Source organism: Asterias rubens, chromosome 11 (assembly GCF_902459465.1).
Source record: "Asterias rubens chromosome 11, eAstRub1.3, whole genome shotgun sequence".
Classification (NCBI taxonomy): Eukaryota; Metazoa; Echinodermata; class Asteroidea; order Forcipulatida; family Asteriidae; genus Asterias; species Asterias rubens.
The window spans coordinates 1706960-1851138 of record NC_047072.1 but is presented as its reverse complement, the minus strand read 5'-3'; the positions used below and the strand labels follow the sequence as shown (position 1 = coordinate 1851138).

Below are 144179 nucleotides of genomic sequence, written 5' to 3'. Positions count from 1 at the left end.
CTTGCTGTGTGAACCAGAAACACCGGGGTTCCCCAACTCTTAACTAATAAATGTCAGGGTTGTCCACAAGTAGCATGAGGGAAATAATTAGTAGCCGGTTTCGTCAAAGGACTGTAGGAGTGCGCAGCGCTAACTTGAATCGCAGTGCCTGTCTGTCTGGCAGTGATAAATGGTTAATTTTTTTTTAACGCAACCACCTTTAGAAAATATATTTTCACAGGTTAGTTTTATTGTATACATCTACATTGATATTTATAAACAAAACAATTGGGAAGTTCCAAAAACCAAAGGTAATTTTTTTTGTCCTTTAACATAAGCGTATTTCACAGGCTGGCTAAGCAATTTTGTTGTAGGTGCACTAAATTTTGTTTCCGCACTAGCATTTTTCACAGCAATTGGGCACCTAAACATGCTAAAGGCAATGGACACCTTTGGTAATTGTCAAAGACCAGTATTCTCACTTGGTGTACGTATGGTGTATCCCAACAGGCACAACGAATCTGAAAAATGTTTGCCTCAATTGGTCATCAAAGTTGCATGAGAACAATGAAACACAATACACCCTTGTTGCACATTTAATGTGGTTTGAGTCAGATGCCTACAAATATTTGAGTGAGAAATTACCAGTCTTTCTTAAAAAAAAAAAAAAAAAACGTTACTTTCAGAGGGAGCCGTTTCTCATGCCGTTAATGTTTTAAATTATCAACACAGCACTATAGATGCTCACAATTATTTTGAGTAATTACCAATTAGTGTTCAGTGCCTTTAACCATGTAAACAGATAATGGCAACTGTATGTGTAGAGCCATGACATACCTGACGTTAGGGCCCAGGACTTTCAAAATATCACGACAGTGTCAGGTTGCACTGACACCCATCAGTGATCATGGTCCTTTACAAGTACATAACGCTCAGTGTTTTTTTTCTGCAGCTGAACACATTCTAGCGCGCCAATTTAGACCCAAATCAAACATCAATAGTTTGGCTAGCTCTAGTTACCATGGTAAAGCACGCACTGATACAATTAATCCTAAGAACATACAGGAGTGACTGTAGTTGCTGAATATTATAGGCAATTTCTTGTTTGGTTTCGTCCCAAAAGTTAACATTTTAATTTGAAAGCTCAAGGTAAGGGATTAGAATTACATTGTAAAATACCTATGTTGCCCTCGGACAAGGCAATTACATGGTACATGTATGGTAAAGTATCTTGCCAAGGACACTGTATGCAACAATTGGGACTCGAACCACAATACTTCCCTTGCAAGGGGTACATAGCAAGAGCACAATGTTACCCCGGCAATTGCTATGGGTGCCATGGGTAACTTTGAGATGTGATATTACAGGCCTGTATGCTTCATATTTTGAAAGGGCAAGAGCACCAAGGCATTTTCGCCTTGGTAAAAGCATGAAGGTATACCTCCACGGTAAAGGTGATCTCTAGTAGGAAATTGTTCATTTCAACTGGAGCATTTCAAGGGCGCCAAGGCAATGACCAGGGGGCATGGAGGCAATCGCCTTCGTTTCTCGTTGAAGTATCAGGCCTGAAAACACAGCATTTGTAAGGCGCACTTTCTCTGTATCAACATTCAAAGGCGCCAGTCCAGGTCAATAAAAGAAATCTCAGATGCGTTCAAAAGCCAGTCTGAAAAGATGTGTTTTAAGGGAGTTTTTTTCTGTGGTACAAACGGGCACCCTATGTGGAAATTGTAAATTTCTACAGAAGCATTTCAAGGGCACCAAGGCAATGACCAGGGAGCATGGAGGCAATCGCCTTCAACCTCCATGAATTATCGGGCCCGTGGCTAGATACAGGGCAACCTTGTAACAAAACAAGTGTTGCACTTTATAACTTCATTATATGAACCTTGTATAAGAAATATAGCGACTGCAATTCTCTTTGGCATCCATAATCGTTTGGAGCCAGTCTGTATAAGAACAAAAAGGCATGGATTGTAAAGAAACTACATTAAGAGAAGTCTGGCTCGGGATACAAGTAAATTGTGTAGCTAAATGCCACATCCCTTGGGCATTGTAAAAACTTCACTCAGCATTATGCTCAGCTCCCACAACAAGACTCTTGTCAACCTTTACAATCTTTTTTAGCAGGAATCTTAAAATAAAACAAGTCTTCCCCCCCCCCCCCCCCCCCCCCCCCCGATCAATTGTTGCCTCGCACAACCTCCTTGATGTTCTTGACAACCTTTGTACACAAGATTGATTTACGTAAGGGATTTAACTTCACAGACCCCCCCCCCCCCTTCCCACACCACCCCCTCTCCATCAAATCAGGAACAAATGTTCTTTCAGCAGGACCACTCTCCAGCTGTTAAATTCGCTTGATTCAAGAAAATATGGAAAAAAAAGAAAGAAGAGATGGGCAACAAGTCAGTTCCGTAACCGAATCATCACCAGGCAGATCACGGTCGGCGCTACATTATTTAATGCACACTTGATTTGATAAACAGTCTGGTTTCTGTTGTCCTCTGGCACGGAAGAAGGGCAGAGAGCTGCCCTTTGCATACTGACTTGTGTTCGCTTGACGGCGATCATCTCGTACGATTGATGAGGCAGAATAAGACAATGAGTCTTTTACACGGCTGAAATAGACACATTCTTGTCTGTCCGACGACGAAAATAACCTTAAGATCTCTCTTTGAAAGCATCAGTCGCTCGCTAACTTTGACCTATGGATATTGACATGGGTGTGCTCGCATCAAATCTGATACTTATTCCAGTTTTTGTGACGTTACTCAAAAGGGTAATGACTTGGGACCGTAATGTTGCAAAAACCATATAACAAGGTGCCAGTTTAAAGAATTAAAATAAAAACTCTGTACTTTTTGAAACTAGAATGCCAAGAAAGACCAAAATAAAAAAGTGAGGCTAGCAAATTTTTACATGCAATTTATGTTAAGTAGCAAAGAAGAACAAAAACAACAGAAACAAAATATGAGACTTGACTTGACTTATGATCAATCCTAGCCTCTTCTGTACTTTCTGACATGAGATTGAAATGATTGTTCTTTGAATACCCAAAGATGTACCAATCTCTATATGATAGTTTCTAGAAAACTAGAGGATTGGAATAACTGTACTCTTCCAATAACCAATGATGTACCAATCTCTATATGATAGTTTCTAGAAAACTAGAGGATTGGAATAGCTGTACTCTTCCAATAACCAAAGATGTACCAATCTCTATATGATAGTTTCTAGAAAACTAGAGGATTGGAATAACTGTAGTCTTCCAATAACCAACGATGTACCAATCTCTATATGATAGTTTCTAGAAAACTAGAGGATTGGAATAACTGTACTCTTCCAATAACCGATGATGTACCAATCTCTATATGATAGTTTCTAGAAAACTAGAGGATTGGAATAACTGTAGTCTTCCAATAACCAACGATGTACCAATCTCTATATGATAGTTTCTAGAAAACTAGAGGATTGGAATAACTGTAGTCTTCCAATAACCAACGATGTACTAATCTCTATATGATTGTTTCTAGAATACTAGAGGATTGGAATAACTGTACTCTTCCAATAACCGATGATGTACCAATCTCTATATGATAGTTTCTAGAAAACTAGAGGATTGGAATAACTGTAGTCTTCCAATAACCAACGATGTACCAATCTCTATATGATAGTTTCTAGAAAACTAGAGGATTGGAATAACTGTACTCTTCCAATAACCAAAGATGTACCAATCTCTATATGATAGTTTCTAGAAAACTAGAGATTGGAATAACTGTACTCTTCCAATAACCAATGATGTACCAATCTCTTTATGATAGTTTCTAGAAAACTAGAGATTGGAATAACTGTACTCTTCCAATAACCAATGATGTACCAATCTGTTTACGATATGTTTCTTGACAACTAGAGGATTGGAATAAATGTACTCTTCCAATAACCAAAGATGTACCAATCTTTTTATGATAGTTTCTAGAAAACTAGAGGATTCAAATAAATGTACTCTTCCAATAACCAATGGTGTACCAATCTTTTTATGATAGTTTCTAGCAAGCTAGAGGAATGGAATAAATGTACTCTTCCAATAACCAAAGATGTACCAATCTCTTTATGATAGTTTCTAGAAAATTAGAGGATTTCCAATAACCATTGATGTACCGTCATACCTTCACAGTATTTTCCTTGTAAACTTAACAATTTTACTGAATGTCTCTTCCAATTACCAAGGCTGTAAACCCCTTTATGATTAATGTCTTGAAAACTAGAAGATTGTAATAAATGTTTTCTTCCAAAAACCAATGATGAATCATCAATACCAAATGGTTCTTCCAAACTACATAAATTATTTAAACACATGTGCCACAACTTTAACATGCTTTAACCAATTTTGGTGTACCATTTCTTTTTCATTCATTTCACATAAACCAGACTATCGGAATTAGCAAGCCCTTGAAACTTAACTACCTCCAGATAAATTATACCTGGAGGTGACAATAAATAACACCTGAGCAAGATAATGGAATAATCCGTCACTCACTCCATAAGACGACATAAAACAAGAAAAACCTGGAGTCAATTGTACATTAAGAATTAGGACTCGTTAAGAGTTGGACTTGTTCACAGTTACTTGGCGTTCACAGTTCGTTAATCACAGATGGAATGTTGGTGGATGTGTGTAAGTCATTAAGTAATCTTATCAATGATTCAGAACTTAGGTTTGTGTCCTTCAGACTGGTCACTCACCCAAGGTACACTTGATTTATTTTCTTAAAAAAGGAGAAGAAGAACAAAAGTGGGTCTCACAATGGACAATCAAGAGCAAGTTTGAGCGCGCACACCAGCACGGTACATGCGCAGGAATGCACTCACTCAAACATCCCGTTAGGAAGGGCACGGGAACATAACCGAAATTTCCCGATAACCTGTAAAATACCCTTGATGTAAGCGCAGAACCCACTGCTTCCGCAGAGCCATGAAATTGGGCCCTAATTGTGTGTGGTTTTCCTCAGTTACTGTTTTACGTTCACACTCAAAAGTGAACACTATTAACATCTCATTTATACTTGTATCTCCTTGAAGGGTGGGGGGGGGGTTGCAAGGTTTCATAAAATTTTCATTTATTTTTATTTTTTTTTTTTCATTTATTTTTTTCATTTCCTTTATTTTATTTCAATTCATTTAATTAATTATTGTCATGCTTGTTGTACAGCCAAGGGCAAGGACTCTCACAAAAGCGAATCCAAAGGAGAGAAGGCAAGGAACGAAGTTTAAGTTTTAGATGTGGGAAGAAAACCCCATAGATTTATTCCATGGAGAACCCACGCAGTCAGGTAGGTAGATACTGGAAACCCAATACACATACGTAGTGCCCTGGTGGGGTTTAAACCAGGGTCCCAGAGATAGAAGGTGATGAAGAACCTGACCATACCAAATAATGACAATAATTACAATACAACTAGTTCCACGAGTCTACAGTTTCAAAAATACTTACTGGAAAATTAATGTTTTAGCTGTGCTGAGGTACCAGAACCTAGTACTTGTCATGCTTGTAGGCCTATATAGAATGATAAAGTTGTACATATTATACAAACTTAGAACTAATAGCTGTGCTGTGGGGTACTTGTACTAATACTTGTATTGATAATAAAAAGATTTTTGGGGTTGAACAAAGAATTGACTAGAGTGGGATTTGAACCAACGACCTCCGGATTAACGTGCCGGCGCTCTACCAACTGAGCTATCTAGCCCTATATTGGCGGTGTCCCTATTTTGTCAATATCTTTGTTCGGGGGTGCCAGTCAGAAGCCATACAACCGTTAACTGACGTGTAGCCAGGGATCACACCCAAATTACGATACAACCTGGGAAGCGGCAGCTAGGGGATCACCTTAAGGGGATGCGACCTTTTGTTTCAGATATCAATATAAACCACAAGGGAAACTGACTGGGTAAATTTGTAAATGATTTTTGGGGTTGAACAAAGAATTGACTAGAGTGGGATTCGATAATAAAAAGACTTAGAAGTAATAGCTGATGTAATGTACCAGACCTAAGCACTAATATTGAATGATAAAGTCCTACAATCTGTATAATCATATACATTTTGAGCTAATAGCTGTGCTGTGAGGTACCAGACCCTAGTACTTGTATACAGAAAGATAAAGTTCTACTTATACACATTTAGAACCAATAGCTGTGCTAAAGTACCAGACCCTCATCAGGTACTCATATGGAAATGAGGATGGGCTTTTCTGGGCCCACTGTCATAAAGCTGTTAAGCAGACAAATCTGCTCAGCAAATTTTCATGGCTCAACAAGAAAGGTACCAGCCTCAGCAATAACAACCTAAGCAAATGTTTTTTGCCAAGGAAAACTTTTTGTGCTAAGCTCGATTTTGTGCTAATCGGGCCCCCGTGTCTGGATGGGCAGTGAATTGTGTCACAACACTATCACATGTGGTGTATAGATCCTTCAAAGTTTGAGTCTCAACTATCACTTTATTAATCTTTGGATTTGAGACATGCTGTCATTACATTGATGTCACTATCAGTATTAATCCCTTGATGTAATAATGCATACATCTGTAAATCAGCTTAGCACAGATTGAAACACACCATGCACATGAAACTAAAAAGTCAGATGGTTAAGTCTTTTTTCTTCTTCTGTTCAATAGACCATGGACAGGGATTTTAATTCTAATGACTAAACGACCTGGAGTGCGTGTCACGGTGTCAGTCCAGGACTTTTATGGCAACAAAGATGTCTATTATGCCCAATTTCATGGCCCTGCTTAGCGGGCAAAATCTACGCTTGCTATCGCATTCAAGCACAACATTTCTGCACTACATGTAGCTGTGAATGCAAATGCTTAGTTTATAAACCTGTTCAGCAGAAAATACTGCTTGGCAAATGTCTTTGCCAAGAAAATAAATTAGTGGGGCAAGAGTTGCAACAATATTAACTTGATTGAAATTTGGCTGGAAACCAGTTCCTGTTTAGCAATATTGTTCTGTGCTTAGCAGGTTTTTATGCTAACAGGCTTTATAAAATTGGGCCCAGTTTAGCTTGCTGTTTGACTCTACTACAGTGCAGATTTATCTGGGATGTGACAGGCTGTGCGAGCATGAAGCCCAATTATTGACATTTGACTTCAGTTTTAAAGGATGTGGGTACTTTTTGTAACACAAAACACAATGTCCACAAATTTACATTAAACTTACACCGTTTGAAGATAATGATAGTAGAAAGCGTACATGTTACCTTAAAATATTAGTTGCTGAGGTGCTGTAATTTTTGAGAAATGAGTAAAACAATGTCATGAAAATACGTTTTTACATGCTAAAATAATTTTTGTCTCATGATCACTGAGCCGGAAATTATTTTCACGACATTGTTTTACTCATTTCTCAAAAAACTACAGCACCTCAGCAACTAATATTTTCAGGGAAGCTTTCTACTATCGTTATCTTCAAACTGTGTAAGTTTGGTGTAAATCTGTAGACATTGTGTTTTTTATTCCTACAAAAAGTACATAGACCCTTTCCAAGTCCTACTCTGCAATCTGGGACGTTATTTTATGGGTATATCTCCATTTCTTTTAGGGAAAAAACCCGGGAAAAAAAGAATGTTTTTTTTTTTAAAGGGCAAAACAAAAAATGGAGATCCGTTTTAAAGCCATTGGACCCTTTCAGTACCAGATTTACAAATACCTTACAGGGTTTACAGAAGGTAGTGGTGAAAGACTTCTCTTGAAATGTTATTCCATGAAATGCTTTACTTTTTGAGAAAACAGTAAAACAATATAAATTCTCGATATCGAGAATTACAGATTTATTTTAAACACATGTCATGACACGGCGAAACGTGCGGATACAAGGGTCGGTTTTCCCGTTATTTTCTCCCGACTCCGATGACTGATTAAGCCTAAGTTTTACAGGTTTGTTATTTTATATATAAGTTGTGATACACGAAGTGTGGGCCTTGGACAATACTGTTTATCGAAAGGGTCCACTGGCTTTAAAATGGAGGAATCAAATCCTTGATAGACTTCTGATTGGTCCTTAGGTGCTTTAACTGGCATTGGCCAGTGAACCACTGCTCTATACACTAGACTGTGCTTTGTCATCTATCTTTTGGGCAAAGATTGTTTATGAAGACTGATGTTGTTATTTTTCAATAATTGTCCTGATCAGCAAAGAACATTGGCTCTGATGAAGTGTTTTAACTCAAAACAGTGTTTGCACAGGTCAAAGTTTTTGTTTTTTTTCCTTGCAAGAAAGTATGGCACCATCCTAATGAAGACGACACTCGTAAGTTTTCAAGAAAGGGAAACAAAACCAAGGTATACCCATGTACTCAAGGGGAAAGAAAGTCAACATTTGAAAGAGCATTCTATGGAATAGACCAATCAAGTCGACCACAAGAAAGTACAATAAAATTCCCTCAAGGCATACCCCCAGAACATATTGCGATGTGATGCAATGTATTTGTCGTCATTTATCTATACATCTATTTTTTTTTCAGTAAAAATTGTAAGATATTATTACTTTTTACAAAAATAAAAAATGTTTTCCTGTTCACAAAGAACTGCAAAGTCCTCTATGAGTTGCCATTACATATTATTTGAATCTGAGAATCATTACTGACAATAACATTTCTCAGAATGTGTATTCCAATAGCATATCCTGCGTTGACATCACTGCTACTACCTTTTGAAATTTTCACATCCTAGTTTCATGGTATACCAGTTATACCTTAGACTTGTGGACAAGTCGTTTTAATGGTCCCGATGCGGTGAGGTAGTCCAGTTGTCACTGCTCTCGCGCAAACTGCTGGTTGCCGACTTTTATGGGGAGAGCACCGCTGCAACTCGACTATCTCACCGTGCGGGACCATAAACGACTTGTCCACAAGTCTAGTTATACCTATAACTTTCTAGGACCCCCTTCAAACCCATTTAAACTGCGGTAAGACAAAGCAGAGGGGAGAAACAACACTATGCAACAGGATAAAACCCAACACAGGGTCCCCAAAGGTGCCAAGACGTTCAAGGGGGCGCCAGCCTGTCACAATCTATTCCCAGGGGTGATAGTCATTACAAACAAAAAAGTCTGATACAAATTCAAAGGTATGTTGAAATGATGCCATTTCTACCGTTCGGTAACCCCTGTGGTTATAGATTCCAAGGAGCTTTTGGAAACAGTATCCAAATGAGCAGGATTTCTTTATTTATTTTTGGATACAAAATATTATCTGATTTTCTTCACCAGGCCGACATAAAAAGTCTGAATTCAGCCAAATATCTGAACAATCTCATCCCTGTCTCAAATCCAATCAGCATAGAGAACTCTAGAATGGCAAAGGGCGTGGGTTTCGAACCCCTCCAGAGTGATATGCCTGGGGATTTTGGTTAACAGGACTCAGGAAAACGAGTGTACACCGCCCCACCCTCATCAGTGTAGGTGTAAAAGATTCTTTAAGTTTTAACAACTTTTACAGGAAAGGCTTAGTTCAAAAGTTCTTTGGACCGTGGTAAGACAAATCCTAGAGTAATAACAATAGTACGCATAGGTCTAAACCCAAAACACGTTCCCCAAAGGGCGCCAGCCTACCAAAATCTATTCCCGTACCCAAATCAGGAGAGATAAGAAAAATCTAGAACGGTAAAGGTCGTAGGTTCAAACCCCACCTAAGTGATTTGCCTAAGTGGATTTTGGTTCACAGGAATCATCAGGAAAATGAATATACACTGCCTCACACACATCAGTGTAGGGGAAAAACATTTTTCATTTCACAATAAATGGTGAATATTTTAAAGCCATTATACACTTTCGGTACAGAAAATAAAATTAAAAGTTCTCAGGTTTACAAATAATTTACAGGGTTTACAGAAGGTAATGGTGAAAGACTTATCTTGAAATATTGTTCCATGAAATGCTTTACTTTTTGAGAAAAACATAAACAATATCAATTCTCGATAGCGAGAATTATGGATTTATTTTAAACACATGTCATGAAACGGCGAAACGTGCGGAAACAAGGGTGGGTTGTCCCGTTATTTTCTCCCAACTCTGATGACCGATTGAGCCTAAATTTTCACAGGTTTGTTATTTTATATATAAGTTGTGGTACACGAAGTGTGGGCCTTGGACAATACTGTTTACGGAAAGTGTCCAATGGCTTTAAAGAAAAGGCTTAGTTCAAAAGGTCTGTAGACTGCAGTAAGTCAAAGCAGAGACGAAAAAACAAAGTTGTGCAAAGGTTTAAACCCAAAACAGGGTCCCCAGCCTGCCATAATCTATTCCTGTACCCCCATTAGAATAGATAAGAAAACTCTAGAATGGCAAGGGTCGTGGGTTCGAACCCAATCTGATTTGCCAATGGATTTTGGTTTACAGGACTCAGAAAATTGAGTGCACACCGCCTCACACACATCAATGTAAGGTTAACACCAAAATAATAACATTCTTTATCTCTGATAAACGTTAAACAATTTTAAGAAAAAGTTCAAAAGTTCTTTTGACTGTGGTTAGTCAAAGCCGAGAGTAGAAACAATAGTACGCAAAGGTTAAAACCCAATACAGGTCCCCCAAAGGTGCCAATACATTCAAGGGGGCGCCAGCCTGCCACAATCGACAATGTACTCTCGTATCCAAATCAGCATAGATAAGAAAACTCAAAACTAGAGCACTTGGTCAAAACAAGTATAGGCTCCATCGAGATTAGATTGAGTTGTACAAAATAACACAACCAGGAAGACGCTTGGGTTGTGAATCTATCAACTAAAAAAAAAATACTCATCACGATTTGTTTCCGAAGCTCCATCTTTTTCCAGTTTTACAAATCACTCGGGAGTCCAACGTGGTAATGAGTTCATGAAAACTAGTATTGTGTCTAAAGTCAATGGCCCTCTCGGAATATGGCAAGCTCTGGGAAAGTTGTTGATTTGAAAGAAAATGGCTTTCCGCAGGGGAATGGCAAACAGAAAGCAGCTTTCCGGCCAAAAAAAAAAAAGAAAGAAAAAAAGACAACAGAAAGAAGGGTTCCTCGTTGAGACATGATAGAAAAGTATTCTTTACTTCTGAAAGATTTCTGGAAATTTGATACCTCAGGCAAACAACTCGTCATTTCAAACTGTGAACGGTTTGTTGGATCCTGGATTTGGAGTTGTACAGGAAAATATTTGCACGAAATCATAAAAAAAAAAATATGTTCTGGGAGCAGTTTCAGACAATGGGCAGTCTTTGCAGTAAGAATTTCTTTTTACAATGAACCAATGGTGCTTATTATAAAAATTATTGTCAATATCTTTGTTCAGGGGTGCCAGAGAATACAAATAAAACTACCTTGTGTTCAGACAGCTCAAAGTTAAACTCGGTACGGTATATCTACAGTTTTAAGAGGTTCCACTGCCCCATGACCCAACAGAACAACATCCGCGTCAAGTGTATACAGAAGTTGCTCTATGTCAAAATTAAAGGCATGTTACGCAACACATCTTTGGTTACCATTCCTATGAGGACTTATAGAACCGAATATGTTTTTTTAAATTTATTATGTCTACACACCAGTCTCTATTTAGGCCTGACTAGTTTTAGCATTAAAGACAGTGGACACTATTGGTAATTGTCAAAGACTACTCTTCACAGTTGGTGTGTCTCAACATATATTGCATACAATAACAAAGCTGTGAAAATTTGAGCTCAATCGGTCGTCGAAGGTGCGAGATAATAATGAAGGAAAAAACACCCTTGTCACACAAAGTTGTGTGCTTTCAGATGCTTGATTTTGAGACCTCAAATTCTAAACCTGAGGTCTTGAAATCAAATTTGTGGAAAATTACTTCTTTCCCGAAAACTACAATACTTCAGAGGGAGCCGTTTCTCACAATGTTTTACACTATCAACCTCTCCCCATAAATCACCACCAAGTAAGGTTTTATGATAATAATTATTTTGAGTAATTACCAATAGCGTCCACTGCTACAACCCTCGCCGACCGATTTAACTTCTTTGGTTTTAACATGATTCGATAACATTTTAAGAGCGTTCAGACACACGTTAATGAGTTAAAACTGCTGAAAACCGACCTAGCGACTGTGTCCGACTCCCTCAAAAGCACATAAATACTGCAGATCTGATATATATGCCTCATCATCTAATCAGTAGCTTTCAGTTACTATCCCAATTCCAGATAAAAAGTGATTTGGGTGGGACATGGTTTTCAAAAGAGTCAGTTATGATAACACATAAGTGACCCTCACATATTCAGGGTTGTCATTCTTTGCGCGAATTTGCACACATTTTTTGGACTGGGTATTCAATTTAAATTCCGTACCAGCACATGGAAGTATACTAATGCAACAAACCGTACCACAGCCGAACACACATTCTAGCTTTTACACAGATTTGAACACAGTCATCGAGGACAATTGGCTAAACAAAAATTGAGCCAGGATACATATAAGTCTAGTCGTTTGGTCAGGCATGACATTCGGACCTTGACAACAAATATAGAAACATTTTATGGAATACACATGGCGTACGCTTCAATAGACTATTGAGGCCTTGTTATACTGAACAAATTCTGATATTTCAGAGGGCAAATAAATATTAAAAAGAGAAAAAGTAGGAAGTATATCACATTCTTGTGTAGAGATGGCCATTGGTTATTAATAATGCCAAATTGATTGGAATGACAACATCACATTGTGCAATTTTCAGGTTTAATATCTGACCCACATGACAAATTGGAAACAAAGTACTTGGCATTCTTTTTTGAGCATATTAAATTGGGGAGGTAGTGCTTTCTGCTCTACCAGCCAGGCTTCGGATTGATGATACCCAAGCCTACATCCGTATGGACTGTAAAAGGGGTAACCCTGCTTCAGCCCTAGGAGTAGGTGGCAACGGGCTCTGGAATAAAATAATTGTAGCCTGCATCTTGAAGTGGCCTTCAGGCCTTGTGTGTCATTAAAAAAAAAAAAAAAAAAAAAAAAAAAAAACACAAGTCAAACTATGGTATAGGTTTTGATACTCTTTTTGCATATTATCAAGAATTTGATACTTTTTTAAGAGGGAAACAGATATGTAGAACAACTGTCATGCCTTGTTTTTAGGATCCATCACCCATCAACTAAGGATGAACCCTAATGCTAAACAAATGTTATTGTCATCCCACTTACCCCCCAAAAAAACCACCAACATAATATTACATTTGTAATGAGTAGGGTAGATGGCCTTAGCTTTCGATCCAAACTGGACCTTCTTCAGAGGAATACAAACATATATTTATACAACACTATTTGCTTCTATTTTAGCTATAAATAGATGATTTTTGTTGTGCTTGTTTATGCCTCTGATAAAATTATTGTTTGAATAGAAAGCTAAGGCCATCCCCTACCAGTTCTTTATCTACATGTAGCAGGGGAGATGGTCTTACCGCTTGATCCAAACAGGACCCCCCGTCATAGGCATAAACAAGAACAAACATACATATCCATTAATAGAAAAAAAGAAGAAGCAAAGAACGATGGGGAGGCGTCCAGAAAAAAAATATCGGGAAAGTTATAGACAAACCAAAGTTACAAAACACATCAAAATGAAGCTTAATAAAAGACACACAAAGACAAACATAATACAACACCGAGATGCACTCCCATTGTTCAAGAAGCTTAGAGTTGGTCATTTGTTGTGCTGCTTCCTTTGTGTGGAGCAAGTTATTTATGCGTTAAGTGTGTCAAGCTGAATAGAAATGTAAAGAATGGATTGGAACTTAATTGGTCAAGGTTGAATTGAAGAAAGAAAAAAACAATGAACGAAATCAAATTCAAACGAAATGACTGCCATCAAGCGTGCTCCAATAAACATGATGATTTGCGATTGAAATAACCGTGACATTTAGCAGCGTACAGTATTTAAAATGCACTGGACACTATTGGTTATTACTCAAAATGATTATAAGCATAAAACCTTACTTGGTTTTAACGAGTAATGGAGAGCTGTTGATGGTATAAAACATTGCGAGAAACAGCCCCCTCTGAAGTAACATAGTTTTTGAGAAAGAAGTAATTCCTCACTAAAATATTTGAATTTGATTTCGAGACCTCAAAAACTGTATAGGATTATAACTGCCTCAATCAATTGGGGAGCATCACACCAACCAGGATTATTAAATTCAATTAAACTTGGTTTACACCACAATTAAAAACAACAACTGGACTACACTCTGAAGACTTAACAAGTCAAGGTTTAAGTCAAAGTCAACGATAAAACCAATTTAATATAGTAATATGACAGACAAAGAAGGATTAGTCCATACTGTCCCAACATCTTACGCATTTCCTCGTCGACTCAGCGATGTCAAAAACTGTGTCAGTGTGTCTGAACTACAAGCCATATTCGGTCAGAGTTCTAACAACACTTTCATGTCGGACACAATCACGAGTGTTTATTAGATCATCACTTCAGACCTCCTCTATTCACTGATTTTCTGAAACAAGTGCTGGAACAGCTGCCCACGGAGCAGGAGAAGAGAAAGAAAAGACTTGGGTCGTGTCTTTGGTAGATCATCAGGGACTTAGCCAAATTGAAACTTTAATTTACGTCAATTTGTCTTTAGCATGTTTAGTTTTCTTCCGGATGTGTAAAATCTGATTCGCTTTGACGAGGGTATGATGTACATAGACGGTGAATAAACATCTCTGGTCTGTAACGGTGAGGCGACATGACAGGTGGTGGTGAATAAACATCTCTGGTCTGTAATGGTGAGGCGACGTGACAGGTGGTGTGCACATATCACTCAGTATTATTTCTCCTGAGACTTTGTTTTAGAAATTGTAGCGCCGCAAAAAAAAGGCAAATATGGACAGTAAAGAGGACAACATATTCCATTGAAATGAAACGGTCTTTTATAAATGAGAATATGAAGACATCCTTGACATGCCTCGTATTTAACTGAAGGTGTTTGTACAAACACAGTCAAATAAGATTAAACAAGAAAGAAAGTTGTCTAAAAAATGGATGGATATTGCATAGGGAAAAGGAAGAGAGGTAGACATAGAACAAGATGGAGAGATGAAATCAGGGTATTATTCAGGAACAACATGGACCAGAACTGAACTGCTAGAACAGAAGTGAATGGCATTTACATCAGGAGGGCTATACATCGTACACTGGATGAACACAGCCTAAACGAATCTATCACAACTGCGCAAAACCAATGATAGGTTGCGTAAAATTTAAAGAATCTTGATTCTTCCTGTCCGGCAAAGAATCAAGTGCGATTATCAAGGTTTCTTTCACATCTTCATAAGTATACACCACACTGCACCTCAATATCATCTAATAGTAAAAACTCAATTAATCAGCAAATATTTATAAGCAGACTTTCTTTATTTCAACCTCAAGTTTACTTTATATACTAGCTATGCCAATATTTAAGTAGTAATTTAGTTGTAATAGTGTTTTCATATTGTTGTATTGTTCTTTGTTTTGTTATTGTACATGAGTGGGGTCTCTACTCGACAAGCTGATGCTTCTTGGAGACCTCCATCCTCACACAAATTCCTATTGTACTACTTATGTCTTCCTTAATCATTATAGTATAATGTAATGTAAATTATATCACTTTTCCTTGTGTGTGGTAAAAATAAAAGAAATGAATGAATGAATGAATGAATAGTAGCTGGATGATCTGGTCTGCTTTCCTGTTTTGACGACACGTACATGGCTGTCTGTACAGTGATCAAGCCTTCTCTCATTTCTGCCCAAAACCTTTGGAACAAAATTCCTCTGCAGCTCAGAACACTTGACACAGTTTTGTCATTCGACAAACTAAGGCCGTATCCGAATCGGCGTCTACGGCTGGATCGCTGCGTCGTCATGCACTGAAGTATAGGACGCCCTTAGCAACACACCTAGCAACGGTCGTAGCCGCAGCCGTAGCCACCAATTCGGACACGGCCTAAGACTCACTTGTTTCCAGTAGTTCAATAAATGTCATTATCTTCTTTGTTTTGTTGCTACACATCTCCATGATCTAGATGGCGCTTTATAAATCCTGTTATTATTATTATTATTATTTTTCATTAAAGATTACATGAACTTCAAGATTATGAAACCTTTTCCCATCAACCATGCATAATTGTCTTCAGTCAAGAAGCCTTTTGTTTCCCAAGAGTCATTATTAATTTGTTCTGTCAATGAATCTCCATTTGTACATCCATAAACATGTAATAACACAAGCACTTATTTTTATTTAATCAGAAACTCATCACAATTTTTTATTTTTGTGTTTTTATTTGGATAAAAGCCCAGGGGCATGTTGTAAAAGGAATGACTTTGTGAAAAAAAAAAACAGAAAAAAAAAACCAATTGCTTGAGCGAAAACACAATGCCAATTTATCAAATATTTTGTTCAACAGTTTTTTCTAATGTCTCCTTAAGAAACCTCCAATAAATTCAATCAAGCACATCATTTACTCTCTGTCTCAATTACTTGTTTTAAGAAACACAAGCATACATTCATGAATACCTCAGACAGTTTCGCCATTCCTATTGGTGGAGAGCGTTTCACGTGGGTGTGTATAAACCTTTCTTTATGACCAGTAAAAAGTGTTGAAACATGGGCGTGACACGCGAGTTTGCACCTGTGCTTATAAGACAGTTTCTTCATTCCTATTGGTCGAGAGCAACGGCCTAGACAGTTGTGCCACATCACGCAATACGCGCGACGCGCACAGCATTCCCTTATATAAAGGACTTTTTACCCGAGGGCGGCGGAGGGCTTTACCATTTCATAGCTGGAGGGGTGTCGTGTTGAAAGAAATCATTGAACAATTATAATTTTTGCATTTATTTTACTTTTTGACTAAAAAGTGTTGATGTTTTCGTCTCGGTAAAATTATCAAGAACCAGGCCTCGTTGGGATTAAACGACTAGTTGAAAACCTCTTCATCACGCATTGATTCCCTTATTTAGTGTTAGGTTTCATTTTGGCATTGCGCTGCCAAAAATGGATGCAAAAGCTAATTTCTTGAACAGTGGGGATGGCAGTCCGTGCTGACAAATTGTGTCAGTTTATTTGTAATCATAATTTGTGGAGATCCATCACACTTGCCATCAGGCAACTAGATGTGCAAAAATGAAAACAAGCTTGTGCTGATGTTGCCAAATTTGAGCACCTGTTGAGATGAAATCGACACCTGTTCCTATGGTTACATTATCAGTGTATCTAAGGCTGACCTCAGAACGACCTTGCATCGAAAATATTCGGCGACCGACTTATCAGGATGATTCTATGAATTGCATGAAACTTAACTGAAATTTCATTAGAACTGGTGTAATATGGTGAGAATGAGGCAAGCAAGAACAGAGGTGAGCAGCAGTGTTACAAATTGAATTTTTTTTTAGCGCCATCTTTATCGCCGAGTCCTGTTTGCTTTTTTGTTTGAAAGGGCAAGGACACCAAGGTGTTTTCTTCTTAGTAAAACATTAGGCGATTGTACATTGCTTCTGGGGCATTACAAGAGCACCAAGGCAATGACCATGGGAGCAGGGAGGCAACCACCTCTGTGAAGTATCAGGCCTGCTGGAAGAATCGCTGGAAAAATGAAAGATGCACATTCCCTCTGACAAAATGAGCCATCGGGAGTCACCTTGGGTCATGTTGTTGTTTAATACTCAAGAGACCAGCTTAAGATTCTCGAAACAGGGACTTCCTCAGGCACTGGAGTGAAACAAGCTAAACAACAACAACAACAGAATAATGGAACCACCCTTGTGGTCAACACAAATTACCCGGAGATGTCACGCATGAGATGTGACCGGAAGAGACAAACAAATTTTTAGTTTTGCCTCGACAAATAAGGCCCCCAAAAAAAAGACCGTTTAGCTTCAGCGCCTGCTTCCTCTCTAGAGAGGCCCCCTCCTTGTTTTTTTTCTTTTCCTTTTTTTTCTGAACGAAAAATAAATGTTAACAATCTCTGACAAAACAAATAACTTTTGAAAAATAGCCCAGCCAATGTCTTAAAATAATATGTGTCAGGCGGCCTTAAAAAAAAAAAAGAGAAAACAAAAGAGAAAAAAAAAATTGAATAAAAAAGCCTCCTTCTTTTTCGGCACGGAAACAGGTTTTTATTTTGCCTGTGAAGTCTAACAATATCTGGCACTTACGGATGCTCAGAATTTATCATGGGGGTGGCCATAAAAAGGATTGTGTGACCCTCTGCCAGAATCACTCAGTACAAATTTAGGGCTCAAGTTATAAAAGAAAAACGGACAATACCCTAGGGCTTGTTGCTCAACATTTCTTTCGGACAACCCTTTTTTTTTTATAAGGCGCAAATCGAAAGGACAAATACTGAGCCCTGGCAACATCCAACACATAACCAGTAAATAGACTTTAATTTTGTATACATATTTTTAAATTTAGGTCATGATGCCTTGCTGTCAAATTTATGTAGCAACATTAATCTTAGAGTTATACTTATCCCTTCCATATGCTGAGTTTAATTCTCACAAACTAACTCTGGGGGTGCTGCGTGCACCTAGACTAAAAGCTAGGTGTGTCTCAACATACATGTTTACATGCACGCAATAACAAACCTGTGAAAAGTTGAACTCAATTGGTCGTTGATGTTTTGAGGTATATAGTGGAAGAAAAAACACCCTTGTCACACAAAGTTTTGTGCTTTCAGATGCTTGATTTCGGGACCTCAAAATCTAACCCCGAGGTCTTGAAATCAAATTCGTGGAAAATTACTTCTTTCTCGAAAACTATGTTCCATTGTACTTCAAAGGGAGCCGTTTCTCACAATGTTTCATACTATCATCAGCTCCCCATTACTCGTTACCAAGTAAATTTTATGCTAACAATTTCTGTTGAGTAGTGCCTAATAGTGTCCAATGCCTTAAAATGCAATAAGACATGTGTTGTTGTAGGACTGTAAGAGAAGTTAATATTTGCTGTCATCGTGAGGGTAACTCAATAGAATTGAAAGGTATTTTTCTGACTCCAAGTCAAAATTTGAACATGATCATTTGTTTCTGTGCAAATATAAAACAGTGAGGTACTGTCTTGTTATTCAATTGAAAAACACAAGACCACCGGACTTGTTCAGTCATGAGTTAACAGGGCTGACACTATAACTACTGACCTCAGGCCTGCTGTCCAGAGAAGAAAACATGAGCCCTGCACGTAATTTCTTACGACCTTCTCCAGGCTGCTCTTTCTTTGCTCATCCATTGTACGGCTTCAATTAGTCGCATTGAGGGCCTTAACGTATTGTGCGTCTTCATCCCCCTTTTGTGTTTGGCCAATTTGCTAAGAGTAGGTGGTCAAATCGGATAGTACAAGGGCGTTAGGAATGACCATTGATATAATTTGGATACTTGGTAGGGAGGATTCATCTTTTGATCAGCAAAGAGTACATGAGAAGACCTCGGGTCTTTTTGCAGCCCTTTGTCAGTTTATAGATAAGATGGACAGTTGTATTGAAACTGGTCTACGTAGTTTTCAACTCACATCTTAAAGGATGCGGTTTTTCAAAGAGTATTCACTGCAATTATATAATTTTCAAGAATCGATCATAAAAGGATGGTACATGTACATCATTGGTTATGGGAATTGGGGTCCGTTCCAATCATTGAGTTGTATATTTGGTTTGCGGTAACACCATGTGTGTATTTACTTTCCAGGTAGAGTTTGTTCTTAGGGAACTGTCTTGCTTTATTCTACTACCGCGGAGAAGATGTGCGGGGGTTCGGGAGACTTCTCAGTTCTGAGCTGTCCTGCTTTTTAACTATTACCCGGGCGGATTGTATATAAAATAGGCTTACGCGGAGTCATTTGAAACATCCTAGGTTTCATTGAAGAGTTTCCAATCCTTTTGTTCTCAAATTACATGTCATATATGGATGGTATATTGCTGGTTTTCGGAAGAGTACATTCATTCCAATTCCCTAGTTTTCAAGAAACATCATAAAGTGATGGTAAATCATTAGTTATTGGAAGAGTACATTCATTCCAATCCTTTTGGTCTCAAATTACATGTCATATATGGATGGTATATTGCTGGTTTTTGGAAGAGTACATTCATTCAAATTCCCTAGTTTTCAAGAAACACCATAAAATGATGGTAAACCATTAGTTATTGAAAGAGTACACTGTACATTCATTCCAATATTCCAGTGAAAAAAAACATACCATAGAAGTATGGTACATGTTTATCATTGGTTAATGGAAGAATAAATTTATTCCAGTATTTTTTTCAGATACATGTACATACATGTATAGCTGACTCCTGAAGTTAATCAAAGCATATAATACTGATCTAAATACCTCGATATAAAAATGTGAAGAAAAAAAAAATAAAGAAAAAAATAAATACTCCACGTTATCAAGTCAAATTAGACAAATAGGACACAAGCATCTTTTAAACAGGGTAAAAATTGGTACATACTTGTATTTTATCTGTTAGTAGCTAAATGATAATGTGACCAGGCTTTCACTTTTTAAGGCAGACATGAACAAGCTATAGCTAGAACGCACACTGGGAAGGCAAATATCATTCTAGACACAAACATTTCCTTAAAATAAAATAATGCACTTTCTTTTGTATGTTTTTCACCCGGGGGATTATTGGTTGTTTTTTTTTTCTAAAAGGAAGAAAAGAAGCACCGGGCATAAATCAATAAATAAAAAAAAAGGAATTTGTTAACCAACGAAAGTAAATAGAGAAGGGAAGGAGCAGATCAATTTGAGAACAGCCCTGAAATGTTTACGTTACTAAGCGAGAAAATCCCGAAGGGTGTAAAATCCATTACAGATCATGCTAGAACTGTTGTACTCCGAGGGGGTGGGGGGGGGGGGGTAGTCGGGCTAGAATTTGTTTCTGTAAAGACAGAGTGCATCAACGATATTAAGAGACAAAATTTGTTCATTCCAGTCTGCTTGTTATCATAATATATATTGGCATGTCTCATACATACGTACATGTAACTGTACTACATCAATGATTCAAATCAGCTACTGTTTCTACAAGACAGACACAATAAGAAGTAATTTTCCACTTGAGATCTTGAGACCTCAGAATTAGATTTTGAGGTCCCGAACTCAAGCATCTGAGAAAACATACAACTTCTTGTGACAAAAGGGTGTTTTTTTTCTTCCGTTATTATCTCGCGATTTCGACGACCAATTGAGTTCAAATTTTCACAGGTTTGTTATTTTGTGCCCATGTTGAGAAACACCAAGCAAGAAGACTGGTCTTTTACAAAAACCAATAGTGTCTAGGGGTCGATTTCACAAGGAGTTAGGACTCGTCTTATCTCGAGTTAGGACGAGTAACTCGTTCTAACTTAGGATTAATCTTAAGGTCTGCATGCTACAGTGCAGGGTTGGGACTCGTCCTAAGTCCTAAGATAAGTCTAAAGTTAGGAAGAGTTTTGTGAAATTGACGGTAGTGTCTTTGAAAAAGTTTTTATAATTATAATTTGGTCTGGAGATTAAAAAAAAAAAAAATAATAAAAATTAAACTAAACCAGTCTCCTTATATCACGGGCCAGCAGTATTCCCCTTTGATGTGTTTGAACTATCTGAAGAAACTACATACCAATCAAAAAGGGATCAATTACAAACAGAAATCAGGAGTGGGTACAAACATCTTAAAAAAGTGTTACTTGCCTAATAATTTATGGTTATCCAAAAACTTGTTTTCCCCCAAATTCAAGATAAAATTTTTCATAAACATTACCTTTGTTTGACATAGTATACAGTTTCTACGAGTTTTCCCCAAGCAGTTCCAGTGTAATCTGAAATGTCAGTTTTGATTCCCCTTTGTAAAAGCCATCCACCAGCCATGCACCAGACCGGTAGTTCCCCAGAGGTCATTTATATTAGAGTCTAGTATCCTATCCTATCGATTCTAAAGATCGAAAGGACAATTCCATGGCAAATGGTTTTTATATCATATTGAATTTATCACTCATTTCTTGATTGAGTCAAAGTGCATTGTATTATCTTTTTTTATATTATATTCCGGGGAAAGAAATTGTTCAAATGAATGGCTTTTTAAGTCTTGTTTTGTCAGGCGACTTTAGATGGGGGGGGGGGGGGGGGGGGTGTACGATTGATATTTCTGCATATGATGTGAATAAACCCTTTTGAACTTTGAAAACCATCAAGGAGTATCTTAAGGAACTCTTTCAAAGGTTCTCTTGTGTCGGCTCAAACCGCCATTAAAATCATTAAGACGACGGAAGAAGGAAAAAAGGTTACAAAATCCCAAATGAAACAAAGTAAACAAAGCTGAGATTTTTTTTCAAGCTGAGTGGATTCAATTCAACTCTCAAGGCTTTCTCAACCCACACAACAAGACAAAAATGGATTCTTCATTAATTTTTGTAATGAACTTGTTTGTCTCTTTTGACTGAATAAACAAATTATAAACAACAATTTTTTATTAAAAGATAGGAAGCCGGAAGCATCAAGTGAATTTTGTTTAATTGCAATCTCAAAGGAAGCTTACAAGAGGAAAGAGTGTATCTTTACTTCATGTCATTGACATCTTGGATAACTTAAAGAAAGGTCACAGGGGACTGTCTAAAAATGGAAGCATTGTCAAAAGAACCTCAAGTTTTTCGTTTGATTCCACCGACATAAACAACACCCCCCCCCCCCCCCTTGGAAAAAAAAGAGAAAACAAGAACAAAGAAGGATAGCAGAAAAAGAGTTTTTATAAACAAACTTGCTAAGACGCCATATTACGCAAACAAGAAATGTATAGCAGAGGACTCAAACTGCCCCAAAATGAGTTCGAGACCCATCCAAGTACATACATTGTACAGTAATATGTATGGAAATTGAGTGCCCAGTGCCTTTAAGGCAATTCTACACACAATTTAGTTTATTTAAGGTTGAACAAGAACAAAAAAATAGAGCAGGAGTTGAACCTGCAACTTTCAGTGCTATTGACCCCTACTCAGGGTCATTGTTCCCGTCGCAGACCACAAACCACCTACTACATTGTAGTGGACACCTTGTGTCGGGACTCTGGCCTGAGGCGGGAGGAGCTGGAATGGAGGACCAATGTGTTTGCAGGGCCACCATCCGATGCCACCGCATCGACTGAATGAATACAGTGTTCATATCCCAGTAGCTACATAGACCTGGGGTCGATTTCACAAAGACTTAGGACTAGTCCTAACTTAGGACTAGTCCTAGGAGATGTACAAAACGTGTGGCTGGCTAGTCCTACATGTAAGTTAGGACGAGTAATTTGTCCTAACTCGAGATAAGACTAGTCTTAACTCTTTGTGAAATCCACCACACCCCAAGGCACTTTAAAACATTATTATCCCTGTCCATCGGACATTAGGACCATTCAAATAATCTCAACTCCCTAGGGAGCTAACAACCCCAAGCTGCTAAACCAGTTAAATCAGGGCGAATTGTTTCTTTCTGCTTGTGATACTCTCAAGGAAGAACGATCCAGGAAATCTCGCCAGGGTGGATTTGGAATCCTGAAAGTGTTTAGTGCCTCCTAGTAGGTCAATGTAGTGCTTTACCTATTCAGGAATTAGTTTAAATTGACTTGTCATAATAACAGTATCAATATTCAGGCATGCAACTGCCCGTCAACAAAAAGAAGAAGAGGAAAAATCTTCAAAGGCACAACGCAAGTGCGGAGCGAGGCAGCCGAAACCTCAAGTGGTCTGTAAAGCCGTCAAATTAACATCTCGACAATATTCAGAATACAATTATTGGCATGTCAACAAAGCATACAATGCAATTATTGATCGCAGTCAAACAGAAAACCACTTATTGCTGTCATTGTAGAGTGACTCTGCCAACAACGACTGATGACAAGTTTTAATTTGCCTCTTCAGTCTCAAACGACCTTGTACATTTTGTAAGAAGAGCATGCAATGTACACGTAATTGGCATGGACTTTAAGATCTGAAGCAGCAGTGGCTATCTTAGGGTCTCAAAATCTCTAAGGAAGTAATTTTGAAAGAACATCGCAATGTTTGTAGGGCACTGCCATGTTGAAAGGGCACTAACATCATGGCCAGGTTAAGTTCCGACTTTAAGTAATGTCAAGTCTTTGGCTCTATTAAAACATTTTTTTAAAACACTTTCCCAAACATGAAGCGACTTTAGTTGACTGCACTCTAACCTAACCTCTCTCTTCCTTACCATTAAAGTGACTTAAGTCTACAGCCATCAATTACACCAAATTCCTCCTAACTTAGGATTAATCTTTAGGACTTAGGATGAGTTAAGTTTCGTATGCACATTGAACCCATCCTAGGTTAGGATGAGTTACTCGTCAAAACTCGAGAAATCGTTTTCGTTTCGTGAAATCAGCTGCTGCACTCATACATAGTACCCCCTCTTCCTTACCGTATTATAGATGAATTCGTGCATTATAGTCATGAGTTATTTGACTCCTACACAGAACTGCCAATGCTTCGATTCGGTGAGTACACGCATATAGCTCACCCGAGAATACGCACACTGATACTACTACATAAACAGCTTGGGCTCAGACGAATAACGCGACGCAAATAAAATACAAATTACACATTCAATAAAAATATTTTAATAAAATCCTCCAAAGCCTTCAGTAGATTGAACTCTCTGCAAATCTGACAGCTAGTCTGATGTCTATTTCCTTGAAGACATTATTTTTTACAAAACATAGAAACTGTCTGCCACTGTATTTATTTTGATTACTTCTTATGTCAACGTCTATGAAAATGCTGTTCTATTGTTGTAAGATAAATTACCTTAGCGGACAGAGAATGTGCCGCGAGAGTTTTCTTCTAGTGACACTGCCATCTACACAATGTTTTGCAACCGAGTCTTCTTGTGCAACAAAAATAAACAATGAACAAATTTGATTGCTGAAGGCAAACTGGACAATAACACATACAAAAACAACAATAAACAATAATATGAATGACGTACATTTTTTGTTAAATGCGAGAAAAAAAAGAAGGAAAAAAAGAAGAAGAAGAAAACAACAAATTGAAACGATTTAATGAAAACTCATGAGAAACGGGGAGAAATGAAGGGTACACCTACGATGATGACACCAAATTGCGAAAGTTGCACACCATCCCAATCTTAGCCACACCTACAGTGCCCTGGGCAAATTGTACATGTGGCATGTAATTTTGGCTGGTTACCTTATTCTGGTAAGCATATTTTTGTTGTGCTTAGCTATTTTCTTTCCTCTTAAGTAGCTCTATGAAATTGAGCCCAGCACTTCAGGAGCAGAAATATCCTCATCAATTAAATTCTTTGCAAACATTTTGAAGTTAGGTGATTTCAAAATCAATCGGTATCAAAAAATAGGATGTTTTACCTGCACTGAAGCAATCAACTTCTTATTGGACACCAGCTCGAGCATCTTATCAACCGAAGTACCCGGCCAATCAGATTCAGGCAGTGTGGCGCCCTCATTGGTCGACGGAGGCGGCGGCTTTAGACCAATCAGCTTACACTGTCTGGCTTGCATTGGTAGATTGGTGAACTTGAGAGGAATCTGTCGCAACCTGCGGAGCAAAACAAAGCCGGTCGATCAAAAATGGTTGCAAAATTAATGTGGGGGCAGAGAACAACTCATCAGAACGAAGAACTTTTAAGGTATATTGACTCGGAAGACACGAACCTCCGTGAAATGACTTCGAGTCACCCACTTTTTTTCAAGTCGGAATTGCCTGAGGTCCGCCCACTCTTACCTAGGTCCGCCCACTCCTACCCACATGCACCCAATTCAGAAAAACAATCTCAACCTCAAAGGATTGGGGTTGTCATTTTCCCCCCGAGGCCCTCCAACCTACATCCGTCCAATCCTTTTTCACTTTGAAAAGTCACTTTTTTGACCGCTCTACATTGTCTGAACTTAAAGGCACTGGACTCGTTTGGTAATGGGAGACTTTCTGGGACGATAGAGGGCAGCAGACTTACCGGGTAAATCCATTGTTCTCAGAATTATGCGCATGTTCAGAACTACGTAAACAATGGAAATTTACCCGGTATGTCTGCTGCCGCCTAGCGTTGGAAAGTCTCCTATTGTCAAAGACCAGTCACTTATGTACAATGTATCCCAACATGTACAAAATAACAAATCTGTGAAAATTTGGACTCAATTTGTAACCAAAGTTGCAAGAGAAAACAAAACACCCTTGTTGCACATATCAGTGTGCTTCCAGATGCATAATAAAAGGCTTCAGGCTTGAAGTCTTTTATTGTTTGAGTGAAAAATTACCTCTTTCTCAAAACCAATGTCACTCTCCATTGCTCGTTACCAAGGAAGGTTTTATGCTAACAATTATGATTAGTAGTTACCAATAGTGTACTTCACCATAAACAAAATTTGCAACATGTTTTCTTCTTCCTTTCACAATCGCAAACAAACTCTACTCCTGTAAACATGCCATGGACAGAATATGCAACAGACCTACCTGCCCCGGCAAAGCATGTCGAATGAAGCACTTGCCATGATTACGTCGCAACTCTAGCCAGATATCGCATTCTAGTCACGGTATTAACCCCCATTACCCTAGCGTCCCTGCTACAAATCCATTACGCATTATATTGCAATTCCCCGTGCAGCCCTCTGCCTCGACGCTACTTCCCAAGCAAGACGACTCGCTCGGTCCGATCAGGCGAAACTTCTCAAGAGCCAATTGCAATTGTCAAGGTTGTGAATCAACACAGTGCTTGACCAGATGAAGACGGGCAGTTCGGCCCTCGTGTACGCATTACCCATGGGCGTGGAGGAAAGGGGGGAGGGGGGAGGAAGGGGCAGGAAGTGGAAGGGGGGCACAAGTTCTTGGCCTGTTAATTAATTAAATGGACAAATTTCATGCTTGCATGCTCCTCTAGTAATTGGAAATAGGCATGCTTGCTAAACAATATTTTATCTAAAAAAATGCAATGTCTTCAAGACCTTGTAAAGTACATGCAAAGTTGAAAGTCTGTCAGACCTTTACTTTTTGCAAAACCTCATGGAAATGGTACAAACGGGGGAATGCAGAAGATATAAAAAGAAAAAAAAGAGTAAAATTTTAATAGCTTTTGGGCGAATGCCTACAAAAAAATAGTACAAAATATCCGAGCTTGAAGGTTCATTTATCTACCATTAACAAAACGACTCCAAACTCCACACTGCAATCAAGAAAATCAACTGTATCTGTATTCAAGTCCCTTTCGAAAACCCGAAGCAATCGTTTCCTTAGTGTTACCCAGTTCCCCCTCCTCAAAATTGTAAAAATTATCTGAGCCTGAAGGTTCGTCATAAACTCACCCAAGACAGCACCAGAAATTACTCTTAAAGCCATTGGACCCTTTCGATAAACAGTATTGTTCAAGGCCCACACTTTGTGTATCACAACTTCTACATGTATATCAAATAACAAACCTGTGAAAATTTAGGCTCAATCGGTCATTGGAGTCGGGAGAAAATATCGGGAAAACCCACCCTTGTATCCGTGCGTTTCCCCTCCTCAAAATAGTAAAAAATAATTGAGCTTTAAGTTTCATCATAAACTTTCCAAAGACACACCAGAAATGACTTTTAACTCCACACCGATTTGAAAAAACCCATCTATGTATCCGTATTCAGTTCCCTTCCAAAGTCCCAAAGCAATCGTTTCCCAAGACTTCAATTCGCACCCCCACCCCACCCCTCCTCAAAATCGTTTTGTGAGCCTGCGGGTTCATCATAAACTCCCCCTAAGCAGACCAGCGTGACCAGAAATTACTCTAAACTCCAAAGCGCAATTGAGACAATCCATCAATATATCCGTATTCAACTCCCTTCCAAAGTCACGAAGCAATCGCTTCCGTATTCACCCCCCAGATCACCCCATTAACTTTCATCCTGAGAAGACGTATTAAAGAAGAAGGATTACAAAAACAATCATATAATTTATTCAAATATTAGCAACAAAATGCATTTGTTCAGGATGCACACCTGTTAGGCGTACGACCGTGTGGATATGAGCACTAGAGTGCAACGGCATATTGAAACAGCTTGGCTCTTCGACCATCTTCCTTGCTTTCCAGCCGTCTGGCAAACCTACTTGGCTGAATTTACTCTACGCCTTGCCCACTCCTCGAGGTACTGCCACTCACGTAGAATGCACTTTGTCACTTTCAGCGAGAAGAAATGGTTTAATTTCTTCCCTCGGATGACTGCGGGGTTATCGCTGATATATTCAATTGAAATATCTTACGGTAGAGAACTTGAATAATGTTTGACACAAAGGTTTTAGAGCGTAATGAAAAATGTATTTATGTTCGTCTGGGTTTCCTGGCTTGCTCAACGAAGCCTGATAAATATCCATACTTTGAGTCACACTCAATCATCCTCTGTCCCTAGTCAAGCTCTTTGTGGATGTGTTGGGAGGTTGCAGGGATAGCATTTAAAGGGAGTGTATACATTGTACATTTGATTATGATATACGTAACAAAAAAAGTTTTTTAAATGTTTGCTGAGGTTTCCTAGCTTGCTCAACGAAACCCAATAAATGCCCAGACTTATCTCATGTCCCTTTAAAGGGTCTATGTACTTTTTGTAGAACAAAAAACACAATGTCTGCAGATGTACACTAAACCTACACAGTTAGAAGATAATGATAGTAGAAAGCTTCCCTGAAAATATTACTTGCCGAGGTGCTGTAGTTTTTGAGAAATGAGTAAAACAATGTCATGAAAATAACTTTCGTCTCAGTTATGATGAGACGAAACTTGTTTTAGCACGTAAAAACGTATTTTCATAACATTGTTTTACCCATTCCTCAAAAACTACAGCACCTCAGCAACTAATATTTAAAGGCACGCTTTCTACTATCATTATCTTCAAACTGTGTAAGTTTAGTGTAAATCTGTGGACATTGTGTTTTGTGTAAAAAAAAAGTACCAAAATCCTTTAAAGGAAAGGAATATGTTTGGTTATCACTCTTAAAATGACGATTGAAACTACTTGGTTAGAGGTAAAGGAGCTTTCAATAGTATTAAAGCATTTTGGGAATTATTTCACCGTAAAGTAACGTGGTTATGCAATATATCACCAACATTTGAATCTGAGAAGCGTTACTGACAATGTCTGCAGAAGTTTTAAAGCCATTGGACCCTTTCGGTAAACAGTATTGTCCAAAGGCCAACACTTCGTGTATCACAACTTTATATATTGTTTCCGCACGTTCGCCGTGTCATGACATGTGTTTAAAATAAATCCGGAGAATTGATATTGTTTTAATGTTTTCTCAAAAAGTAAAGCATTTCATGGAATAATATTTCAAGAGAAGTCTTATACCATTACCTTCTGCAAACCCTGTAAGTTATTTGTAAATCTGTGAACTTTTTTTTTCCTGTACCGAAAGAGCCCAATGGCTTTAAATAGGCCTACTGTTGAATTTAATTAAAGTTCCTAAACACACTTCAACTCAGGGCCTGTGAAGTCAAAATTTAAACAAACCCACAATAACCTTTAACCTGAAACCACAGAGATTTCTTCAAGACGATCATTGTCTTGAAGATGATCGGAGCATACTGATTGAAACGTTGAGTTGTCACCCATCGGTTCTTTTCAGAATAGACACACCTAAGAAAGAGATTTACACATAATGCGACTGCAAACCTCACCTAATAACACTATGCAAAGTTTCAAATCCTACTCAGAGATTTCTTCCCTTATAAGTTGAGATGCATATTTCATGAGCTAATTAATCTTCTTCCCACTCGAGGATTCTCTTCCCTCTATCAGAGAACATCTTCTCTTTTTACTTGATCCTCGACAGCTTAAAGGCACTGTACACATTTAGTAATTACTCATAATACGTGTACATGTATATACAGTATAAGCATACAAACTGACTTGGTAACAAGCAATGGAGAGCTGTTGTTAGTATACACATAATGAATGTTTATGAGTGCAATGGTGCGAATATGTTCATGAGTTGAAAGATGGAATGTTCTATTCAACGAGGCGGAGCCGAGTTGAATGGAACATTCCAGCTTTCAACGAATGAACATATTCGCACCATTGCACGAATGAAAAACATTCATTATTTGTTTTATATAACATCCAAGTAGATCTTTGTCATTTTGATTGAAAGATACAACTTTCAAAACAAACAATTTCAACTGTAGAAGCCGAATGCTAGTAATTTTACTATGCCTTCTTGCAGTAACACCTGCTGCGTTACCAAAGACACGCGCACACAGTGATGTTTTTACTCAGCTTTTTCGTTCCATCCGAAAAGTACCATTGCACGCTGCCAGCGTGCAATGGTACTTTTCGAAAAGGACGGTGAGTGACTCAGCGTGCAATGGTACTTTTATTTGCTATCACGTGACGGACAATCCTCCAATCAAATGGCAAGGATCTGCTTGGGTGTTATATAATATAAAACATCGTGAGAAACAACTACCTTTGAAGTAACGTAGTTTTTGAGAAAGAGGTAATTTCTCACTAAAATAATAAAAGACTTCTGGCCTAAAGCCTTTTATTCCTATCTGAAAGCACACTATTTTGTACAAACAAGGGTGTTTTTTTCTTTCATCATTTTCTTGCAACTTCAATGACCAATTGAGTGCAAATGTTCGCAGGCTTGTTATTTTATTCATATGTTTGGATACACAAAGTGAGAAGCCTGGTCTTTGACAATTACCAACGGTGTCCAGTACCTTTAACAGCATCCTCCCATCATATACTTGAAAATAGCCAGTTGTCATGACGATATACAAATTTTGTCATCCATATTTTAATTGTCACTGTGAGATGCAGTGACAGACCGAGGGCATAAGCTTCTATGTCTACTCCCCGAGGAACGAAGGTTTATAAAAACAAAGCGCTGCGACATAAAAGGGACCACTTCCTCCCTTGCAGGGGTTCTGAGAAATTCATTGTGTCCCGGGGAAAGCCAAATAGCGCAATGAACTAGATTTATAAAATAAAACACATATTTTATTTTCGTCTTGCAAGCCTCGGAGGCAGTTTACACCATTGGTTACCGTAAATGTCATTATAGTGAAGAACCGACCTGGGAAATCATTTTTACTAGGTCTGTGTTCTTCGCAAATAAAGTTCTAGAATTGATCTTTTACCACTTCAGATGATAATTTTTGGTCATGCAGGAAATTTTATGCTTCTTCTTGCATAAAGTAATATCAAAAGATAAGTTTAAAGTTCAAGACGGACAAAAAAGGGCTATTGAAATTGGGATCTCTTCAGTTCTGGTTGTCAAGTCATCCAGAATGTGATGGGTTCAAATTCTGTCCCTGCCATTCATGCACTTATGTTTTTATATTGTGGAACAGCCTGCACCTAAAAGAGTTGGATTGGCGCCTGTTTGGGTGTGGGAATGGCACCGAGCCTTAGATGGTACCTGCATGCACCCCAGATAGGTGGAACACCCATACCTGGTGGGGTACGTAAGTACCTCACACAACATTTGTTATTTGGAAACATCCAGGTGGGTGGAACAATTACACCCACTTCAAGATGGTGGAACACGGTACCGATGTGAATGGCACCACACCAATATGATGGAAAAGTGGATGGAACAGCACCCACACCAAGTGGGTGGAACAGCACCCACACCAAGTGGGTGGAACAGCACCCGCACCAAGTGGGTGGAACAGCACCCACACCAAGTGGGTGGAGCAGCACCCGCACCAAGTGGGTGGAACAGCACCCGCACCAAGTGGGTGGAACAGCACCCGCACCAAGTGGGTGGAACAGCACCCGCACCAAGTGGGTGGAACAGCACCCACACCAAGTGGGTGGAACAGCACCCACACCAAGTGGGTGGAACAGCACCCACACCAAGTGGGTGGAACAGCACCCACACCAAGTGGGTGGAACAGCACCCACACCAAGTGGGTGGAACAGCACCCACACCAAGTGGGTGGAGCAGCACCCACACCAAGTGGGTGGAACAGCACCCACACCAAGTGGGTGGAACAGCACCCACACCAAGTGGGTGGAACAGCACCCACACCAAGTGGGTGGAGCAGCACCCACACCAAGTGGGTGGAACAGCACCAACTCCTAGTGGGTGGAGCAGTACACAATGTTTTGTTGAGTTAATACCAATTACATACCTTTCATAGACATACCCCCTCCGAAAAAAACCTGACAAATACAAAAACCCTAATCCAAATAAAATTCAGTGTCACTGTACTTAGTGAAGGATGTTTGAGATCTCGGCCATCGCTCCTGCTGTGGGCTAATTTCACTTAGTAATCACTGAGAAGTAATTTAGCAGAGCAGTGATGAATTATGATTAGCTTTATTGTCGACTCAACGACCCTACTGATTACTAGATTGCCGGGTACCTCAAAGAGATCGAACACCGGAGTAAAGTGATTGCATCTCGTAAAGAGTCGGCCAGCCAGACCTTAGCTTTGACTTTAATCTCTGGAAATCACTTTTTATTTTAATATAATTTATTTTAAATAATGATTTAATATGTATTATTCTGGGTGAACGCTTCGAGCGTAGACTTATAATAGGGATAGCACAGAGGGAAATTGTTATTGGAATAATTGTTGGGTCATTAATTTTAAACGTTGCCCGTCACAAGGTTTGATTAATAATCTTGCAAGGAATAATCTTTTAAAGGCACAGTACACTACTGGTAATTACTCAAAGTAATTGTTAGCAACAAAAAACTGACTTGGTAGCGAGCAATGGAGAGCTGTTGATAGTATAAAACATTGTGAGAACCAACACTCTTTGTAGTAACATAGTTTTTGAGAAAGAGGTAATTTCTCACCCAAATAAGAAAATACTTCAGCTGAAGCCTTTTTTTATGCACCTGAAATATTAAAGTCATTTTAAGGTGTTTTGTATACCTCATTTTATTTAGAATAAAAGATGTTGCAAATTGCTAACCAACCAAAAGGACCTACATGGTATAAATGCAAACAAAGAAAGGTAATCACCTGACGTTCCGACCGTTATAAACCATTAAAACCACATGCATTTATTCTTCATTCTTAATTTAATTCTAACTTAGATCTATAATTTGCCTTCTTAACAAACAAATCAAGATTTTTTTTTATTCTTGGAGAAACAAACCCTAATCTTCTTTAAGGACAAAAGATTTCCCTTGCAGCAGACAGAAATATCTCTACACATTATTCATGGGAAAATGTACCTCTCATCAGGCTTGTGGAAATTCTTGGTGACTTTTCATTAAGATATCGGATCACATTTCAAGGAGTAAGTAATTCTCCCGTTAAGAAAACCGATGGCTCACCACTTTAAAGACACTGGACACTAATGGTAATTGTCAAAGACTAGTTTTCACAATTGGTGTATCTCAACATGTAAGCTTAAAATAACAAGCCTGTGAAAATTTGAGCTCAACCGATCGTCGAAGTTGCGAGATATTAATGAAAGAAAAAACATCCTTGTCACACCATGGTCACACAAAATTGTGTGCCTTCAGATGCTTGATTTCGAGACCTCAAATTCTAAATCTGAGGTCTCAAAATCAAATTCGTGGAAAATTACTTCCTTCTCCAAAACTACGTCACTTCAGAGGGAGCTGTTTCTCATAATGTTTTACACTACATTGTATCAACCTCTCCCCATTACTTGTTACCAAGTAAGGTTTTATGATAATAATCATTTTGAGAAACTACCAATAGTGTCCACTGCCTTTAAAGCACGACCATTTACTAGGTCTTTTTAAGATGCGACATCTTAGTTTGAGCATGTCAAGTGAGGACTAGAGGGAGATGCTTCATTATTGACAGGGAGAGGGATAATTCCAGCCCACAGGGATCACTTACATGTAGATCTCATAATCTCGCTGCAAGATATTGAGAACAACTGGTAAGTACTTCAGAGACTGTTGGTTTACTTGCAGGCCAGTGGAGGCATCTTTAGAAAGGACTTGCCGTCGCTTAATGGTTCAAGTCTGGCTACAGGCTGGACAAATGTATGATACTCTCAGGCCTGATAATTCACGGAGGCAACAAAGGCGATTGCCTTCATGCCCCTGGTCAATGCCTTGGTGCCACTGAAATGCTACAGTTCCTCACAGGGCGCCCATTACAAGAAGAAAATGCCCAGGTGCCCTTGCCTTTTCAAAAAAGAAGCTTACAGGCCTGGATACTCGCACGGAAATAGTATAACCTTGCCAGTAAGAACAAATTCCAGCTATTCACCACTCACCATCAGACAACGACACATGTACATGTACATGTATATCAAAAGACAAGCAATGCTAATTGTAGATTTTTTGTTAGCATCATAACAAAATTCTTCATACAAAATGAAAATGCTGAACATTCAAAAAGGTGTTTCAAACCCACACATCTCGATGACTTTTACCACCAGAACCTTTGCTCTTATACCACCCATGTAGTAGTTCAAAAGCAGGACAGTTTGTTTACAAACTGAGAAGTCTCCCAAAAAAAAAAAAAAAAAAAAAAAAAAAATCCTTCAATCCTTGTGATGGTATAAGTAATTTGCTGCCAGTTGGCTTTTGTTTGCCTTTTTCTGGTGGCCGTAGTAAATTTCCAGTTGGATTTGATCTCACTTGTTCTGGTGCCAGTTCTAAATTTTCAGTTGGCTTTTGTCCTGGCTTTATTCTAACAACAAAAGTCAATTGTCAGTTGACATTTGTCTGCCTTTATTCTACAAACAACAGTAATTTTTCAGTAGGCTTTTGTCTGCCTTTTTTTCTGAAGACAGTCAGTTTTCAGTAGTTTTTTTCTACATATTTTTCTGACATACATGTAGGCAGTCAGTCATCAGTTATTTTTCTGCCTTTGTTGTTGGTTGTGGCAGTGGTCAATTTCAGTTGGTTTTTGTTTGCCTTGTTTTCTAACAACAGCAGTCAATTGTCAATTGTCTTTTTGTCTGCTTCTCTCCGCGTTGTAATTAACAATATGTTATAATTAAAAAATATAATAGTCTTAGAGCGAGGGAGGCATGGAAGAGATGGATCAAATAATAAGGTCCAACTGCTTCAAAGTGAAGGTCCAAAAGAGAGCAAGAAATCAAAATGGTAATTTTTTTTGACAGACATGTGATGAAAACGAACCTTTCATCCTTCCAATTTCATGTTTATGTTTTGATAAAACAAAGATCAATACTCGTGGAGGGAATTTCGTTTACAGAACCCCTTGTGTGATATTTCCTCTAAAATCACTTGTGTTATACATATTATTTTCTCTAAAATGAAGTCATGAATGAGAAAAGGCCCCCCCCCCCCAAGAAAACAAAAACAAAACACAGTTGATTTGGATGTTAAAGCCATTGGACACTTTCGGTATTAAAACAGTATTGCCCAAGGCCCACACTTCATGTATCACAACTTATATATAAAATAACAAACCTGTGAAAATTTAGGCTCAATCGGTCATCCCGAGTCGGGAAAAAATAACGAGAAAAACCCACCCTTGTTTCTGCACGTTTCGCCCTGTCATGACATGTGTTTAAAATAAATCCGTAATTCTCGATATCGAGAACTGATATTGTTTTAACGTTTTCTCAAAAAGTAAAGCATTTCATGGAATAATATTTCAAGAGAAGTCTTTCACCACTACTTTCTGTAAACCCTGCAAGTAATTTGTAAATCTGTGATTTTTTTTTTTTTTCTGTACCGAAAGGGTACCAATGGCTTTAAAACCAGCATTATGGACAATTGCTGACAAATTCTAGTGGCTCTAAAAACGAATGCAGTCCACATGTTTACAAGTTTGTTATTTCATGTATAGTTGTTCACACAAAACATGAACACTGTCTGTCACTGTTTAATTACAGCTATACCCATCCTGTACAATACCTTTGCCGATACAGAACTGTTAAAAAACAAGTTGCCAATTACACTGAAAAATTGAAGTTGGCCACACGGTTTGTTTAAACAAGATGCAATTAAACCTACTTGCATCTTGTGGCCAACAAAAAGCTGTCCTGCACATGCATCTTAAAGGCACTGGACACTATTGGTAATTGTCACAGACCAGTTTTCTCACTTGGTGTGTCCAAAGCTATGCATAAAAAACAAACCTGGAAAAGTTTGGATTCAATTGGTCATCAAAGTTGCAAGGGAATATTGAAAGAAAAAACACCCTTGTTCCAGAGATTGTGTATTGTCTAATGCCCAATGAAAGGCTTTAGCTGTGTCTTTTATCACTTAAGTGAGAAATTACCTCTTTGGCCCAAAAAACCATTGTTACTTCAGAGGGAGCCGTTTCTCACAATGTGTTATACATACATACAGTACAATGTATGTACTGTACAGCTCTCTATTGCTCGTTACCAAGTATGTTTTTATTGAGTAATTGCCAATAGTGTCTATGCCTTTAAGTCAGACAGACACATTACTCCATGGAGATTTGGGAAATAAAGCCAACTATTCCAAATTTTTTTATTTTCTTTCCATTTCCTGCCTGATAATTTCCTCATTTTTTTTCTGATCGCTTTGAAAAAGTTAAACAGAGGCAGTGTATGATCCTCCTGTAATGCGAGGAGTTTTGAATCCCACCTGAGTAAAATGTCTGGACGTGTTTGGTTTAAAGACACTGGACACTATTGGTAATTGTCAAAGACCAGTCTTCTCACTTGGTGTATCTCAACATATGTTAGTTGTAGATGATTTGATACAAAGAGCTCTAGGATGAGATTGTATTTTAGAAATATATTACACCCATGGGAGGCATTATGATGATGATCAAGGTGATTGTATCGTAAATGTATGTTCCCAAAAGTAAAAATGATACAACTCACAGATTTGATATCCGATGATTTAAACCACAGCAATAACAACAATGCTGTACCACCAGTGCCTGCAGAGTGCTAAGTATTATGGGACATTTGTTCGTATTTCAGTACTTTTCGCCGGCTTATTGCAACAGTCTTAATGACTGACTAAATCTAAGACCGTCTAAGGCAGATAGCCGGCTATAACTGACTGGTCTTAGACTGCTGACTAAGACCGTTTTATTGCAATCCGCCTCAGGTCTGAAGCATTTTGTAGGCATCTGAAAGCACACATTAGTGCAACAAGGGTGTTTTTTCTTTCATCATTCTCTATTCACCTTGATGACAAGTTCAGTCAAAAATTTTATAGATTTGTTTTTGTATGCATATTGGGATACACCAAGTGAGAATACTGGTCTTTGACAACTACCAAAGGTTTGTGTCCTCAACCAAAGATTATAAAGCGCCGCAAGGCGCTAGATGGGGAACTCGGGCTGAAATGTGAAACCCCACTGGACGCCATTTCGGCAAGTAACTCTTTTGATACAACAGTAGATCAGTGCAGATCAGTGCAGACAATGACCATTCCTATCAATGGGAAACAAAACATTCACTTGCTGAAATGGCGCCCATGCGTATTTCACGTTCCAACAACAGATAAAGCTTCAGTTCCGCATCTTGCGCCTTGCGGCGCTCTATAATCGTTGCTTTAACATCTCTTCTGTACCCCATGAGGTATGCGTAGGCCAGTTGCATGTACACTTTGCATACATACATGTATAGGTCTTTGTCAATAAAACATGAGTACTGTAACATTTTAAGTCAGATAAACAAGTTTGTTCAAATCAATTATTCATGCTACATGTACGACAATTCATCAAACTTCCAGGTACTCTAGCCAAGGTATTTATTCCCACGTCTCAAAAGACGATGAAGAAAGAAAGAATTAACAAAATATGTTTGTTGCATAAAGTCATCTTCACGCCCCAAAGGCAGTAGAATAACATCACCTTATCAATTCAATAACCGCACTACCTTAACAATCGTATAAAAAGCAGCAAAATATTAATCTTAGGCACAAATAATCCTCTCTGGATTACTCTAATCCCCTCTGGATTACTTTGACGAGGGCAATAATCCAAAGAACCAAACCCTGACATTTAGCGCTTCCAGAATATCTTGTTGAAAACTTCATCAATCATTCATTTTGAAAAAGAACTATGGAGTCATCTTATGGTACCTGGGAAGAGATAGAAGAATTTTTTTTCACAGAGGACAGTCAGCCGCTACAAATGAAGTTTTGGACTGTCAGAAATGTGTCTAGTTTAGGAACTGAAGAAAACAAAAAAAAATCCCCTTCGAGGGAACTCTTTGGTTTCTGGAACCGTTTGATTGTTTAAAAAATAAAAATGTGTATATTATGATAAGCCTATTTTTATTGTCATTTTTAAAATGTCATTTTTTTTTTCATTTTTTTTTTAGATATCGCATATTACAGACTAAAAGATAATGATGGGAGTTACATGTAGGCTCCCTTACATGAACTTGATCAGGTGCTTTTTATTTTTTGAGAAATGAGCAAGACAACTTTTTCCCTTTTTTTCCCAGTGCCTGCAGAGTGCTAAGAGACGTTTGTTCGTATTTCATTACTTTTCGCCAACTTATCTTAGACCGGCTTATTGCAACAGGCTTAATAACTGACTAAGCTAAGACCGTCTAGGGCAGATAGCCGGCTATAACTGATTGGTCTTAGATTGCTGACTAAGACCGTTGTATTGCAATCCGCCCCAGGACTCCTAGGAAAAAAAGTAGGGAGCATTCATCAAGTCAACGGGCTTACCTACATGTACATCACAATTACATGTAGGAACTAATGGACATTTCAGCTGTTTTTATCACAATTTGTCAGACTTTTCCCTGGAGAAATAGCAGCATTCAGACTCAAAGAAGTGACCACAGAGAAGCAGCAAAACAGTCAAAAGAAGAAAGGGATGAACAATGAAACAATTTTAAAACGGTTCTTGCAAACAATTACAGACAGCGAACCAGAAGATAGTTGGCTAGACTTTGCAAGTCCTCAAGTACATGTTCGGCTAAGTGGGGAATTTAAAATGTTAATATTTTCCCACCCGAGTAATATTTGATATTTTTTCACAGGACTTGGGAAAGTACTGAGTATACAGTGCTAACACACATTGGTGTATGGGTAAAAACCAAAATTAATATTCTTTATCCCCGATGCAAATTTAACATCTCTTATGAATTTAAAATGGTTTTTAAGCAGGAAGAAGCATTGAAATGCATGGGTTCAAATGAATAGACAATCTATGACAGGCCATTCTAAATGGCGCATCTGATGTATGCACACGCAAAAGAACAAGATTGGGAAGCTGAAGTGCGACAAGTAGACTGAATAACTGGTTTTGGGGGAATCAAGTTGACAATAAAAGCACGAAGTAGGTCAAAAGATGTAAAATTATTCCATGGCAAAAAAATTGATGCTGACCCTCCGCATCAGAGACATTGACGAAGCGTCCAGGGGTATAAGTGAAATCACAAAGCTCTATGTTCAAATCACTGTTGGAGATATGAACTTCAGGTTTTGCTCTTTCTGATGCATTAAAGGAACACGTTGCCTTGAATCGGTCGAGTTGGTCGAGTTGCAACCGCTTGTTATAAAATGCATATGTTAAGAAAGATGTTTAAAAAGAAGAATATAATTATCTACACACATTTGCCTCGGAATTGCGTGGTTTTCCTTTTACTTTGCGAACTAACACGGTCGGCCATTTATGGGAGTAAAAAATTTGACTCCCATAACGGGCCGACTGTTTTTGTTGACAAGGTAAAAGGAAAACCACGCAATTTTGAGTGATACTTGTGTGGATCATTACATATATTCTACTTTTCAAATATCTAAAGTTTTTAATCAATGCATTCTATAACAAACGGTTATAAACGCTTTTCAAAGACCAACTTGACCGATTCAAGGCAACGTGTTCCTTTAATGGTAGCTGAATCACAACCAGTATTTAAGGCAAATAAAGTGACACTCCAAAATAAATGAACACATTAAAAAAATGTACTATTCACATCTGAATGGAAGAAATACGAGGTTGAACAGTTATTAGTAGCCCTCTGCCAAGTTGAGAGGTGGTGTTTACTATCCTGCATCAGTTTTTACTAGACAATGTACGCGGGGCTAGCGTTAAGGGCGAGTCCTGCTTATTTGATAGATTTACTGAGGCTTTTCTGGGGTGTGCACTGGCATGTTCTGGCCAAACGATCGTCTGCATCGCACACAAGTTCAAATCGGAGCGTGGGTTCCATTCCTGGTCATGACACTTCTTAGTATCCTTGAGCAAGGCACCTACATGTAACTATAATTGCTTCTCTTGACCCAGGTGAACAAATGGAAGTGCTGAGACAGAAGCGTGATGGATTGACCAGCAAATTGTGCTGACCTTAAAGATTTGCCATACAGACAAGCCACCAGTCCAGGCCAAAACAGATTATATAAAGATTTGTTTTCAACCAATGACCAATAAATTGTGCTGAACTATTGCCCTGCAGACTATAGCCACCCATCCGGGCCATGCCAAAAAAGACAAGGCTGGCCCCGACTACTGACCAGCAGATTGTGCTGACCTAAATGATTTGCCCTACAGACAAGCCCCCCATCCAGGCCAAAACAGAAAACATAAAGAAATGTTTCAAATTATTGACCAGTCAATTGTGCTGAACTATTGCCCTACGGACTAGTCAACCATCATTGCCAATCCACAAAAGACAAGGCATTGCCGCAAACTACTGACCAGTCAATTGTGCTGACCTAAATGATTTGCCCTACAGACAAGCAACCAATTCTAGCCAATATACACAGGGGATGTTTCAAAACAGTGACCACAGTCATTGTGCTGAACTACTGCCCTACGGACTAGCCACCCATCTAGAGACAAGGCATTGCCGCCAACTACCGACCAGTGAAATTGTGCTGACCTACATGTTAAGCCACCCACCCAGACCAATGAAATGTCACCCATCAAGAAATGACTATCAATTGTGTCCGATTGCTAAAATCTTGTCATCATCAACTCTTTTAATGTCGTTGGTTCGTTAACAACACATTTTCTGGGTCATAGTATCTCTCAAAGGATTTAAAGCATAACTGAGCCACAAATATGCAAACTCCTTAAAGGCACTGGACACTACTGGTAATACTCAAAATAACTGTTAGCATAAAAACGCTGTTGGTAACAAGCAGTGAAGAGCTGTTGATAAAAAAAAACATTGTGAGAAACGGCTCCCTCTGAAGAAACACAGTTTTTTTTTAGAACGAGGTACATCTCTCACTCAAACAATAAAAGACTTACGACCTATAGAAGGCCTTTTATTATTTTTTGTAGGCATTTGAAAGCACAAAGATTTGCGCAACAACAGTGTATTTTCTGCTATTGTTCTCCTGCGATTTTGATGACTGATTGAGGCAAAATCTTCACAATTTTTGCAATTTTGATGACCGATTGAGGCAAAATCTTCACAGATATGCTGTATGCATACTGTATGTTTGGATACACCAATTGAGAATACTGGTCTCTGACAATTATCAAACGTGTACAGTGCCTTTAAGAATAATCCAAACTCCATTCAGCCCAGTTCAAAAGCATTTCAAGCCACATGGGAGAAAAAAATACTTAACAAAAATAAGGATCGCGTTGACAAAAGCTACAAACTAAAAAAGCACTCTACAATGTTTGACATTGCACGATACATAAAGCATGGAAACTGCAACAGTAACATCCATCAGTCCATCAACTAATGTGCAAACAGACCCATTTCATTTGCAGGGCACTATTCATAAAGATGTTGTCAAGAAATGTGTCTGTCAAGAGTTTGTAGAAATCCTAGGAGAGTCACGGAATGCTGTAATACTAAATTAAGACATTCTCAAGGAACGCATTTACATCAGAGGCATGTTTCCACATGGTGCGTTGAATATATATATAACAAACATACGACTGAGTCAAAAAGTAAGATTTTTGATGAAACGGTTTCCAATTCATCAGCTTCTAAGCTTCGTGTCTCTTCTTACTTCAAAAGACAAAACATAAGGTTCTTTATTTCTTTCTAACAGTGTAAAACAACCTACCCTTCTTGGGGCAAGTTCGAGTGTGCACCATTTGCACTCGAACCCAGGCTGGTTGACAATTGGTTGACTACTGTGGTCAAACACTTGGAACCAGCCTCACAAGCCCATTGTTTCTTATGCATACGTATGTTGAGAAACACCAAGTGCATAAAATAACAAACCTGTGAAAATTTGAGCTCGATCGGTCGTCGGAGTTGCGAGATAATTATGAAAGAAAAAAACACCCTTGTCACACGAAGTTGTGTGCTTTCAGATGCTTGATTTCGAGACCTCAAGTTATAAACTTGAGGTCTCGAAATCAAATTCGTGGAAAATTACTTCTTTCTCGAAAACTACTCCACTTCAGAGGGAGCTGTTTCTCACAATGTTTTATACTACCAACCTCTACCCACTACTTGATACCAAGTAAGGTTTTGTGCTAATAGTTATTTTGAGTAGTTACCAATAGTGTCCACTGCCTTTAAGCCCACACCTACATGTAGTTCCTTGTTGTGACAAAATCTAATTCTGAGGTCTCGAAATTAAATACATGGAAAATTACGTATTTCTCGAAAACTATGTTACTTCAGAGGGAGCCGTTTCTCACAATGTGTTATACATGTACTATCAACCTCTCCCCATTACTCGTTACCAAGTAAGATTTTGTGCTGATAATTATTTTGAGTATTAAATTACCAATGTGTCCACTGCCTTTAAATAATCCCCAGGTACGTTTATGTGCCTACTGCTTTGTTTTATCAGAGGTAATGACTTACAAACAAGTGTGCCAAAGGCCGCTATAAGCAGAAAACATCAGCATACAGACTTTATGATATTGACCATACATAAAGACCCTAAGGGAATTAATATGTCCAAGACAGCAACCCTAGCAATATGTCGGTTAATTCATTCAAACTATCTTGGCACATTATACAATAGATGTGGGGAAATGAGTGTGTTGAATTCGCAGAAGAGGCAACTGTACAAGCAAGAACATCCCACTTGAGGATTCAAACAGGAATCGGAGGATTTTTCTCTAATATCATTTGGGTAATCTTTACTCACACATGCATACAAAGCAATTACTTAAAGACAGTGGACAATATTGGTAATTGTCAAAGACCAGTCTTCTCACTTGGTGTATCTCAACCTATGCATAAAATAACAAACCTTGGACAATTTGAGCTTGATTGGTCGTCATATTGAGATAACTATTAAAGAAAAAAACCCTTGTCACACGAAGTTGTGTGCTATCAGATGCTTGATTTCGAGACCTCAAATTCTAAACTTGAGGTCTCAAAATCAAATTCACTTCAGAGGGAACTGTTTCTCACAATGTTTTATACTATCAACCTTTCCCCTTTACTCGTTACCAAATGAGGTTTTATGACGATAATTAGCTGTTCCGACTGTCTGTCGGAACAGGTATTGTTTTCGTCAAGATTTTTATTATTTTTATTATTATTATTATTATTCTTTGTTTCTCCCTAAATCCCATAGTGTTTGTACACGTTTTTGCGGCAGCCTAATCTCCTAAACCATAATATGAAAGAGTGAGTTTATTATACCAAATTGAAGCTTAGAACATAAGCTTAATTCCTATCGTAAAAAATGTAAAAATGGTTAATTAATAAGCCTTAATTAAGCTTGTGAATATTTAATTAGCAAACCAAGTTAACACTATATCTCACAAATTAGACCGCCGATCCTGAAACTTTTTTCAGCTATACACTAGTCAGGTCCTGTTAATGTGATTTCCGACATAAAATTCTGGACGACATCACCATGACGTCATGTAATGCGCGTTTTGTGTCTGTGCACAAACACAATGGCTCTTGAAGTGTAATAACCCAGCTTTCCGAAACATAATTTATTTGATTAAAATTAAACTACATGTTGTACACTTCCCAAAACTGTTTTAGATTAAGATGTATTTTGTTGATGGTCATTTTAAAAGCATCAAAACTTATTGAAACAGTGTAATTATAAAAAAAAAAAATGTATTCCCATGGAAAAATTTTCAAAGATCATGGGTACGGCGTAAAACTTGATTTGAATAGTCAAATTGTAAAATTGTTAACTTGACCAAGTCCTTATCCTATTTACGACCGGTGTTATTGCGTATTTTTGTTCAATATACATAGATTTCTTACGGTCACCAACTAGCACAAGTCTCAACTTTTCCCAAAAATTTGACAAGCCTGAGCATGGTGCGTCAGGGACCGGGTTCATTTCAGGCGACGAGCGTGGACGACGAAAGTAGACCGCCCGGGATTTGGAATTATTTACAGGTAAAGTCACCTTGTTCGCGCCGGGGACCATCTGCCTAAACTTATTCGAGACCATGACAAACAAAAACTCTTTGACAGGAATACAAAAGCAGAGATTTTATTATGCTGACGTTTCTCTGGTGGTTGAGTGGCTCAGTTTTATAGAGCTGCTTATAATAAACAGGCAAAACATTTTGCTTTACAAATTGCAGAAATTGAGCAGAATACCTGGATTCACAACTTGAACGTGAGGCATGGTTAAGCTGCTTTTTGTGTTTAAAAAGCTATATGTAGTTTGGTCCTGGACCTTTAGCAGGGAATATGTTCTTGAGTGTCACAATTCGCATCAAAAAGTTTGCTACAGTTGAATAATTGTGCTGAACTCCTGCGAAACTTTCACTGCGAAAACAGTGACTTAAAAATTTGATTTGCATTCGTAGGTACCGTGCTTTACTTGTGACAAAAGTAGGCCGGGGCGACTAGTGTGCCCGGGGCGACGAGTGTGAGAATCCGTATTTTATCTCGACAAATGTCGTAGTTAGGTTTGAGGTGCGACTAGTAGAGTAGTAAATTTCACTAGTAGTCACCCATTCGCAACATAAATAATATTTCCTTTGCGTCATATAGCGACACATATCTTGAGAATCCGTATTTTATCTCGACAAGTCACAATTCCTGAGAATCTGTATTTTATCTCGACAAGTGTCGTAGTTAGGTTTGACGTGCGACTAGTCGAGTAGTAAATTTCACTAGTCACACCCATTCGCAACATAATTAATATTGCCCTTGCGGCACATAGCGGTACAAATCTTGAGAATCCGTATTTTATCTCGACAAGTGTCATAGTTAGGTTTGAGGTGCGACTAGTCGAGTCATGATGGGAACTTGCTTAATGAAAAATATTCAATGCTTTATTAGCAGAAGCAGTGAATTCTGCGCTTACGTCAAGCGAAATAGACTGCTTAGCAGGGATTCCTTTTGTTTGTGTGCTTCCAAGCTCGCACATTTTATTCGGCGCTTGCACAGTAAGCGGAAAATGGTGATCGTAAGCGCAGACTTTGGTGGTTATGAGAACCATGAGATTTTGCCCTTTCACAGCTTAGCAGGAATATTTTTGCTTGTGCACGGGGAAACATATCATATGTAATCTTTGCTTTGAACTTGCACAGTCAGCGCTTGCAAAGTAAGCGGAGAATGGTGGTTGTATAATAAATGGGCAGAGTTTGGTTGAAGCAGACAGAGCCGTAAAACTATGGGCCGTGTTCTATAGGGGAAGTTATAGCTTGACATGTTATGACAGTTTTGGTCTGTGCGATGTACACATACAAATACAGAGTCAGATACAGACATTACGGTGCAGAAATCGTGCAATTGAAATGTCTCATAAGAGCGCCCCCTATCGGCAGGAGTAGGAAAATAAAGGAGTATCCTACAAATTAATTATGTGTTTTTAAAGGCGTAAAATAATACCAAATGGAAGCTTTAGGATGTTTAGCTTAATTCCTATCATAAACTAATTAAAATTCTTTATTAATTAACCACGTGACCCTCATTTGCATATTAATTAGGAAATCTTTGCAGCATCATATCTCAAGAACTTCACGGCCGACTTTCAACTGTTTGTTGTTAAAGACTCCTTGGGGGTTGGAGATTAATTTGAAAAAACTGTAACCTCAAGTTGACCTCTACTTCCGCCTCAACCGGAAGTGGGACCATATCTCAAGAACTATACAGCAGATTTTCAAACTCTTTTCAGTTATAAACTCCTTAGGCATAAAATATTAACTTTGAAAAACCGTGACCTGAAGTTGACCCCTACTTCCTGGTCAACCGGAAGTGGGACCATATCTCAAGAACTATACAGCAGATTTTCAAACTCTTTTCAGTTATAAACTCCTTAAGCATAAAATATTAACTTTAAAAACCGTGACCTCAAGTTGACCCCTACTTCCTGGTCAACCGGAAGTGGGACCATCTCAAGAACTACACAACTGATTATCAACAAATTTGACCCCATGTTGACCTTTACTTCCGGGTCATTGCAGATAGTCTTTGGTAGCTGTGAGCCCATGTTGACCTTTACTTACGGGTCAACCGGGAAGTGTGACCTTATATCAAGAGCTACATTGTACAAAACCTTTTTGAAACCCTTTCTTCAGTTATAGATTCCTTGGGCAGTGAAGCACTTAATCCAAGCAAAACAACACGGAACAGCTTCGTGTTTGTTCACAAACACTTAATGTCTTGTTATTTTGAGTAATTACCAATAACTTCCTTTAAATCAAATGAACTTATATATGGAAAATAATGAAACAAATAACAATAGTGTTTTTTCTGTTTTATAGTGCACTGAGGTTTTTTTTTGTGCATTGCATGACACACAAAAGCACAGTTTTTTTAATTTTGTATATCAAAATATAATGACTTAAAAAGATGAAAAGCTTACTGATTGCATAGTTCAGACTACTGTGCCTATGTGATCCTCCAGAATTTGCCCACAAGTCAATTAGGGTCAAGTTAAAGGCCTGCCTTGATTGAGTTTCATCAAATGTCAGGAATGGACAACAATTCTTAAATACCAAAATGATGTGATCTAGGATGTTTTGATGTTGACAAATTTCGAAGTGGGAATGTATCAAATAAAATGGCAATTTACAACATTTCAACATGAGGTTTGAGACAGGGACTTTGAGGTCTCGAAATCAAGCAACTGAAAGCACACAACTTCGGGTGACAAAGGTGTTTTTTATTTCATTATTATCTCGCAGTTTCGACGACCAATTGAGCTCAAATTTTCACAGGTTTGTTATTTTATGCATATGTTGAGACACACCAAGTGAGAAGACTGGTCTTTGGCAACCAATAATGCCCAGTGTCTTTAAAATTATCTTACGTCCCTTTTTTTTTTTTTTTTAGCGAAAAGTACAGCAACAAAACATTCTTGAAAAAAGAAGAAGAAAACAGGGCCAACATTGAGGCTCAGGTGGACGGCCCGAGGACAAAAGTACAAAGAAACAGAGACCAGAGATCAACAAAAGCAGACAAGTGTATTGGCAGGTGCTGTGAAATATCACTACATTGTACTTTGTGTCAAAAATAGACGCCACACGGAATTGGATATTTATTACAAACAAAATCAGATTATTTGAAAGATGAAAGGTCAAAACACTCTGGTACTGTCATGTTCGTTCAGGAAATAATTATTATTAACTGAACTTTATTTCCAAATCTAAACACAGTAAAAATCTTCTTCTTATCGTGTCCACACACACTAGATATTGTGTTTCAGCCAGAACTGGACCACATAACAGCTTACAATAACAAAGAGAGGTGTATAGTACAACTGAATCTCACTGCTGATCGAGCAAAAGTGCGCACAATCTGCAGATTTGCGCTCTAAAAGTATTGCAGCTCAAGTCAAAGGTTCAGGAAAATTTCGCCCAATCTGCACATTGTGCAAGTTTGTAGAATGCGCTCAGCGACAACACGGTACTGTGGCACATGCAGCAGCCATTGGCAACCCCCCCCCCCCCCCCTCCCGGCCAACCTATTCTCTTAGAGGTAATACCCCAGCGGCCAGTCTAACCAGGACCGCTGGGATGGGCTAATCCGCTTGCACAGATTCTTGTTCAGGAAGTTCATCATGTATGCAGTGCATAGCAATGTGGCGCAGTGTGAGTGTGATGCATGATGGGGACTGCGCATTATTAAACCAATGAGCATGCATGATAGGTTTGCCCATCCCAGCGCCTTTGGTTAAAACAAGGTGCTGGGGATGAGCGAATAATAATACGTGCTTGAAATAACACCCACACAGAAGGCCTATGTTGCCCCTGGTCTTGGCCTTTGGTGCCCCTTCAAAAGTTTCCCATATAGACTTTAAGATTTTCAAACAGAAAAAGTGCATCAATTGTCAGAAAGGACAAAGACAGAAAAAACAGGGTGGATTCCTACTATGTTGCCCCTTCAAAAGTTTCATCTGCATGTATACACTGTACACGTACTTTACGATTTTCAAATCAGAAGTGCCCTTTGCAAAATGAAAATGGCCTTGCCCTTTCAAAGAAGATGCCACATCTGACCAATCTGCAGATGAGTTGAGCGCAGGTGTCACAATCATGCCAAGTACACGTTGATCGCTAAAAATTGAAAGTACAATTTGTCAACCCTAAAATAACTGTTACCAGAGTCAGCAAATGATCCAAGTGTGAAATTTCTCACAGCCATTAACTGCCCCAGCTGGTGGTTCCGGGGCCTTGGGGGTCACACAGTCCACACAATCAGTGGGTGAGACAAGAGGAAATTGCCTACCAGGTACATGTACATACCACCAGGTGTGGGTAACAGTCACCAGAGAAATAGATTTAGTTCATGTGTTGATTGTGTTGGGTCAGTTTGAGAGCCAGAACCCAATTTTATAAAGCTGTTTAAAAAGCGGAACAATATTGCTTGACAAATGTCTCTGCTTTAGCAAAAAAAATAATGGGGCACTGGTCAGAGCAATTTAAATGTAGTATACAGTTGACTGCTGTTTCTGTTAAGCAATACTGTTATGTGCTTCACGCTGTGGAATTATGGCCAGATCTCAAGGCGGTGTTGAGTGAATTAACTACCGCCGTTGCTAATAAACATTCACTCTGACACAATGCAATCCATCATGATTGCCTCTTACTTGTTTAATGTATTTATTTCAAGTGGATCAGTGGTTTGCATACAATCATTGAAGGTCAAGAAAATGAATTTTGTGTGTAAAATGTTTATATGAAATTTAAAGGGTGTTTAAAGGCAGTGGACACTATTGGTAAAAACTCAAAATAATTATTAATCATAAAACCTTTCTTGATTACGAGTAATGGGGAGAGGTTGATAGTATAAAATATTGTGAGAAACATGCAGCTCCCTCTGAAGTGACGTAGGTTTTGAGAAAGAAGTAATTTTCCATGAATTTGATTTCGAGACCTCAGATTTAGAATTGGGTGTTTTTTTCTTTCATTTATATCTTGCAACTTCGACGACTGATTGAGCTCAAAATTTCACAGGTTTGTTATTGTATGCATTTGTTCAGATACACCAACTGTGAAGACTAGTCTTTGACAATTACCAATAATGTCCAGTGTCTTTAAATTGCAAAGAGAATTACACATGGTGCTAATTAAATGTAATGGCATGTTATTGCCGTGTGGTCTAGTGTCAATGGACCCAAGCTCTGGTGTTGACAGCAGCAGAGTGTGGGTTCGAATCATGGTCATGATACCTGTGCCTTGTGTGCAAGACACCTAACCATAATCGTTTCAGAACAAGTGGATGATACCCATGCCTCATCCTTAGGGACTGTGAAGGGGGTAACCCTGTTTCAGCCCCAGGAGTAGGTGGCTCCTAGTGGATGATACCCATGCCTACATCCTTACAGACTGTGAAGGGGGTAACCCTATTTAAGCCCCAGGAGTAGGTGGCTCCTAGTGGATGGTACCCATGCCTACATCCTTATGGACTGTGAAGGGGGTAACCCTGTTTCAGCACCAGGAGTAGGTGGATCCTAGTGGATGATACCCATGCCTCATCCTTAGGGACTGTGAAGGGGGTAACCCTGTTTCAGCACCAGGAGTAGGTGGCTTCTAGTGGATGATACCCATGCTTCATCCTTAGGGACTGTGAAGGGGGTAATCCTGTTTCAGCCCCAGGAGTAGGTGGCTCCTAGTGGATGATACCCATGCCTACATCCTTAGGGACTGTGAAGGGGGTAACCCTATTTAAGCCCCAGGAGTAGGTGGCTCCTAGTGGATGATACCCATGCCTACATCCTTAGGGACTGTGAAGGGGGTAACCCTGTTTCAGCACCAGGAGTAGGTGGCTCCAAGTGGATGATACCCATGCCTACATCCTTACAGACTGTGAAGGGGGTAACCCTGTTTCAGCACCAGGAGTAGGTGGCTCCTAGTGGATGGTACCCATGCCTCATCCTTAGGGACTGTGAAGGGGGTAACCCTGTTTCAGCACCAGGAGTAGGTGGCTCCTAGTGGATGATACCCATGCCTCATCCTTAGGGACTGTGAAGGGGGTAACCCTGTTTCAGCACCAGGAGTAGGTGGCTCCTAGTGGATGATACCCATGCCTACATCCTTAGGGACTGTGAAGGGGGTAACCCTGTTTCAGCACCAGGAGTAGGTGGCTCCTAGTGGATGATACCCATGCTTCATCCTTAGGGACTGTGAAGGGGGTAACCCTGTTTCAGCCCTAGGAGTAGGTGGCTCCTAGTGGATGATACCCATGCCTACATCCTTAGGGACTGTGAAGGGGGTAACCCTGTTTCAGCACCAGGAGTAGGTGGCTCCTAGTGGATGATACCCATGCCTCATCCTTAGGGACTGTGAAGGGGGTAACCCTGTTTCAGCCCCAGGAGTAGGTGGCTCCTAGTGGATGATACCCATGCCTACATCCTTAGGGACTGTGAAGCGGGTAACCCTGTTTCAGCACCAGGAGTAGGTGGCTCCTAGTGGATGATACCCATGCTTCATCCTTAGGGACTGTGAAGGGGGTAACCCTGTTTCAGCCCTAGGAGTAGGTGGCTCCTAGTGGATGATACCCATGCCACATCCTTAGGGACTGTGAAGGGGGTTTCCCGGTTTCAGCCCCATGAGTAGGAGGTGGCCTCTGGTGACAGTTTATTTGGGTCAATAGACAAAATGGACCAAATCGATTAATCATAGCCTTCGCCTTGAAGTGGCAAAATTAAAAAATCCACTTCTAAAGAACTCTAAAGCTCCAAGAAAAAGAAGAAGAAAAAAAAAGAAGTAAATATCATGAGATTTGTATTTCTTGTTTTCTGTGATAATCAGATAAATCAGACAGCATTGTCATACCAGCCTACGAGAGGGCGCTGTTGTACTTCAGTGGCAAGTAGAAATTCTCACATGATTGAAAAGTCGTTCCCAAGGGTTAGCCACTCGATCAGTCCTAATACTTCACAGAGGCAAAAAAGGTGATTCTTTTTATTTATTTATTTTATGCAAGTCGCCAGACACACAAGGCCTGAAGGCCACTTCAATGTGTGGGCTACAATTATTTTTTTCCAGAGGCAGTTGCCACCTACTCCTGGGGCTGAAACAGGGTTACCCCCTTTACAGTCCATACGGATGTAGGCTTGGGTATCAGTCCATCAGTCCGATTGTCTCCATGCCCCTTGGTCATTGCATTGGTGCCCTTGAAATGCCCCAGTAGAAATTTACAAAAGGGTGCCCTTTACCAATATACAAAAGGGTACACTTATCCAGTAAATCGCGCCTTGCTTGGCCTGCAGTTCTAGTCAAAGAGAGACCGGCTTTTCACTGGACTTTCTTGGCTAAATGCTGCAAGCTTTGCCTAGTCGTGGTTTTCCTCTTGGTTTTTGACTGCATTCCCTTTTTGGTTTTTCCTGTCATTTTCTGAGCACTTTGTAACCTAAGGAAAAGGCGCTATATAAATGGTATTATTATTATTATTGACTCCGCGGCAGTACAGTTAATTACGATCCTATAAGGTAAAGTAGTAGTCCAGTCTATTTTCTATACCATCCGCCCTGGTAATAGTTAAAAAGCAGGACAGTTCTTTTCAGAACTGAGAAGTCTCCCGAACCTCCGATTATCTACTCCGCGGCAGTAGAATAAAGCAAGACAGTTCCCTAAGAACAACTCTACCTGGCAAGTAGATACACACATGGTGTTACCGAAAACCAAATATATATTGATACCTCACCATGCAATGCCTCAAATCCTATATTATTATTATTATTATTGAATGACTTGGTGCCCTTGCCCATTCAAAAACGAAGCATATTGTACAGGCATAAAATAAGCCATTCATACATGTAAGTGAATGTTCCTCAATTGTTACAGCGAAGGGGGCTCTATCTATACATGAACAAACCGGACGTCTCCAGAGATACCGAGATGAATTCTCTATTGTGTAAGCAGCTTCACCCAGGAATTGCACTTACATTCAGAGCCAATGACGCAAAACACATTCAAAGGGGAGAAAGGACACAAATTTGATTGTGATTGCAAGTTGAACATTCAAGTGCATGTGTAACATCCGCTCCAGTGACATCAAAGTCGGTTCAGTACAAAAGAGAAAAACAGAAGAGACAACTTTCTAAATTTTACATTACACAGCTGCAGGGATGGAATGGTCTACTAGATTCCATCAGAGCCATCCAGACAATAGACACTTTCAAATCGGCCCCTCTTCATAAACATTTCAGTAAATATTCTATATAGACATTGGATTATTTGAATTTGTCTTGATCGTTGCATCGCTGGAGGACAACCAAAAGAGGGAGCTTTTCTTATTAAAGCAAGCGCCATGAGCACTTTTTGTGGATACTGGCGCTATAGAAGATGTCATTATTATTAGTTATATAGTTATTAAAAATTATCACTCTGTCAATTTGGCAATGAAAGAAAACTATCCACTGTCCGAGACTAGAAGGGCACTCTTACAGAAACCTTAAAGTACATATATCAGCTTTCACTGGTCACCAAAACATGGAAGGAGGAAAGGGGAAGACTATATACACAGATGCAGTTGATAGGGACATGCTTACAAACAATCTCCCTAATAGACCGATCCACTAAGCTCCGCCCCATTGCGTGTTGACCAATCACAACGCAACGAAAGTCCAACAAGTAAGGTCCGACATACATGTACGTGCGCGTATCTTGGCGCGCGCGACAGAGTTGTGCAGAAAGCAACTATCTGACATAGCATCTTTAAACCTGTGTTTCAAATTACCTGAGGGTTTGACGTAAAGTTGGTACAGTACCAAGCCAATTGTATCCAAACAACGTACAAACTGCTGCATCACAGAGTCGTAAACATAGAGTGTAACTGGAAATACATGTAGGTAAGGTAACTATAGGCAACGACAATAGACCTTTTTAAAAAGAGATGTTTGCTCGTCGTATTTGATACAAACATGACAAATACGCTCAGGTTCTAACATTTGGAAGGACATGTATTTCTACACAGAATTGAATTTGTTTTCTAATTGGATTGAGTATTATGCTGCTTCAAATTATTGATACGTCATATCTTTAATAATAATGAGGATAGTAATAATAATTTGGAAGGCCAATCATTTTGAGAAGTTGAGGGACTGATTTGCGAAGGACCGAGCTACAATGTGTTCGGGCATGTTCAAAGGTTTCTTTGACAGCCAGCCACATCGAACCATGTGACCACAGAGCACCACCATAGATCAAAAACATTAAAAAAAAATTTATGAGAGAGAAAAAAAACATAGTGACATAATAATAAAAATAAACAGTTTTTATAGGGCGCTAAAACAACAAACAGTGAAGTCTCAAAAGCGCTTTTGGAAAGTCACGAGAGAAAAACCAGGAGACGATCAGAGCATACTGATCGAAACGTCCAGTTAATCCAACGGTTCTTTTCAGAACCACCCAACTCATGTAGAGATAGTTATTACATGGTGTTACCGCAAACTCTTCTATATCTTATTTCCACCATGCAAAGTTTCAAATCCTACTTAAAACCAGGACTGTTGAATAAAAACAATACAGAAAATAACCACAAAATGCATACAATGAAAACATATTTAAAAACATTGAAAACTAGGCAAGAGCAAATTTCCTCTTCCGAGCACAACCTCCTCTTTCAGAAAGAAACATTTCTTCTGCGTCCCTAGAAACAGATTATTGGGTTGATTTATTGTGTGGTTTAGTGCTCGTTTCCCCCAGCGAACACGAGGCATGTTGTCAGAACCTATTTGAGTTGAGCAATATATTTGGGATTGGCACAATTATTACTAGCCATCCCACGCCCAAGAGTATTTGATTTCATGTCATTTAACCCCCACAGAACAACCATAATAATTGAAGCGGTAAAAGAAGAAGACAGTCTTTGATTCCATGGAGAGTCTTTGAAAACTGTCTGTAGATTCCTAGATACTTGTCATCACTTCTGAGTATCTCGTTCTGATTCCAGAAGCACTGCTTAGCGGTAAGCAAATGTTTATGTTTTCTGTCACAACAAAATTGACTACGGTGTAAACGTATTTCACAGGTTAACAAGGAAAATATGGGACCAGCCGCCGATTTCACCAAAGATCTTCCTAACTTAGGATTAATCTTGGACTTAGGACGGGTTCAATTCTGTATCCAAATACGTAGTACGCATTGAACTCGTCCTAAGTTAGGACGGGTTACTCGTCCTAACTCGAGATAGGATTGATCCTAGCATTTCGTGAAATCGACTGCAGCTTGGGCGTGCACCATTGATTTGCATTGTGACGCCATTAATTTGTTTGCAGTAAGCACCTAATTGGGCGCTAAGCAGCTTATGAAATTGGGCTTTGATTAGCAGGATTACCCAGTATAGTGTTTACCGAGAGGCAGCCATCTTCCTTTTCATGGAATGCTATCAGTGTGCATCTCTTGCCCTACTGGATCCTCACGGAAATACCATCACCATTGTTCTACGACCATAGCACCTTTCATATTATTCAGTTACAGAATGCCACCGTCCGTAGAACTCAGCACCAGCAAACACAACATGTCGTGCCTAGTTTTGGATTGGCCCATTTTAAGTTTTTGCTTTCGGAATCAACTTTCCACGCGCTATTAAACTTAAAAACAGTTTCTTTACCCTGGGTGAAAAAGTCTCATGTGGCAAATAAATGTGAACAGACTTACCCATCAAATGACACCCAGTCCGTAGTACCAAAATCCACGTAGCGAATTTCACACAACTTCTCGGCTGCTTTGACTTGACTGACGACGGTACGGTACCACTGTTGGTTGACTTGGTACAGGGAACAACAGCACAGCCCTGAAACAAGAAAAGTCAATAAACTGTAAACTCATTTCATTACGATGAAAAGAGTTGACCGACGACGGTATGATACCACTGCTGGTTGACTTGGTACAATAACAAGGAACAACAGCACAGCCCTGAAACAAGAAAAGTCAATAAACTAACGATGAAATGAGTTGACTGACGACGGTACGATACCCAATGCTAGTTGACTTGGTACAATAACAAGGAACAACAGCACAGCCCTGAAACAAGAAAAGTCAATAAACTGTAAACTCATTTAATAACGATGAAATGAGTTGACTGACGACGGTACGATACCACTGTTGGTTGACTTGGTACAGGGAACAACAGCACAGCCCTGATAAATGGAGGGAAAACAATGAAGAAATTTCAGTCTTAGATGTGGGGGGAAAACCCCAGAGAATTATTCCTGGGAAAACCAATGCAGTCAGGTAGGGACTAAAAATCCAATTTATATAGAGCCCCGGTGGGACGCGAACCAGGGTCCCACAGGTGGAAGGCGAGGCAAGACACCACTACACCAACCTGAACACCCCTGTTGGTTAACTTGGTAACAAAAACAACAGCACAGGTCTAAAACAAGAAAAGTCAATAAACTAACGATGACATGATTTGACCGACATGTCAGTACGATACCACTGTTGATTAACTTGGTACAAGGAACAGCAGCACAGCCCTGAAACACTGAAAGTAAATTATATTACAATACCTCATGCATATTCATGACCGAGAGTCGAGTTCTCATTGGTCCATTCACCATCACGAGCCAGGTGTTGCTAAATACCAAGCGTGCACGTGAATATTCACGCAAGTGGTGAATGCGCATGACAAGTAATAGCTCCCCGGGAACTATTCTACCTGTCATGCTCATTACCATTGTGCGACGTCATCCCCGGGTGCTATCTACTTGCCGTGCGCTTTACGATCGTGGAACATTTTATAACAGCTGAAACATTAATACGTGAACAATGATGGACTGAGTTAGATCTATTATGAATCCTTCCTTGTTTTTATTAATGAATCACAAATTCAGTCAGTTTTTGTGTTCATCAGGGTCAGTTTTTGTGCTTGAGTGCAGAAACTAAAAAAAGTTCATGAACAAAATTATCCAGAATACATTTTATTTCAGTCGTCATTTCCTCTTGCTCCTATTTGCAACGGTAACTGAATATGTATGAAGAACATGTATAGTAAAACAAATATAACATGGTTTCTTTCGTGTGACTAGTCGATTATTAGCTCCCCTCGGTATTGGAAGTTGACAAACTAGTTCCCTCGGCTTTGCCTCGGGAACTAGTTTGTCAACTTCCAATACCTCGGGGAGCTAATATCGACTAGTCACCCTCAAACCATGTTATATGTGTATATTAGCTACTGAAGATCCAAACGAGAAGGACAATGAAGAAGTTTCTGTCTTAGATGTGGGAGGAAAACCCCAGAGATTCTGGGGAAAACCCACGCAGTCAAGTAGAGACTAAAAATCCAATCGATAGTGCCCCCGATGAGTTTGAATCGGGGTCCCAGAGGTGGAAGGCGAGGAAAGACACCACTACACCAACCTGAACACCCCTGTTGGTTAACTTGGTACAAAGAACAACAGCATAGCCCTGAAACAACAAAAGTTAACAGACCTTATGCACATGACGTCATTTCAGTAGGGCGCCCTCACCTAGAGGTCAAAAGGAGGTTGTCCATTGGCCAATCCTGTGCGCCGCGCGTACAAATCTGTGCGTTTCGATTGTTTCGTCACCGTTTTTCCACTAAGATGGCCGCTGGATGACGTCAATGCATAAGGTCTATATACTAACAAGGAAATGATTTGACTGACGATGGTCTGATACCCAGGGATGTGATACACATAGGCTGTTGAGAAAGAAAAAAAACTCTGAGCGCAAAGCGCGAAAGCACGCGAGCTTAAAAACTTGCGAGCATGAAGTCCAATTATTAACATTTATCTTTAGTTTTAAAAAGCCCTACTCTACAATCTTGGGTGTTAGTATGGTTCAATCTCTATTTCTTTTAAAATTTGATCTTAATAAAAAGGGGGGTGGGGAGGAATACTTTTTTTAAATTTTTTTTTTTAGAGCAAACAAAAAACAGAATTCGATTTAAAATGGAGGAATCACATCCCTGGACACCACTGCTGGTGGTTGGTCCCCGACAACCTGTGATGAATGGGGCACATTCAGAAAGCACTGGGGAAACATCCAGATGAAGTAGAGCATAATTATCGATAGATCTGCTACAGAAGGCGCGCACTCGGGAACAAGGAAGATTCTTAGAAAGACACTTGAGTTCTAAGGCTTCAACACAAAGCATGACCAGAGGAAATACCGGCACAAGGGAAAATGTTATCTTTCTTTTGTACCTACGTTGTGGAAAGATGAAATAATAATAAAACTAATAACAAAAAACTTATACAAACTAGACATGATAGCATTTGTCCACAAATGCATAGCTGTTGCGTCAATAAATTTTTAAAATTTCTGAACTGAATTTGAATTTTTTGGTGTATTCAAAGCAGTCTGCCCAATCTGGCATAAATAAATAAAATAATTCAGATAGTACCATGTTCAGATAGCAATTGATGACTTAAAGGTGCAAAAACTTTTTAAAAAATCATAACAAATCATGTAATGGCGTCATCATGACGTAATTTCACAATTCAAAAAGAGCACCTTTACGGCCACGTCACAAGACCCTCAATGACGTCATTGATCTGAAACTTCACACATGTAATGCATGCCTGACAGTAAATGTGTGCGTAAAATTTGAAGTGATTAAACAAAACTTCACCACACACATCTTCAAAAAGTCCATTTTAAAGAGTTTTCAACCTGCCGCTAGAGGGCCCTGTTGTGTTTTTTGACGTCATTGATATTGTTTTTTAAACATGTTAAATGCACAAAAGCACCCTTGCGAGGCACTAACATTGTTGAAAGCAACTTCATAACTTTTGCCATTTTTGAATTAAAGGGCACTTCCTGTTTCGACCGGAAGTAGAGGTGATGTGAGGTCACGCACACGAAACAAAATGAAGACCTCATTTATCCCTACCCAATCCCGCAAACGTAAACCTATGGTCTCTTATGGCTGATTTGTTATATATATTCAAATATTTAAAATAAAACACCTTTAAGATGACGTCACATAACTTGTGATGATGTCATAATGACATCCTTGTTTTAGGATCAGCATTGCTACAATGCCTTTCATTGCAATTGCTCTTTATGAACATTGTAAATTAGTACTTTTAAAATGTGATTTCTGAAACAGGAAAAAAAAACGAAAAAAAAAACTGGAACGAAAACAAGAGCTGTTTCGCTGCGCTGCGCTACGAAAAAGCTAAAAAAGTGCAATTTGGCAAAACTAGGCTTCTATCAATCTGTTTCTTCTATTGGATAAAATGACGAGGTTCGCTTTCTTAGATTTCACACTTTCAAAAACATCTTATGATACACGGCAGGCAAAACAAGCTGGAAGTTACAGCTCAATAAAAACACCTCCCTCTTTCCCCCTACAGAAATCCCCCCCCCCTGCCTCAAAGTCAACACAAGAATAGGGCGGCAATATTCTCATATAGGTCATGTATTGACCCACGAGAGTTCCGGGCGATTGCTTGACGACTCATCTTACTCCAGAAAACACACGTGCATCTCCCTGAAAACACTCCATTGTTATCAAGAGATTCTAGAAAACATTCACAAAGAATCTGCGACTCCTTAAGGTCAAGTCAGTGCAAACACTATCGGCTTTACGATTATGAAAAAAAAATGTATCCTACAAGGAAAAAAAGCTGTGGAAAAGTGTTGTGTCTTAAAGGAACACGTTGCCTTGGATCGGACGAGTTGGTCTATAAAAAGCGTTTTTAACCATTTGTTATAAAATGCATATGGTTAGAAAGATGTTTTAAAAGTAGAATACAATGATCCACACAAGATCGCCCCAAAATTGCGTGGTTTTCCTTTTATTTTGCGAACTAACACGGTCGGCTATTTATGGGAGCAAAAAATTTGACTCCCATAAATGGCCGACCGTGTTTGTCGACGAGGTAAAAGGAAAACCGTGCAATTTCAAGGCATGTTTGTGTGGATCATTGTATTCTATTTTTACAACATCTTGTCACTCATATACATTTTATAACAAATGGTTACAGACGCTTTTCAAAGACCAACTCGACCGATCCAAGGCAACGTGTTCCTTTAATGCTTGTTGGTTTAGTGTGTACATCCATTTTTTTAAAAAATAATAATAATAATAGTGGCTTCTTAAATAGCGCTCAGGTCCAGCATGCAGTGACGCTTATGGCGCTTCAACATTATAACCCTGATCACAGGGCTTTAAACCATTCCTTAAACCATCTCAGCTCCCTGGGGAGTATACAACCTGTGCCGCCTAATTTGTAGTGCACTAAGCTAAATAATAATAAATAATAATAATTACATTTATATAGCGCTTTATACTAAAAATAAGTCAATCACAAGAACCATCACTGCCCTCACAGGTATCAATTTACCCCTGGGTGGGAGAGAAGCAATAATAGTTAAGTGTCTTGTTCAGGGACACAAGTGTCACGACCGGGACTCGAACCCACACTCTGCTGATAAGAAACACCAGAGCTTGAGTTCGACGCACTTATCTTCTCGACCCCAACACCCCACACGATTGACCGAAAGATGTTTATTAATCGTAAACGCAAAGTGTGATGTCACAATACAAAGACCTATGGTAATATTTACAACTTGTCACCAGATTTTTGAAATCATCAAAGCCATGTACTCTGAATTGATTTGTACTGACGTGGGTTTATCTTTTTTTGTCCCCTTGGGTGATTAAAAAGAGCACTCATTCAAACTCAAGACGTAGTCTCTTATCCCCAAAATAACCATCTTTATTTAGAATCTTCAGAAATAGACAGCGAGTACGTCACCAAGAATGAAACAAAGAGTTAACAACAAGGAATAGCGTAAATTCAATCAGTCAAAAAGACAAACACTTTACTGTCACTTTAATCGCACTGGCTAAACACCCCCCGTCTCCTGGATAAATCACATCGGAACATAATATTGAATTAAGAAAGACAAGTATTTTCACACGATCATGTCAACTGAATAAATAGTCTGTTGCCTTCAAACGAAAATTCCCCCGAGATAAAAAACCATGTCCCCGAGCCAATCAAACAGAAACACATCGCTCATCATGTTCTTGCGCCGCAGTTCATCGGATGCAAAAAGGAAACGTTTATTAACATACCCTGCAGATTTCCTGGTTAATGTTTTGCAAGTTTTGGTAAAGTCTTGGCAAACATTAATCAAAAGTTAATTTGCATGCTCAACATGAATTAAAGACACTGTACACCTTTGGAATATGTCAGAGACCAGTCTTTTCACTTGGTGTATCTCAACACATTTTGGACTCAGTTGGTCGTTGAAGCTGCGAGTTAATAATGGCAGAAATAACACCCTTGTCACACGAAGTTGTGTGCTTTCAGATACTTAATTTCGGGACCTCAAAATAATGTAATTTTGAGGTATTGAAATCAAATTTAAATATTCCAATGGAAAATTACTTCTTTCTCGAAAACTATGTTACTTCAAGGGAGCCTTTTCTCACAATGGTTGTTTACTATCAACAGCTCTCAATTGTTTTTAACCAGGTAAGTTTTTCAAAAAATATTTTGAGTCATTACCAATAGTGTTCAGTGCCCTCAAGTACAAATCTAATCCACAAGTTATTGCCTCTATCTTTTGTGGCCGTGTCTTGGCCGAGCGGTTAAGAGCACCGGATTCAAGCACTGGTGTTTGATCAGCAGGGTGTGGGTTCGGATCCCGGTCGTGACACTTGCTAGATAAATTTGGGGAGGTAGTGCTTTCTGCTCTACCGGCCAGGCTTTGAATTGATGATACCCAAGCCTACATCCGTATTGACTGTAAAAGGGCTAACCCTGTTTCAGCCCTAGGAGTAGGTGGCAACGGCCTCTGGAAAAAAAATATTGTAGCCCACACCTTGAAGTGGCCTTCAGGCCTTGTGTGTCAGGCGAATTGCATAAAAAAAAAAAATAAATAAAAAAAAAATCAACTCCAAGGAAAAACTATGGGGAAATATGATCATATTATTTTTTTCCACGGTATACAGATGCAAGCATATAACATTATACAAACATAACACAACATGATCTTTGAAACCATCTGATCCTGTTTTGGGAAGAACTTGAGATTTCACATAAACATATTCATTTTATTCCCAGAAAATAAGAAGTGTTGTATTTTTTACCCTGGGCCATGTTCATAGAGTTGTACAACCTTCTAGAGAGACCATTCACATCAGTCTTCATCGTGACTATACGACTAGACAGTTTAAAAGTATTTTACACTCATTTTTTTACGACAGATTTTTTTCAACAGATTTTCAGTAGTGATTTTCTGATTATTTTCAAATGTATTCAGTAAGTACATGTTTATTCAAGATCATTTTGTAAAAGCCGTCCGGACAGGAAAACGTGTAAAGCGTTGAGAATGACACCTTCCACACATACACAGTTAAAGGCAGCGGACACTATTGGTAACTACTCAAAATAATTATTAGCGTAAAACCTTACTTGGTGACGAGTAATGGGGAGAGGTTGATGGTATAAAACATTGTGAGAAACGGCTCCCTCTGACAAAATGTCTGAAGTGACATAGTTTTCGAGAAAGAAGTAATTTTCCACGAATTTGATTTCAAGACCTCAAGTTTAGAATTTGAGGTCTCGAAATCAACCATCTATAAAACGCACACAACTTCGTGCGACGAGGTTGTTTTTTCTTTCATTATTATCTCGCAACTTCAACGACCGATTGAGCTTAATTTTTCACAGGTTTGTTATTTTATGCATATGTTGAGATACACCAAGTGAGAAGACTGGTCTTTGACAATTACCAATAGTGTCCACAGCCTTTAAAAAAAGGCAACGTTTTTTTGTTCACATGTACATAACCTTACGCTGCCAACGCCCAAGCAATGGTGGTGAGGCACCTCCACTTGCGTGTGTGTCTACACCCAAGGCACGCAATTGTTTTGGTTCAGCAGGCCAAGTGGAAAAAAAGTGTAAGACTTTTCCATGGATCCTTACGTTTCTTAAAGGCACTGGACATACTTGGAAATTACTCAAAATAATTGTTAGCATAAAACAGAGAGCTGCTGATAGTATGGAACATTGTGAGAAACGGCTCCCTTTGAAGTAACATAGATTTTGAGAAAGAAGTAATTTCTCACTCAAATACATGTAATAAAAGATCTTTCCTAAAGCATTTTTATCAAATGCATCTAAAAAGCACACAAATTTGTGCAACAAGGGTGTTTTTTCTTTCAATATTCTCATGCAACTTCGATGACAAATTTTCACAGGTTTGTTAATATATGCACACACTGTAGGTTGGGGAAACCTGGTGAGAATACTGGGTTCTGACATTTACCAAAGATGTCCAGAGGTGGATTTCACAAAGAGTTAAATAAGACTTGTCTTATCATCGCGTTAGGACGAGTTACTCGTCCTAACTTAGGACTAGTCACATGTTTTGTGTATCCTCTAGGACTATCCTAAGTTAGGATTAGTCCCAACTTTTTGTGGAATCGACCCCTGTACTTTTAAATAATACATACTAATCTAGAACTGTTGATTGATACTAGAGTGATGTATGGTTGGTTAGCGCTGAGCGGTCAAGGTGTCTCAATCCCTTACTGATTGATCAAGCCCCTTGTTGGCCTTATTATTGCATTGAATCAGTTATTTATATCTGCAAAATTCAACAAATTACAATAAAATTAGAAAGTAATTGCTAAGTGAAAAATGGCCTGTTGTGGTTGAGAGGTACACTATTGGTAATTACTCCAAATATTTAATAGCACAAAACCTTACTTGGTAACGAGTAATGGGCAGAGGTTGGTAGTATAAAACATTGTAAGAAACTGCTCTGCTCTGATGTGGAGTATTTTTTGAGAGAGGTAAATTTCCACGAATATGATTTTGAGACTTCAGATTTAGAATTTGAGGTCTCGAAATCAAGCATCTGAAAGCGCACAACTTCGGTGACAAGGGTGTTTTTTCTTTCAATGTTAACTCCCAACTTCGACGACCGATTGAGCTCAAATTTTCACAGGTTTGTTATTTTATGCAAATGTTGAGATAAAGCAAGTGAGAAGAGTGGTATTTGACATTTACCAATAGTATCCAGTGTCTTTAAAAGCATTTAGACTTAAGCTATGTTTTTCTGATCAGCACAGGGTGGGTTTGAGTCCTGGTCAAACTGTTAGGTTTTGTTGGAGGGACTCAACGAAACAAAGCCAAACTGAAGCTTTCTCTAGAAGATGATCAGAGCATACTGATTGAAACAGCAAGTTGAAACCGACAATTCTTCTCAGAACCACCCCAACTCATTTAGAGATAGTCATTACATGGTGTTACCGCAAACCTTTCCATATCGTGTTTCCACCCAGCAAACTTCCAAATCCTACTTAACAAAGCCATTGGACACTTTCAGTAAACAGTATTGTCCAAAGGCCCACACTTCTTGTATCATAACTTATATATTAAATAACAAACCTGTGAAAATTTAGGCTCAATTGGTCATCGGAGTCGGCAGAAAATAACGGGAAAACCCACGCTTGTTTCCGTACGTTTCGCTGTGTCATGACATGTGTTTAAAATCAATCCGTAATTCTCGATATCGAGAATTGATAATTGTTTTACTGTTTTCTCAAAAAGTAAAGCATTTCATGGAATAATATTTCAAGACCAGTCTTTCACCATTACCTTCTATAAACCATGTTAGTTATTTGTAAATCTGTGAATTTTTTTTTGTCTGTTCCGAAAGTGTTATAATGGCTTTAAACTGAAGCTTAAATGAGCCTTTTGAAACAATTGAATAAAAATATATAACAGGCTTCTAGACTGGGAACTGACTTTGTAGTCAATCGTCATGTCGGGTTCACCAATTAACAATTAAATTAACAATTAAACATGCCAAGTACCACCCCTCAACAGCATCAACTTCACCGGAAGTTGCGATAATCACGTCACTTGCCAACCGGAAGTTGCGGACAAAAGATCACGCCGGGAATAACACGCAGGCCAGTGCAACTGCTGCTGCCCCTGGTCGTGGCCTTGGTGCCCCTTCAAAAGTTCCCCATTGACTTACTAAGAATTTCCAATGGAAGTGCCCTTTCCATAATGAAAGCGGCCTTGCCCTTTTAAAGATGAAATTCAAGGCCTGAAAGATTCTGTCAGTTCAATAACCGGCACGATGCAAAAAGTAAATAATTGAAATAACAACCGATGATAACCACTTCGTGATATTCCTCTTCAACGACCGACAAAAAAATAGAAAAAAGCATAAAAATGTTTTCGGATGCATCAGTGAGACTGAAGTTCGTCTCCGATTAAGTAGCAATGCAAAGCAAAGTGTGTTTGAGTTTCCGCGCGGGAGTGATTTCAAGCGTTGGGTTACCCCTCGTGGGAGACAGACCTGCTGAAATTAGAGCTTTTAAAAATGGATGAAATGAAAAGATGATTGCGTAAAGAGAACCTGTGCGAATACCGAAGGGATGAGGAACAAATTCATTTTTGATTAGAGCGGCACTACGGTAACCTCCTTTATAGCATCCGGTTTAAGATGTCTTCGTGAAGAGGTAAATAATTTGACAGTCGGAGAAAAAGTGGTCCGTGAGGAGAGCTTGGTAGAACTATATATATCATCTTTCGTTTTCTTCACATTTCGGTTAACTCTCAACTGAGGATTCGGAAAAAGTTCCCAGGAAACTTACAGACAATGATAGACCAGGGCCCAATTTCATAGGGCTGCTTAACAGCAAGCAAATTCTCCAGCCGTCGGTTTCACCAAACTCTTCCTAACTTAGGATTAATCTTAGGACTTAGGTCGAGTTAATTTCTGTATCCAAAGAAGAACCGATCCTAAGTTAGGACGGGTTACTCGTCCTAACTGGAGATAGGATTAATTCGAGCGTTTCGTGAATTTCGGCTGCTGCTCACTGTAGCAGACAAAAATACTAATGTGTAAACATACTTCATCAGTAAGCAAACACATTGGGTCATTCATTTACATACAGTAAGCACAGGAAGGTTGGCCCCTTACCTACATGTAGTTACAGTCAGCAGCGTTATGAAATGGAAATCGATCAGTAATCACAAGATAAGCCATAAAGGATGTGGGTACTTTTTGTAAAACAAAACACAATGTCCACAGATTTACATTAAACTTACACCGTTTGAAGATAATGATAGTAGAAAGCGTACCTAAAAATATTAGTTGCTGGGGTCTGTAGTTATTGAGAAATGAGTAGAACAATGTCATACGTTTTTACATGCTAAAATAATGTTCGTCTCATGATCATTGAGACAAACATTATTTTCATGACATTGTTTTACTCATTTCTCAGAAAATACAGCACCTCAGCCAGTAATATTTTCAAGGAAGCTTTCTACCATCATTATCTTCAAACGGTGTAAGTTTAGTGTAAATCTGTAGACACTGTTTTTTTTTTTTTTTCTACAAAAAGTTCAAAGATCCTTTACAAATGGCCTGGAGCTGCCGATATTTGAATCTTGCAATCGGGAAGATTTTGTTCAAACAATCAGTGAGTTACATGTATTGGCAGTTAGAGTCGACATAATAGATGGGTTGCACTAAGTGTCATCGACTGCCGTATTTGCATGCATATCTCATCAAATATGGCAGTCGATGCCGCTTAGTGCAATCCATCTATGTGGAAGAAGTTTCAAAAATCAGGAAGATTTTCAAAATGTGTTCATCAGTGCATAGAACAATTGGTTTCATTTTCAGGGAACTTTCTGCAGAATCAGAGAGAGTTGGCAGATCTGTAATAGACCCAAAGGATGAAAAGATAAGATGATGATAAATAAGGGAATTAAAGGGTAGCGAAGAGTTCTTTAACGGCTGTTTAAAACCGGCAGGGTCAATGCCGTGTGATAAAGGCCCGAGCTGAACATTAAAAAATGTCCTTTTGTTAAAAAACGTTAAAATTTACAATTGTAGACACTTTGACAATTCGAGATTTGAAGTATCTTTTGAAAAACTTTGTGAAGAATCTGTTTGATGCGCGTGGGTTGTTAGACGCGCGCGCGCTTAGAAATAGATTACGCCCACGCTAAGAAAAAGATTACGCTTAGAAATAGATTACGCGCTGTTACTAATAGCTATGAATTGCGCGTTCCGCGTGATAATATTGGCGTACGCGCGCGCCCGACATGCGGAAGCCAGCATGTTATAAACAGCTCCAGCTGGTCATTATCAACCGTTTAAACAACCCCAAATGACACACTCTCCACCAATAGGAGTAGAGAAGCTGTCTTGGGTATTTATGAATGCTCTTTTAGAGATTCGGGGGGGGGGGAGTGTTTATTTAGGAGGAAACTACAACAACAAAACACAAATCAGATGACAGGATTTGGTTTGGATGGGATTCAAATTCTCGCTGTTTAAAGTAGAAACCATTCTAAGGAAAAGGAGTTCCCTAAAAGTGTGGTTTGGAGGTGGTTTGGATAATTTGTTTACCCTATAACAACTTAGAAACGATTTATACATGAATCAGTTCTCAGATTTCTGAGGGTTGGTGTCAGTTTGCAAAAACAATTTTCTTTCAAGATATACATTGTTGTGTGATTTATTTATGTAGGAAAGGTACTTCTGGAGAGTTTTGACATTTTTGGGTGCACCCCACAATATTTTACAAGGAAGTAATATTAATGATAAGGGGGAAAAATGGACCTACAAAAATGTACCTACAAAACCCTTAAAAATGGCCAGTGAAGTGTCCCCCTGAAAATAACTGAAAATAATCCCACATGCACGACCAACTTGAAAATGAGTTGCCTAATCCTAAACAAGAAATGGTTAAAGGGTCTATGTAACTTTTGTAGGACAAAAAACACAATGTCCACAGATTTACACTAAACTTACACAGTTTGAAGATAATGATAGTAGAAAGCTTCCCTGAAAATATTACGTGTTGAGGTGCTGTAGTTTTTGGGAAATGAGTAAAACAATGTCATGAAAATAATTTTCGTCTCACGAGACGAAAATTATTTTAATCATTTACAAACGTATTTTCATGACATTGTTTTACTCATTTCTCAAAAACTACAGCACCTCAGTAAGTAATATTTGAAGGGAAGCTTGCCACTATCATTATCTTCAAACCCTGTAAAGTTTAATGTAAATCCATGGACATTTTGAAAAGGTATCCAAATCCTTTAACTCCACCTTTCCCACCTATGACCTAAAGCAGATTGTATACACTCAATGGAATTTAGGAACATCCAGGAACGCTCAAAATATGTTGGATGGATGACCGAGAACAAACCTTTCTATCCACAGTGTAATATTGGATTATGAATAGACTTGTATCATAAATTGTTTTATACTTTGTACTATTGAAAGCTGCTGTAGGCTTGTGAAGGTACATGTACCTGTAGTGCATTCTGCTCGAGCCCGGATTAATTTCAAACTTCTCGTCATTGTTTTCAAATGTATTCACTCTACAGCACCTTCATATCTTCAAGAACTCTTTTCTTTCAAATCATCCGCCTATGCCACCCGCTCATCGTACGACAAAACACTTCTTCACATCAGTAAAACTAGATCACGCGCAGGAGATCATGCCTTCCAAGCCGCTGCTCCCCGGCTCTGGAATTCCCTTCCCCGTAACATCCGGGAAGCCAACACACTGGAACGGTTCAAAAATATGCTCAATACCCATTTATTTGTTTAATCTGGCCTTTTTTTTTTTTTTTTTTTTTTTTTTTTTTGGCTTGTACTGTTTTTTGTATCTTTGTCTTTTTCATTGTTTGTTTCTTTGTGTATTGTAAAGCGCTCCGTTCTTTGTGGGGCGCTATATAAATGCTTTCATTATTATTATTATTATACCAACCTGGCTCCTACATGCATGTACATGTAGTTGATGGTACCCATGCCGTTCCTTACGGACTGTGACCCATGCTAACCCTGTTTCAGCCCCAGCGGAGTACAGCCTTTAAAGTTGATTTGGGGTCAAAACCAAAAATTAGTTAAGTGTAGCCCTCGCCCTGATGCCGTTGGGTTCAATTCCCACCACTGCCACCAAATGTAAAAAATAAACGTAACAACGGTGAAGTGGTCGTCCAGCCTTGTGAGGTGGGCAATATCTCATTTACAAAAAAAAATAAACAAAGTTTGTTATTGCCCTTAACTTTAAGATTGATTACCAAGCGTGTACCTTCTTTTTAAATTCACCTGTTGGCCTTTTGTCCGGCAGTCCAGAACAACAGATTGGGTAGTTTTCAACCCACTGATATTTCAACAAAATACCCACAGGGGTTTTTCTGCCTCGACATAATAAAAAGACAGGAAAAGGAGAAAGATGACCGGTCGCTGGCTGCTCCTTTCTTCACTATTGTCTTCATGGACATGATGGAAACTCCTCAAGGAAATCAAGACGTAATTCTACCATACGGGGGTATTTTAGATATAAAGACATTTTCCACGAATAAAAACACTTGGGTACGTGGATCTGATGACACTCTGACCCAGGAAATGAGTTTTAAGTCGGATTTAGATTTAATACCTTTTCATTAATGCTCGAAGTTGTTGACCACAAAGCTCGACAAAATAAGTTAAAATTAAGTTTTGTCCATTATAAAGAAGAGGAACAAAATCAGGCCTAATAGCCTTCCTGTCCACACAATAAGCATAATTAAGCTGATGTGTCTTGAGACATTGTTTGACGTCTTAATACAGATACAGGTACCCATGTATAGACAAATAAGCAGATTAAAATGTTCATCTTATTGTTGACTTAAAAGTGTAAAACCTGTATAAAAAATTTAAAAAAATAAACTGCTGCTGGCAGTTGTTGACTGCAAAGTTTGACAAAACAAGTTTTATAACAGTTAACCTTCGTTCGTCCATTATAAAGAAGAAGATTCTTTTTTACCAAAATCATGCACTACCACTATGGAGAGATTAAATTTGCCCAATTCGTAGTTGATCTTTAACATGTTTAAAAGTGCAAAACCTATAACAAAATTTATGATTAAATACATTGTCATCATTGCTTGAAGTCGTTGACCACAAATAAAACAAAATACATGTAAGTTACAATAAAACTAACTTTCGTGCATCATATGTACTTGTGTAAAGAAGAACAAGTGCATACCAAAATGAAGCACTTAAAGATTCAAATTGTTCATCTCATAGTTGACTTTTAAAAGTGCAAAACCTGTAAAAAAAGATAATAACAAAACTGCTTTGGGCAAAGATTATACAATGGTGAACAATCCGAGGGAAAGCTGAAAAACAAAATTCAGGGACAATACATTGTTACTGATGACGTTAAAGGCAGTGGACACTATTGGTAATAGACCCTTCCCATGAAATATGTAAATTGCACACAGCACGTGCGCACTAACATTTTGGTTGGCAAAATGAGGGAAATCGCGCTGTTTTGTACACGGCTAATGGCTGCGTGACGCGTCTGCTTAGTGCACAACTCTATGGTGTTTGCCAACCAATAGGGTCTGTACGCATGCGTGAATGTAATTAGCATATTTCATGGAAAGGGTCCATTGTCAAAGACTAGCCTTCACAGTTGGTGTACATTATCTCAACATATGCATAAAATAACAAACCTGTGAAAATTTGAGCTCAATCGGACATCGAAGTTGGGAGATAATAATGAAAGGAAAAAATACCCTTGTCACACGAAGTTGTGTTAGATGGTTGATTTCGAGACCTCAAGTTCTAAATCTGAGGTCTCTAAATCAAATTCGTGGAAAATTACTTCTTTCTCAAAAACTATGGCACTTCAGAGGGAGCCGTTTCTCACAATGTTTTATACTATCAACCTCTCCCCATTACTCGTTACCAAGCAAGGTTTTATGCTAACAATTATTTTGAGTAATTACTAATAGTGTCCACTGCCTTTAACTTGCAATTAATAAATAAGAGCAGACAGGCTAGCTTGGAGAAGAGTCAGGATGAGCCAAAATCAGCAGGAGAAATGTTTCAGGGCTTTTGAGTTGGCTCACTTTTCTTGTATGCAAGGTTGCGTCGGGCAAAGCTAGAAAGCCATTCATGGTAAGGGGCAACCAGAAGAATGCATTTAAGATTAAAATTAACTCAGGGGGCTAGAGGTAGGACTTGATATTCCTCAAAAACAGTCTAGACTGTAGGATGGAGGGAAACTTGCACCAGGCAGGGAGTTCCAAAGAGATTCAGTACGTTGAATAAAACTATTTAAAGGGCTCTTTGTTCTACATTTGTACATCTCGGCAAACATGGCAAAGCTGGTGAATATGAGTATTGGTGAAAACAAGCAGAAACCCTGGGTTCGAGCTCAAACACCCCGATAGGTGAAAGTGATTTTTCCATGGTAGTCACCTTTGTGACCCTGGTTGGAACCCCTGACCGGAGCCCGTGGATCAAATTTCCAGTCCCTACCTGATTTTGTGGTGATTTAAAACAGAAATCTCTGCATTGTCTTCATTTAACAAGTTGATGTGATGTTTCAACAAGTTGTTGTGCCTAGTCATTTTGTTCTTATAAGTAGCCCTATGAAGTAGCCCTATGAAGGCGCTACATTCGATGGGCTGTCAAAACTCTGCATACTGTACATGTACCTATCGTAAAAACAAATCAGGCCTGTATGCTTCGTTTTTGAAAGGGCAAGGGCACCAAGGCATTTTCTCCTTGGTAAAGGGCACCCTATGAGGAAATTGTAAATTACCACTGGAGCACTTCAAGGGCACCAAGGCAATGACCAGGGGGCATGGAGCCAATCACATTAATCACTCTATGAAGTATCTGACCTGACCAATTAATATGTCCTATCCTAAATGCAAATTTAACATTACATTCTTGTCCTTACCTGGTTTGGGTTCAATCACACCCGGTAGGCTTGACGCCATCTCATTCAGACCTTCGCAGATACTCTGGAGTTTGACAAGCTGTCGGTACATCTCCGCCTGGGTGGCGTCCTTCAGGTGTGGTTCCTCCGCCCAGGGACAAATAAACATCTGGAAAGTTGATAACAAACATGGTGGTCAGGTTGGTGTACATGTACATTTAGTGGTATCTTTCCTCACCAACAACCTCTAGGACCCAGGTTCGAATCCCCCGCTGGGGGCACTACATGTAGATTAAGTTCTCAGTTCCTACCTTCCACCTCTAGGACCCAGGTTCGAATCCCCCGCTGGGGGCACTACATGTAGATTAAGTTCTCAGTTACTACCTTCCACCTCTAGGACCCTGGTTAGAATCACGCCGGGGGCATTAGATGAGGATTAGGTTTTCAGTTCCTTCCAACTCTAGGACCCCGGTCCGAATCATACCAGTGGCATACGTGGTTTGGGTTTTCAGTCCTTTTGGGTACTTTCCAGAGTTCTGTGAAAAGACCTTCACAGGCATATTTCACCCAGGTTGGATTCGAACCCACAAGTTTAATTCTGATTGGGAATATATCATTACAATTTCTGTATACATGTACCCCGTCCCCCCCTCGTTCATATTTTGTATTCTGGATTTTCCTAAGCTTAGGCCAAAGTTTCAATTTTTATTATTGTACATTTATGTTATTGTTTGAATTCATGACCACTTTTGTGGACTTGTGCGCTTTAAAAGTTTTCATTATTATAGAGCAATCCAGAAGAGGGTCAAAGCACACTCCTGAAACGTCGAGCAGAAGCAAACAGGCTCTTCTCAGACATGTCAGAGACACCACTACTCACAAAAGAGATTTTACATAATAACAGTAATAAAGACAAAGACTTGTATGTGTACATAACCACTCTGTTTGGGTGTTTAAGGTGCAGTAAAAAAAAAAAAAAAAAAAAAAAAAATGGCGTCACTGCAAACCTTAGCAAGTTGAATTATTATTATTAGTCTATTTACCAAGTCCGGTTGGTCGATATGCGTCACCGACACAGCAAAGTCCACCCCTACTCCAGGCAACATCATCGGTTGGTATTTGACATCCGGTCCCGCCATACAACCGCTGCTGCTATGTTCAATCAGCTGATTGGTGGTTGTCATGGTAACGTCATCATCATCTTTGCGAGGGTTGTGTGAGTCCATCTCGTTGAGGTCATCCGTTTCCGCGAGGCCCTGGCTGAGTAGTAGGCTGGAGATGCTCTGACCATTCGGTAGGAGGAGGTCAACTTTCAATGGGTCACGCTCACTGCAGAGAGACTAAATCAAAACATCCAAAGTAAAAATAATCAATAATTAAATTAAGAACAGGAGGTCCCCTCAATACACTCAGCCAAAGGAGAAGTTAAATTTGTACCCAGTCAGTTTTCAATCTGTTTGATAATGTCGAGTACTTGAAATAAAAAGCTGCATCCTTTTTAAAAGGTGATCCCTCTGCAGCCTAGTCCAATGTTATATTGTAAACTCCGGTGTGATCCCTGGCTAAATGGCAGTTAAAGCTTGGTTCAAACCTCCTGCAAATGCAAATGCGATATGAAGTTTGACGTCACAAATTCGCAACAAATAATTCGCAACATCGAGCTGTGCTCAACTTCTGCGAAACATTTGTTGCGAAAACAGCCATGTGACGTCAAAAATTGCGCCACATTCGCGTTCGCATTTGCAGGAAGTACGAACCGGGCTTAATCTGTTAATGGTTGAATGGCCTCTGACTGGCACCCTTAAACAGTGTTATTGAACAAATAACGGGACCACAAATATAGATACATGTAGCTCACTTAATTAATTGCCAGCACATTAATCCTAGGAGGTCTCAGTTTCAAAAGTCAGTTTTTCGTTGCTTTATTTGTTATTTTATTATTCAGGCCCCAAATTAATTGATAATTTCCAACAACTTTGCCAAAAGTAAAGAACAAAATGTCCTGTTACAGTGGACGCTTGAATGTTTGTGGTAATGGATTTTTTTCGAAACCCTCTTTTCTTTGTTATCATATTTGTTAAATCAACCCATAGGGACCTGAATTTCTATTCACATACTTATAAATCAATTATATCATGTCGGGATGATCAATGCCATTTGAATGTTTATTTGTCTGTGATGATTTCTTTTGAATGAATTAACGCTTCAGACCCCAGAAAATTATCAAAATACGTTTATAAATAAGCAGTCAAGGGCATCAAGGCATAAAAAGAAAACAGTGGACTCATTGGGTTAATTTCTTTCCTGATTCAGAAATTTTTCTGGGAAAAATCAAATTAACGTTTTAAAAAAATTTTACATCTTGAACGGTCCAGGACTAGTTGGGACTGGAATACAATAAAAAAAAAACAAGGGTAATTTTATTTTGTGTCTTGCACGTCTGCGGTTTCTATTGTGATGTATATAATCATATAAGCGGTCAAAATTTGACGCTTCGGTTAGTTTTGTTGTCCTGTTAAGTATTCTTATATAAGATTTATGGAAATGAAACCGAAAAAGTTTCTTAGAAATATCTGGTGAGCAAAACTAATTAAGCAGCATACCAGTCACAAATGCTACACATGACTTGGTATTTTAGCTGGTAACATTTTTTCCTGGTAAGCATTATTTTGTTTTGCTTAAAAAATAGCTAGTGTTTGTGGTTAAAGACAGTGGACACTTCTCACTTGGTGTATATCAACATATGCATAAAATAATGAACCTGTGAAAATTTGAGCTCGATTGGTCGCCCGAGTTGCGAGATAACTGTGAAAGAAAAAGACACCCTTGTCACACTAAGTTGTGTGCTTTTAATAGATGCTTGATTTCGAGGCCTCAAATTCTTAAGTTGAGGTCTCGAAATCAAATTCGTAGAAACTTACTTCTTTCTCGAAAACTATGTCACTTCAGAGGTAGCCATTTCTCACAATGTTTTATACTATCAACTTTTTCCCATTACTCATTACCAAGTGGGGTTTTATGCTGATAATTATTTTGAGTAATTACCAATAGTGTCCACTGCCTTTAAGTAGCTCCATGAAATTAAGTGTCGTATAAGCAGCACGCTTTTGGTAACTTCCAAGTGATATCAGGTAACGATTAAAGTTTATCATTATACTTTATCCTCTACATATATTAATATTTAGAAATAGCCGTACAAGCATTAAAGGGATGCTGCAGTGAATTAAAATAAAACAGTTAATTTTGCTGTCATTTATTTCTGATATATGTATTGAACATCAATAAAATGTGTTTTGTTTTTTCCCCCGACATATCTCACTTGCGTAATTAGCGAATAAGTCATGACCCCCCTTTTGTGGATTGTAACCGACTCCTACCATCGACGTCTCGTCGGGAATTCAAACATATCTTTTGCAAAAAAGAGTCTGGTCCCTAACTACACGCGCCTAGGTACCAGGCCACACAGTGCACACGTCTCTATATGCACACAGCCAGGGTTCCCGACGGCTCGGGTTCCCGACATGACGTCACATGAACGCTCCCTTTTAGGGGCAGGGTGGGTTCCCCTAATCTCTTGAAAACCATTTTTAAAATACTTGCGCATTAAATAAAAAAAATATAAAAAAAATTCACGTTTAAAGCCATTGGACCCTTTCGGTAAACACTATTGTCCAAGGCCCACACTTCGTGTATCACAACTTCTATATCAAATAACAAACCTGTGAAAATTTAGGCTCAATCGTTCATCGGAGTCTGGAGAAAATAACGGGAAAACCCACCCGTGTATCCGCGCGTTTCGCCGTGTCATGACATGTGTTTAAAATAAATCCGAAATTCTCGCTAACGAGAATTGATATTGTTTTACTGTTTTCTCAAAAAGTAAAGCATTTCATGGAATAATATTTCACGGGAAGTCTTTCACCACTACCTTCTGTAAACCCTGTAAGTTATTTGTAAATCTGTGAACTTTTTTTTTTTTTTTCTGTACCGAAAGGGTCCAATGGCTTTAAAAAGTCATGTTTTATCGTTTAATTTTTTTGTTTAAACCCACTGCAGCCACCCTTTAACTACTTTGTTTGATTACACCAGATTTGTAAATATAATGACATTTGTTGAACCCATACGAACCTTTATCAATGCAGTGCATGGCTTCTCCAGTAGGTTGTTGAGGAGACATACGATAGTTGAAGTCGGCCAGGATTTCTGAGGGGCTTTCTGTCGACAAAAAAAAAAGGGGAGAAAAATGAGTTTTTATTATTTTTTTATTTATTATTTGATTATAGAACAGAGACATCGTAATTTTAAAAATGAATAAGTTTATCTGGATTGTTACTTAAGTTCGGGTTATGAGAATATTTTGTTTTCAAATCCAACGCATTGTAGATAATACTAAATGCAGTTTAAAGGCAGTGGACTAGCCTTCACAGTTGGTGTATCTCAAAATATGCATAACATAACTAACCTGTGAAAATTTGAGCTCAATCGGTCATCTAAAGTGTGAGATAATAATGAAAGAAGAAAACACCCTTGTCACACGAAGTTGCGTGTTTTGATGGTTGATTTCGAGACCTCAAGTTTAAAATCTGAGGTCTTGAAATCAAATTCGAGGAAAATTACTTCTTTCTCCAAAACTATGGCACTTCAGAGGGAGCCGTTTCTCACAATGTTTTATACCATCAACCTCTCCCCATTACTAGTCACCAAGAAAGGTTTTCACTAATAAATATTTTGAGTAATCACCAATAGTGTCCACTGCCTTTAATCTTTTTGTGAAATAAATAACAATTTTCATTGTATGTTTTTTTTTTTTCTTTTTTCTTTTTTTCTGTAATTCTGTCCTAGTCTTTTCAAAAACATTTGTCACACAAACAAGCTTAAGCTGCTATTCGAGGTGCCTCAAACTTCTGACTCTTGCGAAAACTTGTCCACTCTAGAGGCCGACTTAAGCATTTTATTATTGAAATTGAGTTGTTTCACTAGGAATAATTCCAAGAAGGAATTACAGATTGCTTGGCTTCAATCCTCCAAGGACATTCAAGGATTGAAGCAAACCTGTGGCGGCTCCTATTTGTGAATTGTGCATGACATTTCAAAGAAATTATAACGCAAATGTTTTAAAGACACTGGACAGTACTGGACACTATTGGTAATTGTCAAAGATCAGTCTTCTCACTTGGTGTATATCAACATATGCATAAAATAACAAACCTGTGAAAATTTGAGATCAATTGGTCGTCGAAGTCGCGAGATAATAACAAAAGAAAAGTTATTTGTCACACAAAGTTGTGTCCTTTCAGATGCTTGATTTCTCATCTTGATGTCCCGAAATCAATTTCATGGAAAATTACTTCTTTCTCGAAAAACTTTGTTACTTCAGAGGGAGCCAATTCTCACACCATTTTATACTATCAACCTCTCCCCATGAGTCGTGACCAAGAAGGTTTTATTAGGCTAATAATTATTTTGAGTAATTACCAATAGTGTCCACTGCCTTTAAAGCCATTGGACCCTTTCGGTAAACAGTGTTATCCAAGACCCACACTTCGTGTACCACAACTTCTATATCAAATAACAAACCTGTGAAAATTTAGGCTCAATCGGTCATCGGAGTCGGGAGAAAACAACGGAAAAACCCACCCTTGTTTCCGCGCGTTTCGCCGTGTCATGACATGTAATTAAAATAAATCCGTAATTCTCGTTAACGAGAATTTATATTGTTTTGCTGTTTTCTCAAAAAGTAAAGCAATTCATGGAATAATATTTCAAGAAAAGTCTTTCACCATTGCCTTCTGTAAACCCTGTAAGTTATTTGTAAATCTGTGAACTTTTTTTTTAACCGAAAGGGTCGAATGGCTTTAACGCAATTAAAGACCACACAAACAATTAAAACAAACCAGTGAAAGCTTATATGTGAACATTTAAATTTTCTACTATAAACAATGCTATGCACACACTGTAATAGATACAAATTTTGCATCATGGATAAAGAATATTATTTGTTAGGGGCCTTTTACAAATAAAATTCAATACAATTAGATACAATACAACAATTCAATAAAATACAATAAAACTGTAATGTCCCTGCATCGGAAAATCCTTTGGCCTGTTTTGCTCACATAAAAACACACCAAAAAAACACCAATGTTTAAATAGGGTTAAACCGTACAACAGAGAAATAGTAGGCCTAAATACCAACTTAAAAAGTGAACCACAGACAGATAAAAGGGCAAATACAGAAAAAGAATACTAAACAACAATAGAAACACAAACAAAAATGCCTCAAGAGGTCTATTGGAACTGCCTTAGCCACAAGGCTTACTTGGTGGTCTCGACGATCGAAGACATCTGCTCTAGCAATGCAGCATGGTCATGGGTTCAAATCCCCACAGAGTGCTTGCCTATGGATTTTTTTCTACAGAACTCGGGAAAGTACTGGGTATACAGTGCCTAATACATGTACACATGTCTGTCTGTCTGTCTTAAAGATCTTTCCGTCAAGGGGATATCAACACCAAGCTGGTAACTGCCAACCTCTCCCACACAAACATAGCTTTAAAGGCAGCGGACACTAATTGGTAGTTACTCAAAATAATTATAAGCATAAAACCTTACTTGGTAACGAGTGATGGGGAGAGGTTAATGGTATAAAACATTGTGAGAAACGGCTCTCTGTGAAGTAACATAGTTTTTGAGAAAGAAGTTATTTTCCACGAATTTGATTTTGAGACCTCAGATTTAGAATTTGAGGTCTCGAAATCAAGCATCTGAAAGCACACAACTTCGTGTGACAAGGGTGTTTTTTCTTTCATTATTATCTCGTAACTTTGATGACCGATTCGGCTAAAATTTTTCACAGGTTTGTTATTTTACGCATAATTATGTTGAGATACAACAAGTGAGAAGACTGGTCTTTGACAGTTACCATTAGTGTGCAGTGTCTTTAACGTGTATGATTATGAATTGCACAATAAAGAAATTGTGATTCAGTAACTAGACAATAATAACATTTATAACCAATGGGAATTCAGTGTTTAGTTGTTTGGATTAAAACCCAAAACCTTGTGGTTGCAAGTACTGCAGTCTATAACCACAATTGGTGCGAGGTTCAAACCAGGCCTGATAATTCATGGAGACAACAAAGGCGATTACCTCCATACCCCCTGGTCAATGCCTTAAAATGCTTCAGTAACAATTTGCACAGATACTGTTCATATAGGTGCCCTTTTTGCCTTGGTGCCCTTGCTCTTTCAAAAACAAAGCACACAGGCTTGTTAAAGCCATTGGACCCTTTCGGTAAACAGTATTGTCCAAGGCCCACACTTAGTGTATCACAACTTTGTGTATATAAAATAACATACCTGTGAAAATTTAGGCTCAATCGGACGTTGGAGTCGGGAGAAAATAACGGGAAAACCCACCCTTGTTTCCCCACGTTTTGCCATGTCATGACATGTGTTTAAAATAAATCCGTAATTCTTGATATTGAGAATTTATATTGTTTTACTGTTTTCTCAAAAAGTAGAGCATTTCGTGGAATAATGTTCCAAGAGAAGTCTTTCACCATTGCCTTCTGTCAACCCTGTAAGTTATTTGTAAATCTGTGAACTTTGTAAGTTATTTGTTAATCTGTGATTTTTTTTTAATTTTGTTCTGTACCAAATGCCTAATAATGTTTTGTACCGAATGGTCCAACGGCTTTAATGGCTTTAAGCCAAATAATGCTAATGTTATTTGTTTTATTCGAAAAAGAACATTGCCGCTGCTTTTCACCAAGTTTTACCTTTTCAGCGAACAACACTTGATGCTCAATGCTTTGTTAAGTCCTGCAGCATGCCTTTGGTGAAAAACATCTCCTCGGTTTGCACTTAAGCAAATTAAATCAACTGTGATCATAGAGTACCATCTTGGTCATGCTTTCTATACATGATGTCATTAACGCTAATGAAAGCCGGTCGTCTTTATAAATAAAACAGAGTAGACTTTTCCCGTCTATGTCTCCAGGGTGTTCCCCAGGATTGTTGAAAAAACTATGGGCATTCTGAACCCTAGTTTTGGAAGTTTTGCTTTAGCAAGCTGAATTGAAACAAGGTCCTCCGAATGCTATGCACATGTTGTTCATTTTTTTGTTATCTGTGTATGTGATCTGAAGTCCTTTAAGTTTCCTGGCAGTGTAAACCCCACAATGCATTTACCACTTTTATCCTCCAGTAATCCTCCCTTTCATACAAGCCATCCTTTGTCCTGACCACTTTACTCTTATTGGTTCATAAGCCACCAATTGTTAACAAATTGGTAACTAAATTTGATTGGCTATAATTTTTCTGGACACCTTCCCTTACCCCTTTCTCCTCTTTGTATTGCTATAAATTGATGTCATCTCCCACCGGTGATGTGTGTTTACTGTTGCTAATGTTTTGAATTTGTATTACGTTCATCAGTTTATCCGTTTGCAAAATGTCAAAGTTCAGTGACAATGGCCAACTGCCTGCTGGCCAACTTGTGACGTCAATATTTGCTTCACATTTGCATTTGCAGGAAGTATGAACAGGGCTTTAATTGGGGTATGCATCACACAACTTATTTCACAGGGTTTAGCCATGATTGGTTGGCAAAGGAAACAAAACCCAGCACCCTACTCAAGGCCTCACAACACCTGCCTCCCAGAACAAGGTAACCAAATACTAAGCAAGAATATCAAAGTAGATTCTGCATCTTTACAACCCACAGGGAAAATTGCAAGAGAATAGTTAAAGGCAGTGGACACTGTTGGTAATTACTCAAAATAATTGTTAGCATAAAAACTAACTTGGTAATAGCAATGGGGAGCTGTTGATGAGAAACGGCTCCCTCTGAAGTAACCTAGTTTTTGAGAAAGAGGTAATTTCTCACTCAAATAATAAAAGACCTCAGCTGAAGCCTTCTATTGTGCATATGAAAGCACACAAAGTATTGCAATAAGGGTGTTTGTTTTTTCTTTCATTATTCTCTTGCAAATTTGATGACCAATTGAGTCCAAATTTTCTCAGATTTGTTATTTTATGCAAACGTGTATGTTAAGTTACACCAAGTGAGAAGACTGGTCTTTGACAGGACACCAAAACTGTCCAGAGCCTTTAAGTTGTCAAATTCCGTTAGTCCCTAAGAGTTAGGATTAATTAGTCCTTTAGGACTAGTCCTAAGAGATGTTAAAAACTTAAGGCTGGACGTTAGGTGAGACTTTTGATAGTCTTAACTCTTCGCGGAATCCAACCGAGTGCCTTTAACAGTCCGAGCTAAATTAATATCAAGGCAACTTGACGTATATATAAAAAAAAAAAACATCGGGAGTCGTTTCTCCAAACTCCAGGGGGCAAACCCTACATGGAGCTAGAACGCTAACAGATAAACAGGATGTGAAAGGGCGACTTCAATGAGGTTTTAACTTCATCATGATGACGTAGAGGACAGCGCTGATTCAATATCGTCATGGAAACTTGACCGTTTGTGTTTGGGCAAGGTGTTTTATATTTAAGAAAAATGTTGTCACCTTTTGGGGGAATCTGAGAAAGGCAGTGGGTCAGGACCTATAGACTGACTGATAGAGGTCAGGATAGTTCAAGCAGTGGGAGGCTCAGGAATATGCTGGGTATATAGGTGAATAACAAAATTAAAGACACTGGACACTATTGGTACATGTAACTGTTAAAGACCAGTCTTTTCACTTGGTGTATCTCAACATATGCAAAAAAATTACAAACCTGTGTAAATTTGAACTCAATTGGTTGTCAAAGTTGCGAGATAATAATGGAAGAAAAAACACGAAGTTGTGTGCTTTCAGATGCTTGATTTTGCTACCTAAAAATCAAATTCTGAGGTCTCGAAATCAAACTCGTGGAAAATTACTTCTTTCTCAAAAACTAAGTTACTTCAGAGGGAGCCGTTTCTCATAACGTTTTTTTACTATCAAAAGCACTCCATTGCTTGTTGCTAAAAAATAATTTTGAGTAATTACCAACAGTCTCCACTGCCTTTAAACAAGTAACGGAGAGCTGTTGAGAGTAAATAAACATTATGAGAAACTTAGCCCCCTCTGAAGTAAAGTAGTTTTTGAGAAAGAGGTTACTTCTCACTCAAATATCAAAAGACTTCAGGAAGCCTTTCTCAGGCATCTGAAAGCAGACAATTCCTTTCTTTTTTTTCATTATTCTCTTGCAACTTTGATGACCAATTGATTAAAAATGTTCATTCATTTGTTATTTTATGCAGTGATTGCAGGGAATTTAGATTATTACTCAAAATAATTGGCAGCATAAAAACTTAATTGGTGACGAGCAATTGCGAGAGCTGTTGATAGTATAACACATTGTGAGAAATGGCTCACTCTATATAAGGTGACATACATGTAGTTTTTGAGAAACAGGTAAATTCTCACTCAAATATTAAACTAATTCAGCCTTTCATTAGACATCTACGAGCACACAAACGTGCTCAAGAAGGGTGTGTTTTCTTTCATTATTCTCTTGCAACTTTGATGAGCAATTGATTCCAAATTTTCACAGACCTGATATTTTAAGCATATTGTTGGGGATACACCAAGTGGAAATACTGGTCTTTGACCTCTACCAAAGGTTTCCAGTGTCCTTAAAGACAGTGGACACAATTGGTAGTTGTCAAAGACTAGTCTTCACAGTTGGTGTATCTCAACATATGCATAAAATAACAAACCCGTGCAAATTTGAACTCAATCGGTCGTCGGAGTTGCGAGATAACTGTGAAAGAAAAAAGACACCCTTGTCACATGAAGTTGTGTGCTTTCTGATGCTTGATTTCGAGACCTCAAATTCTAAACTTGAGGTCTCGAAATCAAATTCGTGGAAAATTACTTCTTTCTCAAAAACTACGTCACTTCAGAGGGAGCTACTTCTCACAATGTTTTATACTATCAACCTCTCCCCATTACTCGTAATCAAGAAAGGTTTTATGATGATAATTATTTTGAGTAATTACCAATAGTGTCCACTGCCTTTAACGCACATGTAGGCCCTAAACCTGTAGTTCATTAAAACAGCTTAATACCTAAATCCCAATTATTGCCTATTTTTCCTCTATAAAGCACATTTTTAAAGACGGGATCAGACATTATGTCTGAAGGGTAGCGGAGAGAGGATTAATGTCCAAATTTAAATTCCAGACACGTCAAGAGCAAACGAAAAAAGTTCCTAGATTCCAGATATTAGCTAGCAGCGAGGATGCATGGATTAGATGATTAATAGCGATGGGGGTAACCCACGCAGGACAACGGTTGGCATCCGAGACGAGGTTACGCATTAAATTCAGGGCCTCGAGGTTGGATCGCCTGATCGTCGTAGCAACGTCTGAGGCTGGTGTGATTGTTGATCATGACCAGAAGCCGAAATGGAAACACAACCAACTTCACATCCATGACAACGGCAAACATAAGATGCAGTTTATAGAATGCAGTTTGTTCAGTCCTATTATTACATCATTATTCGATATCTTGCAACTTTGATGATCAATTGAGTCAAAGTTTTCACAGGTTTGTTATTTTATGCATGTTGGGATACACCAAGTGAGAATACTAGTCTGTCGTTCAAAAAGTACCCAAACCTTTAAGGCACTGGAAACATGAGTAATAAAAAAAACTTAACAATGGGCCATATTTTTGACCATGTGAGGGCGCTCTCAATCACTTCCGGGGGTATATTCATTCATACCCAAAACAGTTTTTAAAGATTGGAACACATTACCACCACAGACATCTAATCCATCACAGACAATAAGACTTTTAAAGGAGCCGTTATAATCCACCTCTAAAGCAAATTGAAACTACGGCGCAACAAAAGTGACAGAACGCCTATTAATTTGTGCAGGGCGAATCGCGTGTACCCCCGGAAGTGATAAAAATACTATTTATAGCGCCCTCGCGCTGTCAAAAATAAGGGGCATTAACCCAGAGCTGTTGATACACATGTAGTATAAAACATTGTGAGAAATGGCTACCTCTTAGTAAGTAAGTAATTTTTTTTTTTGAAAAAAAGAATAATAATTCTCACTAAAATATTTGAATTTGAATTTGAGACCTCAGCTGAATTCCAGACCTCAGCTGAGGTCTCGAATTCAAGCATCTGAAACCACACAATTTGTGCGACAAGGGTGTTTTTTTCCCCATTATTTCTTGCAACTTTGAAGACCAATTGAGCTCAAATTTTCACAGGTTTGTTCTTGTATGCATTGTTAAGAGATACACCAAGTAAGACTGGTCTTTGACAATTACCAATAATGTCCAATGTCTTTAAGACACAGACAAGAATGTTTGTCTTGCCCTGGAAATTCATCTATACACTGGCCTAGTGTTGCTCATCAGACGGTGAACCATCGCAAGACTAAATGTGTCCGAAAGCATCTTAGCTACCTATTTACGTGTACCCACTGACAGCAAATAGAGTCCGACGATAGCACGATCCGAAAAAACAATTTATACAAACAGGCGCCGATATTAAACTGTAAAGAATCTAGGTCATTTAATCCACTGCCCTCGTATGAAACAGATGAAGGTTGACAGAGTTAGAACGAATACACCCAAAACAACTCTCTCTCGCCGTCAAGGGGGGGGGGGGAGTCAAGGTGTTTGATAGTCATCTAGAATCGATAGTCACAAGTTAATTAAGGACTAGGCCATTGTTACACCGTGTCTTTGTGTCAACATGCCTCCATTTATACAAGGGTTTTGATTGCTTGATTTGAATGAAATCACCGGCGATGTCTCCGCTGGTGCAATCTGCAAGCCCAGGAGATTGTACGGAAGAATGTAGGCCGGCCAGTGAAGAGCATTGCCCCGGAAATGAAAAATGTATGAATTTGGAGAGGCCCTGGTGGGAATAATTGCTGACAAAATGTCTGAAACAAACTAGGTTCCAGATATTAGGAGGAAAGTTGTCAGGAGATTCTAGGGAAAATAGACTCCAGCGTTGAGCATTTTTATGGTAGATACAATAGACTTTTTTAAAGAGCCAATAAAGGATGATCTCAATATGTCAACTATTACCTTTTTATGGCCAAATAGACATCGCAGATACCGGTTAATAACCATTTTACTCTCAAAAATTTGCATTTAGTAATAAATAACTTGAGTCAAAAATGCACCCGGCCGCGTGGCTTTTTCAGCCGAGAGTCAAAAACATCTTATCTATTATAATGACCCCGGACGCTAGTGACGATTATCCCCTATTGGTTTTGAACACAGTTCTCCAGCTTTGGCATTTCCACACCATATAGCCGCCACTGACGTCACGATTCCTTTGTCGTGCGGGCTTGTTTGACCACACATTTTTCAGAAATTTGGCTTGGAGCGTTCTGGAGAAAAACCCATTTTTACCATGTTTAACGTGAGGTAAGAGACTCAATATTTGAAATCATCCTTTAATGGCTGTTTAAGGTACGGCGGACTAGGAGTGTATTGTTTGGTTTTAAGGATGCATGTACACCAGAAAATTTACCCAAAACCTAATAGTGTTGTAGCATTGTGTCCGCCATATCTCAAAAAGGCTTATACAGACAAATTTACCCAAACCTTATAGTGTTGTAGCATTGTGTCCGCCATATCTCAAAAAGGCTTATGGCCGCGGAAATGAAAAATGGATTTGCATTTGGCGAGGGTGGGACTGATTTTTTGACAAGTTGTCCGCAACTGGGATCCAGATATTAAAATGGGTGCTGGTAGGAGGGCATTTCAAACTTCTAGATCCCTGGAGCTATAAATGGCAAGGAACTTCTGGAAACAGCGCTAGCTGACTTGTTGACTCCAGTCATTCGATTTGGACTTGAGTTGCTTGCTACTTTTTTGACTTTTTACTTCTTGTAACTTCATGAACTTTCAGCAATGTATTGTGACTTTAAAGAAAAAATAGACTTGTTGCAAAAAAATGAATGTGACTTGACTTGGAATTGCAAATAATGACTTGCTGCACTATCGAAATAGATCAAAGAACAGTCCATAGACTACAAGGCTTGCGCAAACACAAAATACTTTGTAAGCATTTGGTTCCCACTTGCTTTGCAAGTTTTCCAAAGAGTAAACACCTTTGATCTCAACTACTTTTGATCTTTGGCTGTGGTCTGTGGTCATAATTGGTTGATGTGGCAGGCTGCAAAGGCGCCCTTGACTGCCTCCTTCGCAATTCAGCTCTTAGCTGCGAGTAAGGATGATTAGCCTCCCAAATTATTAAAGGCGCACTACCTTCAAAGCTCTCAAAGTGTTGCTATTTTTTACTCCTTATACCATACTTGTTAAGAGTACAGAACACTTGCAGGATTAAGAGTACAGATGGTACAGAATGCCTACAGGGTAAAAAATACCATTAATTAAACATATTAAAGCCATTGGACCCTTTCGGTACAGAAAAAAAGAAAAAAAGTTCACAGATTTACAATAACTTACAGGGTTTACAGAAGGTAGTGGTGAAAGACTTCTCTTGAAATATTTGTCCATGAAATGCTTTACTTTTTGAGAAAACAGTAAAAGAATATCAATTCTTGATATCGAGAATTACGGATTTATTTTATTGTCATGACACGGTGAAACGTGCGGATACAAGGGTGGGTTTTCCCGTTATTTTCTCCCGACACCGATGACCGATTGAGCCTAAATTTTCACAGGTTTGTTATTTTATATAATAATAATAAAATAATAATAAGACTTGTAATGCGCACATATCCACCCTGCTGGGTGTTCAAGGCGCAGTAAAAAAAAGAAAAAAAAAAAAAAAAAAAACACAACACAAAGAAAAACAGAAACAACAAAATTAGTCATTGAAAACCTGTGACATAAGAAAAGTTTTGAGAAGAGACTTGAATTTTGCGGTACAAACACAAGATCGAAGATTAAGTGGTAGAGAGTTCCAGATGCGTGGCGCGGCTGAAGAAAAAGACCTGTCACCCCATGAGTGTCGAGACTTGGGTTCAATGAGGAGAAGCATGGAACTTGATCGAAGATTCCTTGATGGAGTGTAAACTTGAAGCAGTTCAGAAATATAGTGGGGAGCCTTGCCATTAAGAGCTTTGTGGACAATGAGCATCAGCTTGAAGATGATTCGTTGAGAGATAGGGAGCCAGTGTAGTTGTTTCAGAATGGGGGTGATAGCACAGGATTTTCTAGACAGTGTCACAATGCGGGCAGCAGTATTTTGGAGCCGTTGAAGTCGGGAAATCTGGTTGTTAGGAAGACTGTAGAGAAGAGCATTGCCGTTGCCAAGACGAGAAGTAACAAATGCGTGAATGACCTTTTCAGTGGCACTTTTGCCCAAGTACTTGCGAATCTTGCGACAAGATCATACATGTATAGATACAAATATAGCAATAGCAAGCTAAGAGTAATATTAACTGCTCTCTAGTGCTGTTTATTACCAAGTCCATTTTTTAATAGATGTTAAATTTGCATCGGGGAAAAATTTTGGGTTTTACCCGTATATAGAAGTTGTGATACACAAAGTGTGGGCCTTGGACAATACTGTTTACCGAAAGGGTCCAATGGCTTTAAAAGAACCACAGATTTGACTTACCGGTCGTAGACCGATGAGAACGCAATCTCTACTCTGCTGTGGCATGTCTATCATGAAAGGCTTGGTGTGGATACTGTTAACGGCTACCTCCTCAGTGTTACCAAAGTCTACATAACGAACCTGAGAAGATTAAAAACAACATCATCAATTAAAAGGCAGTGGACACTATTGATAATTACTCAAAATAATTATTAGCATAAAAACTTACTTGGTAACAAGCAATGGAGAGCTGTTGATAGTATAAAACATTGTGAGAAACGGCTCCCTCTGATGTAACGTAGTTTTCGAGACCTCAGAATTATTTGAGGTCCCGAAATCAAGCATCTGAAAGCACAAAACTTTGTGTGACAGGGTGTTTTGTTTTCCATTATTATCTCACAACTTCGACAACCAATCAACGATCGAGTTCAAATTTTCACAGGTTTGTTATTTTTTGCATATGTTGAGATACACCAAGTGAGAAGAAACAGCATCCTGGAGTACAGTGTGTAGTAATTCTATTTAATTCAATGAAAGATTTTATTTCCATACTCACAGTAAGAAAAGACAAGATCATGTAGATAAAAATATAGTAGTAGCAAGCTAAGAGTAATATTAACTGCTCTCTAGTGCTGTTTATTACCAAATCCATTTTTTAATAGATGTTAAATTTGCATCGGGGATAAATTTTGGGTTTTACCCATACACCGATGTGTGTTAGCGCTGTATACTCGGTACTTTCCCGAGTCTTGTGAAAAAATACCACAGGCATGTTACTCGGGTGGGATTCGAACCCACGACCCTTGCAATTCTAGAGCAGTGTCTTACCCACTAGACTACCGACATTGCCCAGTAGCTAGAGGCAGTTCGAATCCTATGTTTTGGCAGCGGGTACCGCAACGATACATTTTTATGGTCATACTATTTTGACTAAATACAAAAAGCGTGTCGTGGCTGAGCAGTTTAGTTCACTGGACCCAAGCTCTGGTGTTGTCAGCAGCAGAGTGTGGATTTTAATTAATACCTGGTCATGACACTTTTGCCCTTAAAGGCAGAGGACACTATTGGTAATTACTCAAAATAATTATTAGCAGAAAACCTTACTTGGTAACGAGTAATGGGGAGAGGTTAATGGTATAAAACATTGTGAGAAATGGCTCCCTCTGAAGTGACGTAGTTTTCGAGAAAGAAGTAATTTTCCACGCATTTGATTTCGAGACCTCAGGTTTGGAATTTGAGGTCTCAAAATCAAGCATATGAAAGCACACAACTTCGTGTGACAAGGGTGTTTGTGTCTTTCATAGTTATCTCGGAACTCCGACGACCAATCGAGCTCAAATTTTCACAGGTTTGTTATTTTATGCATATGTTGAGATACAGCAAGTGAGAAGACTGGTCTTTGACAATTACCAATAGTGTCCACTGGCTTTAAGCAAAGGGGCTTTATCAATAATTGCTTCGTAAAAAGTTGGAATGTAGTGCATTCTTCTCTACCAGCTAGGCTACTAGTGGATAATTCCCAAGTCTACATGTACATGTACATGTATGTATACATCCTTATGGACTGTCAATCAATCAATCAACCGCAGTGACAGTAGGGTCAGTCGCACTGATCTCCTGTGTCCACGTCCTACAGCCTCACGCCACATGTTGGCGGTTTCGCTAGGCCGGCCAAGTTGTTTGGCCCAGGATGATCAAGCTTTTTTAGCTGGGATGTTGTCAGGTAGGCGAGCGACATGACCGAAAAGGGCAGAGCGGCGGCGTTGAATTAGTTGGTTGGTGGTGGGCAGACATGTGCTTTGGGTGACCTCACTGATGCCGATAATTTATCGTTGACACCTCATGTGGAACGATTCTAGACGATTGAGGTCAGATTTGAGGAGGGTAAAATTGCATCCTCCCCGGCGGGGAATCGAACCCCTGTCTCCTGAGTAACGGTCAGAGATACTTACCACTATACTACCGAGAATACAATGTAGGTGATAAGGCCGTGCCAGTTGTGATACATGTTGTCCGTAGCCCAAATCAGCAGAGTGTTGCAACCCTCACTTTAAAGTGGCCATCTGGCCTTGTGATATGTAATGGTTGGCAATTTCTCATCCCTTTAACCTTTATTGTTAATCTTACAGAATTGGGTTGCGCTCTGATTTTTTTCCCTTTCATAATTTCTAACAATTCTTCACAATTAGGCCTCGCTGTGATTTGATGCTGTGCATTGAAACGACAATCGATGGAATGGAGTTAAAAATGATGTCTTTGAAAGTAAGGCACAATGGCTCATTGTCTCGGTCAATTTATCGCCACACAAAGACGGCACTACATCGATAAACAGAGAGGGCCCTGGAATCCAATCAACCAATCTCATCGGACAACAAAATGAGAATGGCCGGTAGCCATGACAACCAGATGATCCATCTGTCCACATTTCTATTCCGAGTCACAGGGGGGAAAATCCCTTGTGCCTTTGCCACCAAAACGACAGGGTAAAAAACTCTGCAGTTACACAGACCCCTTAATTGTAAGTTTGACATTCACTGCCGCAAAACAAGATTGTGGTAAAATTTGATGGAGTTGTACTCGTCAAGACCAAGTATTTTTTTTTACCTAATGGATCTGGGATTATGTTTGGTGATGCACTTAACTTCCAATACACATGTAGAATGAGCTTTTTAAGGAAAGTGAACAGAAATTGCAAATCTCTAACTTCACGTTAAAATGGTGTTAAACCCCATGTTCTTTTTTACTGGTGACTGATTGAGCTTAAACTTTCGGAGGACCCAGGCGGATGCTATTTGTATAAATTGGGTCGCTTGAAATGTGCATTCTGGTCTTTGACAGTTACTAATGTTGTGTGTGTGCTATCCTAAGAGGTGTACAATTTTGAGTGAAAAGTTTATGGTTAAATTGACTATATTGAAAATGCAGATATGGAACAAAAAAGTAGGTTTTTATGTTTAGAAAATCCATGATTTCAGTTCCATGATTTCAAATCCTTAGACTACAACTACAAAGTTTATGGTATCAATATATATTTGGTTTGTGGTAACACCATGTGTGTATCTACTTACCAGGTAGAGTTTGTTCTTAGAGAACTGTCTTCCTTAATTCTAATACCGCGGAGAAGATTGTTAGGGTGTTCCGGAGACTTCTCAGTTTATGGTATCACCGTGGAACAATTTCAGGTACTGAACATCTTTGGTAAATGTAAAACACCAATATTCTCATTGGTGTAGCCCAACGTTATGCATAAAATAACAAATCTGTGACAATTTGGACTCAATTGGCCATCAAAGTTTCAAGAAAATAATTTAAGAGAAAAACACCCTTGTTGCACACATTTGTTTGCTTTCAGATGCCTAAAAAGGGGTTCCATGCCTGAAGTCTATAAATATATTGAATCAAAAAATAATTACCCCTATCTCAAAAAAACTACATTACTTCAGAGGGATCCGATTCTCACGATGTTTCATACTTTCAACAGCTCTCCATTGCTCATTACCAAGTAAGTTGTTATGCTAGGAATTGTTGAGTAATTACCAACAGTGTCCAGTGCCTTTAATGAATGACCAAGATTAATTATTTTGATTTTACAAAACAAAAAGTAGGATTTGAACTGCCTCTAGCTACTGCCTCTATAGTGCTTACACTATAATATATGTATAGTGCTTACACACATCGGTGAATATAGGTCAAAAACCAAACTTATTATCCTTTATCCCGATGCAAATTCCCATTAACCAAGATTGATTAAGCTATTAATGCGCACACCTTAATGGCCATTAGCCCTCAATGCATTTTAATACCGTTCTTTTTAACGGGAGTGCATGCGTAAATACACGTGCCTACACATCCCAGCGTTGTCAATTACTAGGGTCAATGGACTCATTGTGTGGACGCAACGACACGCTGCAAACCCACCTGATCCCAGTCCAGAAGGAAAAAGACAATCATACTGCCCTCGTTATACTGTGTTTATGAAGATCAAACATGATGCTTCTGGGCCGAGCTGGCCACTAATACCCCCCCCCCCCCCCCCCCCCCCCCCCGCCTCGGTTCAGATTTCCAGCCCTCGTTAGCTTGAAACGATTAGCCGGATCTCGGAGGGGAAAACTCTCTCGGGATGGAATGTTACAGAGATGTAAAGGATGTGCTCAGCTCGGCGGATTCAGGTTTCGCTGCACAGGTAACCGAGCTGGTATCCATTTTATTGGTGAGTGGCACTTTTACGCAGCGTACGAGCGGTGGGAGTTACGGTGGGATGAGGAGGGTGAATTGCACACGTCACTTCATCTTACCTCTAGCCTAGATTCTTCTAAACACAACAGGAATGCCGGGAAGCGATCGTCTTCATTTTCATAAGGCGGGTAAACTGTCGTTTGAAGACGATACCCTGACTTGGAGGGTAGTGCACTGGAGTTTTATCATTGAACATGTTGAAAGGGCAAGGCCATTTTCATTTTGCAAAGGGCACTATTGGACAATCTTAAAGTCAATTGGAAACTTTTGAAAGGCACCCATTAAGGCCAAGATCAGGGGCAACAGAGGCCACGGTATCCTGACTTAGAGGGTAGTGCACTGGCAGACTGACAGGCCTGGAGTTTAATCTTTGAAAGGGCAAGGCCATTTTCGTTTTGCAAAGGGCACTGCCAGTCAATGGGAAACTTTTCAAAGACAGTGAGGCCAAGACCAAGGGCAACAAAGGCAATGGTACCCTGGTTGGAGGATAGTGCACCGACAGACTGACAGGCCTCGAGCTTCATTATTGAACATTATGAAAGGGCAAGGCCATTTTCAATTTGGAATGGCATTTCCCATGGAAAATCTCAAAGTCAGTGGGAAACTTTTGAAAGACACCGAGGCCAAAACCAAGGGCAACAGAGGGCAATGGTACCCTGGTTGGAGGATAGTGCACCGACAGACTGACAGGCCACGAGCTTCATTATTGAACATTATGAAAGGGCAAGGCCATTTTCAATTTGGAATGGCATTTCCCATGGAAAATCTCAAAGTCAGTGGGAAACTTTTGAAAGACACCGAGGCCAAAACCAAGGGCAACAGAGGGCAATGGTACCCTGAGTTGGAGGGAAGTGCACTGACGGACTAAAACAGGCCTCATTTTTGAACATTATGAAAGGGCAAGGCCATTTTCATTTTGCAATAACACTTCCAATGGAAAATCTTAAAGTCAATGGGAAACTTATGAAGGCCACAAAGAACAAGACCAGGGACAATGGAGGGCATGGCCTCAGTGGCATGCACAAAAAGGCCTAGTCTGGCATACAGTTACGGTAAAAATACGAAACTGCTTACGACAGACTCAAACTAAAAGAGTAATCTTTTATTACGTATACCCTCTTCCATCCACCATTCTCTAGAATGACACGCTGATAGTTATTTCCATGACAACACCGACAATCAGCAAAAGCAACAATATTAAAATTTCATCTTACAACTCATGATGACGTATGTTTGTACCTGTGGCGATTGTTGATTTTCAACAGTCTACCAATTCCCTCAAGAACGCACGCCATAAAATCAATTTTAATGAAAATATATAAAAATAGTATTGACCGTTGTGGCTCTCAGAGATCAACAACAGAGCACCAAGATTACTAGTATACACATGCCAGTCAATATGTGTTTTATAACACAGCTCGGTCTTAAAATGTCAAATAAGAACAGAAAAAGGAATTTTTGATTTTTGTTTGTTCACGGTTCAAGTCAAGAGAGGGTGCTGTTACCGCGGGCACTATTTGCAAAGACTAGTGCCCGCTCTGGTACTATTCCTGCAAAACACGCGCGCGCAATCACTAGCCTGTATGAGTTCATCCCACGTGACCGTGTTTCAGCCAACCAGAATACAGAACAAGCAAGAGGTGTGTTATAATCATTGCTATTTTAAGGAGAAAACAAAATTTCAAATGGAAGAAAAATTTCCAGCCACATTCAATGAGTGAATCGAAACCCAGTCCCAAAGTTTTTCAAAAAGGCAAGAAAATCACTAGTGATCATTTATGTACAGTCACCAGTCAGCTGATTATTTCATCATTCGCTACAAAACAGACAAGGCCGACTATTGACTTTGCCCTCAATATAACTGCTCTTCCCCCACCACCCACACGGTTCTGCCAAGGATTTCTTTAGTCATGTTAGTGGTGGTAAAATGTCTCCCTTGAAACCATTGCGAGATGGATCAGTGTCATAGTAGATCAATATAAATAGACTCAAATCATAGAAGCGCTCAGAATAAATGGCTTTGGATACCATTTTTACTGGACCCGTTGTTACATTTCATTGAAAACCTTTATAAGGAAATTGCAAGGGTAATTTGAAATGTTAAACATGTGTGGTGGTTTGAAACAGGGAATTCTTCCATTCATGTGTGGTTTGGGAATCCTGAGTGTCCGGCGGGTTTTCTGGCACGGACCACTGTGGGCAAAACACTGCACTCAGGCTTGATACTTCAAGGAGGCACTGAAGGTGTTTGCCTCCATGCCCCTGGTCAACGCCTTCATGCCTTAAAAATGTTCCAGTAGGAATTTACATTTTCCTCATAGGATTCCCTTTACCAACAAGAAAACGCCTTGATGGCCTTGTCCTTTCAAAAACAAAGCATGTCTAATGACCACCTACATGTACCGTCCAGATGTTATTATTATCCAATAATCCATGGCAGGGGCAGGCAGTGGCATTAAGATCATTGATATGCAGACAAAAATCTCTCCAAACTCATTAAAAAAACAACGTCTTTTATTAAATTTTAATTGATCCTGCCACAAACGTTTAGAATTAACCGCCTCAGAGCGGGAAAAGCTAATGTGGAAGTCAAGGATAGTAAAGATGTGTTTTTAATTTCCGCTCTCCAGGCTAGGGCTGATTTTAATTACGACAACCAAATGGCAAAAATCATTATGACGTGATCATTGTATTAGGTACAAAAACACTGCCATTAATGGATCAAAATAAACAAAGTAAGCCCCACTTCATCCATAAATTTGTTTTCCTAGAGTTGCGTGGAATTATTCTCCCAGAAAACAATTTTTGTAGTAATTTTGTTGTCCTGAATAATATTAGACAGTGATTCTGTTTCAAAATGAAAAACATACACATACAGACAATGCACAATATAAATATAATAACAATTGTTGTCGATTGCTGATGGACGTGAGATATTGTCAAGGAACATTTTCTGTGGTGGAATTTGAACCTGCGACCTTCGGATTAAAGACGGTGGACACTGTTGGTAATTGTCAAAGACCAGTCTTCTCACTTGGTGTATCTCAACATATGGATAAAATAACAAACCTGTGAAAATTAGAGCTCAATTGGTCTTCGAAGTTACAAGATACATGTAATAAAGAAAGAAAAAAACACCCTTGTCATACTACAACGTACATTACTTCAGAGGGAGCCGTTTCTCACAATGTTTCATATTATCAACCTCTCCTCATTACTCGTTACCAAGTAAGGTTTTATGCTAATAATTATTTTGAGTAATTACCAATAGTGTCCACTGCCTTCAACATGTTCAACAGGCTGGCACTCTACCAGTGTCCAACTCAAACATTTAGCCTTTATGTTATAGAGATCTCCAAGGACAAAATCCTTGTGCGCCAGGGGTGCTAGTCAGAAGCCTACAACCTGCCGTGTAGCCAGGGATCACACCAACGTTTATGATGGACAGGGGATGTGACTTTTTATTCAAACCTCGCTCTGGTCAATTTGTCTTCTTTTCACTACAAACGTGTCCCGAATAATGCCCTGTTTAAAATTATGCAATAACAAATTCGGTTAAAAAACACTGTGGGTTTGGCCAGTACGTAAAAATTAAAAATGATACTACAAAATAAATCAAAATAAGAATCTCTGCAAAAACCAAAGCAAAACTTGCATTGAGGTTGCAGAATGTTAATAACAATGCTCGAGGAAATTTATATAGCACTTTTAAACATTGTTTAGACGCGTCTTTGTATGCTTTTTCAGTAAGAAATGTTGTTCTGCTCCCAGGCAGAATCCCCCCAAATTATTATTAACATCACTCGAGGAAATTCATATACAGCACTTTTAAACATTGTAACAAAGCGTCATACGCTGTTTGAGCAAGACACTTAAAGGCAGTGGACACTATTGGTAATTACTCAAAATAATTATTCGCATAAAACCTTTCTTGGTGACAAGTAATGGGGAGAGGTTGGTGGTATAAGACATTGTGAGAAACAGCTCCCTCTGAAGTGCCATAGTTTTGGAGAAAGAAGTAATTTTCCACGAATTTGATTTCGAGACCTCAAGTTTAGAACTTGAGGTCTCGAAATCAACCATCTAAACGCACACAACTTCGTGTGACAAGGATGTTTTCTTCTTTCATTATTATCTCGCAACTTTGATGACCGATTGAGCTCAAATTTTCACAGCTTTGTTATTTTATGCATATGTTGAGATACACCAACTGTGAAGGCTAGTCTTTGACAATTACCAATAGTGTCCACTGCCTTTAACCATGCTTCTCTCCACCCAGGGGTAAATGGGTATCTGCGAGGGCAGAGATGGTTCTTGTGATTGATTTAGCCGAGTAGTGCATATTTGTTGCACAGGCTGTATATACTCCCCAGGGGGCTGAGACGGTTTGAGGATGGAGATAAATGGCCCAGTGACTAGGAGTAATAATGTTCATGGGACATGAGCGTCAGGCTTGACAAACGCCAGCGTCAAATAATTCCTAGCCACTTTTACTTGATTTGATTGATAACTCAGCCACAAGGCGTGTCATTATTGTTGTTATTTATTAGTTTTGATAAATTGCTATGATGAATTTTTCAGAGTTTATTAAAGGGTTTGGGTACTGCATGTATTTGTATGACAAAAAAACATAAACAGGTTTACATGTACGTGTATATTAAACCTACATTTTTTTTACTTCCAAAGTGTGGCTCATGTAAACAGATATTAGCTTTAAATGCCCCCAAACTTTGAGCAATGTAACAATAAGTATTGTTTGAAGCTTTGCATGGTGTGGACAAATGGGAAGAAACTATAAAATCATAGGTAACTTGCAGGTACATCTAACCAATATATAAATCACGTTTCGCACACTATACTCTGCTCGTCTTCAGAAGAAAGCTCTCTTCATTCATAACAGTACGTGTCATACTGTTAGTCTTCCCAGGTGGAATGTACTGGCAATAGTGTCCCCTGCTTTAAGGTATTGACCAGCAGCATGGTGTAGCAAAACCATTCCTCAGAGGGCAACGCCACCGCATCTACATGTATTACCGCTAGTCCCCAAGGGTTGATAGAATGAAGGTATTAAATTTCCACACCCATCAAGTCACCATCTACTGATAGTATAAATCCCCCCCTGCCAATCAATGATGAGCAAAAAGACCATTGGCAGTATCCACCTTTTTGTCGATTATGTTTCCTCAGTGTTGGGTGGGTGGACATTTTCTATTTGTACCCCCTCCCCTGATACCCTTGAAGCAGGTGGATTTCATTTGTAGAAACAGTGCTGGATTTTGTTTGTCTTCTCGAAAGGTTAGTCGACCCCCCCCCCCCCCCCCCCCTTCAATCAACATCATAACTACTATTCTACACGTAGGTGTTCAAACTCAGAGCCGTCTACTAGATCATAATAAATAAAGTCGCCAGAATTCAATGATTTTTTGGTGTGGATGCTACGATGAAATATATGATTAATGGCTTTTGAGCTATCATAAAAGAGCCCTTTGCATATAGTCCTAAATATTTGCTCCCTTTTTTCAGTTGTGTGTAATTGTATCACACTGCTATTCTAATGCTTTTAAAGACCTGCTTGAACGAAAATGTCAAGTCGTGAACTTTGCTGAATTCCACTTAAAATGTTTTCGATGAATAAGGAAATCGATTCATATGATCATAAATAGGTTTCAATTGTGTAAAAAAACAATCATTTTGTATGCCCTTATCCAGAGCTTTTCTGCGAGATTTGCGAAAAGCCCCGTTACGTAATCACTCTGCAGCGTGGATGTATAACAAAGCAAACTCCCACAAATGACGTCAGCGGCATTGTCCTTTGACGCCCGCTCTCAACGGCAGAAGTGTTTTTAGTTTTTCCAAAAACCTTTAGGTAGGGGCCTGATTTTTGAATCGATAATTACGAAAAGTTCAGAAGTGTACACATATCAAAATTACATTAAAATGGTGAACAAGTGCATTATAAACAAGTAATAATACCATTTCTGTTAAAAACATTCCGCTCAGGTAGCTGTTTAATAATTTTTAATGACCGTTTTTGGAATCTGTAGGCTACATTTTGACCTTTAGCCGGATAGCAGAACTTTTTTTAAGCAAACCAATGAAGGGTTGAGGTACTTTTACGACAACAAGTGTAAGTTTATCTGTGGCATTTGTGTTTTGTGTCGTAAAATGAAAGTATCCATAATGATTGTCCAACTGAAAGGGTTGCTTAGCCGTTGCAATAGTTCTCCCCCTGGTTCAAGGTTTAAGGCTCGATTATTTTCCACAAACCCAAAAATAAAAGACACTATCACTCAAGAGCGATCATTTTAAAGAATACAACTTAAAAGTAAAAATGTATCAAGAACTGTGTTTGTTGAACTGCAGATTCGGTTCAAAATTCTTGCCATTGTGCATAAAACAATTGAGAAAGTCACTGTCCTCACTGACCTGGTTGGTCTCCGCCTTCCGCAGAGATCAACAAGGCACAGTAGTGAGACTCGTCTGGAGCCTCCACCTGTGAATTCTACGATGACCAAGTATTATGGTAATCGTGCTTTCTCGGTTCTTGCTCCCAAGGCAGGGAATGATCTTCCATCAAACATTCGTGCGGCCCACAGCCACTGAATCCTTTTAGGTAATTTTTGGTTAAAACTCATTTGTTTCGTTCTTATTATAGTAGTCTTTGTTTACTATAATTTGTTACCCTTTAATTGTTTAATGTTCAACTTTGAATTTGCACTGTGTAGTGTGCTGAGATAAATGATTAGATTAGGCTAGATTAGATTAGGTTATATTAGATTAGATTATATTAGATCGGATTAGATTAGATGAGAAGACACTGCAGAGGGATCCATTTTAGAAGCAGAGCTTGTAGGCTATTGTCCCTAAAGCCATGCATTTGCATCGAGACAAAAGCCCCTTTCACATAGGGGCAATTTAGCAAGGGTCCCTTGCTAAATGTAGCTCATGTTGTAAAATTTTACAAAATGTACCTTGTGTGATGAAAGGACAACAATTGTTTCTACTGTCCAAGTTCTCTTGCAAAATCTTGTCAGCATTGCTACATTTTACAACCATCCTTAAATTAAGCAAGGGTCCACAGTTAAAGACATTGGACCCTTTCGGTAAACAGTATTGTCCAAGGCCCACACTTTGTGTACCACAACTTCTATATCAAATAACAAACCTGTGAAAATTTAGGCTCAATCGGTCATCGGAGTCGGGAGAAAACAACGGAAAAACCCACCCTTGTTTCCGCGCGTTTCGCCGTGTCATGACATGTGTTTAAAATAAATCCGTAATTCTCGTTATCGAGAACTGATATTGTTTTACTGTGTTCTCAAAAAGTAAAGCATTTCATGGAATAATATTTCAAGAGAAGTCTTTCACCACTACCTTCTGTAAACCCTGAAAGTTATTTGTAAATCTGTGAACTTATATTTTTTTTATGTACCGAAAGGGTCCATGGGCTTTAAATTGCTGTGTGTAAATAGTGTAGAAGAACAATTAAGGCCAACGTTTTTCCTCCAACATCTAGAACTAACATTACTTCAACATCTTCTCCTCACAAGAATATCGACAGGTTCATCAAAATATTTCAAATTCCTTGGGTTCATAACCAGACAAATAATATACTAAAACTCACACTTCCTTGAATCACAGGACAAAACAAATCCGTCAAAACAGGATTTTTACCATGAAGCCTCAAGTGTTTCAAGATTAAGAAAAAAACACTCAGGAATACTAAACCCATGGTCAATCCAATATAAACATAGCATTTACATAATCAAACATCAAATATTTATGATGACAACTTTATTAAAACAGCGGTAACTCGATACCTTTTGCGATATATTCTCTTTTTTCTGCTAGTATTTCAAAATCTACTCATTGACGCCAAACTTCACGGGCAGCTCACTCTTGAGTGTCGCTCAAGTAAAGTGGGCGAGTTGTTGGGCGAGCATAACTCGCAAGAAGGAAAGCCGCTCTGTAGTTTTTCCTTTTTTTTCTCGGACATTGTCTTGGCGTACTGATAATGGACGGGTTAATGGACGTATTATTTAGACAGTAACCAAGATAAGTGGTGTCCTAAGAGGGAAACTTGTTTTCGTCGATGACTTATCAACTAAAAGCAGTACCCGTGGGAATTTATTATCTCCAGCACACCACCTCGACGAAAAATATATCTCTTAAAGATGACTTGAGAGAAACCCATCCGCTTGTGAAACTCTGTACCATCATCATTATTGTTTGTATTGTCATGAGAGCTTTGTGCTGGCGGATGTGATGATAAAGCGATAGTGTAAGTGTCGTGGCCGAGCGGTTAAGAGCACCGAATTCATACTCTGGTGTTTCTGATCAGCAGAGTGTGGGTTCGAATCCCCGGCCGTGACACTTGTGTCCTTAAGCAAGACACTTAACCACTACTTCGTCCTTCGGATGGGTAGTAAAGCCGTTGGTCCCATGTGTTGTGTAACGCATGTAAAAGAACCCAGTGCACTTATCGAAAAGAGAAGGGGTTCGCCCCAGTGTTCCTGGCTGTGGCTGCTGTATGCGCTATAGCACCTTGTAAACCCTAATTTGTTGCTACATAATTGGGTCTAAGAATTCATCACTGCAATAACCTAGTTTTCTGAAAGTTTGTGCATGTTATACTCAGCGCCCGGAGTACCTTGTTTGACAGATACGTTCGCTAATATAAGACTTTGATAATATCATGATAGCTTCTTCCTTTTTTTCATGATTGGAGAAAGTGGAACACAATTTTTCAACAAAGTCCGTCCCTGGATTGATTTTTTCAAGAGCATAATGCATAAAGCCCAGGCACATATTTGAAAATCCCTATGAGTAATGAAATATTCCTAATAAACAATCAATTTTGACTTTACTGGATGCAGACTGATGTATCCCCTCGGCAAGTTATAGATTGTCGCTGTCTCTCTTTGTCCAAACGTATAAAATTTGCATACAATTACACTTTCAATTACTACGAAAACCCTGGTACAATGATGGGGTCTTTGTAGAAGATAGCTCAAAGTATTACAATCGATATTATTTGGAAGTCAAATTTTCTACTCTGCACCTGTCCATGTTTGTGTCCAATCTGTATTTTCATTACTTTTGAACATGCTGAAGAATAAGAAGTTTGTGGGAGTGTGGATGAAACAGCATAGTTTATTGTGAAGGTGTCTGGGGGTGTCGTGATCAAGCGGATAAGAACACCGAACTCAAGCTCTGGTGATTCCCCTCAGATTTGGGAATTCCCGAAACTACATGTACTTAGTTCTGAAAGAGAACTGTCTTGGTTATTAACTACTACCTTAGTGGAAGGTACAATGTACATGTAGGAAATCGGCCGGGACTACTACTTTCACTAAGTGGATTGAAGGAACTTCTCACGATTAACTTCAACTAGCCTACTCTAGTTATCTTAAGGAGATCTTAAGGATTATTTGCTATACAGGGCCCAATTTAATAGATCTGCTAAGCACACAAATTTGCTTAGCATGAAATTTCTGCCTCGTTAAAAAAACCAGGATTACCAACCATATTCCCACATGATTTTCAGTATGAGCAAACATGCCACAAATGGAAATTTAGTTGGTAATCCTGTTTTTATCAAGCAAGAATTTTCAATGCTAAGCAAACTCTTGTGCTTCGCAGCCCTATGAAATTGGCCCCTGGTCTCTTTATTGAGATTCTGAGGTATCAGTATAGAGTCAGCACTGCTCTGATTGGTCCTTCTGAAAAATCTGAAATCTACTTCCATTTCAAAATCATCACCCTCACTATCTGTCTTTGTTTAAAAAAAAAAATTAAGAGCTCAGTTCCTTGACTCGTATTCAAAAGCCTAAGTGTAATTTGTAAGCTATTAATAATAATAATAATATTATTTATTATTCGAAAATGCCTTCCACGTCACATGTACCACACATTGCTGTAAAATTCAAACCACCTAAATTACAGAAACTTGGCCCTGTCTCCTACGTCCATGTTACCGATCCTTGATTGTACCATGGTTATTCTAAATGTTTGTCTGACAATGGGTTAGGGAACAAAAGCATCTCGCTTAACCAAACTATTGTCATTAATTTGATGCTTATGATTGAATCATTCATAAATACCTCAGACAGTTTCGCTATTCCTATTAGTGGAGAGCGCGTTACGTGGGTGTGTATAAACCTTCAAATGTTTATGACCGGTAAAAAGTGTTTTCATGGGCGTGACACGCGACCTTGCATCTGTTCTTATAAGACAGTTTCTTCATTCCTATTGGTCGAGAGCAACGGCTGAAACAGTGGTGCCACATAACGCGATACGCGCGACGCGCACAGCATTCCCTTATAAGGAGTTGTTTACCCGAGGGCGGCGGAGGGCTTTACCATTTCATAGCTGGAGGGGTGTTGTGTTGAAAGAAATCATTCAACAATTATAATTTTTGCGATGATGTTTTTGACCGAAAATGTATTTATGAATGGGAATCAAAGTGTGTTGAATCGGTTTTCAACTAGTGGTTTAAACCCGCCGAGGCCTGGTTCTCTATAATTTACCTCGACTTCGTCTCGGTAAAAGTATCAAGATTCAGGCCTCGTTGGGATTAAACCACTAGTTGAAAACCTCTTCACCACAAATTGATTCCCTTATTGTAAACTTAATATATCATACCTCATACTGTGCTATTTGTATAACTCCGGCACCTTAATCTGGTGGTCGTTTGTTCGAGTCCCACTCTAGTCCAATTTATTTGTTCAACCCCAAATCATTTAATATTTACCCACTCAGTTTCCCTTGTGGTTTAAAATTTGATATCTGAAATGAAAACTTGCATCCCCTTAAGGTGATCCCCGGCTGCCGTTTCCCAGGTTGTATCGTAATTTGGGTGTGATCCCTGGCTACACGGCAGTTAACGGTTGTATGGCTTCTGACTGGCACCCCCGAACAAAGATATTGACAAAATAGATGTTCAAGGCGCAGCAGAGACAATGTAGATAAACAATACACCATATCCTGTGAATGCTGGGTAAACAATAATAAAAACACCATTAAAAACAACAACAACAGTCGGAAAGAAATCAGAAACCAGGAGGGAAACCACGACCAGACCTGCAGCATTGAGCCAAGGAAACTGAATGATTGAACTTACCGTTGCAGTATCTTGGTTTACTCTGATGATGGTAGCCCTATACCACAACCCATCTTCTTGGTAGCGTGCACACACAGCCTGTCCTGGTCTTAAACTCTCAGGCGTTGGTGGGGTCTGTTTGACAGCGTTGGCAACTTCAAGTTGCTCCATCACACTACGGAATGTACTCACTGGAATAAATTACACATAAAATACAAAGGTTAAAGGTATGTTCATAAATTGGAAAATACTCAACAAATTTATTGAATTGAAAAGGAATTAATAAGAGTGGAAAACAGTTTTAGTTATAGGTAGGCTCACATAGATTGGTTAATGGTAGACAAAGCACTTGTATAGCGTTCTTACGCCCAAAAAAAAGGGTACTACCACGAATAAATCAACAATACAAAAGGAATAGGAATGAATTAAACAGCCTTTAGGCTTAGAAGCAAAATGAGTCTGGAAAAAGTGAGTTTTAAGAGATGTTTTTAACTCAGTAAGTGAAATGTCACGACATAAGAAAGATTGTTCCAAACCTTTGGAGCTGCTGCATAAGAACCTTTGGAAGATGAAAAGTATCTGGTTTGTGGTTTTGTGAGAATCCTGGTATCTGATTTATTTATTTGTTTAATTTTTTTTTCTTTACCCTGGGGAAACATCTCAGTAAAACACTGTTTTTTAGAGGTGCCCAGCAACTACATACACACTACAATCTTAAAATTGTATAAATATAAAAATATATTTAAAAGCTATTTGTAATATTGATAAACGAATGAGCTGGAGCGGAGTGTGTGATCAAGCTGGTAAGGAGTGATAAGTTAAGTGAGATGCACTGCAGTTGTTGGTAGTATAAACTGATTCAGAAAGGATTCCCTTTGAAGATAGACGGTTTGGATTATTTGTTTCCACCCAAAAACATTTCTGAGAAACGATTCATGCATGAATCAATTTTTTATATATTTCTGGGGGTTGGGAACACCTGAGCTTGAGGCTTGAGTTCGCAAAGGCTCAACCACGACACACCACCAGGAGTCTACGTACCTTCGCTAGCCTCCAGACCAGAAATGATCCCGTCGTTACTGACAAAAGTTATGACGATGTCCAGCCGGCCGCTGGTTGGTAACGGTCTGGCAAGATACCTCGGTACTTCATCATCATCAGTTAGGACCACACCATCCTTGTCGGCCGCGATGATTGAAGATGCTGCAGTGTTTGTTTCTTTAGTGAAACTTTGGTGGGTTTTCTCTGCAGGGTTTTCTTGGGTTTCGAGTCCAAGTGGAGCATCACTCTCCGCTGGGTGAGATTGAGGGCTCTGTGTCTCTGCTGAGTTTGTGACGGACTTGGATGGGGCTGGTCTGTTGTGCACAGAAATAAAATAGTAACGTCTAGTTGGCAAGACACTGTTCGAGAATTGCCACAATCGTGGGTTCAAACCCCACCTGAATAACATGCCCAGTGTTTTTTTGTTTTGTTTTCTCAGGAATCGGGGAAGTACAGAATATACAGTGCTTACACATATCGGTGTATATGGTTAAAACTATAGTGAATATTCCTTCTCTACTCCCCTACATGTATGTATATTTCCATCATTTAAAATTTAATAACCCAAGTAAAATCAAATAAAATAGCACAAATTTACATGATTTTTTCTCCCTCATCCCACCAAACAAGCCCCTTCCCTCCAGCCCCCACTCCCTTTGTATCTTCTTAGATCTTATTCTATGTTTTCCTCTTGCTTGTTGTGCACATTCTGCAATTCTCTCTCTATTCATGTATTTCCACCTGACCGCTTACGATTCACCAGTATAACAATAATCGGTTTTATATCATGCTTTTCACACCGGAAGGACACCTTAATCCTCTCCAACATCATTAACCCCTAGTCATCACTGGGCCATTTAATTCATTCCTTGAATCATCACAGCTCCCTGGGGAGCCTGTGCAACAAATATGCGCTACTTTAAAGCTAAATCAATCACAAGTACACACATACCTGTTTATTTGAATTGTACTTGCCATGTAGCCTTTGAGAAATACTCTGCTAGGGTTAAAGGCAGTGGACACTGTTGGTAATTACTCCAAATAATTTTTAGCAAAAAACCTTACTTGGTGACAAGCAATGGAGAGCTGTTGATAGTGTAAAACATTGTGAGAAACGGCTCCCTCTGAAGTGACGTAGTTTTCGAGAAAGAAGTAGTTTTCCACGAATTTGATTTTGAGACCTCAGATTTAGAATTTGAGGTCTCGAAATCAACCATCTAAATGCACACAACTTTGTGAAGTATGGAAATAAATAAAATATAATTTTGAATTGAATCAAAGGGTGTTTTTTTTTCCATTATTATCTTGCAACTTCGACGACCAATTGATCTCAAATTTTCACAGGTTTGTTATTTTATGCATATGTTGAGATACACCAAGTGAGAAGACTGGTCTTTGACAATTACCAATAGTGTCCACTGCCTTTAAAAACATCAGGTCATCAACTATCGTTGTGCAAAAAATACTTTTAGGAAATGAGCTAGAGACTGTGAAGAGAACAAAAAGAGACTGCCAATATACATGTAGGGCTAGATAGCTCAGTTTGTGAGCGCCGGCAAATTAATCTGGAGGTCGTTGGTTCAAGTAGAATTCATAGGTTTTGGAGGTACGTCGGGCAGTCGACCACGTCAGAGCCAATGAACAGCTTTCCCTGGGTAGCTCCACCCACAATTTACATACACGACGATTGTTGCACAGGTTTCCTTTATTCTGATTCAATACAGCAGGGTGAATATTCATGTATCGGCCTCTGCGATGACGAAACCCCCGGTATAAGCTAATCGCGCTATTCATAGGCAAATGAATAGACTGCGTGCTCGTGACCTAAATGTACCAAGTAAACAGCCAATGTGAGTTGAGACAGTCCTGCATTGTTTATTCGCCTTTGAATAGCGCGGGTAAGCTTCAGGTGTTTCGTCATCGCAGAGGCCGATACATGAATATTCACCCGGCTGTATTGAATCCGAATAAAGGAAACCTCTGCAACGTTCGTCGTGTATGTAAATTGTGGGTGTAGCTGCCCAGGGAGAGCTGTTCATTGGCTCTGACGTGGTCAACCGGCCGACGTAACTCCAAAACCTATGAACACTAGTCCCACTCTTTTTTTTGTTCAACCCTAAATCACTTCAAATTTACCCAGTCAGTTTCCCTTCTGGTTTATAATACTTGAAAGAAAAAAGAAAAAAATCAACAGCTTAATACACTGAACCGTCCCCGAAACACAATTTCAAATATGACATGCCATACAGAGTTCTTATTAGCCGAGTTGTTCAACCGAATACTAAAATTCAACCCAATCTTAGTTCTAATATAATCTCATTTTATTCCATGAAAGCAACTCTTTGTTGCCATCCCATCTCGAATCCCAACATGCCCAGATAGTCTCCCATTCTCTGAATAAGAAAACCCCTGAAGATTCGGTTCAGCCAAAATGAAAAGCACTTTACAATATTATCATGACGCCGAAAAAGACGCCCGGCGAGAGAAATCTTACTTGGCTGGAAGAGCGTGTCCCCTAAGAATGAGTAATTTGGAGATGCTCCCGAAATCGTCAACGGACTCCTCTTGGATCTTCTCTTCGATTGAACGCTCGTACAATAGATCTATTGGCAGTGACCCGTTGAAGAGTTCACCCTGTGTTGAGATGAAGAATAAGTCATTATGACGATTGAGGTGGTTATGTGGGGACGTGGGAATCAGGGTGTTGATGAGTGGCTGTAATAGACAAAATGATAGATAGAGGGTACGGGGGGTCACGTTGTAAAAAATGAGGATGGATTGATGGCCATATTACAGAGGTTAGTCGGCACATATTTAGAGAATGAAGGGATAGTGGCCACATTAAGCCCGGTTCATACTTCCTGCGAATGCGAATGCGAAGCGAATGTTGACGTCACAAAAATCGCCACGAATATTCGCAGCAGTTTAGCTCCGTTCAACTCACTTGCAAATATCGCTGCGAAAGGATAGTTGTGACGTCAAGTTCGCTTCGCATTCGCATTCGCATGAAGTATGAACCGGGCTTTAGAGAGAGATCAGTTCAATTACTACAAGCTCCTTCACTTCGTGCAATTTTTAAAAACCTTAGTTAACTGTTTATTCACATTCCACTCATCAAAACACATATATCAGTGACAAAAGCTTTATTTTGAAAAAATACCACTTCCAGGTGACTTTAAGGACCTTCAGAGAGGTCAATTTTCCATTTGCACAAGTTAATTAAAAGGTCTATTGACCTAATTCACCTGATATCATCATCAGAATAATCTTGGATGCGCCACTTTGTAGGGGAATGTCACTGTGCGTATTTTGGGCGACAGAGCGTTTACACGAAATGTTATTGCCCACAAAAATGGTGAACGTGGCACAGTTGCCGCGTATAACATGTGTGCAAGGGGTCAACAGAGCAACAGAGACCATGGCCTTGTGACACGCCAGGTCTGTTCCTCTGACTTGATTCGTGTCTGTTTCCTCAAGCATTACCTTTTTGACAATGACGCACTCCAAATCCGACAGCGTGTCGGCCAGGAACTCGCAGGCCGTCTTAGTCCATTTATCGGCCCCTGGCATGACCTCCGACAGATGGCACTGGATAGCGAAGGGTGGATCTTTTTGAAATTTCCCAACCAGTGAGCGGATATTGCTCAAGGACACTACTTCAGTATTTCCATAGTCTGTAAATAAAACCTGAACGCAGAAGAGACAAACAAAAAGACAGGAAGTTATAATATTATTTATAATCCTTAACAGTGTTGGTTGCATTGCAGTTTTCAGCATTTATACTTTTTAAATTGTAATTTTTAATAGTTTTACAGTAATTTTACAGTTCCTTTTAGTTGTTTGTAGTATTTTTAATGGTTTAGTTTAGTTAACAGCTGATCTGGCCATATTGTATACATTTTTTTTGGTGAGCTTAAATTGGGAATTATACTCTTAGTTTTGTTTTCTTAATGCTTTTCATTTTGCTGTTAAGCGCTTTGAGAAATGTTTTATTCATATTGCGCTATATCAATTCTGTTTTATTTTACAAACTGTTTATGTAGAAATTGAAGTTGTGAGAATGCATCAAATCAAAATTGGTAAAAAAAATAATAATAACCTGTAATAAGGTGCTGTGGCGCGATATGTAATTTAAACCATTGTTGGGTTTTGCTGGACAAACAAAAACAATATAAAGTGACAGAAAAAAAATGCTAGACAGGAACCAAAATAATGCTACACAAACAGGGCCCCATTTCATTAAGCTGATAAAAAACAAAAACTTGCTAAGCACTGAATATTAAGCAGAAACAGGTTACCAGTCCAAATTATGTTAACTTTGCATTGTTGTGCCTGGTGCCCGACTAAATTTTTGCTTAGCAAATGAGTATTTCCTGGTTAATATGGGCCCTGGTTACCATCCAACATACATTGTACACAGTAAGTGACCGACTTCCCCCACTCAGTTTTTACTTCAGTAAACAAAACTTGCTGAGAAGCGCTAAAGACAGCCGACCCTGATGTCAGTGCAGGATAGTGACCGGTCATTCACTGCTCCGAGCACTAAGATGAAACATCAAGTGTTCGGCTTATAATCTTAATCTGTAGCGAAATTATGAATATAAGAGTATCATATCGGATAGCTTTTCAATAAACGCAGAGTCAATATCAATTATACATTTGTAACTACCGGTGAATCGCTAAGTGATAGACAATTTAGAATGTACATAATACCTTGTCAATCTCGGACTCAAGTGCAAATATGTAAAAGGATATTTTTCTTGGAAGAAGCGACTGATCCTTCAATTTAGTTCTTTTTTGTCACCGTAAGTTTTTGCAAATCAAGGTTGGCCACAAGATTACTGGCGGCCTTAAGACTGCAAGAAAGTTTGCCATTTATTAGAAATGTTACATTATAAAGAATTTTATGTTTTTATTGTGCAAGTGCACAAACTCTTCTCTGCACAAAAAAAGTAAAAGCTCTCCGTAAAACAGCCTTGTTTGATTTATCAGTGTTAAAAACAATAAATGTCATATTGTAGGCCCTACTTCATTTATTACAGTTTGTGGTTTTTATAAATGACTTTTTCACTTAGTTTTCTTTAAATGTCAAATGAGGCTTTTAACAAATCATTTGAAAACAAAAATTCAGATTTTTTTTCCCCCGCCCGGTTAAAAACAAGTACATCCCGGCTTTGCTGAAGTGTTATTTATCAAATCATTGTTCTAACTGTCTACGTATGTGCATCTTTTATTATCGCTTGAGTTGATTCCTTCTGAATTCATTTATCACATCAATAAGTTAATTACAGGCAGCTATATAGCTGACACTATTTGTATTAAACTGACAATGGGGTCTGTTGCAATTTAGACCTTTTAAAGGCAGTGGACACTATTGGTAATTACTCAAAATAATAATTAGCATACAAATTTACTTGGCAACAAGTAATGGGGAGCTGTTGGTAGTTTAAAACATTGTGAGAAACGGCTCCCTTTGAAGGAAGGTAGTTTTGGAAAAGAACTGAGCAATTTTCCACAAATTTAATTTTGAGACCTTAGAATTAGATTTTGAGGTCTTGAAATAAAGCACACAACTTCGTGTGACGAGGGTGTTTTTTCTTCCGATATTATCTGGCAACTTCTACGACCAATTAATCTCAAATTTTCTCCGGTTTATTATTTTATGCATATGTTGAAACACACAAAGTGAGCAGACTGGTCTTATAAACATCATGTGTTCTGCTTATAATCTTAATCTGTAGCGAAAATATGAATACAAGAGTATCATATCGGATACCTCTTCAATAAACGCAGAGTCAATATCAATTATAAACTACTGGTGAAGCGCTAAGTGATAGATGATTTAGAATGTACATAATACCATGTCAATCTCGGACTCAAGTGCAAATATGTAAAACGATACTTTTCTTGGAAGAAGCGACTGATCCTTTAACTCAATTCTTTTTTAGAATGTCATCGTAAGTTTTTGCAAATCGAGGTTGGCCACAAGATTACTGGCAGCTGTAAGACTGCAAGAAAGTTTGCCATTTATTAGAAATGTTACATTATAAAAAACTTTATGTCAATCTCGGACTCAAGTGCAAATATGTAAAACGATATTTTTCTTGGAAGAAGCGACTGATCCTTCAATTTAATTCTTTTTTAGAATGTCATCGTAAGTTTTTGCAAATCGAGGTTGGCCACAAGATTACTGGCGGCTGTAAGACTGCAAGAAAGTTTGCCATTTATTAGAAGTGTTACATTATATTTTAAAGAACTTTATGTTTTTATTTTGCAAGTGCACAAACTCTTCTCTGCACAAAAAAAGTAAAAGCTCTCCGTAAAACAGCCTTGTTTGATTTATCAGTGTTAAAAACAATAAATGTCATGTTGTAGGCCCTACTTCATTTATTACAGTTTGTGGTTTTTATAAATGACTTTTGACTTAGTTTTCTTCAAATGGATGAATTGTCAAAAGAGGCTTTTGACGAATCATTTAATAAAAAAAAAATCAGATTTTTTCCCCCCGACTGGTTAGATACATCCCGGCTTTTCCCGAATTGTAATTTATCAAATCGTTGTTAAACATGCAACTGTTTAGAAAGTCTATGGTGCATCTTTTATTATCACTTGAGTTGATTCCTTCTGAAGTCATTTATCACATCAATAAGTTAATTACAGGCAGCTATATAGCTGACACTATTTGTATTAAACTGACAATGGGGTCTGTTGCAATTTAGACCTTTTAAAGGCAGTGGACACTATTGGTAATTACTCAAAATAATTGTAAGCATAAAAACTTACTTGGTAACGAGTAATGGAGAGCTGTTGATAGTATAATTGTGAGAAACAGCTCCCTCTGAAGTGCCATAGTTTTCGAGAAAGAAGTAATTTTCCACGAATTTGATTTCGAGACCTCCAGTTTAGAACTTGAGGTCTCGAAATCAAACTTCTAAAAGCACACAACTTCGTCTGACAAGGGTGTTTTTTTCTTACATTATTATCTGGCAACTTCAATCACTAATTAAGCTCAAATTTTCTCAGGTTTGTTATTTTATGCATATATTGAGATACACAATGTGAGCGGACTGGTCTTTGACAATTACTAATACTTGTCCAGTGTCTTTAAGAGTGTACTATCACAAGCTATTAAAAAGTAAAGTGTCTATGACATTAATCGTAACAAATGGAACTCCAATGTCAGAAAAATCCACAAAGCACGGTTCTGTCATTTCTATTTCACTCAGCTATGACATTTATAAATTTATTAAGAACACACAGCCCCCACTATCTAGAACTTGCACAAACTTTCAATACAATGTTGTTGATACTTTAATATACCAGCAAACAAAGTCAAAACGAAATATCTTTGTCGCAAACGGTTACTCCCAAATGCAGTGTATAATTGAGATATATTGTAGTAGATTTATTGAGAATTATAGAGGGCACACTATCTGGAACAAGCGCAAACTTTTGATTCATTAGTTGGTTTATAATTTACGTTTTGCCAAACAAGGTCAAAAAGAGATACCTTTGCACAAATGGTTTACTCCCACGTGAAGTGTATTTTAAAATGAGATAGATTTATTGAAAATTATAGAGTGCACACTTTCTTGAACATGCGCAAACTTTTGATTCATTAGTTGGTTTATAATTTAATTTACCGGCAAACAAGGTAAAAAAGAGATACATGTTTCTTTGCACAAAATGGTTACACCCACGTGAAGTGTATTTTAAAAATGAGATAGATTTATTGAGAATTATAGAGTGCACACTTTCTGGAACATGCGCAAACTTTTGATTCATTAGTTGGTTTATAATTTAATTTACCGGCAAACAAGGTAAAAAAGAGATACATGTTTCTCTGCACAAAATGGTTACACCCACGTGAAGTGTATTTTAAAAATGAGATAGATTTATTGAGAATTATAGAGTGCACACTTTCTGGATTATGCGCAAACTTTTGATTCATTAGTTGGTTTATAATTTAATTTACCGGCAAACAGAGATACCATAATATCACCAACGGTTACTGACCCACATAAAGTGTATTAAAGGCACTGGACCTCAACATAATATGCATAAAATAACAAATCTGTGAACATTTTTACTCAATTGAATTGGTCATCGAAGTTGCAGAAAAGTGATGGAAGAAAAAACACCTTTGTTGCACAAATGTGTGTCCTTTCAAATGCTTATATGTAGTACATGGAATGTACATGTAGGTAAAAGGCTTCAGGTCTGAATTTTTGTTTACTATTTGAGTGAGAATTTACCTCTTTCTCAAAAACTACATTACTTCAGAGGGCACCAGTTCTCACAATGTTTTACATTATCAACAGCTCTCTCTATCATGCTTTACCGAGTAAGTTTTCATCATGCTAACAGTTGTTTTGAGTAATTACTAATAGTGTCAAGTGCCTTTAAAGGCAGTGGACACTATTGCTACATGTAATTACTCAAAATAAATATTAGCATACACCTTACTTGGTAACGAGTAATGGTTAGAGGTTGAAAGTATACAACATTGTGAGAAACTGCTCCCTCCGAAGTGAAGTAGTTTTCGAGAAAGAAGTAATTTTCCACGAATTTGATTTCGAGACCACAGATTTAGAATTTGAGGTCTCGAAATCAAGCATCTGATAGCACACAACTTCGTGCGACAAGGGTGTTTTATTCTTTCATAGTTATCTCGCAACTTCGATGACCTATTGAGCTCAAATTTAAACAGGTTTGTTATTGTATGCATATGTTGAGATACACCAAATGAGAAGACTGGTCTTTGACAATTACCAATAGTGTCGAGAGTCTTTAATGAGGACCGTCAACGCAGAAGTGATGCTGCAACGTGAATGAGTAGATGTTCAAAATTAACATTTTCGCTTCAAGGGGACTTGTTTTTCCCTGTGCGAGGTATTCAATCATTCTACTTTGACGCTGTGTCCGGTTCTATTTGGGGCACACAAAAGTACCATATACGGTAACAGTGGTAGTCGCTCAGCTAATTCCTTGAGTATATTTGACGCAATTGAGATGTGGGCGCGGGTAAAAAAAGGCGCGAGACAGAAGACCCGTCTTAGTTACCGGTATCATTTTCTTATCTTCAAAGACGCACAAAGTGGGGATGGGAAAGGAGCATCAATGTTGTTAACGTTCGGTCCAAACTTGATACGTTGCCGATTGAGACCCGACTGACTGGCCAACCCAGATTTAGTTTAGGGAGATCTCTGCACTTAGCAACCGACACAATGCGTTTTATCCAAATGGTCGTTTCAATTTCTGTTTGCGCAATGAGACACTTTATGGCGTCTGCGACAGGAAAACAAAAGTTCAGTGAAATCTGAAACTATTGCTTAATTTTCAAATAATGTCTCAAGATTTTTTTTCAAGGGGGAGACGGAAACGGCAACAATAAAAAAAAAAAACTGGCGGGATGCAAACATTTAGGTATCTGTTCAACCACAGGGAGAAGAAAAAAAAATGAATACAAAAATCAGAGCTACGATTCTGTCAGTTCTTCCCCAGAACAGGCCTCTTCATCTATATTATCCAAAAGCACGATTTTATTCAGAAAAGACCTGAATGCAAGGAACGAACTCCTTCTTGGCGGAACAGTTTCCCTCCTTTTTTTACTCCAACCATCAATGTCAGTACAATGTGAGAGAATAATGGCGCACACCCTACCCTGAGTGCCCTGCCTACCCACTTAGCCCAACAATAGTGGCATATCACCACAGACAGTTAACAATGTAATGCATCCTATAATAAATAACAAGAGTACTTTAAAACGCTCTTTTACTGCTGCAGACCCTTTCTCCCCCGAATTTCGAGAGGGAGTCCCAACCAAGGCTATGAAATTGGACAATAAGCCCCGGGTGTTTTTGGGCATTATTTGCTTTCCTTAAATCCACTTTGGGACAGTGGTTATAATCTGACTCTGTGTAAATACAGAGAGACAAACCTGTCCCTGGTTCAATTCATTGTTACGTATACATCCATTTGATCCCCACACAGTGCCTTGGCTCACGAGTCAGCTGGCTCTTTTCTGACTAATGAGGGCGCTCTCACTAGAATTCATGCATCAAACTGCTGACTGTCATAAATGTTTTCACTCTCAAATTCTTTTGAATAATACATGATGAGGGCGCTCTGACTAGAATTCATGCACAAAACTGCCGACTGTCATAAATTGCACACCCTCAATTTCTTCTGAATAATACGTTTTGTCATGTTTGTCATGCAACTAATTGCGTAATTATAACCTACCACAACTTGGGGGTTATGTGCTTCAACTTTTGTGAAGACTTTATACATTGTACATGTAGGCTTTAAAGGCACTGGACACTATTGGTAATCACTCAAAATAATTATCAGCATAAAACCTTACTTGGTGACGAGTAATGGGGAGAGGTTGGTGGTATAAAACATTGTGCGAAACGGCTCCCTCTGAAGTGACGTAGTTTTCGAGAAAGAAATAATTTTCCATGAATTTGATTTCGAGACCTCAAGCATCTGAAAGCACTCAACTTTGTGTGACAAAGGTGTTTTTTATTTCATTCATATCTCGCAACTTCGACGACCAATTGAGCTCATATTTTCACAGGTTTGTTATTTTATGCATATGTGCAGATACACCAAGTGAGAAGACTGGTCTTTGACAATTACCAATAGTGTCCACTGCCTTTAAAGTCGGTCATGCAAACGATTTTAATGCATCGAGGATAAAGAATACTCATTTTGGTTTTTACTCATACATTTGTACAACGATGTGTTTAGCACTGTATACTCAATACCTCACGAGTTCTGTGACAATAATCACCGTAGGCATATTACTCGAGTGGGATTCACACCCACGACCTGGGTGGGATTCAAACCCACGACCTGGGTGGGATTCAAACCCACGACCTGGGTGTGAAAATTTGAAAGGCTTATGTTCACACAAAACCTGAACCAGGAAGAGTAGGCTAATCCGTAGATGGAATACACAATCTTCTCAGATTTGCGGGACAACCGTGGTTTACTTTAAGAATGAGTAGCAAATGCCCGCCATAAAAACATGGCATGAAGTTAATCTTATAATTTTAAACAAAAACTGCCATGTATTATACAATGTCAATGAATGTTTCCATGCTTACAAAAATGTGTAGCGACACAACATTACTAACATGCTTTGGGCGTTTCTTCAATGTACAAAGAAGGAAGTCAAAGAAAATGAAAAAAAAAAACAAGTCTTACAAGCTTCCTTTATCAAGTCTGCATTGTAAATGAAATCACTTCTCTAATTTAGGCTTTCAATTAAATAGTTCATTAATTGTAGTATAACAACTAAGTTTAAAAGTCATGCTAACTCCTGATGAATTGATGGAAGAACAATTTATGTTGTATTTTCTCTAGAGCGCTTAGAACATGTTTAATTACTGTGTTATGCGCTATACAAAAATGGTTAGTTATTATTTATTATTACATTTAACAATGGAAGTAAAAACATGAAAAAGCTCATAATCAGAGAACGCCACTGCCCTTTTTCTGCATCTCGTACGCTCACTCAGCCTTTGAATTTTGAAAACCATTATTTACATTATACAGTTTTTGTAGGCGTGTTCCCTTTAAACCACAATGAAGGAAGCATTTAAGTAAAATGAGGGGAAAAAGACAGACTCTTGAGAGTGTAAACATAGTCTTATTTACCAATGCTGTTTTTCCTTAAATCATTTCCAGGTTTGAGGTTTTTATAAAGTTGGTTGTCTTCAACATTTCCAAGTTTAGTTGAAGTTGACGAGTGAGTCGTAAGGATCTCTGGTTTTCATATCAATGTGAAGACTGCAGTTTGCTGTTATTTCATCGCTCATTCTACACGTATCAACAGTCACAATGTTTCTGCTCATTCTTGTTATGACTTCAATATGGGGGTTGGGTGAGGCCACATTTTTCAAGACTCACCCAGTTGACACCCTCGGCTTGAAAGGAAGTAATGTGACATTAAGCTGCACACTCCAGAACGTATGGTGTAGTAATAAGGACAGATATTTTATGTATTGGAAACGTCGATTGGGAGAAGAACCCTTTGCGGTGATATCTAATTGGGATCGGGTGTACGATACTGTCGTTGGTAGAGAGAGGTACACGGTCACATTAAGTGAATGTACATGGACTTTGCACATTCACAATTTACAGCCAAATGATGAGGGATATTACAGCTGTTATGTCTACAAAGTAGTAACTGAAGTAAAAAATGAAGATTCCAATGTAGCTAGACTGGTAGTTGGTCCGACCGACACAACTGTCACACCTACTATGATTGAGAGAAACGTGGATCAAAATGCAAAGTTTCGTTGCCAAACGCGTTCAATCGTTGACTCAGGACTAACATACATTTGGTACATTAAATCAAAGTATAATAATCCCGATGGATCTTGGCGTGAATTAATGGCAGGAGATCATTCAATTGCGTTTCGTGATGAAAGTAAAACAATGACAATGCAGAGATTGACATTGAGAAAAAACGGCACTGCAGTGAAATGTATGCTGTTCAGAGGAGCCATGTCAATTACTGGTAAGACTGTTAAAGGCTTGTTACTTGTTCATCAGAATGAAGTAACCACAGGCGAAGTGTCGACATCTCAAATGGCAGTGACCACTTCCCATTCACCTACCAGATACCCTGCAATCAGCAGCACTGACCCCGTACCGAGAGAACGACCAGACCGACAGCCTACCCCACCTGCACCCCAGACCTCATCCCCTCTACCGACCAAAAAGCAAGATCCCGATCCAGACAGTAAGAACCCTTCTTCAGGATCTACGGACTCTACAGTCATCTTAGTAGGAGGAGCTGTAGGAGCTGGTCTCTTAGTTCTCCTCATTGTTATCCTCCTGTACTTTCTTGTCTTCAGAGGATGATCTCAATCCAAGACTATTGATAGGCGTCAATCTCACACACCTCAAGATGATGGAGGAGAAAGTGATGCAGACGGAATATCAGAAACCCAACTGCACGGAGACACTCCGAGGTGTGATCAAGAAAATGAGCACACTAGCTCTGCAGGCGAGAGGTTAGTTGAGTCCCGAGCGAAACAGTTACTGTGGTAGTGACACCGGACTTACACCAGCAGGCAGAGACAAAACATGATCGAGACATTCCTCTGTCAGCGGAAACTGGTGGATCAGTCAAGGATGGGGAGAAACGTAAAGATAAACAGAATCAGCCTGAGTCCATGTATGCTGTGGTGGACAAAAGTCGCGGCTCCACTGAAACTCCCTCTGAGCATAAGAAACCAACTGTCGCTGTGAAGGCTTTGCAACGCGTCGTTGACAGTCAACCCTCCGGTCAGAAACCCCCTCGCGTCATTCCGTACCATCTTTCCGCCAAACTCCGAGCAAGCACCATGACCCACCAAGCCCAGGCCGGGCTAGAGCGGACGGCAGACCGTAGTGACGACGGTCTCATCAAGGATGACCCAAGACGGAGGAATGTGGAAGGTCTGATCTACGCTGACTTGAATCTATCGCGAGGATCGGCAAGAATTATCAACACGGAGGAGACGCTTTATGCTGACATTGGAAACAAGAATTAGACTGTGGGTAAGCTGAGGGAGGGGAGTATATCACTGCACAGTTAACGCTGTAATGCATCCTATAATAATAACAAGAGTACTTATAAAACAATGATGAAGGGCTGCAGACCCTTTCTTCCCTCTATTTCAAGAGGTTGTCCTATTAAACCAAAGCTATGAAATTGGACAACTTACGAATAAGCCCCAGGTATATTTTGCCATTATGTGCTTTCCTTAAATCCACTTTCGGACAGTGGTTATAATCTGACTCCGTGTAAATACAGAGAGATAAACTTATCCCTGGTTCAATTCATTGTTATTTGCCCGTTCGATCCCCACACAGCGCCCTAGCCCACGAGTCAGCTGGCTTTACTCTGACTAATGAGGGCGCTCTCACTAGAATTCATGCATCAAACTGCTGACTGTCATTATTGTGTACACCCTAAAATTCTTTTGAATAAAGTGTGTTTTGGCATGTACATGTACTGCACGCTTCTCAAATTGTGTAATCCTATATTAAACTGTGCTAAGGATTTGTTTTACTGTGAGGACATTGTATTCACTTTGGATTTTCGAAAATGTCTTAAAAACGCGACCGCCATTTGCATTTAATTTTAATAATTACAATGTACGTAGTTTTATTGTAAATGTCTCCACTTTTATTGGATTTATACAATGAAACGGCTAAAAAAAAACATGGTTTACTTTGCCCTTAAAGGCAGTGGACACTATTGGTAATTACTCAAAATAATTATTAGCATAAAACCTTTCTTAGTCATTGGGGTTAGTGACGAGTAATGGGGAAAGGTTGATGGTAAAACATTGTAAGAAACGGCTCCCTCTGAAGTAACGTAGGTTTCGAGAAAGAAGTAATTTTTTACGAATTTATTTCGAGACCTCATGTTTAGAATTTGAGGACTCAAAATCAAGCATATACTGTATGAAAGCACACAACTTCGTGTGATTAAGGTTTTTTTTATTTCATTCATATCTCGCAACTTCGATGACGGACTGAGCTCAAATTTTCACAGGTTTGTTATTTTATGCTTATGTTGAGATACACCAATTGTGAAGGCTAGTCTTTGACAATTACCAATAGTGTCCACTGCCTTTAAAGAATGGCTTAGCCAATGCCCGATATAAATGCACGACATGAAGTAAATCTTATAAATAAACACAACTCGCCATGTATCATTGTTTTTATCATGTTTCCATGTTTACAAAAATTGTGTAGAGACATGATATTTATTAACATCAGTCATGTGCTTTGGGCATTTCTTCAATATATTAAGGAAGGAAGTCAAAGCAAATGAACAAACAAACCACAGACCACCGAGGATGCCAAAAAAAAAGTCTGAGCTTCCTTTATCAAGTCTACATTTGAGATGAAATCAGTTCCCTAAATGAAGCTTTTAATTAGATCATGAATTAACTGTAAGTCAGCAACTAATAATAGTAATAACAACTGCATTTTTATAGCTTCTAAACAAAATCTCTAAGCGCTTAGAGGAACAAAAGAATAATTATGTTTTTAAATGAGGAATTGATCGGAAATGTTTTGAGAAGAGTCTTGAAACTTGAAACTTGAGATAGTGATAGTGTTAGTGGTGATAGATAGTGGTGGCTTGTTTGATGTGTAAAGGGAGATTGTTCAATAAACAAGGTGCATTTAAAGGCAGTGGACACTATTGGTAATTGTCAAAGACTAGCCTTCATAGTTAGTGTATCTCAACATATGCATAAAATAACTGTACTTGGTAACAAGTAATGGGGAGAGATTGATCATGTTGATAGTATAAAACATTGTGAGAAACAGCCCCTTCTGAAGTAATGTAGTTTTCAAGAAAGACGTAATTTTCCACGGGTGTGATTTCGAGACCTCAGATTTTGAGTTTGAGGTCTCAAAATCAAGCATCTGATCGAAAGCACACAACTTTGTGTGGCAAGGGTGTTTTTTTCGTACATTATTATCTCGCAACTGCGATGACCGATTGAGCTCAAATTTTCACAGGTTTGTTATTTTATGCCTATACATGTATGTGAGATACACCAAGTGAGAAGACTGGTCTTTGACAATTACCAATAGTGTCTACTGTCTTTAAACTAGTGTAAAGGTCATGCTACAACTCATGATGAAATAATGGAAGAACGATTTGTGGCAGGCTCTACAAAAATGAGTCGCTTGTCGCACAACCCACTTTCCAGTACAGGGCTGTTGAGTGATGGGAGGGTGAACAAAAAATAGTTTTACAAATATTTTTTTCATGTGGTTTTATGATTATTTAGGGTTTATATTCTCACATTTTGTAATAATAAAACATTGCTTTTGATCGATGAAGGTGAATAAAACATATACTTTCTGTTTATCCCCTATACATCAATGGTTGATGTTTTTATTAAACGGGCTGTTTCCCCAGTATGGGTTATTTTCAGATTGAGACATAATCTATTTTGCAAAAAGTCATAACTTTTCAAACAAACTTCATACAAAGTATGTAAGATATGTCAAAATGAAGCTTGTTGTATGCTATTTCCAGCCACGTATAAAACCCAATAAGTCAATTGTCCCCCTTGTGACTCTTTTTTGCAGAGCCCATCACATTTGTTACATTTAACGATGGAAATAAAACATGATAAGGCTCATAACCAGAGAACGGCTTGCGTTATTTGCTCTGCTATTTATCTTCTTTCTTTCTTTCTACATCTCGCACACTCACTCAACGAATGAATTTTGATAACCATTATTTACAACATTACAGTTTTTTAGGCGTGTTCCCTTTAAACCACAATGAAGGAAGTATTTAGATAAAATGAGGGGAAAAAGACAGACTATTGAGAGTGTAAACATAGTCTTATTTACCAACGCTGTATTTCCTTAAGTCATTTCCAGGTTTGAGGACTTTAAAAAGCTTGCTGTCATTTCCAAGTTTAGTTGAAGTTGACGAGTGAGTCGTAAGGATCTCTGGTTTTTATATCAATGTGAAGACTGCAGTTTGCTGTTATTTCATCGCTCATTCTACTCGTATCAACAGCTACAATGTTTCTGCTCATTCTTGCTATGATGTCCATCTGGGGGTTGGGTCAGGCTACGTTTTTCCAGACACACCCAGTTGACACCCTCGCCTTGAAAGGAAATGATGTAACTTTAAGCTGTACAGTCCAAAATGTATGGTGTCGTAGAAAGGACAATTATTATTTGTATTGGAAACGTCAATTGAAAGATGAACCCTTTGCGCTGATATCTGATTGGGATTGGGTGTACGATACTGTCGTTGATAGAGAGAGGTACACGGTCACGTTAAGTGAATGTACATGGACTTTTCACATTCGCAATTTACAACCAAATGATGAGGGATATTACGGATGTTATGTCTACAAAGTAAAACCTAAAGCAAAAAATGAAGATTCCAATGTAGCTAGACTGGTAGTTGGTCCGACCAACACAACTGTCACACCTACAATGATTGAGAGAAACGTGGATCAAAATGCAAAGTTTCGTTGCCAAACGCGACCAATCGTTGACTCAGGACTAACATACATTTGGTACATTAAATCAAAGTACAATAATCACGATGGATCTTGGCGTGAATTAATGGCAGGAGATCATCTTATTACGTTTGGTGATAACAGTAAAACAATGACAATGCAGAGATTGACATTGAGAGAAAACGGCACTGCAGTGAAATGTATGGTGTTGAGAGGAGCCATGTCAATTACTGGTAAGACTGTTAAAGGCTTGTTACTTGTTCATCAGAATGAAGTAACCACAGGCGTGGTGTCGACATCTCAAATGGCAGTGACCACTTCCCATTCACCTACCAGATACCCTGCAATCAGCATCACCAAACCCGTACCGAGAGAACAACCAGACCGACAGCCTACCCCACCTGCACCCCAGACCCCATCCCCTCTACCGACCAAAAAGCAAGATCCCGACCCAGACAGTAAGAACCCTTCTTCAGGATCTATGGACTCTACAGTCATCTTAGTAGGAGGAGCTGTAGGAGCGGGTTTCTTAGTTCTCCTCATTGTTATCCTCCTGTACTTTCTTGTCTTCAGAGGACGATCTCAATCCAAGACTATTGATAGACGTCAATCTCACACACCTCAGGATGATGGAGGAGAAAGTGATGCAGACGTGATATCAGAAACCCAACTGCACGGAGACACTCCATGGTGTGATCAAGAAAATGAGCACCCTAGCTCTGCAGTCGAGAGGTCAGTTGAGTCCCCGAGAGAAACAGTTACTGTAGTAGTGACGCCAGACTTACACCAGCAGGCAGAGACAAAACATGATCGAGACATTCCTCTGTCCGCTGAAATTGATGGTTCAGTCAAAGATAGGAAGAAACGCAATGACAAACAGATTAATCCTGAGTCCTCTTATGCTGTGGTTAATAAAAGTGGCGCCAAAAGTAAAACATTGGGCGCCATTTCCACTGAAAGTCCGTCACAACATAATCTGGACAATGTGGACAAACCTCTGTCCACTGAAACTGGTGGATCGGTCAAAGATGGGAAGAAACGTGAAGGTAAGCAGATTCATCCCGAGTCCATGTATGCCGCGGTGGATAAAAGTCGCGCCAAAAGTAAGACACTGGGCACCATTCATAATGAAACTCCCTCTGAGCGTGAGAAACCAACCGCCGCTGTGAAGGCTTTGCCGGTACCGGGACGCGTCGCGTCCGGTCAGAAACCCCCTCGCATCATTCCGTACCATCTCTCTAAACGCCGAGCAAGCACCATGACCCACCAAGCCCAGGCCGGGCTAGAGCAGACGGCAGACCGTGGTGAGGACAGTCTCGTCAAGGATGACCCAAGACAGAGGAATGTGGAAGGTCTGATCTACGCTGACTTGAATTTATCGCGAGGATCGGCAAGAATGATCAACACGGAGGAGACGCTTTATGCTGACATTGGAAACAAGAATTAGACTGTGGGTAAGCTGAGGGAGGGGAGTATATCACTGTACAGTTAATGCTGTAATGCATCCTATAATAATAACAAGAGTACTCTAAAACGCTGATGAAGGGCTGCAGACCCTTTCTTCCCTCTATTTCAAGAGGTAGTCCTAAACCAAAGCTATGAAATTGGACAACTTACGAATAAGCCCCAGGTATATTTTGCCATTATTTGCTTTCCTTAAATCCACTTTGGGACAGTGGTTATAATCTGACTCTGTGTAAATACAGAGAGATAAACCTATCCCTGGTTCAATTCATTGTTACATACCTCCGTTTGATCCCCACACAGTGCCTTGGCTCACGAGTCAGCTGGCTTTACTCTGACTAATGAGGGCGCTCTCATTAGAATTGATGCATCAAACTGCTGACTGTCATTAATGTGTACACCCTAAAATTCTTTTGAATAAAGTGTGTTTTGGCATGTACATGTACTGCACGCTTCTCAAATTGTGTAATCCTATATTAAACGGTGCTAAGGATTTGTTTTACTGTGAGGACATTGTAATCACTTTGGGTTTTCGAAAATGTCTTAAAAACGCGACCGCTTTTTGAATTTAAATTTTAGCTGATGTTACAATGTACGTAGTTTTATTGTTAATGTCTCCACTTTTATTGGATTTATACAATGAAACTGCTAAAAAAAAACATGGTTTACTTTGCCCTTAAAGGCAGTGGACTCTATTGGTAATTACTCAAAATAATTATTAGCATAAAACCTTACTTGGTAATGAGTAATGGGGAGATGTTGATAGTATAAAACACTGTGAGAAACGGCTTCCTCTGAAATAACGTAGTTTTCGAGAAAGAAGTAATTTTCCACAAATTTGATTTCGAGACCTCAGAGTTAGATGAGGTCTTGAAATCAATTTGCATCTGAAAGCACACAACTTCGTGAGACACGGTTGTTTTATCTTACATTATTATCTCGCAAGTTCGGTGACCGATTGAGCTCAAATTTTCACAGGTTTGTTATTTTATGCATATTTTGAGATACACCAACTATGAAGGCTAGTCTTTGACAGTTACCAATAGTGTCCACTGCCTTTAACATGTTTAAAGAATGAGTAGCAAATGCCCGTGATAAACGCACGACATGAAGTAAATCTTATAATTAACCACAACTCGCCATGTATCATTGTCTTTATCATGTTTCCATGTTTACAAAAATTGTGTAGAGACATGATATTTATTAACATCAGTCATGTGCTTGGGGCGTTTCTTCAATATACATAAGGAAGGAAGTCAAAGAAAATGAACAAACAAACCACAGACCACTGAGGATGCCAATAAATCTGAGTTTCCTATATCAAGTCTACATTTGAGGTGAAATCAGTTCCCTAAATGAAGCTTTCAATTAGATAATGAATTAACTGTAAGTCAGCAACTAATATTAATAATAATAACTGCATTTTTATAGCTTCTAAAGAAAATCTCTAAGCGCTTAGAGGAACAAAAGAATAATTATGTTTTTAAATGAGGAATTGATCAGCAATGTTTCGAGAAGAGTCTTGACACTTGAAACTTGAGATAGTGATAGTGTTAGTGGTGATAGAGAGTGGTGGCTTGTTTGATGTGTAAAGGCTGGGAGATTGTTCAATAAGCGAGGTGCATTTAAACTAGGGTTAAAAGTCATGCTAACTCCTGATGAAATAATGGAAGAACGATTTGTGACAGGCACTACAAAAAAATGAGTCGCTTGTCGCACAACCCACTTTCCAGTACAGGGCTGTTGAGTGATGGGAGGGTGAAAACAAATATTCATAAATTTCGCTATTCCTATTGGTGGAGAGCGCAGCACACGGGTTGTTTAAACCTTTGATAATGACCAGTAAAAAGTGTTCAAATATAGGTGTGACACGCGAGATTGCACCTGTGCTTATAAGACAGTTTCTTCATTCCAATTGGTCGAGAGCGACGGCTGGAACAGTTGCGCCACATCACGTGATACATGCGAAGCGCACAGCAATCTCCTTATAAGGAGTTGTTTATCCGTGGGGCGACGGAGGGCTTTACCATTTCATAGCTGTGAGGGGTGTTGTGTTGACAGAAATCATTAAATAATTAGAATTTTTGAATTTATTTTACTTTTTTGAAAAAAAAGTATTGATGTTTTTTGACCGAAAAGGTATAATTTACAATGTATGAATGGGAATCAAAGTGTGTTGAATCCGTTTTCAACTAGAGGCCTGGTTCTTGATAATTAACCTCGACTTCGTCTCGTTAAAATTATCAAGAACCAGGCCTCGGCGGGATTAAACCACTAGATGAAAACCTCTTCACCACACATTGATTCCCCTATTTATTTTTTTTATTTATTTTTTATGTGGTTTTATGCTTCTTTAGGGCCTATATTTTCACATTTTCATTAAAAAAAACGTTGTTTTTGGTCGATAAAGGTGAATAAAACGAATACTTTCTGTTTATCCCCTTTACATCAATGGTTGATGTTTTTATTAAACGGGCTGTTTCCCCAGTATGGGTTATTCTCAGATTGTGACATAGTATATTTTTCAAAAGGTCATAACTTTTGAACCAAACACCACACAAGTGTGTAAGACATGTTAAAGCCATTGGACCCTTTCGGTTCAGAAAAAAAAAAAAAAGTTCACAGATTTACAAATAACTCACAGGGTTTACAGAAGGCAATGGTGAAAGACTTCTCTTGAAATATTATTCCATGAAATGCTTTACTTTTTGAGAAAACAGCAAAAACAATATAAATTCTCGTTAACGACGAGAATTACGGATTTATTTTAAACACATGTCATGACACGGCGAAAGGCGCGGACACAAGGGTGGGTTTTTTCGTTGTTTTCTCCCAACTCCGATGACCGATTGAGCCTAAATTTTCATAGGTTTGTTATTTGATATAGAAGTTGTGGTACACAAAGTGTGGGCCTTGGACAACACTGTTTACCGAAAGGGTCCAATGGCTTTAAAATGAAGCTCGTTGTATGCTCTTTTCAGCTATGTATAAAACCCAATGAGTCATTTTTGCAGAGCCCATCACATTTGTAACATTTAACGATGGAAATAAAACATGATAAGGCTCATAACCGGAGAGCGGCTTGCACTATTGCTCTGCTGTATATCTTCTTTCTTTCTGCATCTTGTACGCTCACTCAGACTTTGAATTTTGAAAACCATCATTTACATCATTACAGTTTTTTTTTTAGGCGTGTTCCCTTTAAACCACAATGAAGGAAGCATTTAAGTAAAATGAGGGGAAAAAGACAGACTATTGAGAGTGTAAACATAGTCTTATTTACCAATGCTGTATTTTCTGAAGTTATTTCCAGGTTTGAGGTTTTTATAAAGCTGATTGTCTTGTTTCCAAGTTTAGTTTAAAGTTGACGAGTGAGTCGTAAGGATCTCTTGTTTTCATATCAATGTGAAGACTGCAGTTTACTGTTATTTCATCGCTCATTCTATATCGTATCAACAGCCACAATGTTTCTGCTCATTCTTTTTATGACATCGATTGTTGGGTCATGTGGAATGCCATACTACATGTATTTCAGCAGTCACCCAGTTGACACCCTCGCTGTGACAGGACAAAATGTGACATTGAGTTGCACTCTCCAGAATGTAGACCAATATTGTACTGGAAGTGGGAATAATTTTAATTTTCACTGGGTGCGTACTGTGTACAGGGCAACGACATCGGCTGAGTACGTGTCTAAAGGCACTGTGGTGTATAACATAGCTGGCAGTGAGAGGTATACAGTCTCACAACAAGGCTGTACGTGGACTTTACACATACACAACGTGAACCAGAGAGATAGCAGATATTATTATTGCTACATCTACATTATATATAACAACAAAGTTGAAAGCTCTGATACAGCTAGACTGACTGTAGTGGATCCGATAGACACTACTGTCACACCGTCTCAGATTGAGAGAAACGTGAGTCAGAGTGCGAGATTTCATTGCCAAACGCGACCAATCATTGAGAACCGACTGAAATACATTTGGTTCATCAAACCATTAAAGTACAATAATTCCAGTGGCTTATGGCAAAGAGTAACGGAAAGTTATCGATTTCAACTTTGTGATACCTGTGAACAAATGACAATACTGGGGTTGACAATAAGTGACAACGGCACTACAGTGAAATGTAAGGTGTTTAACGGAGCCACATCATTTACTGGTGAGACTACCAGTGGCTTGTTACTTGTTCATCGTAATGAAGTAACCACAAGTGAAGTGCTGACATCTCAACTGACAGTGACCACTTCCAGATACCCTGCACTCAGCAGCACTGAACCCGCACCGAGAGATCGACCGGACCGACATTCTACCCCATCTGCACCCGAGACCCCATGCCCTCTACCGACCAAGAAGCAAGATCCCGATCCTGACAGTAAGAACCCTTCTTCAGAATCTACGGACTCTACAGTCACCTTAGTAGGATGGTTTCTAGCTGCTATCTCCACCCTGCTCTTCCTCGCATTACTCCCGTACATTATCGTGATCAAAAGAAGATCCAGAGCCAATCCTAATTCAACCCGTGTAGCTCAGACAGGTCCATATGAAGATGCAAATGCGTATGAGGAAATGGAAACCCAACTACACGGACAAGCTGCTTCTACTGGCCCTAAAGAAACCTCACCATCCAGCTACCAAGATATGATATTCAAGTAGTCTGTGTTCGTCAAATGGACGCCATCTTTGTACTTTTTGTAAATACGAATTACAACCCTTTCAGCAACGGTTAGGTCTGCAAATCCTTTATCGTCGCTTTTAACATACTATCCGCGGAGAATGGCGCTGATATAAAATGTACAAGCAATGAGACTCCAAACTGAAACTGATGTTGTTTTCTTCAATGGTAACCGATCCGACATTTTACTTTTCCGATTAATGATCCATGAATGAAACATTTGCTTGGATTGTTGTTAGAAAAGTGGTGTTTTTGAAAGATCTTTAAAGAATTCTGGACTTTTTTCAAAATGTCACCAGATTTACATTAAACTTACAGGGTTTGAAGATAATGATAGTGGAAAACTTCCCTAAAGTATTACAAACTGAGATTCTGTAGTTTTTGAGAAATGGGTAAAACAAGTCACAAAATGATTTTCGTCTCAAGTGAGAGGAAAATTATTTTAGCATGTAAAATCCCATTAAAGGCAGTGGACACTATTGGTAATTACCCAAAATAATTATTAGCATAAAACCTTTCTTGGTAGTGAGTAATGGGGAGAGGTTGATGGTATAAAACATTGTGAGAAACGGCTCCCTCTGAAGTGACATAGTTTACGAGAAAGAAGTATTTTTCAACGAATTTGATTTCGAGACCTCAAGTTTAGAATTTGAGGTATCGAAATCAACCATGTAAAAGCACACAACTTCGTGTGACAAGGTTGTTTTTTTTTCTTTCATTATTATCTCGCAACTTCGACGACCGATTGAGCTCAAATTTTCACAGGTTTGTTATTTTATGTATATGTTGAGATACACCAAGTGAGAAAACTGGTCTTTGACAATTACCAATAGTGTCTACTGTCTTTAACCAGTTATGGTATTATACCATAAACATAGCATAACTGGTTAATACGATTTTACATGCTAAAACTTAGACAAAAACTATTAGTTTTACTCATTTCTCAAAAACTACAGCACCTCAGTAAGTAAAATTTCAGGGGAAGCTTTCTACCATCATAATCTTCAAACTGTGTAAGTTTAATGTAAATCTGTGGACATTGTGTTTTGTGTTAGGAAAAAGTACATAGACCCTTTAAATCGTATATATCCCTCAACGTAGTGTTGGAAATCCAATTTATTTCCTTTGGGGTTACTTTCTAGGGGAAGAACTTTATGCTTCCGGATTGAAAATTTGTTTTGTTGGATAGCTGACCAATCTGACATGCAACATTTAACTGCAAAGTGAAACGTTCTTTTATAACCATTTCGTGTTTCTTATTTACATTCATATCAAACTCAGATACAATCTTTAGATGGTCACTGGGGTATGACGTCATCTCTTCACCTCCATGCATGCATTGCTCAATATTTATTCAAGAAATATTACCACACGGCACAAAATGACTAATATCGGTGATATGACTTTAAACGGACAATGAGCTATTAAATAAATAAAATAGAAAAATCATATAAGCCGTTTGAGAAAAAAAATAAGAGCTCAAATTGTTAACAAAAGAACAGTCAGCTTAAAACTTTTCTCATCAATTTAATATCAATCCACTCCGAGAACATCTGGGTCAGGATTAACCATGGATCCAGGTCAAGTTGGGTCTGACCCACTTCGGGGTTAGACCCGGAATCAGCGTCAAGTAACCCGGAGTGGGTCAAAAGGACGCAAAACAGCTGTTAAAATCCCTAGTGTTGACAGCAGTTTCCTGGTCAACCTACCCCCCCCCCCCCCTTCCCGGAGTGGAATCCGGGTGAGTCCTGACGCTGTAGTTTTAGAGTGAAGTGCTAATTTTATTTCATTAAATCACATCCGTCGGTTGTTGGTTTAAGTTGATCTTTATTTCCATCATGTTTAAAAGGTGTCGACACAGTGCTAGACATTAAGCTTTTATAGTCATCGATTCAACTAAAAGTAAAGCTTTCTTAAAATCTTGTCTTGTATGAAACCAAATGTGTAGTTTTATTAAAGGAAGAAGATATGAACATAAAACAGGCGATGTAAGTGTTTTGACTCCTTTAGGAAACATAGAGGGGAAAAAGAACTAATGAAGAAAAACAAAATGCAAAGTATTCGTTGCAGGTATAACAGTGAATCTGAACATTCCCAGGGCAGGGATGTTCACAAAACTCCAAAGGGAACAAACAATCTGTGCAGTTCTAACAGTAATTCTAAGGGTAGTATCTGAACTTTCCCAGGGCAGGGGAGTTTACAAAACTCATAAGGAACAAACAATCTGTGCATTTCTAACAGTAATTATAAGGGTAGAATCTGAACTTTCCCAGGGCAGGGGTGTTTACAAAACTCATAAGGAACAAACAATCTGTGCAGTTCTAACAGTAATTATAAGAGTAGAATCTGAACTTTCCCAGGGTAGGGGTGTTTACAAAACTCATAAGGAACAAACAATCTGTGCAGTTCTAACAGTAATTATAAGGGTAGAATCTGAACTTTCCCAGGGCAGGGGAGTTTACAAAACTCATAAGGAACTAACAATCTGTTCAGTTCTAGCAGTAATTATAAGGGTAGAATCTGAACTTTCCCAGGGCAGGGGAGTTTAGAAAACTCATAAGGAACAAACAATCTGTGCAATTCTAACTGCAATTATAAGGGTAGAATCTGAACTTTCCCAGGGCAAGGGCGTTTACAAAACTCATAAGGAACAAACAATCTGTGCAGTTCTAACAGTAATTTTAAGAGTAGAATCTGAACTTTCCCAGGGCAGGGGTGTTTACAAAACTTATAAGGAACAAACAATCTGTGCAGTTCTAACAATAATTCTAAGAGTAGATTCTGAACTTTCCCAGGGCAAGGGTGTTTACAAAACTCATAAGGAACAAACAATCTGTGCAGTTCTAACAGTAATTATAAGGTATAGAATCTGAACTTTCCTAGGGCAGGGGTCTTTCCAAAACTTATAAGGAACAAACGATCAAAAAATACTTCCTGCTTGACACAACCAAAGACATGTTTATATTAATCAAATCAAGGCGGGAATTCTTCTGACTTTGATGCAGAAGAGGAAGAACAATAGAGAAAAATATTTTGTGTTGTTGTGCTAAGAAAATAATCTGAACATAATCTTCAATTTAGAAACAGTCTGCAGTATTTTATCTTTTCTGCATCTTGTACGCTCAGCCTAATTGTGTCTCTTGCTTTTAAAAATGATTATATACAGCATTTAATTTGTTGGGCGTTTTGCCTTTGACCTTCAATAAAAGCAATAAACGAAGAAAACACAGACTATCGAGAATGTAAACAAGTCTAAATAAAAAGTGTGTTTTTTCTGAAATCATTTCCAGGTTTTATGTTTTTTTTAAGGCGCTTTGTTTTTAAAGGCAGTGGACACTAGTGGTAATTACTGCAAATAATTGTTATCATAAAACCTTTCTTGATTACGAGTAATGGGGAGAGGTTGGTAGTATGAAACATTGTGAGAAACAGCTCCCTCTGAAGTGACGTAGTTTTCAAGAAAGAAGAATAATTTTCCACGAATTTGATTTCGTGACCTCAGATTTAGAAATTGAGGTTTCGAAATCAAGCATCAGAAAGCACACACCTTTGTGTGACATGGTGCGATAAGGTTGTTTTGTTCTTTCATTAATATCTCGCAACTTCGACCACCGATTTAGCTCATATGTTCACAGGTTTGTTATTTTATGCATATGTTGAGATACACCAACTGTGAAGATTAGTCTTTGACAATTACCAATAGTGTCCACTGGCTTTAACCAATTACAAGGAAGGAAGTGATAGAAAAACAGAAAAGTCTGAAAAACAAGCTTTCTTTACCAAAACTTTATTTAGAAACTGGTTGTCATTTTGCAAGTTTAGTTTGAAGTTGACGAGTGAGTCGACATGATATTTATTAACATCAGTCATGTGCTTTGGGCATTTCTTCAATATATTAAGGAAGGAAGTCAAAGAAAATGAACAAACAAACCACAGACCATAAAACCTTACTTGGTAACGAGTAATGGGGAGAGATTGATCATATTGATGGTATAAAACGTTGTGAGAAACGGCCCTCTCTGAAGTAATGTACATGTAGTTTTCGAGAAAGAAGTAATATTCCACGAGTTTGATTTCGAGACCTTAGATTTAGAGTTTGAGGTCTCAAAATCAAGCATCTGATCGAAAGCACACAACTTCGTGTGACAAGGGTGTTTTTTTCTTACATTATTATCTCGCAACTTCGATGACCAATTGAGCTCAAATTTTCACAGGTTTGTTATTTTATGCCTATACATGTATGTGAGATACACCAAGTGAGAAGACTGGTCTTTGACAATTACCAATAGTGTCCACTGTCTTTAAACTAGTGTAAAGGTCACGCTTCAACTCATGATGAAATAATGGAAGAACGATTTGTGGCAGGCTCTACAAAAATGAGTCACTTGTCGCACAACCCACTTTCCAGTACAGGGCTGGTGAGTGATGGAAGGGTGAAAAAAAAAATAGGTTTTTAAATATTTTTTTCATGTGGTTTTATGATTAGTTAGGGTCTATATTCTCACATTTTGTTATTACAAAAATATTGCTTTTGATCGATGTGAACAAAACATGTACTTTCTGTTTATCCCCTATACATCAATGGTTGATGTTTTTATTAAAGATGCTATGTCAGATTTTTGGCCGATTTGACCCAAAATTTTTGATTTAAAATTTAATAGGTATTTTGATGGGGGTCGAGAAAGTAACAAGCTTTCATTTGAGCCATTGCTCAAAAAAGTCCGCCAATTATTAGTAGCAGTGAAATCAAGTGCTCAAAATTAGTTTTTGTCGGGATTCCGACAATATATCACGTGACCAATTCTTATGTGTTTTATAAGAAACGTTTTACATTTTTGTCATGGTTCCTGACCATTAAAAGTAAAAGTTAAACTTTTTTTCGTTAGAGCGGGTGATACTCATTGAAATACCATTCACTCCAAAAAAATAAATTTTTTAATGTTTGAGGCATAAAATCTGACATAGCATCTTTAAACGGTTATTTGCTCTGCTGTAAATCTTCTTTCTTTCTGCATCTTGTACGCTCACTCAGACTTTGAAGGCTTTAAAAACCATCACTTACATCATTACAGTTTTTTTAGGCATGTTCGCTTTAAACCACAATGAAGGAAGTATTTTTAAAATAAAATGAGGGGAAAAAATACAGACAATTTAGAGTGTAAACATAGCTTTCTTTACCCATGCTGTATTTTCTGAAGTTATTTCCAGGTTTGAGGTTTTTATAAAGCTGATTGTCTTGTTTCCAAGTTTAGTTAGAAGTTGACGAGCAAGTCGTAAGGATCTCTGGTTTTTCATATCAATGTGAAGACTGCAGTTTGCTGTTGTTTTATCGCTCATTATACACGTATCATCAGCTACAATGTTTCTGCTCATTCTTGTTATGACTTGGATTGTTGGGTCACGTGGGATGTTATATTTCAGCAGACATCCAGTTGACACCCTCGCATTGACAGGACAGAGTGTGACATTGAGTTGCAATATCGATAATGTACGATGCGCTGAAAGTGAGTACAACTATAATTTTCACTGGGTGCGTAAGATGATGAGGGCAACAAATGTGGTCGAGTATTTGTCAAGAGGCAAGGTGGTGGATTATAACATAGCCGACAGTGAGAGGTACACAGTCTCACAACAAGGCTGTAAGTGGACTTTACGCATACACAATGTGAACCAGAGAGACAACGGATATTATGCCTGCTATATCTACGTTATATATAACAAAGAACGTGAAACCTCTGATCTAGCTAGACTAACTGAAGTTGATCCGATAGACACTACTGTCACACCGTCTCAGATTGAGAGAAACGTGAGTCAGAGTGCGAAATTTCGTTGCCAAATGCGACCAATCATTGAGTACCGACTGAAATACGTTTGGTTCATCAAACCATTAAAGTACAATAATCCTGGTGGTGGCTTATGGCAACGAGTAAGGGAAAGTTATCGATTTACATTTTGTGATAGCTGTGAACAAATGACAATGCATAGATTGACAACAAGAGACAACGGCACTACAGTGAAATGTAAGGTGTTTAACGGAGCCACATCATTTACTGGTGAGACTACCAGTGGCTTGCTGCTTGTTCATCGTAATGAAGTAACCACAAGTGAAGTGCTGACATCTCAACTGACAGTGACCACTTCCAGGTACCCTGCACTCAGCAGCACTGAACCCGTACCGAGAGATCGACCAGACCGACAGCCTACCCCAACTGCACCCCAGACCCCATCCACTCTACCGACCAAGAAGCAAGATCCTGATCCAGACGGTAAGAACCCTTCTTCAGGATCTACGGACTCTACAGTCATCTTAGTAGGAGGAGCTGTAGGAGCTGGTTTCTTAGTTCTCCTCATTGTTATCCTCCTGTACTTTCTTGTCTTCAGAGGACGATCTCAATCCAAGACTATCGATAGACATCAATCTCACACACCTCAAGATGATGGAGGAGAAAGTGATGCAGACGGGATATCAGAAACCCAACTGCACGGAAACACTCCAAGGTGTGATCAAGAAAATGAGCACACTAGCTCTGCAGGCGAGAGGTTAGTTGAGTCCCCGAGCGAAACAGTTGCTGTAGTAGTGACGCCGGACTTACACCAGCAGGCAGAGACAAAACAAGATCAAGACATTCCTCTGTCAGCTGAAACTGATGGATCAGTCAAGAAACGCAATGACAAACAGATTAATCCTGAGTCCTCTTATGCTGTGGTGAATAAAAGTGGCGCCAAAAGTAAAACATTGGGCGCCATTTCCACTGAAAGTCCATCACAACATGATCAGGACAATGTGGACAAACCTCTGTCAACTAAAACTGGTGGATTGGTCAAAGATGGGAAGAAACGTGAAGGTAAGCAGATTCATCCTGAGTCCATGTATGCCGCGGTGGATAAAAGTCGCGCCAAAAGTAAGACACTGGGCGCCATTCACAATGAAACTCCCTCTGAGCGTGAGAAACCAACCGTCGCTGTGAAAGCTTTGCCGGTACCGGGACGCGTCGCGTCCGGTCAGAAACCCCCTCGCGTCATTCCGTACCATCTCTCTAAACGCCGAGCAAGCACCATGACCCACCAAGCCCAGGCCGGGCTAGAGCAGACGGCAGACCGTGGTGAGGACGGTCTCGTCAAGGATGACCCAAGACAGAGGAATGTGGAAGGTCTGATCTACGCTGACTTGAATCTATCGCGAAGATCGGCAAGAATCATCAACACGGAGGAGGAGACGGTTTATGCTGACATTGGAAACAAGAATTAGATTGTGGGTAAGATTAGGGAGGGGAGTATATCACTGTACAGTTAATGCTGTAATGCATCCTATAATAATAACAAGAGTACTTATAAAACAATGATGAAGGGCTGCAGACCCTTTCTTCCCTCTATTTCAAGAGGTAGTCCTAAACCAAAAGCTATGAAATTGGACAACTTACAATGTACGAATAAGCCCCAGGTATATTTTGCCATTATGTGCTTTCCTTAAATCCACTTTGGGACAGTGGTTAAAATCTGACTCTGTGTAAATACAGAGAGATAGACCTATCCCTGGTTCAATTCATTGTTACATACATCCGTTTAATCCCTACACAGTGCCTTGGCTCAAGAGTCAGCTGGCTCTTTTCTGACTAATGAGGGCGCTCTCACTAGAATTCATGCATCAAACTGCTGACTGTCATTAATGTGTACACCCTCAAATTCTTTTGAATAATACATGATGTATTTGTTGGCATGCTTAGTTGTCATGCTACTAAGATTGTGTAATGTCTTTAAAAAAACTACACACTTTTAAAATGCTGCCGAATAAAAAATATATGATTCTGGCATGTCTGGCGGAAAAGGTTTAGATGTATGGATAGGTTATGAACTCAACTTTTATATGACACCAAAAAGTCAGAAAATAATTAATGCTTGGGTGACTGCTCACTGAAAAACAAGCAGCCTACATTTTGGTTTTTAATTTTGTAAGCGCCAAAGGACTTAGGCCAACCTCTAACGAATCGGAAGGCTAATTACAACGCATCCTAAAGATCTGATGATTACAAAAACGTGTAGAGACACGATATTTACATATTAACATCAGTCATGTGCTCGGGGCATTTCTTCAATATACACAGGGAAGGAAGTCAAAGAAAATGAACAAACAAACCACAGACCACTGAGGATGCCAATAAATCTGAGTTTCCTTTATCAAGTGTACATTTGAGATGAAATCAGTACCCTAACTGAGGCTTTCAATTAAGCAATTAATTAACTTTATCTTCCAGTATGTGCTAATCCACCAATCAGACGCTCCAACTAATAGGGTGATAAAAACATATACTACTTCCTCTGTTTTTATATCCTACTTCCTCTGTTTTTATTGCACAATGCGTATTGTGAGTGTCATTGGCCCTATTCATAAAAAAATAGCAATTGCTTTTTCTAGGTTTTTCCTTACATCTTTATACAGGATGTATAGTATAAAGATGTAGCTAGGCAAAAGCCTAGAAAAGGCAATTGTGTTTTTTTATGAATACGGCCCAATGCGCCACGCTCCGTATACGGACAGTGCAAAAACTATGGTTCTAAACTTTGTGCGCGTGCATGCTGTTCGTCGCAAAATAACGTGCGCGTGCATGCTGTTTGTTGCTTCGCGAAATAACGTTCTGAAATTTTAAACTTTGCGCATTACACGTGAGACTGGAAGATAAATTTATAAATTTGTTACAACACGCGCGCTCGTGGAATACAAAAAAATCTAGCGCGTCTCCGTACCATATCCAACTCGACTTTCGGCCTCGTTGGATATGGGACGCAGAAGCAATGTATTTTTCCGTATTCCACTCGCGCTTGTGTGATAACTTATAGTAGGACAGCAACTAATAATAGTAATAACAACTGCATTTTTATAGCGCCTAAAGAAAGTCTCTAAGCGCTTAGAGGAACAAAAGAATAACTATGTTTTTCAATGAGGAATTGATCAGAAATGTTTTGAGAAGAGTCTTGAAACTTGAAACTTGAGATAGTGATAGCGGTAGTGGTGATAGATAGTGGTGGCTTGTTTGATGTGTAGAGGGAGATTGTTCCATAAATGAGGTGCATTTAAACTAGGTTTAAAAATCATGCTACCTCCTGATGAAATAATGGAAGAAAGATTTAGTGTGACAGGCTCTACAAAAATGAGTCGCTTGTCGCACAACCCACATTTCAGTACAGGGCTGTTGAATGATGGGAGTTTTTATTTTATTTATTTGTTTTATGGTCCTTTATAGGGCCTATATTTTCACATTTTTGAAAAAAAAAACACTTTGTTTGTTAAGGATAAATGTGAATAAAACATATTTTCTGTTCATCCCCTATACATAAGGTTTATCGCGAATAGCAAAATCTCAAGAGAGGGCGCTGTTCAACGCACACAAAGGTATAGGCGTTGCGTGCGCGAGTCGTACAAACTGCACAGTAACCGCCCCATATTCCTTCCCACAATGCAGTGCGTTTCTGAATCGCGATACACATTATCAATGGTTGATGTTTTTATGAAACGACTGTTTCCCCAATGTAGGTTATTTTCAGACTGTGACATAATCTGTTTTGTAAAAAGTCATTACTTTGATCCAAACATCACAAAAGTGTGTAAGATATGTCAAAACTAGAGGTACATGTACAGTTTTTGTTTATTACAAAAACAAGGTGTTCGTGGTGAGTGAGTGAATGAATTGGTGACAACATTTACCTCATCAATCCAATGACTGGTTAAGGAGTTATGATTTGTTTACAAATTAAACACCAACTTCCGGTTTGCATCGGATAAAAGGTCAAATAGGGGTTACTTTTTATGTAGCGCGTGATAAGTTTATTAAGACCTTTTAAATGATGGATGGGTTGTAAAAATCCAATATTTGGTTTAGAAGTTATGATTTTTTCAAATATAAAGTTTCAACTTCCGTTTTGAACCGGAAGGTACTGTCAAATGAGGTCACACTTGGTAGCGTTGGTGATGTCTTTTGAGTTCTTTCTTTTGACGTATAGATGATAAAAATCAAATCATGTGGTTTAGGATTTTTTAATTTTTCAAACATTATATATCAGTTTCCAACTTTAACTGGAAGTCAAGGTCAAACAGGGTCGCATATTGTATAGCACGTGATAAGTCTATTAAGACCTTTCAGATGATGCATAGATTGAAAAAAATCCAATGTATGGTTCAGATGTTATGATTTTTTTCAAATATTAAACATCCGGTTTGAACCGGAAGACAATTTTGTCAGGTCACAAATTATAGCGTTAGTAATGTTTTTCAAAGCCTTATCTGACGACGTTCAGATAATAAACAACTAATTTCTGGTTCTGGGGTAATATTTTTTCAAATAATTAACTGAATCTTCCTGTTTAACTGGAGGTCAAGGTTTAATAGTCAATGTTGTGTATCGTTTCTTAAGTTGTTACATACCTACCCAATGACGTATAAATATATAAAAAATCAAATGTGTGGTTGTGAAATTATTTTTCTTTGACCAATTATTTTCAACCTCTGGTTTGAACAAGAAGCCAAGTTTAAACTGATTTCATTTGTGTAGATCCTGACTAGTTCATTAAAACCTTTCAGCTGATGTATGACTTGTAAACATTTTATAATTATGTGATGGACTATCTGAAGGTGTATAATGTATCTTATAACATCAATGCATATGTATTCCTACTTGTAGTTTTGGTGCGAGACGTTGTTCATTATTACTCAACTATTGCGATTCACCGCGGTTCACTCAGCGCTCGATGTTACTAAAAACGTTACAGCGCCCTCTTTCGCTGGACTAAAGAGAGCACTTTTGGGAATTCCCGCGCTTGCACTGCATAGCGTACATAGCGTGCGTTGTTGATCAAAATGGGGTAAACGCGTGGGTCAACAGGTGCTTTGACGTCCCTTTTCGACTGATGTAAAGGTCCAAATTTTGTTATTTCTGTGCAAAAGATTGAGCGGGATTGCTGTTTTACAATCTGAAACAAAAATTACGTTGAAATGATCAGTAGTTTTAAAAACATGAATACGATAAGATTTTATGAAATTTTCAAATTTTGTTTTGCACTAGAAGTATTAAAAATATTTTACGTGTTCTGTGAAGCATTTGTCCAACTTTTAATGATCTATCCGATGATGTGTAGATTGTCAAAATCCGAATCATAGTTTTTGAGTTATGATTTTTACAAATATTAAACTTTGATCTAACGTAATTCAATTCCCGATGACGTCATAATGACGTAATTAAGTATGTGTTGTCTTGATACTGAGGTTCAACTAACTGTTGAGTTTCAACATTCTATTCAATCTCAATCTTGAGTTATTCCGTAGAAAAGCTCGAAAGTTGTTTTTTGACGAAAAAAACCCGAAGGTGAACTTCGACCCAGGGTAACGACCCGGATGCTAAGGTCGTACGATTTTGGCGTTAACTTTTCAAATGTTGCCCCAGTCTTGGTCTATCAGATGCGAAAACTTTGAACATCATAGCTTTCATATTCGTTGAGATACAGCAAAACGAAAATGGTCCCTTTTCAACTTTAAAAACCCTGTAATTTGACACCTAATGACGTCATCATGACGTAATGAAAACTGTGCCGTCTTCGTATTGAGGTTCAATTGTCTGGTGAGTTTCAAGGTTCAGTTTGGCTTGAATCTTGAGTTATGCTGTAGATAAGAGTTGATGGGAAGAAGAAGGAAGATGGAGAAGAAAAAAAAAACAGAGCAATAACAATAGGTGTACGTGCATCAGCACGAACACCTAATGAAGCTTGTTGTTTGCTCTTTTCGGCCATGTATAAAACCCAATAAGTCAATTGTCCCCCTTGTGACTCATTTTTGCAGAGCCCATCACATTTGTTACATTTAATGATGGAAATAAAACATGATGAAGCTCATAATCAGAGAACGGCAATTGGTATTTGATCTGCTGTTTATCTTTTTTCTGAATCTCGTATGTCACTCAGCCTTTGAACTTTAAAAACCATCATTTACATCATTACAGTTTTTTTAGGCATGTTTGCTTTAAACCGCAATGAAGGAAGTATTTTTAAAATAAAATGAGGGGAAAAAATACAGACAATTTAGAGTGTAAACATAGCTTTCTTTACCAATGCTGTATTTTCTGAAGTTATTTCCAGGTTTGAGGTTTTTATAAAGCTGATTGTCTTGTTTCCAAGTTAGTTAGAAGTTGACGAGTGAGTCGTAAGGATCTCTGGTTTTTCATATCAATGTGAAGACTGCAGTTTGATGTTGTTTCATCGCTAATTAAACACGTATCATCAGCCACAATGTTTCTGCTCATTCTTTTTGTGACATCGATTGTTGGGTCATGTGGGATGCCGTATTATTTCAGCAGTCACCCAGTTGACACCCTCGCATTGACAGGACAAAATGTGACATTGAGTTGCTCTCTCAAGAATATAAAGTGCACTGGAAGTGGGTCTCCCTATGATCTCTACTGGGTGCGTAAAATGACGAGGGCGACGACATCGACCGAGTACTTGTCCAAAGGCACTGTGGTGTATAACAGATTCCCTGGCAGTGAGAGGTACACGGTCTCAAAGCAAGGCTGTACGTGGACTTTACACATAAACAATTGGAGCCCGGGAAATGGCAGATATTATGCCTGCTTTATCAACAAGAATCCGCAAGAACGTGAAACCTCTGAATCAGCTAGACTGACTGTAGTTGATCCGATAGACACTACTGTCACACGGTCTCAGATCGGTAGATACGAAGTGGGTCAGGATGCAACGTTTCATTGCCAATCGCGGTCAATAATCGAGTACCAACTGCACTACAAATGGTTCATCAAACCAAAGTACCTTAATCCTGGTGGCTCATGGCAAAGAGTAACGGAAAGTTATCGATTTCAATTTTGTGATAGCTGTGAACAAATGACAATACTGGGATTGACAATAAGAGACAACGGCACTACAGTGAAATGTAAGGTGTTTAACGGAGCCACATCATTTACTGGTAAGACTACCAGTGGCTTGTTACTTGTTCATCAGAATGAAGTAACCACAAGTGAAGTGCTGACATCTCAACTGACAGTGACCACGTCCAGGTACCCTGCACTCAGCAGCACTGAACCCGCACCGAGAGATCGACTAGACCAACAAGATCCTGATCCCGATCCTGACAGTAAGAACCCTTCTTCAGGATCTCCTGACTCTACAGTCATCTTAGTAGGAGGAGCTGTAGGAGCCGGTTTCTTAGTTCTCCTCATTGTTATCCTCCTGTACTTTCTTGTCTTCAGAGGACAATCTCAATCCAAGACTATCAATAGACGTCAATCTCACACACCTCAAGATGATGGAGGAGAAAGTGATGCAGACGGGATATCAGAAACCCAACTGCACAGAGACACTCTAAGGTGTGATCAAGAAAATGAGCACACTAGCTCTGCAGGCGAGAGGTCAGTTGAGTCCCCAAGCGAAACAGTTACTGTGGTAGTGACACCGGACTTACACCAGCAGGCAGAGACAAAACATGATCAAGAGATTCCTCTGTCCGCTGAAACTGGTGGATCAGTCAAGGATGGGGAGAAACGTAAAGATAAACAGAATCAGCCTGAGTCCATGTATGCTGTGGTGGACAAAAGTCGCGGCTCCACTGAAACTCCCTCTGAGCATAAGAAACCAACTGTCGCTGTGAAGGCTTTGCAACGCGTCGTTGACAGTCAACCCTTCGGTCAGAAACCCCCTCGCGTCATTCCGTACCATCTCTCCGCCAAACTCCGAGCAAGCACCATGACCCAAGCCCAGGCCGGACTAGAGCGGATGGCAGACCGTAGTGAGGACGGTCTCGTCAAGGATGACCCAAGACAAAGGAATGTGGAAGGTCTGATCTACGCTGACTTGAATCTATCGCGAGGATTGGCAAGAATTATCAACACGGAGGAGACGCTTTATGCTGACATTGGAAACAAGAATTAGATTGTTGGGTAAGCTGAGGGAGGGAAGTACAGGCCACACCCCCTTAGGGGATGATAAGGAGTGAAACAAAACTTAATTGTTTGAGAAAAAAAGTCAGTATCTCGTTTTTGTAAATAGCAAGGGGTGTTCAGGGGAAAACAACAAAATTGAAGAATTGTTGCTTAAAAGAAGTACTTGCGCGAATTTGTTTTTGACAGAAATGCTATTTAAACCTGTTTGTAAAGTGTTTGTTTACCATACATGTACATGTAAATGCAATTTGGATATTATGTACACTTCATTTTTGATATCAATAAAAGATCAGTTGGGGGTGAACACGCCTTTTCTGTCGTGGACCCCAAGATACGAAACAGTCTTCCTAACAACATCAGACAATCACCTACAACACATGTACATAGTTTAAGACGTAACTCAAATCTCACCAGACCTGACTGTAAGGCGACATGAGCAATGATCGAACAGAACATGGCGACATAAAAATGTTTCAATTGATTGATTGATTGATTGATTGATTGATTTTACTCACCACTGCATTGTTGTCCGGTAGGACCGTCTTGACACGCCCACGGCACCACGCCCCTTCCTTGACATAGAGGGCGCTACATAGGTCCCCCTCTTGCCACAATGTGTCCCCTTCCTCCATCTCTGTATGTTGGTAATTAAGAGTCATGGACTCTAGCAAGCTGTCGAGAGATGAGGGGAGAAAAAAAACATGCTTTACAATCATTACTTTCTTAAATTGTAACAACAAATAACAAAGTAATACTAAAAGGAACAGGCTGATCGGGCTGAGGTTTTTTTGTCAGGTATTATAAAATGTGCAGCTTCTTAGGTCGTGTCCGAAACGAAGACTTCGGCTACAGCTACGTCTAGATCAGCGCGTCTACCAGTGTTGAAGAATAGGCAGACGCGCGCGATCTAGCCGTAGCTGTAGCCGAAGTCGCCGTTTCGGACACGGCCTTAGGCAGTGTTCCCCCTTAAAAGCATCGACTATTAATGATAATTACTCAAAATAATTGTAAGCATACAAATTTACTTGTTAATGAGCAATGGAGAGCTGTTGATACATGTAGTATACAACTTTGTGAAAAACAGCTTCCTCTGAAGTAACGTAGTTTTTGTGAAAAAAAAGTTAGTTCTCACTCCTATATATTTGAATTGAATTTGAGACCTCGGCTGAGGTCTCGAAAACAACCATCTGAAAGCACACAACTTGTGAGAAAAGGGTGTGTTTTCTCCATTATTTTCTCGCAATTTTGACGACCAATTAATCTCAGATGTTCGCAAGTTTGTTATTTTATGAATATGTTGAGAAAACTGGTATTTGACAATCACCAAAGGTGTCCAGTGCCTTAAACAGTGGTCGAATGCCAGTTAAAACAACCGAGGATCAGTCAGAATTGTATCCTTCTCCGGGCAACCATTCACAATGTTACATAATAAACATTCGCTGTCCAATTCCCAGTGACAATAAACATTCTCTTACCCTGCCCCTCATCCCCCCGTCCCCCCGCCAAATGTTGATGGGAACGCCAGAGACCGCGCAAGGACAGCCAACATTGAAAGGGGGTACGGGGGCCTGAGTGCGGGGGCCAAACGAAATATGCTGCTGAATAGTTGATTGTATACAAGAAAAACCACCGATTGTTAATAATAATAATAATTAACCATTCTTATATAGCGCATAACACATAGAAATCAAACATGTCCCTAAGCGCTTCTGAGAAAAACACAACAGAATACAAAGACAAGACGTACTGGGTAACAAATAAAATGGATGAATTAAATGATAAATAAGTGCGTCTTTAAAGCAATCTTAAACCTAATAATGGAATCAATGTTTTTTATGTGTTCCGGGAGATTGTTCCATAAGGTTGAGGCAGTGTGAACGAAGCTGCGTTCACCATATGATTTGGTTATCACTGGTGGAATAACAAACAACTTTTTCTTGTTCGAACGAAGATTTCTAGAAGGTGTGCACAATGTTAACAGCTCTGTCAAATAAGGAGGCGCAAAATCATAAAAACATTCATATGCTAACAACAATATTTTGAATGAAATGCGAGAGTGAATAGGTAGCCAGTGTAAGTCTCTTAGAATAACAGACACAGGTTCATGTTTCCTAATATGCAACAACAAACTGCGACAATAAGTTTTGGTTGCATTTTGTTTCCCTTTTCTGCAAGTGTATATAAGGGTAATTTTTCTGGATCTATAGATTTTATGTGGTTTTTACTAATGTGCTTGATTGTTTATATGTATTATACATGTATATACCTGTTTACTTACTTGTACATGTACAGTACATGTACCTTTATTGTTTTATGACCACATTTGTGGGTCTTACTTTATCTTGACCTTAAATGATTTTGCTTTCTGTGGTTTAATGTTATAGTTGTTATTGTTGTACATGTAAAGCGCCTGCAAGCATTTTTAATGGATTTGGCCCTATATAAAAATGTCTTTTATTATTATTGTTATTGCTTCAAATCACGTAGTCCAATGCTAGTATTATGTTGAAAGGAAATCTCAAACAACAGACCAGTGAAAAAGCTGGCGGGCCAGCAAAATGACAGGCTAACTGGGCCCAATTTCATAGAGCTGCTAAGCAGAAATATTTCCTTAGCACGAAATTTCTTCCTTGATCCAAACAGGATTAATACCAACCAAATTTCCATTTGTTGCATAAATTGCTTGTTACTGGTATTCAGCTGTTGTTTGCATATCCTGAAACTCACGTGGAAATTTGGTTGGTAACCCTGTTTTTATCAATAAAGATATTTCATGCTAAGCTAATTTTTGTGCTAAGCAGCTCTACATGTATATCGGGCCCTGCCGTCGATTTCACAAAACTCTTCCTAATTTAAGACTAATTTTAGGACTTAGGACGAGTCCCAACCCTGCACTGTAGCATGCGGACCTTAAGATTAATCCTAAGTTAGGACGAGTTACTCGTCCTAACTCGAGATAAGACGAGTCCTAACTCTTTGTGAAATCGACACATGGTCCTGCTGACTAGTCACTGAAAAATTTAAGGGCAAATGATTGGTTGATCACGAAATGGGGTCTCTACAACAAATTACAGTTCACTGATAATGACATTGAATGGACTCTGGTATTCTGATTTCAATCCTTGTCTACCATGCCATACTAAACTAATTGTGTTTGCTTAACCCTGCGTTTCGGTAATGCAGACCGAAACACTCTGCACTAAGGCATTGCAAATGCAAATCCATTGGGAAACGCCTATAGACCTTGGACCAGTGCCAGTTGAATTGGATGTAGGGGATAAACCAGATAAGCAAGGCCACTCAAATTCTCCATTATGTTTCTCAATCGTATAATGGAGGAAGTTAAAAAAAAAATAAAAATTCTACTTTATTCATAAGAGGAGTACTTGACAAAAAATGCTGATTAACTTTGGCTTTCTCACTAAATGCAGGATTTTAAAGGCAGTGGACACTATTGGTAATTACTCAAAATAATTATTAGCATAAAACCTTAACTGGTGACAAGTAATGGGGAGAGGTTGATAACATAAAACATTGTGAGAAATGGCTCCCTCTGAAGTGCCATAGTTTCCGAGAAAGAAGTAATTTTCCACGAAATTGATTTTGAGACCTCTGAACTAGAATTTGAGGTCTCGAAATCAAGCATCTGGAAGCACACAACTTCGTGTGACAAGGGTGTTTTTTCTTTCAATATTATCTCGCAACTTCGACGACCGATTGAGCTCAGATTTTCACAGGTTTGTTCATTTATGCATATGTTGAGATACACCAAGTGAGAAGACTAGTCTTTGACAATTACCAATAGTGTCCACTTTCTTAAAACTATTAATTTTGATGTAATTTCAATCCTACATGTACATGTAGCTACTGACCTGTTTTTGTAACAGATATTTCCTGTCCATTTATGTAATTTGTTAGTTTTTCTTTATTAGTCTGTGTATTTTGTGAATGAATCAAAAAGCTTGCTTTGAAATGTAAACAAAAAAATCAAACTGAGCGATTGAATGATTGGATGAATGATTGATTGATTGGTTGAATGATTGATTGATTGATCGACCTGTATATTACTCAGTAAAAACTGTGGAAATTTGAATGCTGTCAACCTTGTGTTTTTTTTTATTTTTATTCAGATTAAATAAACCAATAATAGTAAGTAGTAGTGATTGATTGATTGATTGATTGATTGATCGATTAAATGACCGGTTGATTGAATGATTGATTGATTGATCGACCTGTATATTACTCAGTAAAAACTGTGGAAATTTGAATGCTGTCAACCTTGTGATTTTTTTAATTTTTATTCAGATTAAACAAACC

The 144179-nt window shown here is 38.8% G+C and overlaps 1 protein-coding gene across 1 annotated transcript; it reads right to left on the bottom strand.

The window, feature by feature from the left end:
• Positions 1-55191: 55191 nt before the first annotated feature.
• On the bottom strand, positions 55192-115608 carry LOC117296616 (tudor domain-containing protein 1-like). The gene is made up of 10 exons (XM_033779637.1): positions 115399-115608; positions 106250-106453; positions 105261-105400; positions 102767-103080; positions 101747-101916; positions 86410-86529; positions 74981-75067; positions 71896-72192; positions 70874-71021; positions 55192-55292 (listed from the first exon to the last, which is right to left on the bottom strand). Exons 1-10 carry the CDS (start codon positions 115606-115608, stop codon positions 55192-55194), a joined length of 1791 nt encoding a protein of 596 aa, XP_033635528.1.
• Positions 115609-144179: the final 28571 nt, after the last annotated feature.

Bases quoted from the DNA above. Each gene is read 5' to 3' on its own strand.
- LOC117296616 (XM_033779637.1), bottom strand. From the start codon at position 115,608: ATGAGGAGAACTAAGAGACCAGCTCCTACAGCTCCTCCTACTAAGATG. The intron at 106,454-115,398 runs GTAGGTGAATGG...TTCTGCGTTCAG, and splicing joins TGCTGATTGCAGGGTATCTG to GTTTTATTTACAGACTATGG. The intron at 72,193-74,980 runs GTTCGTATGGGT...GTTTTGATTTAG, and splicing joins CATGCACTGCATTGATAAAG to TCTCTCTGCAGTGAGCGTGA.